Genomic DNA, 139,063 nt, shown 5'->3' with positions numbered 1-139,063 from the left:
TATGATGGATAGCTTTAAGCATAAGACATTTTTATGTGATTCTGATTATTTCCTGAGGTTACATGATCAGACTCAGAACTTTGAGGTCATGGGACATAAACATAAGTGACATTCTTGCTATGCTTTAAAAATGTTCTTTCCAAAAATGTTCTAGTTTACATCACAGTAATGGTTCTGAGAAGCTCAGATATGATAGATTTTGAAGGGGAAATCAAAGGCACATGGGGTTTTCCCTGTCCATAGAAAATGACATAATCTCCTGGTGTCTCTGCCAAAAGCAGTTCTCTGTTGGGTGGACTGTGAAGCGTGACTGCTTTTTAAGCCAACGAAAGGCTGTCTAAAAATGGGATTTTACACACTTTTTTTTCAAGTGAGTGGGAGCCAGTTGGCTGTAGATCTGAGCTTAGACAGAGGAAAGTTTGAACTGAACTACAGTTTTTTTTTAAAAATGGGAGATTCACATGGGGATTTTCTTTTTACATCAAAACCCCTCTGCAATAGCATTGGAGTGCATTTAGCACTCAGAGATAATTTGTAAACCAGGTTCAAATCCTGACTTGTTAGCTGGGTCTTGAATGTTGTACTTTACCTCTGTAACTCAGTTTCCCTCACTGTACAATGAGGATAATAACACTCACTTCTAAGTGTTGCCAAGGTATTAGAAATAGTATCTTCTGCTCAATTCTCTGCCCTGAATACCAGGCTCTGTCTGCCTACACAATATCTCTCTTGGAAATTAAAACTCAGCATGCCCAAGACTGAACTCCCCACCTCCTACTGCCCCAGACAACGATTCCAGGTCTCTGTAAATATTGATTCACCTTGCAGTTTCTCAAGCACTTCAATACCACCCTTGATTCCTCTTTCTCAAAAAAATCACAAATCTGAAAATCCTGATGTGTCTCTCTTCAAAACATGCCCAGAATCAATCACTTCTCCCAATTTTCACTGCCGCCCTGTGATCCAAGCCAGCATCGTGTCTGGATCACTCCTTCTAACAGGTCCCTGACTTTTTCCCTTGCCCTGATAGGGCAGCTAGAGGGCACCCTTGAAGTAAAGTCTTCCCCATTGCCTCAGCCCTTTAGTGCATCAATGTTCTGTCCCATAGACCTCTGCTAGGAATCAAAGCAAAGTTCTGGCCATGCTCTGCCAGGCCATACAATTGGGTTCCACTGAACTTCTGACCACACCTTTCTACTTAGCTTGCCTCCTCTCTCCAGTCATGGGGCCACCTGGTCACCCTTCTGAGCAACTTGGCTCATGCCCAACACAGGGCCTTTGCTCTTATTCCCTAAGCTACTTTGGATCCCCTTCCCCAAGAAGTCCATTCTGGCTCTGACAACTCACCGAGTGCTCTGCTCAAATGCCTCCTTCTAAAAGAAGCCCTCCCTAACCATGGCATTTATCACTGCAGCCCCCGTGAGACTCCCTGTCCCTGTCACTTATTTTTTCTTTACACCTCACACACCATCTAGTTGGCTTGTTTATTTGTTTACTATCTATGTCCTGATTAGAATGTAGACTCCATAAGAACAGAGACCTTTGTCCTTTGTGTTTACTGCTGTTTCCTCTGCCTGGAACATAACAAGAACAATATGAAAGGTATATTGCAGATGTTCAATAAGTAATAGTTACCATTATTATCAGTTTTACAGTATTACATTAGTCTCCCGTAACCACAGATACCACGAAAAGGATGTGCTGGTGAGCTTAACTTTTCGGTTTATTTTGAATTAGATTACTGTTGATGAAAGTTTTAAAATTTAAATCATATTTTTGAAAATAACTCTTCCCTAAAAAGGAAATAGATTAAAATAGATTCCTTATTTAACACCCAAAACTCATAGAATGGACTTCATTAGTTCGAAGAAACAAAGGTGTCTCTGTAGATACCAGTAAGCCCCAGTGCTGCCCTTCTCTCTGGAGCTCCTAGCAAAATCCTATGATAGGATGGGATACTGGAGATGACAGGCCAAGTGGGTCCTGTTCACTCACTCTTCTAAGAAGTGTGATTTATTTCCTTAGGTACAGGCAGGACCTGGGGCTCTTCCTGTCTGCTGGGATAGCTGAGCTCCTCTTTAACTGCCTGCGTACTGTGGCCTGTGCACTGCAGAGGTGTGTGGGCCAGGTTTCAACCCTGCTTCCTCTGCCGATTTGCTGTGTGTGGTCCTAGATCAGCGACAACTTCTCTGCCCAATTTGTTTATCTGTAAAAGGGGAACTTTGAGATCTACTGGAATTACTCGCAGGTTAAAGGTGAGGTCTGAATACTGCTGGTTCTATGCCTAGTCCATACCTGGCCCTCAGGAGGTCACGTCACTTTCCCCTCGCAGAGGGGGTCACAGGCACTTGTGCCATCTCAGTGCCATACCTGTCCTCATGCTGCCAGGGTTCTGACCAGTGGAGACATGTCTAATGATTACTAATCCACGGGAAGTAGGAAAGGACTCCATTCATCTCTGCAAATCCTCTGTCTCCCAGAGCAGGCCCATCTGGGAAAGGACTGTGCCCTGAACCTAAACCTTGGGACATGATGGTTCCTTGAGGGACACAAGTGGACGTGAAGAACAGATGATGAAACTCTTCACCAACCCAGATGCGTGTGCCTGACTCCAGGTCCACTGCACAGACCTAGAACCACCCCAGACTTTGCCCAGGAGGACTTACCTTTTGGGAATAAGAAGAGCAGGAAATTCTACCGCATGACTTGAGTAAAATGAAAGAGGAAGCAGCCACCCTTATTCATGGTATTTTTTTTTTTTTTTTGAGACAGATTTTTGCTCTTGCTGCTCAAGCTGAAGTGCAATGGCGGAATCTTTACTCATCGCAACCTCCTCCTCCCAGGTTCAAGTGATTCTCCTGCCTCAGTCTCCCGAGTAGCTGAGATTACAGGCATGCACCACCATGCCCAGCTAACTTTGTATTTTTAACAGAGATGGGGCTTCTCCATGTTGGTCAGGCTGGTCTTGAACTCCTGACCTCGGGCGATCTGCCCACCTTGGCAAAGTGCTGGGATTACAGGCAAGAGCCACCATGCCCGGCCTTCATGCTTTTAAGACATAGTCATCTTGTTCACCATTAAGATGTATCTCAATGAATAACCTGCTCAGCTTAGGTGGATTGGATTAACCACTTGGTAAGATACAAGCAAGGTGACACTGTTTTAGGAGGTTTCTTGTTGGACCTTTCATATGAAGATCTATGCGTCACTTTTTAGGTGTACATTTTTGTGCCAGTAGGAGTCAAGCTTTATTTTTCCCTATTCAGATATGTACTTGACTCAGCATCATTTTTTTTAAATGAAAACAAAAAAAAGTATCATTTCCCTACTACTTTCTAGTCTCTCCTTTATTATAGATTGAGTATCCATATTGGATCATTCCGTTTCTGAACTTTATTCAGTTCCTACATCACACTGTTTAAATTACTTTACATATCATGCATTTTTCTTCACTACCGTTACAATAACTGAGTAATAATCACGACCTCCACCACCATCACCACCACCCCCATCATCATCATCATTTTCCTCTTGAGAGATAAGAGTTACCAAGTGCTCAAGATGTGCCAGTAGTTACATGCACACTTAGTCTTCACATCAGCCTTCTGAGATTGATATTATTAATAAACTTCATTTTGAAGATGAGAAAACTGAGCCTCGATGATGGTAAGTAGCATTCCCAAGATCATCTAGCTAGTGAATGGCTGCACAAGGTTCTGGCCAGGTTTGTGAGAGCCCAGTCCACCAGGGCTTTCTATTTTATCCGAGTGCCTCCCTCAGCTATAACCCTCCCATCAAATATGTGTCCCATCTTTGAGAGAGAGAAGGATATTTCCAGGCCAGGGGACAGATAGATGCTGGCTTGGGTTTGCTCTATTTTGCAAACAACTGGATGAATAAATTTTACTTCAATGGGGTTACTAAACTGTGAAATCTTTAAACATCTGAGGTTGGCTACTTGGGGCATGACTGAAGTTTATACTGGAGTGGAAATTCACAATCCAGGCAATACCAACCACAGGTTGGGCTGTCTGAAGTCTTACACGAAGGAAGTTCCTTTTGGAGGCGCCCCTTTTTCCTGCCGAATCACCGGCTCCTCTCCTCTTGGCATAGGGGTCCCTGGCAGGTAAGACCCAGCACTGAAGGCAGGGGTAACATTTCCACAGGGCCAGGGAGTGGCCTTGCCCTTGTCTTAGTCTCACTGACATCCATTACAGCTGATCTATCTAGGTGCTTGGAGATGCTGTGTGCGCTGTGCAAAAGTGCGAGCTAGGGACAGAACAGTTCCAGCCAAGAACAGCAGGCTCTGGAAGACTTGGGCCCTGAGTTTTGGGGGGCTGCAGATGCAGGGGACAGTGCAACCAAGGAGAACACAGTGATTGGAAGGACACTGTTGGGCAAGGAGGGCTTTGCCTTCTCTGACCCTGGGATTCTGCTGATGGCTACTACAAACATGCTGATATTTCTGCTGAGTGCCCATTCTTGTCTGAAGTCCAGGGGGTGCTAACTGCATTCAGGTAACACTTCGGATGTTAATTTAATGCCCAGCCAGTGCTGACGAGGCACTATTAATTTGGGGACACTTTAACACCATGTCACTGTGCCAGCTTAGCAACCTGGCTAATTAATTTTTTAAAAAGGAGTAAAGGGTTTATTTAAAGAGACATTGAAATAAAAACTGAAGAGTCACTGCAAGTATTTTGATGAAAAAGGGAGTTTGCAATTCTATATCTGTCAACAGAGGTAAAGCTATAACCTTGTTGATGCACATATATGGAATTTTATGTTTTTTATTATAAATCAGCACAGTATAAAAGAAACATGTACAGTGGTAAGCACATGGGTTTCAAATAAGATAGATCTGAGTTTAATCCAGGCTCTTCTTACTAAAACAATGAAGCATCACTCATTTAATCTCAAGGAAACACAGACGTCTCACCTGTAAAATGGGGATACTGCTCCCAACATTGCAGTGTCATTTTGGAAATTGGAGGTGTCTGTCTATGATGTGCTTAGCCTCATGTTGGACCACAGTAGGCTCCTTAAACATGCTTTATACGTGAGAGTCCAACGTGAGAACTTTCCAGACATTGCAAACCACTCTTGAAGTAGATTCTGTGCACCAAGAGTTCTTTGGTCATAAAACCTCTTCATTATATTCCTGTACGTGGAATTGGTTGAACTGGTGTGGAGGGGCTTGGTGGGTTTACCTGAAGGGATGCTACCCTGTGCAGGCTCACTTGTGTGTTCTACACTCAGTAAAGGGGCAGAAAAGCTGTTCCACAGGGAAGTCAGGCTTTTGATTCCAGAATGCTCAGCCTTTGCAGGTTTTTGAGTAAAACAGTGACATAGAAGACAGGAACTCTAAGATAAGTGTGCAAAATCATACACATTGCCTACTAGGGGGCCAGGCTTGGAAACACTCAAGGTTAATACATGCCCTGTTCTCAGAAGAGATGGAGAGAGAAAGAATCAGAATAATTCAGAGGTTGCTTCCTCAAGTTAAGTGTTGCAGAGGTAAAGACCTAGGTCAGAAAGTCTTAAGGAAAAAGAAGATACGAAATATTATCAAAAGTTTTGGTGTTAAGATATGTGGGAGTGTCACAAGTAACACCCTTGGTTTTTTTTTTATGTTTAAAACTTACAATTAACAACCATGAGATCCATGGAAGTTATAATAATCAGCCATTACAACTCCAAGTTTTATCTAATTCATAGGAAAACTTATGGCACATAAGGAATTAATTCCTTCACCATTTCATTTTATGTCCTTGTTGAAATGACCATAGAATTCACGGTTTAAAGTGAAGCCATTTTCTTCTTATTATTATTATTATACTTTAAGTTCTGGGGTACATGTGCAGAACATGCAGGTTTGTTACATAGGTATAAACACGCCTTGGTGGTTTGCTGCAGCCGCCCCACAACCCCCGTCATCTACATTAGGTATTTCTCCTAATGTTAGCCTTCCCCAATCCCCCCACCCCCTTCTCTCCTTTCCCTAGCCCTCCCCCACCTCCTAACAAGCTCTAGTATGTGATGTTCCCCTCCCTGTGTCCATGTGTTCTCACTGTTCAACACCCACTTATGAGTGAGAACATGCAGTGTTTGGTTTTCTGTTTTTGTGTCAGTTTGCTGAGAATTATGGCTTCCAGATTCATCCATGTCCCTGCAAAGGACATGAACTCATCATTTTTTATGGCTGCATAGTATTCCATGGTGTATATGCACCACATATTCTTTATCCATTCTATCATTGATGGGCATTTGGATGACTAAAACACCAAAGGCAACGGCAACAAAAGCCAAAATACACAAATGGGATCTAATTAAACTTAAGAGCTTCTGCACAGCAAAAGAAACTATCAGAGTGAACCAGCAACCAACAGAGTGGGAAGAAATTTTTGTGATCTACCCATCTGACAAAGGGATAATAAGAATCTACAAAGAAATTGAACAAATTTACAAGAAAAAAAACCCGATAACCCCATCAAAAAGTGGGCAAAGGATATGCACAGACACTTCTCAAAAGAAGACATTTATGCAGTCAACAAACATGAAAAAAAGCTCATCATCACTGCTCATCAGAGAAATGCAAATCAAAACCACATTGAGATACCATCTCATTCCAGTTAGAATGGTGATCATTAAAAAAATCAAGAGACAACAGATGCTGAAAAGGATATAGAGAAAAAGGAACACTTTTACATTGTTGGTGGGAGTGTAAATTGGTTCAACCATCGTGGAAGACAGTGTGGCAATTCCTCAAAGATCTAGAACTAGAAATACCATTTGACCCAGCAATCCCATTACTGAGTATACACCCAAAGGATTATAAAACATTCAATTATAAAGACACATGCACACGTATGTTCATTTTGGCACTGTTTACAATAGCAAAGACTTGGAACCACGTCCCTGTTTTAATTGCCTGAGTTCAGAGTTAATGAGAATGAAGCAAGGAGGATGACATTAATGGATGCTCATCCACATGGAAAGGAACATCAGGAGTAGGCAACACATGTCTCCTCCAACAATAAGCTTGATCTAATTTGAAAATAGAATGTTGCCTCTTAATTGATGCTCAAACTGTTACATTGTATAAGGCATGCAGTTGGCTTCAAGGATCACTACACTGTCTTGTGATCTAGTAAAAATATCTTTCAAAGGCCAAAATGGAATTCTATTTCCCGAAATTATCAGTGTTTTTGATTAATTTTAGGATTCATTGCTCAGTTTATTTTTGTAGCCAACTCTTCTGGTTGTCTATGCAGTATGCATTCTCCCCTTCTTTCTCTCTGATAGAGCCCAGCTTTTCTTGGGTGCAAAACAGTACACAGTTAAAAATACTGTAGCTCCAACTCCCTTGCAGCAAGTGGCAGCCAGTGAGAAAGTGGGAGCCACAATGTAGGTCCTCGTGTGTGGTAAGTGTTCCCCTCTTACTTTCACCCTTTTCTGGGGTTTCTTGCTCTTCTACTTCCTGTCCAGCATGTTGATGCATTGCTTGAAGGTGCAGCAGCCAGTCTGTACCATGAAGATGAAAGGCGTGTGCTAAGTATGATGGGATAAGGAGATTGACAGAGCCAGTGTTTCTGATTTAGTAGTCTGTCCCTGGATTGCTCAACCCTAGACTGGCTAGACATCTTATGAATTACACTATTGTGTGTTGGGTTTTCTATCACTTGAAGCCAAATGTATTCCCAATTGGTATAATTTTGAATTTTAACATCACACTAATGGAAGGCATTGACTTTTACTATCTAACTTATAGGACATGATTAAGAAAGGGTAATAAGCCGTTACCTGACACAGGGGTCTGACAGGGGCAGAGTTGAAAAGCTGAGTGGCTGGTTCTCTATCTCTCAGAGAGATAGAGGCAGTAACAATTTTTAAAGTCACAAGTTAGAACACAAAGTCTGAAAAATGGTCTTACTAGGACAACAGAATAGTTGAAACTTTATAGAATCCTGGGGGAGTAAAGCCTGTGAGCAGATGCAGGTCTTTGAGGGAAGCAGCGAGGGATAAGACAGACCAGAGAGACCGTGATTCCATCTCAGCTCTGCCATTTACTGCAATGCACTGGAGTAAATTCATCAATTGCCCCAGGACTCAGTTCCCTTCTCTGTAAAATGAGGCCATAAAGTCTACCTGGAACAGGAAAAATTCCACATCCTAGTGCATGCAAAGTCAACCCTGGAGCTGGGCAGACCATACCTGCACAACCAGATGTGACAGCACTGCTTAAGTATGTGGCTGCCCAAAGAATGATCCTTTGCTATGGGCATTAACTTATTTTATCCTCACAACACCAGTGCGAAAAGATATGGTTAACCTTTTTCTATAAACAATGGATCCAAAGTTCAGAGAAGTTAGTAACTGACCTGACATCATGCTGCTGGAACACGGCAGTGTAAAAATCTCTCCCATTGCTGGGTACGGTGGTTCATGCCTGTAATCCCAGCACTTTGGGAGGGTGAGGATGGTGGATCACCTGAGGTCAGGAGTTTGAGACCAGCCTGGCTAATGTGGTGAAACCCCATCTTTAATAAAAATACAAAAATTAGCTGGACATGGTGGCAGGCACCTGTAATCCCAGCTACTCCAGAGGCTGAGGCAGGACAATTGCTTGAACTGGGAAGCTGGAGGTTGCAGTGAGCCTAGATTGCACCAATGCGCTCCAGCCTTGGCAACAAGAGTGACTCCATCTCCAAAAAAGAAAAGAAAAGAAATCTCTCCCATCCTGGGTCCATTTGGTTTCATACGCAATCACACTACCTACCAGTAGAGATCACTAGCCTTGGTTTTATGGCAGGAAAACCAAGCTGGGCAAGATGTCATGCAGAAAAAACACTCCATTTCACAGACTGTCCTGGAGCACAGAGTCACCACATCTCTAAGTCTTGGCCAATGAGAAGTAGGTAGAAGTGGGAACTCCAAGAAACTTCCTTAATTAAAGGCATCTGTGGACATGTACTTTTCTCCTTTGTCTGGCTGGACCATGACTGTGATGGTTGGCACTCCAGCAACTATATCAGGCCCTGAGGTGACATTCAATAGAGAGACTATGTGCTTGAATGAGGGAGCAGAGAGTTAGAAAGCTGCTCTCTAATGACGCCATGTAACTTCCATACTCACTGTATTAGTCCATTCTCGCATTATCGTGAATAAATACCTTAGACTGGGTAATTTATAAAGGAAGAGGTTTAATAGACTCACAGTTCTGCATGGCTGGGGAAGGCCTCAGGAAACTTACAATAATAGCAAAAAGCAATGGAGAAGCAGGTATCTTCTTCACAGGGCAGCAGGGCAAAGTGAATGCAAGCGGAGGAAATGCCAGATGCTTATTAAACCGTCAGATCTCATGAGACTCATTACCACCAGAACAGCATGGAGAAAACTGCCCTAGTGATTCAATTACCTCTACCTGGTCCCGCCTTTGACATATGGGGATTATGGGGAATAAAATTCAATTCAAGATGAGACTTTGGATGGGAACACAGCTAAACCATACCACTCACCCTGTATTTTCTACCTTTGGACTCTCGTTTGATGAGGGAAAATAAATGTTTCTCTTATTTTATCCATTTATTTTATTTTCTATTATATGCAGTGAAATCAACCCTAATTTATAAATCCTAACTAAGACAAGTGATGCACCTGCTGGTGCTTCTGGTTTAGAAGCTTACCTTGGGGTAGCGGGCCACACACACTTACAGCTCTTGTCTGGGATAGTAGGAGAGTTGGCCAAGGGCAAGGTCTGCTGGGAGGACCAGGGGTGTCTTCACATTCTCAAGGACAGGCAATTATGCAACACAATAAAGAGCCCTGGATTGGAGTCAAGTCTAAATCCAATTGCTGGTCATGCTCACATGAGCTGTGTGGCTCTGTGCTGGCATCGTGGCCTCCCTGAGCCCCCAGCTCATCATCTGTAAAGCAGAGATCACATAAATGCTTCTACCGCATTAGTGCAGTTATGAAGAGCAAGCAGATGCTGAATGTGGAAGCACCCAGCACGGTTTTGCACCCTAAAAGGTGCCCAGTCCATGAGTACAACATAGCTGAATCATCTGAATCTGGAGAGAAACCCACTAATTTTTCAACTTTTTGGCTCTCTCCTCTCTTTTCCTCTCTCCTCATATAATCCCACCTTCCTTTTCAGTGCTTCTAATCAGACTTATTCCTTCCCTCCATGGTCCCACCTTGATGCTTCATGTAGTTGGGATAAGTACTCACACAATGAACTGCAACTGGAGGGCTCCTCAAACTGAGCAGCCAAGGGCAGGGCCTGGGGTTTAATGCCTTTGTGAGCCCCGGGTCTGCCTGTGGCCTGGTGCTCAGAGGCTCTCGACATCATTTGCTGATTTCAAGGGCTTTGATTTGTCTCTATCCTGGTGGGGAGGGATGGCTGTGGCGAATGCCAGTTATATTTTTCCTGACACCTCTCATGATTAATGAAGTTATATTTAGCTTCTAAAATAACCACAACCCAGAGCAAAGGCCACCTGACCGGAGACCAGACTACACAGTTGATGTGCAGGTAGTCAGGAGTGAAAAGGGGCGGCTCTTTGGGCCAAGGAACCTGGCTTCATTCCCAGCCCTGTTTTCACTAGGCCTGTGTGTTCTCACGGGCTTCATGACGTAAGTGACAGGTAGTTATTGAGATGACTAAATGAGTGTCAGGTACTGAGGACACAGATACAGGAACTTGACTCCATGCTTCTCTCAAACAGCCATCAATCTGGTGTGGGAGGCAGACTCAGAGGCAGCCAGGACTGAGGTGGGAGGGCAAAGGGGTGACCCTGGGCTGCAGCGGGGTGGGAGATGGCCTTGTGGAAGGGCTGCAGGGCCTCTCGCATCCGTCTGACCCTTTTGTCCAAGTTCCTGGCAAAGAGAAGGTGCTCAGCAAATGTCCACTGACAAAAAACAGGGGCATGAAAAGTGCAGAAAGCAGACCTCGAATTAAATCCACAGCTTAGTAGAGAGTGCGGTGTTACTATCTTCAGCAGCTTCAGGGTATGCAAAATCTTGTGGGCTTTTGAGGGGAAGTAAAAGATCAAGACAAATGGGTGTCTGATCATTTTTTTTTTCAATTCAGTCAACAAAGGTTTCCCACATGCTCCCTCTGAACCAAGCACTGTGCCAGGCGCTGGGGCTGCTGAGGTGACCAATCCAGCCCCAGCCTTCAAGTGGCATATAATCAAGGATAATACAGATGAATAGAACAATCATGGCACACTGAGGCTATTAGGGTTAAATCAACAGGTATCCTACTTTTCAAAACAAAATATAGAAAAACAGGCAGGGCACAGTGGCTCAAGCCTATAATCCCAGAACTCTAGGAGGATGAGGCGGGTGGATCACTTGAGGCCAACATGGTGAAAACATGTCTGTACTAAAAATACAAAAATTAGCCAGGTGTGGTAGCATGCACCTGTAATCCCAGCTACTCAGGAGGCTGAGGCACGAGAATCTCCTGAATATGGGAGGCGGAGGTTGCAGTGAGCTTAGATCGCGCCACTGAACTCCAGCCTGGGGGACAGAGTAAGACTTCATCTCAAAAAAAAAAGAAAAAGAAAAAGAATATTCACAAGAATTATTGTGCCACTTCTGGGTGCAAGAAGCAGTCTAAAAGACATGATTTGGTTGCTAGAACCTAAGAAATGTGGTTATTTTAACAATTTGTGAGGAGAACTGGATGGAATATTTACATGAGGACTGTGGCCAAGCATCCTGAGTCCACAGCTGTCAGTCATGCACACTCATTACAGGGGCTTGCGGGGTCCAAAGGGAAAGCAGTCAATAACCCACTTGTAAGCCTGGTCAGGGGACGGTGAGAAGCAGTGATGAATGGGAGGGATTTGGAAGATAACCTCCCACCCCTATGAACTCACAGCAGTCTCTATCTCCTGCCTCCTCAGCAAACAAGTCAAGCATAAATAGGAAGGAAAAGAGAAAGAAGAAATAGACAAATGTCTGGTTTCCTGCAAAGCCCAAAGCGTGCAGGACCCCATATGAGATGACAAGTGATTAAAGGTATTGTTTTAAAGTGGAGTGAATACACATTGAGTGCTGTTAAAATATTGCAGTGAGTATGGGCACTTGTGGAGGCTGGAGGGTGCCTGGGGCTTTGGTTTGGGGATGGAGTTGACAGTGACAGTGGCCCTTTGAGGCAGGGATTTCTCAAGGTGACCTGAGAGGTGATTTTTATAACCCATTAACCACTAAAGAAATGACATGTTTTCAAAGCTTTTCTTGGAACAATTCTCAATGGGAAATTATTCTCTACAGTCCACACACTTTGTCAAGGATCGGATCGTAAACATTGCAGGCTTTGGGGCCATGGGAAATCTGGTGCAGCTACTCATGTCTGTCCCTGCAGTGAGAAAGCACTCATGGACAAAACAGAAACCAGCACTGCTGTGTTCCAACCGAACCTTGTGGACAGTGAAATATGAATTTCTGTAATTTTCACATACCACGGAATATGATTCTTCTTTTGATTTTTTTTCCAACTATTTAAAAAGGTAAAACCTGTCCTTAGTTCGCAGACTGTACAAAACAGTCAGCGGGAAGATCTGGCCTGTGGTTTATTGATAACCACTTCTCATCTTCAGAGAGAGTCCCAAAGAGCCAGCACATCACCACTGACAGTGAACCCTCAAGTGACCAAATGCGGTGGGGGCCCTGTCTGTCCCAAGTTCCAGGGAGAAAGTATCAATATAACGACTACAAAAACAGTCTAAGAAAAAGTTGATGTAGGTAAAATGTTAAGTATCTATTTATATAAAATCAAATATGTATGTGTGATAAATGTGATATGTATGTATATGTGATCTCATGCATATTCACCCTCGGTGGGGGTCTTTGCTACTTGGTTCCAAATATCCTTTGTTTTTTGGGTAAAGACAATTTACTAAATGTGTAACTAAACGAAGTGGTGATTTAATGATGGTACATTGTATTAAATGAGTTAAGAAGGGCAGGTCACACACCCCATGTGCTGTTTGGGATTTTTGATTCTGAATGGCAAATTTTTGTTTGTAAATGGCAGCTTATATTCTACTACACTTTTAATTCAAGATTATTGATGTAGAGGGACACTATGAGACTTTGTTGCTAATCTCCTATCTGGCAAATTTACCGAACATATTTGTTCTAACAACTTGTCTTTTCTCTCATAGGCTTTCTCTGAAAATAATCCCATTATCTGCAAGTAAGGATACCCTAATACCTCTTACTTTTGTACTTATCTCTTTGAGGGGGTCAGAATCTGCAGTAGCATGTTGAACAGTAACAGGCATAGAAAACATCCTTTTCTTGTGGAGAAAATGCATATAAATAACTGATCTTCTTTGAGGATTTTGTGTGCTGTAGGTTTTTAGTAAAAATTCTTATCAAGTTAAAGTTCTTTTTTATTTTTATTTTATTATTTTTTTCCTATTTATTTTATTGCATTTTAGGTTTTGGGGTACATGTGAAGAACATGCAAGATTGTTGCATAGGTACACACGTGGCAGTGTGATTTGCTGCCTTCCTCCCCATCACCTACATCTGGCATCTCTCCCCTTGCTATCGTTCTAAGAGTTATTTTTTTCCTTTTAAAATCATACTATTAAACTTCTGACCCATTGACATGATGATGTAATGCCTCTCCCTTCCCATAGATTAATGTAAATTAAATTGATAGAATTTGTAATGTTAAACCACTTCTGCTTGCTAGTGATGTGTGAGTTGTAATGCAATGACATTAAATTAGTTACTTTTTTTTTTGAGACGGAGTTTTGCTCTTGTTGCCCAGGCTGAAGTGCAGTGGTGCCATCTCAGCTTACTGCAATCTCCACCTCCCGGGTTCAAGCAATTCTCCTGCCTCAGCCTCCCAAGTATCTGGGATTACAGCCATGCACCACCATGCCCAGCTGATTGTATATTTTTAGTAGAGATGGGTTTCATCATGTTGTTCAGACTGGTCTCGAACTCCTGACCTCAGGTGATCTGCCCTCCTCAGCCTCCCAAAGTGCTGGGATTATAGGTGGGAGCCACTGCACCAGGGCAATTAGTTACTATTATATCTAAGAGTTTATATTCATGTTCATAAAGGAAATTACTCCATATATTTTTTGAGTATCTAGTTTGATATTAAGATCATTTTAATTGTCATATAAATATTTAACCAGCGTTTTCATCTCTTTCCCTTTTTGAGACCACCTTGGATGATATAGATTATTTTATATTTTGAACATTTTCTTGAATTCTCATAAAATTTCCAAGGACTCAGGAATTTGGTGATGGAGGAAGGAGGTGGTGGGTCAAAGTTTGTTTCTTAACATTGTAACGTTTTAAAAGTTATTGGTCCATTTAAGTTTTCTATTTTTAATGCCAATTCTGTTATGTGATAGTTTTTCTGAAATTTTAAATGCATTGGTATATAGTTTATTTAATATTTCACTAAGAAATTTAAATTTCTTTTACATAGGTAGGCATGTTCATGCTTTTATCCTGTATTTTGTTAATTATCTTTCTATTTCGTCACGTGCATCACCTTCCTCTTCCTTCTGAACATCTTTTTTTTTTTTAATTTTTAATTTTTTTTTCCCCATTTATTTATTTTATTGTATTTTAGGTTTTGGGGTACATGTGAAGAACATGCAAAATTGTTGCATAGGAACACACATGGCAGTGTGATTTGCTGCCTTCCTCCCCATCACCTACATCTGGCATTTCTCCCCCTGCTATCCCCCAGAGTTTACCCGATTAGTCTTTTCAAATAAACAGGACTCTCTGTCTTTCTTGTTGTTGTCTGCTAATTCATTGATTTCTGTCCTATCTTCATAATCGATTTTTCTCTTCTGTCTTTGGGTTATGTATGTTTGCTTATTTTCTAGCTTCCTGAGTTGAATTCTAAGTTTGTTTTCATCTTCAATATTTTTTAATAAACGTACTCAAAGTTCAGGAAAAGTTGCGAAGGGCTTTGGAATGGGTAAAACTAAATTACTGGGTCACCTCTCTGGCTCCTTTTCCTTGTTGTCTCCAGATTTCATTGTCTATTTTCATAAGCACGTAAGTTGCAGAAAATTCATAATAAGACAAAAATGTGTCAGGGAGATTGCATTTGGTCATTGCCCTGTGGATAGACTGATTTTGCATCTATTTCTAAATTCATTTTATCATCTACACGCTATGTGCTTGTGACTCTTGAATTATCCTTTGAAGGAGTTATAATACCCTGTAGGTTCACTCATAAGTGAGCTAAATACAATCTCTCATATTTATTTATCCTATATTTATAGGAGAGTTATAATTTTATCTTTATCCAAAAAAGTGTCTTTTAACAAAAGCTCTAAGTTTTCTTCTAAGCAGTGAGCTTCATCTTTCAAATTTTGACAAATCGTCTTTTCATTGTCATTTAAATTCATTTATTTCTTTTTAACCCAATTATCACTTTGTAGTCTGTTTTTCAGATTCAAATCTTGTTTCAGTTATCCTTTTATTGATTCCTAATTTTATTGTATATAATCAAATAGGCTTCATTTATATATGCATATCATTTTATTCTAAAAATTATATTATTCTATAAAATCATTTTATTCAAAAATGATATACATACATAAATGAAGCCTATTTGATTATATACAAAAATTCAAGGTATAGTATAATGACATATAAAGTGAAATGATACAGAAAAATGTAAATAAAAAATTAGGTCATTGGAAAATATATTATAAAGCAGATCTCAGTATGCACACAGGCTGGTCCACCGTGGCTGTACTCATCACGGCTGTCCAGGTGCATTAGTTCGTTCCCATGATGCTAATAAAGACATACCCGAGACTGGGTAATTTATATAAGAAAGAGGTTTAATGGGCTCACAGTTTCACATAGCTAGGGAGGCCTCACAATCACGGCAGATGAAGGAAGAACAAAGGGACTTCTTACATGGTGGCAGGCAAGAGAGCAGCATGTGCAGGGAACTCCCCTTTATAAAATCACTACATTTTTATGAGACTTATTTACTATCACGAGAACAGCATGGAAAAAAAACCTCCCCTACAATTCAATCACCTCCCAGCAGGTCCCTCCCATGATGCGTGGGAATTATAGAAGCTACAATTCGAAATGAGATTGGGGTGGGGACATAGCCAAACCATATCATCAGGTATATCTGGGAGTCTCTAGGGAATGGTAGGGTGGCTGAGGAAAGACTCATCATGATGGGAGAACAAAGTGGATATAGGAGTGTTTAGCGATCCCCAAGACCATCTCCAGGTTTGGTCATTTGCTTGGAGGACTCACAGGACATGCCTATAGCCATCCTCATGGCAATGATTTATTACAACAGAAGAACGTAAAGCAAAATCAGCAAAAGAAGTTGCATGGGGAAAAGTCCAGAGGAAACCAGAGGAAAGCTCCCAAGAGTCCTTTCCCCGTGGAGTCACATGGCATATATTTAATTCTTCCAGCAACAAGTTGTGCCATGTGTGAAATGTTGTCTATCAGGAATACTCTTAAGAGACTCAGGGTCCAAGGTTTTTAATTGTCTCCCTCTACCTGGCACATATCAAAATTCCAAACTCGCAGAAGGGAAAGCAGGAGTTCAACACATACCACATTGTCTGTTTAGGTACTGTGAGCCACCCTTATCAATTCTGGGGATGGTGGAAACCCTCCCTAAGTCCAAGTTCCCAGATGATGGCCATGCCTGCAGGTCTTTCTAAGGCTAGCAGCCCCAAACACGCTCTGTTAAGTCATTTCTGGGGAAGAACTCAACTTAATGAGAGTAGGGGTTGGCTTCAAGAGCTGTCCCAGGGACAGACTTTAACCTCCCGAGAAGAGTGGTGGTTCAGAGTGTAGCATGCTGACAATTCTAAAACATGCCTTTAGCAGAGCCTGGGGAAATTGGCTGAGTCCTAAGGAAAGATATGGCTTTGCATAGTGCAGCTACTTAAATAAAAATACCACTGCCTTCCTGACTTGGAGGAGAATCCTAGGAATTCAGGAGAAGAGACTAGGCACAGAATGCGTCATTGTCTGACAACGTGCTGTAGCTCTCCTGGTTACCCAAAGCAGCAATTGCATGAACAATCTCTAAACAAAATAAGAGCACAACTGTTCACAAGAAATGAGGCCAAGCAAAGTTATGCTACCAGAAAGAATATACATGACTGCCATATGGAGTCCAAATCAGGTTTTTTTGGAAAATAACGCTCACGGTGTGAGGTGGGTTTTATTTTGTATCTCAGAATGGAAGAGTCCTCCCCTCCTCCTGCCCTGTTCTAAGGGGTAGAGCTCACTCTTCCAGATGACCACACCTAAACCTCACAGGGTCAGCCTGCAGCAAAACAAGACCCTACCTTTCCTTCTGAGGCTCCCAGGATGATGCCAATGACAAAGTTTTTAAGACACAACAGGAGGCTTAGCTTTGATCACTTCTACAGAGAGGTCTGGTACTTCCAAGAAAATGGTACAGCTGGAGTCCTGTTGCGGAAGAGGATTAAGAAGACAGGGCTTGAGAAGAGAGAGGAATGGAAACATGGATTATGAAAAGAATATCAATTGAGGACATCAACTCAAGTCCTAGAATATGAGGCTTTGCTTCTGGAATGACAGTGAAGGGGCTGGTAGTTCTTTCACCAGTGGTGTACAGTTAAGTCAATTATTGGAGATTTTGGAAAGAATACTCGAAGCTTTCTTGGAAATCCAATATCTGTTTTTACTTTGAGGACAGGTGAGAACAAGAACAAGAACAAGGACCTTCATGACTCTCACTATGAACCACTGGCTAGGCGATGGCCACTGACCATCCACAGTTGAAGACACAGGAGAGGGAGAAGATATTCTCACTTCTACCCCAGCACACCCCACTTGCACACAGAACAAAGGGCAGGAAAAACCATTTTCAATTCATGCACGAGTAGTCTATTCTCGAAAGTCTGAGAGCACGCAGAGAACTGCACTGGGAACTCTTCTTTTAATAATAAAGGATTGCCTGCAATTGTTGGACATATTGACATGTTGGCATGGTCGGAGCCCAGGGCATGCATAGTGGTCTAAAGAACACCAGTAGACACTGGAGCCTTGAGAGGAGGATGTCTTCAGAAGCTGCTGTCCAGTTGAGTAGGGAAGCATTGGCACTGTGAGAGATTCCCCAGGAATACATGGGGACACAAGCTGAAGGTCCTTCAACAGCAGATGGGGCTAGAGCCAGGGAAATGTGAATTAAGGCCATGACAATGATCCCAGATAAACTCACATACTGACACCTTGGGAAATTTGAGTTATATTAGATAGAATGCAAAGATACTACCAGAAAAATAATTAATGAATAGGTAAGTACAATATTACAGTTCAGTGTGGTTCTCAGAGAAATACAGCCAGAGGAAATTAAAATTTTTCTTTTCTATTTTTATCTGTAAAACCTAAGGAACATTAAAGAGGATCTAATTCATAATTCTGAACCACTCTTCTAAACGGCTTCTGAGAATCTTTATTTGGCCTTGCATCGATTTGTAAATATTTTTATCTATAGAAACCTCCAAAGGAAGCAGAGGCAGGCAGTGGTGTGGTGTAGGTTCTAAAAATGGCCTTGGGGTAAAATTAAATCTGTATCTTCCCCACCATCGCCCACATCTTTTATTTGTACAACAGGTAAGGAACCACCTCCTTTTCTTGACATCAGGGGACATCACAATGTCACCTAAGAGAACTTGAGCTTCACAGAGGAGGAAGGGCATTGTGGCAGACTGTATTTTCCAAAGATCTCCCAACAATATCACTTGCTCCACATGATCTTTGAGAAGCTTGTACTCTCCCCAGCAAGAGGTGGAGACTGTCTTCTCCCTTTGAACCTGGGCAGGCCTCTGTAATTTCCCTGATCGTTAGGGTATGGCAGAAATGAGCGATGCAACTTCCAAGGCTGTTTTTAAAACACCATGCATCCCTTCATTGTTCTCCTGGGGTGCTCACTCTTGGATCCCAGCCACTCTGCCCTGCCCTGAGGAAGCCTGGACTAGCTGTCACGGACATGTGTGGCTGTTCTGGCTGTCAGGCCACTTGAAGGCTGGTCAAAAGCATCAGCTGCCAAATGCACAAGTAAAAACACCTCCAGATGATTCCAGCCTCCAGATTCCAAGTTATCCCTGGTTTTGGGGTCTTCCAAGCTGAGGCATAAAAGACAAGGTGTCCTCATTATGGCTGTTGGCATTTCTGACCTACAGAGATCCTGAGCATAATAAAATTGTTGCTTTATGTCACTAAGTACAGAGTGGTTTGCTATAGTAACCAGACAGCATTGTTTTTCCTTTGTTCGTGGAGGTGAGCAGAGTAAATAATATGGTTCTCCATAACCCTGGGTCCTGCTGCAGGGAGCTCCTGGGTCACAGTGGCCCATGATTTCTCATCTAAAATAGCACATGGACTGGTGCCCTTACCCAGTGCAACTGAAGCAAGGTGACAGTTCATTAGATCAGACTTCATTTCTAACTGACAAAGCCTCCACTGGTTTATAATGATTCCAACAATGGATGTTCTTGTCAAGGAGGTGATGCCCTGTGCACGTTGTCTGCCTTCTCCTCCACCGGCAGGACCCTCACTCTGCCCCTGGGCCCTCACTCTGTCCCTGGGCCCTGGCAGCACTCCCCACTCCTGGCCAAGCCTGAGAGGAGCTCCCCTGGGCCCCTCAGATCGAGCATACCACAAGCCTCAGTCCAGGCACACCACCAGCAAGGGGTCAGTGGATATGTCACACTGGCTGGTCAGGGATGGTGACAACTTTGGTGCTGTGGGCAGGATGGGTGCCCTGGGAGAGGTGGCGGGAGGTACGGCACATATATAGCAGATTGGGGCCCAGAGCTGGTGTGTTCAGCCTTGCCTTTGGATAACAGTCAAAGGGGTCATTTATATCAAGGTGGGCTGAGGCTGGGGGCACGTTGACACAGCAGATGATGGAGATTAAATGCAGACGAGGAAAAGGGTTTGGAGAGGGGAGATGTTTTCTTTGAGGTAGAATTGCCCGGAGTTAGTCACCAATTGAATGGTGAACATAGGAAGCAGTGACAGTGTTTTCTAATCTGGGTGATTGGAAAGTGAATTCACAAAACAAAAGCCAGAAGGCTCTCCACAGAGGCCGATTAAGATGAAGTGGCAGAAAAAACAAGGAGGAAAACACCGAACTGTGTATAGAACCACGTATAAGGCATCCAGGAGGAGAGAGATGAACTTCAGGCACAAACCTCAGGCCTAAAATGGAGATTTCAGAGGCATCCATCCAGAGCTGGTGGCAGAAGCCAGGAGACTGGGCCCTGGGAGGGTGTGCACAGGGAGCAGAGGGTTGCAGGGAGAGGTGACCCTCGGTGATCAGCCTTCATATGATGGCTGGAGGGAATAGAGCCCTCAGCAGAAGGAACATGAGAAGGGATCATGGGACCTCGGAAGCGAATCTTCCCTCGGATGGTTCCTCACGTCTTCTAGATGCTTGGTGAATGTGTGCTGAGTGGAGAGCCCTAGCAGCTGGACACGCTGCAGCTGATCTCAAATACAAGGAAAACACCAGCCCAAATGCAAAGAGCAATCATTAGGGAGCAGACGTAGAAGAGAACAGCTAATTTAGCTTGGGTCTGCCACAGAGCAGTAGACACATTGGCCTGACATGTGTCAATTGCAGATGGGGTAGCACTTTCCATCCAAATGCATCAGGAAAGCTGTGACAGGCTGAAAAGGGTGACAGACACACACTGCATGCTGCAAATCAGCTATCAAATGGAAGGCAGCTTTCCCATGGGCAAGGAAGGAGGGCAGCGCCACTCAAGCCCAGGGGGCTTCAGCCAGGCTCACTTCTCCCCAGGGGTCATGGGTCAGTGGTCTCTCCTGGACATTTGCAAGCCACTCACATGCAGAGACACGCAGCTGCAGGCTCGTCATGGCAGCCAGGAGGGGAATGCAGACACAAACAGCTGTGTGGGGGATGGTGACTGGGATGAGCATGGACACCAAAGGGCAGGTTCATGCTACTCAGGAAAAGCTTGAGAAGAAAATCAGAAGGAAAATGCACGGCATGCAGGGTGTTGGGCATCACGCCTGGTGAGTTTCTTCCTCCTGAGGACTGGGAGGAGATCCAAAGGCCTCTACTGCCACTGTTGGTGTTGACGTGGGAGCTATAAGCAAAACAGTCCCCTGGAAGTAAGAAACAAGCAGAGGCAGAGCGTGAGAGGGTGGCACAGGGGACTTTTCAAAGAGCAGCTGGGGTGCCAGGTTCTGGAATCACTGCTTATTATTTGTGTACTTTTAAGCATGAATGTTCACCTTGTCTATGTGATCCAAACACAACAGATTTGTCTCCCACTACACCTTCACCTTTCTTCATTGGGGTTGGCCCCTTCCTGCCCCGCTGGATGATTTAGGCAGATTCTGTGGCATTTCTTCTTGGCCCTTCAGCCACTGGGCTCATATTCTCCATCTCTATTCAGAGATGAGACTGTCCCTATAATGGTCAAAACCCTGGCATCGCATCCTGTCTCTTCTCTCCCTTTTCTGTCCCCTTCTCGGGATGCTGAGGTTAGAAACTGGCAACAGAAAAGGTGGTGACATTGTGTTTCTTCCTCTCCCTTCTCTCATCCTGCTCATGTCATGGTCTACTGGGCTCCTGGATCTCTAGCCCCCTCCAACAGTGTGGGAGAGGTGGAGTGGGGAGGAAGGAAGATAAAAGGGAGAATGCTGGCTCCGACCCCTGCCCTTCATTGTGCCGTGTGCCCAGGAAGATGACCTCGAAGGACCCCATCAACAGGCTCCCTTGCCTCTGGCTTCCAGTGGGTTTTGGTCATTGGGAAGCTTCAGCAAGAGATTGGAGGGAAGGAGGGAGTCAGGTCAAGATGTCTATTCCCTGGATGTCTCCCTATGGGTGGCGCTGGGCAGGCTGCCCCTGGAAGAGGGTCCCCGCTCCTGTCGGTTGCCTACTAGACTCAGCTGTCTCTCTGGGTCCTGATGCCCACCGCCCCTTATTCATTCAAGTCAAAGGCGAGGAAAAACAGGACCTTGACTGTTCTCAGGGGCTTGGTCAGGCTTCCTGCTCTGCGGGGTTGGGGGAGAATTGGAGGTGACTTTTCTCCCTCGAGACCCTTTCCTGGCTTTTTCAGAGGTTCTCCGTTTGCCCCTCTCTCCTACCTCCTTGGCTCTTTCCAGTCCTTTGAGATTCCATCCTCAGTCCCTGGCATCCTGCAGCCCATGCCAGCCTCTTCTCAGGCTCCTCATCCCTCCAGGTGGTACAAACGAACAGTGCCCTAGATGAACCCAGACCGTCCTTTCCTCAGGGAACCTCAGCCAGCGTTAGGAGAGGGCCACATTCTTCCGTTGCCCCAACATGGCCCTTCTCCAGCTGTCTGGACTGATTCAGCCTGCAGGATCAGACCCTGGCCCACTGTCATTTACAAGCTTCCCAGGTATGACTCATGTACCAGCCTGTGTACCCCCAACTTCAGAAAACACTGCCAAAGGAGACACCAAGCAACACTGGTCCACAGTTACGGTGAGGCCAGTTTCACTCTGCTGAAAGAGACTGGGATGAGAAAGTTTTAGTTTTGAACCTAGCTGGGTTATCCCCTTTACATTTCCTCTTTAGCTCATCACTATTTGTACTTGTGATTTGTAGCTGCAAGACCCTTGTGGACACTTCCAGTGCTCCGTTTGGAAATCTCTTTCACTCAATGCATCAAGGCAAATAATTTTTTCATGTTACCACAGGCAACAGTTACTAAACTGTCTTCTACTATAAAACAAGGACCTCCTTTCCTCCAGCAGGAAGAGCATGTTCCTTAGTTCCCTATACGTCCTCACTAACAGCCTCCTGGGGCCTATCAAGTTTCCTTAATAGTCTTGTGCAGCCACAGAGATGCACTGTTCAGACCTCTTCCAGACAGAACCTACCACAAGGAGTGCGAAGAGCCGACAACCTCAGTGCCAAGTGCCTCCCAGATCCACTGCAGCATTTAGGCAGAGGCCCCCACACTCTTCAAGGCAGCTACCAGTCAATAACTCAACATGGCAGGGGCATCCAGGCTTAGCCACTTCTGCCCAACATGCCCGTCTTCTACCACAATCCATGCTGGAGCTCCCCATTGGCTGAGATTTTCCCAGAGCTGCAGTTAGAGGGTCCTGCCAGCCAATCCCCCTTCCTCTTCCTTCTGCCTCATTTGACAGGTGTCAAAGTTGCATCTAAGCTTGAGAGTCTTAAGACTTTCCATTTGTACTTTTGCTCCCCCTTTTATCCATCTTCCCCAGGTATTAACCCCTCTTGCACTTCTAACTTCTTCTTGGTGCCTGTTTCCTGGAACATCCAAATGCATCAGCCTCCTCAGGGTCCTCCCAGCTTGACTGCTCCCTGGTCCCCAGCAATAACCATATGTCTTAGGTTTTTGTTATGGTAGAACCCCATCTCCAGGTACCAAATCTGTTTTGATTGGTATTGCTACCAAAAGAAAAATTGCTCCCCTCCCTGTGTCCATGTGCCAGATATAGGTGACGGGGAGGCAGGTAGCACATCACACTGCCATGTGTGTACCTATGCAACAATCTTGCATGTTCTTCACATGTACCCCAAAACCTAAAATGCAATAAATAAATAATATATACTGAAAAAAAAAAAAAAAAAAAAGAAAAATTGCCCCAAAAATTTAGATTAAAACCATTGTATTTTGCCCACAATTTTGTGGGTTCGATTTTGGGAAGGCTCGGCAGTACAGCTTTCATTTGGGGTCTCTCCTGCTGTTGCAGCCAGATATTGACTAGAATTGCAGGAATCTAAAAGCTTGTCTGGACTGAACATCAAATATGGCAGCCCTGTCTGTCTGGAAGTTGATGCGGTAGCCAGGAACACTGCTGAGGCTGTGACTGGAATGGCCATGTGTGACATTTCCAGCATGGCAGTCCCAGAGTGGTTGAACTTCTTACATGGCTGCTGGATTCACCCAGAGCAAGTGTCCCAAGAGAACCACGCAGAACTGGTATGGCCATGACAGCCATCCAGTGGCATGGCCCTGACAGCCACCTAGTGGCATGGCCGTGACAGCCATCGAGTGGCATGGCCGTGACAGCCATCGAGTGCTATGGCCATGACAGCCATCCAGTGGCATGGCCGTGACAGCCATCTAATGGTATGGCCATGACAGCCATATGGCATCATTTCCATAGGTAAGAACAAGTTTAGCCCAGATTCAAAATAAGAGGGCAGAGACTCCACCTCATGACGGAAGGAGTGTCCAATAATTTGCAGATGTTTTCAGACTTTTACAGTGACAAATAAGACAAGAGTAGCAGCCAACACTTAGTCCCATATATGGCCACTTAAAAGCCCTGTGGAACCAGCCAGCCACCTGGTGGCAAGTTGATTACACAAGAACAATTCTATGACAGAAGAGACAGACTCTTATTTTCACTGGAAAATGCACTTATTCTAAACATAAATCTGCCTTTCTTCCCTATAATGCTTCTGCCAAAACCACCATCTGTGGACTTACCTAATAAATGCCATATTCACTGTCATATATTCAGCGTCAATTCTAACCAAGCAACACAATTTCCAGCAAATGAAGCATGCCAAAAAAATGATGCTATAGGATTCAATGAACTTACCTGGAGCAGTTGGCCTGATAGAACAATGAAGTGGCCTTTTGAAGGTTTAATTAAAGTGCCAGCAGGTGATATAATGCTTTTTGTGGATGAGGTAATGTTCTTTGGAATATAATATATAATCTGGATCCCCATCCAATATATGGTGCTGTTTCACCCATAGCCAAGATGCACGGATCTGGAATCAAGGGATGGGAATGAGGGTGGCCTGCTCACTACTACCCCTACTAATTAATTTGACAACATTTTACTTCCTGCTTCTGGAACCTGGGGCTCTGCTGGTTTAGTGGGATTGGTTCCAAAGGAAAGAGCACTTTCATCAGAAAACACAACAATGCTGCCTTCTAATTGCAAGTGGAGACCAATCTGGCCATGTTGGGGTCTTTGTGCCGGTGAACTAACAGGCAAAGAAGGGCAGGCTGGGTGATTTCACTATCACAAGAAAATGAATAGCTACTGCTCACAGGGGAGTAGAAGAGAAGAGACGAGGGAGGAATTTAACTGAAATGCAGGTAATTCTCAGGGCATCTTTTTAGTACCTCCAGTTTTGTGATAACAATAAATGGGAAACTAAATAACCCAATAAAGATAGGACTGCCAATGGCATAGAATGTGCAGGAATGAAGGTTGGATTGCCCCATAAGGCCAGGAATTACCCTGTGGAGGTGCTTATTGAAGGAAAAATAGCAAGAAATAGGCAGTGGAAGGATAAGGCTATAAATATCAGTTACCAGCTGCAGCCACGTGATTAGCTTCAAAATCAAGATCTATAGTAGAGACGGTATTTCTTTCTTGCTTTGATATGAATATATATATGTATAAGCACACATATCCATATGTAAAAATCTGTCTAGTTTCTGGAACACTCTTCCCCCAGATATCCTCCTGGTTTACTACTTTACAGCTGGATCTCCCTGGGGAAGAACCCTGCTATACTGCCAAAATTTTATTCCGTAAATCTTCCCTCTAGCTTTCTGCAAAAAGGCCCACATTTACCAGGGTGGCTGTGCATGGAGAGGAAAGAAACACCCAGACATTTCAGGGATTACTGGACATTGGCTCTGAACCAATGGTAATTCCAGGAGACCCAAAACACCACGTGGGTTCCACAGTTAGAGTGGACCACATATTTACACCCACATGAATTTGTCTATATACCTAAATTCCCTTCACTTTGTTTCTTTTTTTCCATTCTAAAGTAAGATGCATTCATCACGGTATATCTCAATATTTAAATCATAGGATATAAAAATGAGAGCGTGACTCCTCTAGAAAGAAATAACCGTCAGTCACGGATGAAAAAGGTCACATGGAGGACTCTGTGTATCTTTTTTGGGAGAGGGATAATGTCCTCATCTGCTTGGACTGCCACAAGAAAATACCATAGAATGGGTGCTTAAAACAACAGAAATTTAGTTCTTCCAGCTCTGGAAGCCAGGAATTCAAGACCAAGGTGTCTGCCGATTCTCCTCCTGACTTAGTGTCATGTCCTCAGATGGCTGAGAGAGACAGCGCTGTCTGGTGTCTCTTTCTCTTAAGAACACAAATCCCATCATGAGGAACCAACCCTCATGATATTATTTAATCTTAATTATCTCCCAAAATCCCACCTCCAAATACCATCACACTGGGGGTTAGGGCTTCTGCATATGGATTTTGTGAGTACACAATTATTCAGTCCATAACAGATAGCACAGTTTGGGTTGTTTAAGGCATAATTGTATTAGTTTGGTCAAAAGTATTATTTTGCTTTCTCTTTATGTGGAAGTTAAATATAGTCCTGACAAATGTATATGGTTTCCAAGTTGGTGGAGTTTCAGTTCTGTTGGATTATGATATGTCAAGCTGGCTAAGGCTGGGAACTGTTTTCCGGAATTTCCTTCACTATGTGGTTCCCAGGTAGAGTTGACCCCACGAGGAACCTGCCTGAGGTTTGGGAAGCAGAACTGAAGAAAGGTGTTATACTCAGTCATCATCATCAGTCACAGTGATGGACAGATGCAGAAGAACTCAGACCGCCTCAGCGGATCCTTGATCTCTACCACTCTGTGTCCATCCCATCTTTCTTACCACAGGCCTGCTGACGAAGGCTGGCTCCAAGTCCACCCACCAGGATCTTGGTCATGGACCAGAGGAGTAGTGGATAAACAGAGGCAACATTCTCAGCAGCAAAGTAATTTCCGTAGACCTCTCCACAGGCTCCCAGCCACAGTCCTACTTCAGCTTCTCAGACTGTGCGAGTTCTGAACTGCCTACCTGCACCAATGCTTCTTCCAATTCAACTCTCCCTTCTAGAGCTTCACTTCCCAGCTCTTCCCACATTTGTGTCCAATTGCATTCCCATAACCAATCCCTGGTTCTCATCTTATTTTTCTAACTGATGCATTTTGGTTATCTGCTAAACATTAAGAGAGTCTTCCGTTGGAAGCCTGTTTAATAGAGAAAGGCCCTGTCTGAAAAAGCACACGTTACCCTTGATCCCCTCACTCTGATTCTCCTTCACAGCTCTGACCACCACCTGAAATAGTCTGTGTGTATGCATTTGTCTGCTTTGTTACTACTAAATCCCTGATGAACACAGAGGTTGCTAGCACTCAATAGTTGCTCAATAAGGATTTGTTGAATGAAGATTTGGGGAAACTGATTTAAACGCTACTACACCATGATCAGTGTAACAGTAATTTTTCCTACAGTATGTGAAATATTGAATTCATAATGTTCTAGATAAAGAACAGGTAAGATATTTAAAAAGTAAAGAAGGAAGTAGAGGAGGTAGAGTAGAATGGGGAGAAAAAAGGTAAAGAAAGAGAATAAGAGGGAAAAAGTAATTGAGAAGGGAGGGGAAGAAGGAGCAGGAAAGAGGAGAGAGAGGAGAAAGGGAAGGAGGAGAGAGAGGAGGCTCTCTAGGGTTGACATTGTACTAAGTGCTTTTCTGCAGTTTATCTTGAGACAAGCCTGTGAGGCAAGTGTTATTATTCCCAAATTATACATGAAGCCACTAAGGCTTAGAGAATTAAAGGACTTGCTGAAGGTCTTTACAAAGTGATTGAGCTGGAATCCAAATACAGGGTGCCTGATTTCAAAACTCATATTCTTGCCATTATATCATGCCACCAGAGAAAGCAGACACATCATGAGAAGGAAAATGGAAATGCTGTTGAAAATTGTATTAAAGTATTCCAATTGGATCTGAAATTACAGTGTTAACTTCTAAGCTTGACCAATTTGCTGAAGTACCAATTTAATACTCAGTCCTTTTATCTACAATTTAATCTACAGGTCTGGGATTTATAATCAATGTTTTATGCAATAGTTCTATGATCTTACTAAGCATTTTCAATACCAACCCTTTATTATAGGTAAATGATGAGTTATAGCATTTAACTCATTATTATAAAATGTAGAACATACATTTTAATCTGAAGCTAGCTTAAGGATATTACTATGCAAAGTAAGAGTCAAAACACTGGAGTAGCAATATTGACAAATAACTGTTTATCCCAGGAATAATATGCATACGGTTTCTACACCAACCAAAGTTGGACCCGGTAAGTCTCAGCCAATGACAACATAACCAGATGTTTCAAATCAGCGGAGGCACGTCAGGGTTGTCTTCAAAGGTTGGGTCTTCCTCATTTGGTATAATTTTGGGTTCAGATTGTCTTCTGGGTGTGCGTTTTTTCTCTTGAACAATGTTAGTCACATCAGGGAATGAGTGCTTGCTAGGGTCTACTTCTAATTTCTCCATGTGCTTGCTTCTACAACAGCAAAAAAAAGGCAAATAGAAACTGATAATACATCATTTAAAATTTCAAATAGATTCAACTCATCCATCCATTTATCCAGCAAACATGGGCAAGTAATATCCCTGGAGCATAAAAATTTAAAAAAAATAAAAGAGAGACTATCCCTAGGGTCAAGAAGCTTAGATTCTTGTAGAATCAAGATTCTGACCTGTAGAGCAGAGAAATGCTAAAATAAATAAATAAAAAATAATAAGGCCACTGGGCTGTGCTAATTCACAGGCAATTGGAGATGACGTCACCTGTGAAACTCTGCCTCCCTAAGAATTTATATTTGAGAACTAAAATGATACAGCAGGGAAAGCCCTACAGCCAAGATCAATAACTGAATCCTTCCAGGCATATCTTATTCCTGAACGCAGTTCATCAGGCTTCTGGACCCTCCTGCTTCAGACAATCTAACTTGTAGGGGCTTGGCTGGAAGGGGCATCTACATGACAAGTTCAGGTGCATAGCAAAGTTCAGCCCCACCAACCTCTCCTCCCACAAGAACCCGCGCCTTCTGCACTCATTCAGTTCTCTCAGCAATAGCAAGAGTGAAACAGAACAAGGGAGCACCTCAGTTGGCCAATGTTCCCAATATCATGGTCAGATAAAAAAAGCTGTAGATAAGTCAGGTCTCTGGGTTGCATTTCCCACAACTTTGATTCAGGAAGTCTGGAGTTGGGCCCAGTAACCTGTATTTTTATAAAGTTCCCCCAAATGATTTTAATAATCAGTCAAATTGTTTTGGAATCACTGTACCATTGATTCAAATATTCATTAAACAGATATATGTTAAATATCTGTGATATTCCAGGTGCTGTATAGGCACCAGGGAAGCCATGGTCTATGCAAATAGACAAGGTTCCTGGTAATATCTAATAACACAGCTCAAACATAGAATTTATGACTCTGTCATGCACCTGTTTCCCTATTTGACTGTTTTCATACAATACTGATATCTTTGAAACAAAGGTTTTGTCTTTTTCATCTTTTATCCTAGGCATATGGCTGTATTGAATAAATATTGTTGAATAAGTGAAAAAATATTATTTTTCTATTGGGGAAATAATGAAATTATATAAGAAATTATCCCTGACCTAAAGAAAATCACAGTCTAATCCAGGAGCTCTGAACTGATGTCCTCAGACTAAATTCATCCAGTGAACACCCTTTGTCAGGGGAGAAAGGTTCCATTTTCTTTTGAAAGTGTCAACTCTCCATTGTCCTTGTAAGCATTTCCCTTCATTTCTGTAATCTGCCTAGCCCTTGAATGCATTTGAGTGTTTGATCTCTCACACTATTTTGACTAACACACATGGATCTGCTGAAGAAAAAATACAACATACACAAAGAATATAAAATAGTATATTCAGGGCTGGGCGCGGTGGCTCATGCCTGTAATCCCAGCACTTTGGAAGGCTGAGGTGGACGGATCACCTGAGGTCAGGAGTTCGAGACCAGCCTGACCAACATAGAGAAACCTTGCCTCTACTAAAAATACAAAATTAGCTGGGCGTGTTGGCACATGGCTGTAATCCCAGCTACTCGGGAGGCTGAGGCAGGAGAATTGCTTGAGCCTAGGAGGTGGAGGTTGCAGTGAGCCAAGATTACACTATTGCACTCCAGCCTGGGCAACAAGAGTGAAACTCCATCTCAAAAAAAATATAAATAAATAAAATAAAATAAAATAAAATAGTATATTCAGAAGCCCAAACAGCATACTATTAACTCCATATGCCATGGGAAGAAGAAATGGAAAGGGGCCTGTGCATCCTCTCAGCACCCAACAAAACCCTGAGCAGGTTCAGAGATTCAATGAGCTTCCATGATGGAAAAGATTTCACATGTGTTGTTACAACTCATTACAGAAGGAATTAAGCATGTCTTGTGTGACTCCACAGGGAGAAGACTCTTAGAAGCTTGCACCTGGCTTTCTCTGGACTTAGCCTTTTGCTGATTTTGCCTCCTGTTCTTTTGCTGCAATAAATCTTAGCCATGAGCATGACTAAATGCTGAGTCCTGTAAGTTCTTCTAATTAATCTCTGAACCTGGGGTCATCCTGGGGACCCTTGACACACTGCCTTTCGTTGAGTCCCATGCTAAGGCTTTACTTATGTCATCAAATCCTCAGACCCAGTGGGAAGAAAAGAGGAATAGTCAACGAAGGTCCCATAAATAAACATAGGCAGAACCAGCTGGAAACTGAATCCAAATATCTGGTATTAACATCACCCATACTGTTCCTCATAGAAAATGATGTACTATATACAGCACAGAGGGGTTTTCTATTCTTGACATTTGGGATGTAAGATTATATACCTCAAAACAAACAATTCTTCAGGTCAGCATGAATATTGAAACCAATTGTGTTATGACACAGTAAACCCACAACCTGTTAGGCCCTCTTTCACCTCATTTATTTCTTGGTAATCAAGAAACGAACATTGTTACTGAAAGTCTAAAGGCCGTAGAGCATCTAGGGTAGCTTGCATGACCCTGGCTCCTAGCCACTAAGCTGTGTGCCCCTGTGAGTTACTTAGCCACTTTATGCCTCAAATACCTCACCTTTAAAATAGGGATGATGACAATGAACACAGGGCCGTTGTCAAGATCAAATGAGTTCATCCATGTAAAGGACATAGAAAAGTGCTAGAAACAGAGAAGGCATTCTGAAGGGGCCAGTGCTATGCAGGAGACGCGTGGCATCAGTCAGTATGTACTAGGATATCGGTATGGTTATGCAAGTCAGTATGCTTTTAAGCAGACATCTTTTAGGTGCCCAGTGCTATAATCAGTGCTAGGAATTTAAAGAGGGGTAAGACATGGCATGTGCCCATAATCAAATGAGAAGCACACACACATACTTGGCTATTTTGCACCAGTGTGGCAAGGGCTCTGCACGTAGGATAAACAAGCCAGGTTGAAGCACACGGAGACAACCATCACCAAGGCCTGGAAGGAATTACAAATAGGATTCATAGAGTAAGGAACCTGGCACTTGGCACCTGGCACTGGGGGCAGGGTAGGGTGATATTTTCCAAGATTTTGAGGAGGAAGAGCATTGCAAAGAGATAACACTGGCAAAAGGTAAGAAAACATTTGTTCAGCTTATTCTTAGCCTAATTATCATCAGAGAGTGAGGTACACAAAGCGTGGATGGGGGAAAAGTGGGAGTGTCTGGCCTGGTCCAGTTAGGGTAGGGCCTGAGTAAGCAAGGGAAGCCTGGATGGATGGGTAAGGTGTTCTGTTGAGGAGGCTGCCTGGGAAGTGTTTAAAATAGGACGCTAAAAGTCTTTGGCTCTGTGGCAAGTGCCATGACTCTTGGGAACTAAGGCACCTCACTCCATCACATTTTTTTCACTTTTAGATACTCAAGCAGTAGGCAGTGTGTTCATTTTTAGAAAAGTTAGAGTCTGATTTTTTTGTTAAGTAAGGGAACGATGCTTAACAACCTATTAATTATATTTAGTGTGATGTAAATGTAGTTAGGAAACAGAACACCGACACTACTCCTTGGTACTGCCCTGCTAAGTTTCCAGTTTTTCTTTAATTGCTATTTGTCACAAATAAGATAATTTACCTTCTTTCTCATTGGTTGCTCACAATTCACGTACTTGTTCATTCCATAACTTACTTACTGAGTACCTACCATGCACCCAGGTTTGTGTGTGTCCTAGAGACTGAAAATGAAAAGCCATCTTCCCATCCTCAACCTCACTCTAAGTAGATAAAACAGCATTATTTTTATTAGCAAAAAGAGATGTTATATAATCATTATTATACTTAAAGAAGCTATATGATGTGTGCCCAAGTGAGGCAATTTGAATGACTACATATGTTGGTGAACTGAAAGGGGCATGTTGCTGTTTTCAAAAGTCTCTCCATATAAGTTGAACATTCCTAATCTCAAATTCCAAAATCCAAAATGCCTCAAAAATCTCAATCTTTTTGAGCACTGACATAATGCTCAAAAAAAAAATGCTCACTAGAGCATTTCAGATTTTCCAGTTAGGAATGTTCAACTGCTATCATGCGAATATTCCACAATTCGAAAAATTCCAGAATCAAAAACAATTCCGGTTCCAAGCATTTTGGATAAGGGATACTCAACCTGTATGTTCACAGTCTGATCTGATGTTCACACCATCAATGAGGCCCCCTATTCCTTCCCCACCTCACTGATGCAGATGTGGCAGAAGAGAGAGGGGCAGGGGTTCATTAGAGGCTGAAGCTGAGGGTCACGCTCAGGATTGGGGCAAGCACAGATATTTCATGTATTATGTGGTGATTTTCATAACTTTTTAAGCCTTTTTATTGAGTGCAATACTTGTATAGAAAAGTGCCCAAATCATAAAACTTTCATTAATTGAATGCACCATGGATTAAGAAGCAAAACATTATCAGCACTCTAGGAGCTCCTACTGTGTCCTTCCAGCCATGATATCCACACTGAAACCACCATCCTGACTACTAACAGCTTAGAATTTACTTTGCAATTTTACAAGCTTTCAGGACCCTGGCAGGAGCCGTGCTCCTCATCAGCATCTATATTTCATTCTTATCTGACTTTACGTAGTGGCAGAAATCCGTTGATTTCAAGGAAGGTGGGATTCCAGCACCAAGGGATGAATCATGAACGATTTAAACCACCAAAGGCAATTCCTCTGCCCATACAATACTGATAAGGAGCAGGGGAGTCTGGTGAGGAGGAAGCCTTTTATCCTGCTCCCTTCTGTATGAGTTTTCTCTTACTGTTTTAGGAAATACTGACAACTTAGTTGCTTAAAACAATGCACGTGTATTATCTCACAGTTCTGTGGGTCAGAAATGGGTCTCACAGGTTAAAAATCAAAGTGTCAGCATGCCTGCATTCCTCCTGGAGACTCTGAGAGGCAACTGGTTTTCTTGCCTTTTCTAGCATCTGAAGCCTGACAGCATTCCGTGGCTTGTGATCTGTCCATCTTCAAAGCCAGCAATAGCCAATTGAGTCTTTCCCATGCTACATCACTGTGACTCTGACTCTCCTGCCTTCCTCTTTCATTGTAAGGATCCTTGTGATGACTTTGGGCTCAGATGGATAATCCAGGATATTCACTCTGTCTTATAGGTAAGCTGATTCTCTCTGTAATCTCGATTTCCCCTTGACATGTAAAGTAACCTATTCCTAGGTTCTTGGTATTGGGACTTGGACATCTTTGGAGGCTACCATTTTGCCTACCATGCCTTTCTTCTTATGGAGGGTGCTGGTATGACTATTTGAAACTCCAGAGGTCATCTATGACACTGAAAGAAAGGCCAACAGAATACACACAGGCTAACCCAGGGTCTTAACTGCTAGCTGCCAACCCACCTAAAAAAGCACCTTCTTCCAGACTAATTGTTATTTGAGGTCATAAAACATCCTACATTTTTAAGTCCATCTTAGGTATTCTATTACTTGTAGCCAAATGTATCCTAATACAAGTCATGTCCAAATGTCATCTATTAGTACATATAGAAACATAGGGAAAGAATGCCAACATCTCCCTGGGAACCAGGAATCCCATAACCTAATGTGAATCTTTACATAGGTAAACAGTTATGACTAAGTTTTTATAATTACAGTTATTTATTATAGTTATTCTATTGTACAAATAATTAATAATGATGTTAGTAACAATAGCCACTGACATTGACATAGCACTTTTTTTTTTTTTTTTTTTTGAGATGGAGTCTTGCTCTGTTGCCCAGGCTGGAATGCAGTGATGCAATCTCAGCTCACTGTAACCTCCACTTCTTGGGTTCAAGTAATCTTACCACCTCAGTCACCCAAGTAGCTGGGGCTACACATACATGCCACCATGCCTGGCTAATTTTTGTATTTTTAGTAGAGATGTAGTTTTGCCAAAAGTTGGCCAGCCTGGTCTCAAACTCCTGACCTGAGGTGATCCACCTGCCTCAGTCTCCCAAAGTGCTGGGATTACAAGTATGAGCCACCATACCTGGCCAGGCATTTCCTAGTTTGAAGATGTATTCCAAAACATATGTAGGAATTTCAGGGATGTGTGTTACAGTCATTATTAAATAAAGCCCTACTTTTTAATTATTATGTTCTTATTTTAAAGGCATAATTTTAATTATTATGTTCTTATTTGTCTTTTAAGTAAATTCTAAGTTCATCTATTATAATTATTTTGTCCTTGACTCTGAGGAAGAACAGTCTACCTCACTTCCTGGTATATCTCCTGGGATATAATTTCTGAATCTCAATAATAAGTCATGAACTTAGCCTGTATATTGTTATCTGTGGCACACCTACTTCAGATGTTGTGAGGAATGAACTAAATCAGAATAGAGGACTTCAATTACTCATGGATTTCTGGAGTAAAAAACAGTGAGCAGCTAAGCTTGGGGCAGTTGAGAATCACAGTAATCTCCAAAGTAAACAGGAGAGGCAGCCTTAATGTCAGAGGCCTCTAGGACAGATGCCTATCACTGGTCTTACCCCCCACCTGACTGTCAGAAACAGAACCTCTAAAATCCAATAAGAATAGCTGGAAGGCAAAATCAACAAATTTATCATCGTGGAAATAAGCAAGAAAAAAGAAAATGCCTAAAACAAAGCACTAAGTGCAAAACACATCAGAGATTCATTCCTTTTAAAAAAAAAAAAAAAAAAAAAAAACATAAAGAAAGAACTTTTTTTTTTCTGGTTTTCGAGTAAGCTAGCATATCTGGACCAAAGACTCCCACGTCTCACTGAAAACTTTCTTGAGATCATGAAAGACTCCATATGATCACAAGGAACTACAAGGTCGGAATTCAAGGAAAGTGGGAACTCAGAGAGAAGAACAGAGCCCTGAAGCCACCTTTGCCCTGAGAGTACTTGGGGAGCCCTTGAAGGTGTGCTTTGGTCAGTCTGGCCTTATAGAGTCTGAAGACAGAGGCCAAAGCCGGAGCATGCCAGTGGGCAGTCTAATGGGACACACTCTCCATAATAAGGGTGCAGTGCCAAACAGCTTTCTTGCTTTAAGAGTAAATGCCCACTGCTCACCTCCCTCCCCAGGGCACTTTGAGGAAAGCTGCTTCAGTAGGGCAGAGGAAAACTGAGTTGTCACCACAAACTAGAAAGTTTACGGCAGCTGTTGGTTAAAAAGCCTCAGTCTTGAATTTAGATGAAAGTGGTTCCAAATTGGCAGTGTTTTTTCTCTGCAGCACATGCCAGTGTTCCCTGGCCAAGTACCTCCCAGGCCTCTAAGGAACCACCAGACTATTTTCCTAGGCAGTGGGTTGTGAAACAAGTTCCCTTTGCACTGGTTACCAACTTTCCTGAGTCCAGTAAAACAGAACACCCACACATACGACAGGCTACGTGAATCAGATTTATTACTTATAGACAGGCAGCAGGGGATAACAGAAACCATAGGTGCATTGGGAGCTGCACCCCAAGGCTCAGGAAAGCTGCCTGGGAAGCAGATGGAGTCTCTTCTGCACATGCCTCACTTGCAAGATAGCAGAGGGACCCCAGGAAGCAGCCCATCCTGGATTGTATACCCCTGGGTCACATGATCACTGGGCTAATGCACTGAAGGACATCTGTTTCCGGAGTGTGGAAGACGGCTGAAACAGAACTGAGGCTATTTCAGCCATCTCCCTCTTATCTCAAGATGTTGTATTCCCAGAACATTCCACAGTTATTCTTGTGAACTCCAAGTAAGAAAGTGGGGGAAATGGGTTGGTCTAAGGTCACTCAGAAAACTGTTCTATATGCAGTAGCTCACAGTATAAAATAAACAACTAGGCCAGATGTAGTGGCTCAGGCCTGTAACCTCTACATTTTGGGAGGCTGAAGTGGGTGGATTACTTGAGGCCACGAGTTCAAAACCAGCCTGGCCAACATGGCAAAACCCTGTGTCTACTAAAAACACACAAAAAAATTAGCTGGGCGTGGTGGCAAGTGCCTGTAGTCCCAGCTACTCAGGAGGCTGAGGCACGAGAATCGCTTGAACTCAGAGGCAGAGGTTGCAGTGAGTCAAGATCATGCCACTGCATTCCAGCCTGGGTGACAAAGACAAAACTCTGTCTCAAAAAAACAAATAAACAAACAAAAAAAATCAACTATTCAAGGGAAAAAAAAGCACTTTTCATGAGAACCAACAGAATTAACAGGAACAGAAATAGAAACATGAAAACTTCAGATATTGGAATATGAAAATATGAACTATAAAACCACTACAATTACTATGTTTAAATAACATGTCTCAGACTTTCTAGCAAAAGATGGAAAACTTCCCTCTGGACTTAGTGATGCTGCCATCACTCTTCTATTCAACACTATCCTGGAGCCTTTCCCTGTGCAGTAAGGCAGGAAGAGGAAATAAAAGAGATACGGATCAGTCAGAAAGCAAGCAGGTAAGCTATCATTCTTTGCAGGCATCTAGAAAATCTAAAAGAACCCACAGATTAATTAATAAAGTAATAAGTGAGGTTAGTAAAGTTGCTGGGTACAAAATCAAACATAAAAGTGGATTACATAGTGGTGATGGTCACACGATATTGTGAATATACTAAATGCCACTGAATTGTACACTGTTAAATGATTACAATGGCCAATTTGAGGTAATGTGTATTTTGCCACAATGAAAAAGTAAATTGCAATCTATATACCAGCAACAGAGAAAAAATAAATAATACATTTATGATAGCATCAAAGTATCACACACCTAAAAATTAACACATGGGTATGCTTATGGAAAAGTTACAAAGAGATATCAAATAAGATCAAAGAAAAGACAGAGAGATACTAATACTACAAGAATTGTTCTCCCTAAATTGATCTAGATGGCCAATACAATTCAAAGAAAATCCCAATACACACCTGTGTGTGTGTTTGTGTGTAAGCAAAACTTGCCCAGTTGATTCTGAAATATATATGTAAGTGCAAAGGAATAAAATAGCCAACTCAATCTTCAAGAAGAAAAAGGTGAGAGGACATTTCCTACCACTTATAAAGCTCATTGTAAGACTATGGAAATTAAGTAAGTAGAGCAGAATGGAGACAAACCCATACAGATGTGGACACCTGGTCTGTGACAGAAGTGGCCTTGGTGACTAATGTAGACAGGATAACCATTTTAATAAGAGACACAGGGACAGCAGGGTGCCTGCACTGGGAAAAATTAAAGTTCATGCTTTAAACAAAACTAATTCCTGATGGATTAGATGTTTCATCAAATTATATGTAAATGTGAAAGGTGGAAGTATAAAGCCTTACAAAATGTAGGGCTACCTTTATGACCTCAGAGCAGGATAGAATTTCTAGAACAGAACAAAAATAAAATAATTAACCACACAAACGTTTAACAATTTCGATTATTTTAAAATCAAGATCTTCTGTTTATTAAAAGATACCAGGAAGAGATTAAGAAGGCAAGCCTGAGGTTATCTAACTGGTTCTACCACTTACTGACTTTGAGATCTTGGGCAAATGTTGCCTCTCCATCTCGGTAAATTAGAAATAATAGTATTTACCTGCAGGGTTGTTCTTGAAGATTAAAGATAATACACAGCATCATGTAGCAGAATCACCACTCAATAAATCGCTTCATTTGGAGGAATTTGTGCATCTTCCTTCATTCTATGGTGTTACGGGACCACAAGAGGTCACTGACTGTTACCCTCTGGTCCTGATGAATAAAACCCTACCCCAGTTGCTCTTCCCTCTCCATTTACTTTCTCCCCACCATGAGAAACAAACCACTCTGCCAAGAGAGAGTCAAGGGCCTCTTGTGGCCCTCCCAGTGGCCAGCTGCATCGACAGTCCTTTGCCTAAAACCAACAATCCTGCCTGACCTCAGTTCCCACGAGCAGCTTCAATGGGCAGCTGCTTAGTTAATGGGGTTGCCCAGCCTGAGGCTGAGACAACATGCACAATGGAGTGTGCCAGTGATAAAGAGCACCACAAACTACCTTCACACAGGCATTTTATATGTGATTGTGGGGTGATCATTTCTCTGCAATCAAAAAGAAAAAGAAAGGCTTTGCAAAAATACCACAGAGGGGGCTATTACGACGAATCATGCTAAGGCATCTTGAATCCTCAAGTGTAATCACAGTAATGATAGTTTTCCTGGGGTCTGAAAACCAGCTCCGAACTGTTTGCAATGATTTGGCTTTCCATTGCTGATTCCTCACAAATTAGATTCAGACTCTTTCCATGTTTTGATGCTGCTGGGGGTTAATTATGGCTGTGAATATTCATAATAGTCATAATACCCGTGAATCTTGTATGTGCAATGGAAATCACTGAGCTGGGAAATAGAGTGGATTTCCAAGGTTAAAAACAGCAACCCACTTTTCAGTAGGAATTCAATTGCATACCTGTTGTTCAAACAAACCTCATGTTTAAAAATCTCTACAAAACTTCAGCAGTTGTCTTTGAATATACCAATGCCTGACTGCTTTATTATGCAACACATAAATATAGCTCTTGTTCAGGTATTTTTATGGTGGTAAATCTAGCATATACATTTGTATCACAAAGATAGCTTGCTTTACTTCAAAATAGATTTTACCATCTGGATGATAAGAGTCTGAAAATCATAAGAAGCAGGACAGTTGGAAGAACTGGGATCTCATTCTAGAGAACAGAGAAAGGGGAGAGCTTTGCACAAATTACTTTAAGGGATGTCACTGCTTAAGGGAGACTGACTTGGTTCTGAGGGTCTCCAGGAAGCAGAGCCTAGGCCTTCACTTAGGAATCAAAGAGAGACAGAGAGAGGCTGTCTAACAGTAGAGGATACCAGGAATGAAGTGAATACTCTCTTGAGAGGGTGAGGGTCCTCTTGGGAAAGGAATTTAAGCAAAGGCCAGAAAATGACCAACAGTCAGGAGATTGACAGGAGGGGCCCTTGTACCCCTGGGAGTTGAGGAGTCTGTGGAGTGACACACGGATCATAAAAGGGAGGCAGTGACAGCAACACTACCAGTAGGGCTGTCCCAGCATGTCATGGCTACATGGCCTTCAGTATATTCTACGTTTCTCTCTCCCTCAGTTTCCCTAACTGTAAACTGGGCATAAAAATTATGAGAATTCAATGTGTTAATATGAGTAAAGCACACAGAATAGCACCTGACATGAAGCAAGCACTCGGTAAATGTTAGCCCGTCATTGGTGCTGACATTACCAGTCGAGGCATATTATGACGAGACATTGGGACCTGTATATACACACATCTGATTTTTAGGAATCAGGAGCCCTACAAAGCAAGCGTCCATGGTTTGGGAAACAAACGTTAACATTCATGGTATGAATCATCTCAAAACTTTAAATAATTGTATAATTTTGGAAGCTGCATTCCAACCAACAAATGAAAATGAAGAGAACAATATCATACAGCTAAGGACAGACTGGGAGGGTAGTACCTTGCATTTGTTTGTTCTCTGCTCCTGTCTGAGGTAGGTTTCATAGATCTGAATGCTCGCTGACCACCTGTGATTACTTCTCCTACCTAAAATAAAAATGAAACACACACCAAGTCGTGCATTACTCCTTGATGTACCTTTAAAAATATCCATATATGTATTTTAAAAGATACTAAAGTGTTTTAATTTTTTCTCTACATATTCCATGAAAGACTCAAACTTGAAGCCCCTATATGCAGTGTAGAGAAGGTTACATCATGAATTGCATCTTTCATAATAGTCTTGCAAAGCCACAAGCTATCTACAACTGCTAAAGGCCGAGCAGGAAATATGGTGAATTAATGTATTTAACAAATATTATATAAGAGACAACAACATGCCAGACACTTTTTTGGGTTGTTCGGGATACAGACTGACAGAAACACCACCTTTGAGGTGCTTCTAGTGAAAAGTGGAAAGCACTCTGAGTTGGGAGCTTGAATCCTCATTCTCCCAGCTCACTGGGCCCTGGTTTCTTCCTCTGTAAAATGAAGACATCGGTTTATAATCTCAAAGGCCCCTTTTTGGTCTAAAAAATCCTAGAATTCTACTGTATTTTTAAACTAAATAAGCTCACTGCTAAGCATGTTGAAGTCTCAATAAAGAAAACAATTCCATTCAATAAACATACTGCAAAAATTACTTAGATCCAGCACCTTTTCTCAAGAAACTCTTAAGATATCAGAGAGGGGAAGGAAAAGAGAACCTGCTGCTACTTGTCAGACCCCGACTACCTGCTAGACACACACCTATCAATACAAACACTGTATTTTACTTAATCTCCCTCCCCTCAATATTCCTATGAGGCAGGAACTGCTGGTAGGAAGAGAGAAGTTTAAAAACTCTCTTCTTATGCTGCCTGGGTCCAGTGACCATTACGGGGTCTGCTCTTTGTTTTCAAGGAGTAGAGTGACTTGCAGTGGGTGTCCATTCCCCTCTCTACCCTCACCAGGTCCTTCTCTTTGGCAGGGGAATGACTCATTCACTGGCAACATCTCTCTGATGGGCAAGATCATTTATTTCAAGGGTGAGGGCTATCTGCCTTTTCTCTGTTGTGCCCAAGACTTGGTATGCTGCACAGCTGTGATCCAGGTTCATGCAACTGATTAAAGACTAGGCTTGGATTTGGAGGGTCTGTCATCATCTGCCTCCCATCTACTGGCTCAGGCACATATCTTCACTTACAGCGTATATTTGGGAAGGGCATTGGGAGCCCCACTTTAGCCCCAACAATAAGCCACACTCTCCTATCCAAGCTTTACTAGACTGAACTGTTGGGCATTTCATCATATTAATACATGGAATAATTTGTTTCTTATTTGAGATTCTTCATTATATACTCCAATAAACCCCCAAAGCCTAGCCCACTGTTTATCACGTGTATACTTCAATAAATAAATGACTAAACCAATGAAGAAATGAATCCTAGTCTGAGAGACTGTAGTGTCAAACTTGGGGAGGTGAGGACTCTGACGGATGTCCACTCCTAGATTGCAGTCCTTCTCCTGTGTCAACATCACAAAGTGGTGCAAGACCAGTTTTTTACATGGTGCAGTTGTATAATTTTCAGTTATATGTTGTAAAAATGCAACACGTGTATGTATGTGTGATGTAGTGCAGTTCCCTTTCACTGGAGACCATGAATATAAGAAGCATATCTTCCTCTTCCCATGGGACTCATGGGAGGGCCTATGGGTGATGTGGAAAGATCTTCAGCTCCACCCTTTCAAGGCTGCTCTGAACACTAGAGTGGAGCAAAATAATAACACAAACATCACAAGTGGTCGATGTGATGGTAAGAATTTTGCTGAAGCTCCAGAAGAAAAAAAATAATGAATGCTACTGAAGACATTAAATTCCAAGGCTGGAAGGGTTTGTCCAGAAATGTTTCAAAAGAGATGCAGTCTGCATTACAAAAACTCATGGAAGATTGCTACAGAAGAATTGGCAACTAAAGCTACCGAAACAATGTTTAGTGAATAATTAAAGAAGGTGACTCATGGAAAGGTTTGCCCAATGGAGCAGGTTTGTATTATCAAATATGGTTTATTTTGGAGCAGGCTAAGTCTAAAATGTTGTATTTGCCATGTTTTAAAATAGATTTAATGTCATAATTGTATTGCTTTTGATTAATTTTTGCTGACCAATATTGTGTTTGTGGGTGTTACTGTGGCAGGGAATGAATGTCCCTACGGTTTAAATAGAATGTCCAACTGGTTTTCTTCTTTTTCTTTAACTGAATGAGTGGGATGAATCTAAATATTTCCTCATATCCTGGCCTTCCCTTAAGGAAATGAAAACACTTTTCAGTTGCTATTAATCCCAGTTATAGTTAACCAAATCAGATTCATGCCAAGTATAAATTTAAAAAATAAAATTAAGAAGATATTTCTTAATGGTTTATGGAGACTAAAAAGAGACTGTCCTTAGATTTAGAGAAGGAGAGAGGAATAGAGGGAAGGGGCCTCTTCCTGGAAGTATCCCAGGGAGGCAGCAAGACCTCCAAGAGATGTGGCTGTGTAATACTCGTGTTGTCCAGCAAAATGTTCTGCAATTCTGTTTTTCAATTTTGCCTAATATCTCAATATTTCTGGTGGAAATGCTCTGTGCTATCTGACACAATAGCTACCAGCTACATGTGGCTACTAAGCACTTGAAATGCGGTTAGTGTAACTTAGAAACTCAAGTTTTGATTTTATTAAATTTCAATGAATTTAAATTTATGTTTATTTAGCAAGAGAGCTGGGAACATAACCACAGTCAGCCTGAAACCCAGGTATGTTGGTCATGTGATGGGCTACCGGGATTCTTCTTCAGGTGTGAAGGACCTTGTCCATATCAACTACCCATAATTCATCTGTGGTCTAGACCACATAGTCTTCAGTTCTGGAACTCTCTGCTCCTTCCTTACCATGCCTGGGACCTGGAACTCTCATGTGACTGTGAGAACTCAGGGGTCTACAATCTAGTCTCTCTGATCAATGTGAGGTCTAGAGGATCCCCTGTACCTGATTTGGCCAATTAAAAAGACTCAGGTCAGCCAGGGAGCTCACTGAGATGTTGCCTGAGACCTTTGCTGGGCCTGCATCACAGCTCATCTTCCTTTTCCCACTCCTGGCTCCTTCCCTCCCTTTCCAGGTGTTGACCCTCATGGCAATTCTTAATACATATTTTGCATGCTCATCTGCATTTCAGAGTCTGCTTCCCAAGGAGAAGTGGCACCTTAGCACCTTTTAAATTTCTTAATATTTTAATTCCTTTAAATGAGGTCAATGTTAGTTAAAATTCATTAAAATACCAGCTTAAAAAAGAAAGCTCTTGAACCCAAAGTGCAAGTTTTGTATAGCTTTACATTGAAATATATACACCAATGAGAATGGGAGCATATGCATAATTAGAGTCTTAAAACACCACATTTCTAACACCGTTATTTGTCACATAATAAGTACAAAGACTGTGTTTATGGAAATGCAAATAGAATCACAAATTTGGAAGTTTTATTCACAGGGAATTTGCTGTGCACCAGAATCTAAATGTGTTTCTTATTTTTAAAAGGTATTTTCAGCTCATTTAGTTTCAAAGATTATTTTAAGTTTAAAAGTTAGAGGGAATTAAGGAATCAGCTGTAAGTAAAATATTAACACCAAAATTCCTAATAACACTGAAATTCATCTTAATGCCAACATTCATAACACTGAAATTCATCTTAACACAAACATTCATAACACTGAAATTCATTTAAATGCTGACATTTATATTAATAGTAGGTTACCTTTTCTAATAAGATCCAATTTGCCCAAGCTGAGGACTAGAGGTTCAGAATTCCAAGGTTTTGGAATCCTAACATTTGGTTTCCCACTGTACCTGCAGTCCCGGTACTTCCTCCAGGAAGCAATGCTCATTAACATCAAACATCGTCTTATTCATTTGTGCTAAATGTGTTTAGGAATGACTAATGGAAAAGTTGTAAGGGCCAAAATATGTTTAGTAAATTAGATAATGTGAGACTAACGGTTTCCTGAATCCACAGAGAGAAATGTAATCAACTGCTTGAAAATTCAATTGTGGGACAGGCATAAAGGAACAAATTAACATTTTAATTATGTTACATTATTTTAACTCTCATAGAGTCATGTAATTGGAAGTTGGGAGTGAACATGGAGGTAGTAATAGAGTTCATTTTCCTACAGAATACAAAAGTCCATTCTGAGGCTTTTCTGATGCATGACTTTCCAACTTTTGCTTAAATAGTACCCTCATTTGAAGTTTCATGACCACCTGAGGCAGCACCTGAATTGAGACGATCTATATCAACTATAAAAGTTACTCATACCAAGAAACATAGACTATGTGAGCTATGTAAAAATACAGTAAACTCATGCAAAGAAGCTACTTAGTTCTGAATCCTTATACTGTGGGTTGAACAAAAAAAATTGCCGATATCGATGTTTGACCCATAAAAACTGATTATTTTGTGATTCAACTTAAAGTTTAAGTGAATTTAAATTAAAATGAGCAAACGAAAACTCCATTTCAGGTGAAGATGTGCTACTTCTAAATTAGGAGGGAAGAACAAATAAAATGAATATAATCAGAAATACTTGTTAAGAAACAAAACATAAATCAACTTTAACTTTTTCCTGTGAGTTTAGCCTGGCTTCTTAAATAACAGTATACATGAAAATCACAATAAATTTATGTTTCTCTTGGAGATTTCACTTTCTCCAAGTTTCAACTATTACCTCCATTAAATTTGCTCCAAGAAATATTTACTGAGTATCTGTTATATGCCAAGCATAGGGGTGAGAGGTAGACACGGAAAGACAGATTAAAAATGATTCCTGATCATCTTATGAAAGAGAAAGATATACAAACAGTTAAAATACATTGAAAAAAGTACAATTGCTAGATATATGCATAGACTACTATGGAAGCCCAAGGGAGGGAGCTGTGCTGAAAAGGATAGACAGCAGAAATCATATAAGGTATTTTAATCTGTTCTCACATTGCTATAAAGGAATACCTAAGACTGGGTAATTTACAAAGAAAAGAGATTTAACTGGCTTATGGCTCTGCAGGCTGTATAGAAAGTATGGTAGCATCAGCTTCTGGGAAGGCCTTACGAAACTTACGATCATGGCAGAAGGTGAAAGGGAAGCAGGTGTGTCTCATATGGCAGGAGTAGGAACAAGAGAGAGAGAAAGGAGGTGCCACCCACTTTTAGACAACCAGATCTCATGAGAATTCTACCACAAAGCACTAGGGGGCTGGTGCTAAACTATGAGAAACCACCCCCATGATCCAACCATCTCCCACCAGGCCCCACCTCCAGCATTGGCAATGACATTTCAACATGAGATTTGGGTGGGGATACAGATCCAAACCTGCCCTGTTGGGAGGCTGTCTAAATCTGCCTCATGGCCATCAGAGGGCTTATTGGAGGTGGTGAGGTTTTACATGAATTTTAAAGGATAAGCAGGAATTTTCCAAAAGATGTAGGTCATGTAGTGGATGAGGAATATTCCAGAGAGAGCAACAAAGCATGAGCAGAGACAGGAAAGTAAAATGACCACACAAAATGACACGAAATATGAGGCAGACTGTAGCTGGAGAAAAGGCTGAAGAACACAGGAGAGATTTGGGCGAATTTATTTCGTGGCACTTGGACTTTGCACAAGTGGTGATGAGAACTTTGCAGTGCTTTCTTCCCAAGTCACACAGTTACTCACCTCAGCTCAGGAGTAGTATTTTACACACGTCCTTATTTTCCTTAAACAAGGTGTGTGATGGTAACAAAAATACTAACTCCAGAGGAGTGAAAGCTTTTGAAAAGTATCTTTCTCTCTTGCCTAGCTAGATAAAAATACTTTCCTTTCTCTTTAGACTATTTTAGTCAAACTTTCTGTTCCTGCACCCAACTTCACTCTGAAAATACTCATGACACACAATCTTGTTGGGAAACTGTCTAAATGTGTATAATGGCCACAGAGATTCTATGAATCCACACATTTGAATCGCTGGCTAATTGTGCTGTTCTGTTGGGCTTTAGTTTGCCTACAGACCACCGACATGTACGTATTTCTCTAGTAGACCATTGTCTCACAGGAGGTAGGTCTTGGATTCTGTATTCAAGATCACTTAGCACTTACATATCCTCTTAAATGGGGTCACTTGCATGAAATAAATCCATTATCCACAATTGCCCCAAAGTGGAAGGTCATGAAAGTTAAGGGGACAGTTTCTTAAAATGAATTGAACATTAAAAAATGATTGTTACACTCTTCAGTACAGACTTTTCCAGTATTTTCATGTGGGTGTGGTGTCTTAACGTACAGTACAGATACCGGGTCTGTTTGTCCTCATATCCATCGCTTGCCCTGTCTTTGCTCTGCTCTATAAATCACAGGGAGACAGAACCCTGGTAGCTTCACTAACCAGCCCTCCATGTCAGCTGGCTCTCACCTGGGCCTGGCCAATGGGAGACAATGCAGGGAAGCTGGAGGGCTGAGAACTCTACATGCTTTCACAACCCCTGCCTGCTTCAGCAACTTCACCTGAGTGGTAGAGTCTACTCCAGGGCTTCAGGCCCTGCCCAAGAGGGCTCTGCAGTTCTCGGTTCTTCCGGGTGACCTTTCCAGGTAACCTTGGTGTTTGCTTTCTGCCAACACCAACTTCTCCCTCTGTCCCAGGAGTGGTGGTAACTTTCTGATGGTACACATTTTTCCCTTTCTTCGGCTTCTCAAATCTCCCATTACCTGTGTAATATGTTTCCAAAATTACTCCTAAACAATACATTACTTTGTAAATCCTGTATTGTATACATTTAAATACTCAGGTATTTCCTGATTTTTCATTAGACCCTTTCTTATTTATGTTATGTTTTTCAAACCTTGGAGTGCTCATTAAAACAAGGGTCCCACATCTTCTAGTTAGAATCTGCAGATAGTGGCCTGGGAATCTAGTTTTTAACAAGCTGTCTCCAGGTAATTCTTAGATTAGGTGAGTTTTGTAAATAGTCCTGGCTGATACTGTAGCTTCCAGGCTTTTCTGAATGCAATTTATACAACCTACACTTACAAGATGCCTATAGTGCCCTAGAAATTGTTTTAGGAGCTGGGATGCTATGGATGAACCAGAAAAACATGGTCACTGCATTGATGAAATATTTTACAATGCCATTCAAAATTAAATACCTTGATCAACAGATGAGCAATAATAAGTAAAATACTACCTTTTATGTGCGCACTATCATTTAGTGGACTGGTTTTAAATAGAATGTTTCCAATTTCTTATATCATGCTGTCTACACATGTACATAAATTGTATAATCTACCTAAGTATTTTGTTAGAAGGGAATCCAAATTTAGAATTATTAAGTCACAATGTACATTTTAAAGCATGATATGTGTCAACAATTTTGTTCCCAAAAAGATTAAATCATTTCTCTAGCAGTTTATGAAAGTACTCTTTCATTGCACCTTCATTAGCATTGAACTTAAAAACTTTTTTTTATAGGAATTTGGCAGGAATGGTTGCTTCTAGAAAGAACTAGATGGTTGAGAGAGAGAGGAAAGAAAGACTTGCTTTGTATAGTAAGTTATTTAATACTTTTGAATTCTGTCCTGTAAATATATATTTAAAAATAAATAAGCAGTAAAATTTTTTAAATGTTCGATAAGATGAAAAAATATATTTCAATATATAACAGAAATTTCTCATATCTCTTGTGTTTCTTTTGTAACTGTCATTTCCTGCCTTCCTATTAGAGCTTTAATTGTTTTCTGAAATACTTTTATGAATTTATACATATTATCCTTCTTTGGTCTTTTGTTTTCTAGCAATGGGACATATCAGCATTAAAAAAAAAAAATTGTATCCTAAAACTTGTTTAGGATAAACAGATGAAATGTAAGTGAATAAAAAGTATTTGCTGAATGGTAGCTTTTGACATACAGCTCTTACATTGTAAATAATTAATTATTTAATTATTGTAAATAGTAAATAGTTAAAACTATTGCTTTGCCTTGGTGATTTTTGCCATTATTTTATGTTTAGAAAATCTTCTTCTTTAAAGAATGGAAGTAGATATTTATCTTTATTTATTTTCTTAATGCTTTTAAAATAATACTCAATTCTTTAATCCATGTGAAATTTATTTTGGTATCTGGTGTATTTCATGAACCAATGTTTTCTAAGTAGTGAATATCACCGAAATTTATTATAAAATATACATTTATTCACTTAATTTCAATCAATATTTTTTTTTTTGAGTACTTACAACGTGCCACTGAACTAGACATAGTTCTTATTTCAGTGAGCTTATGGTTTAGTAGAAGAGAAAACAAGTAAGCACACAGTTTTAGGGCAGTGTGATCAATACTAGGACAGAGAGTAAACACAGGGTGCTGTAGGAGCACGGTGGACAGATGCCTCCCAGCTTTGGGGGCTCAGGGAAGTTTCCCAAGGGAGCGTTATCTGAGCTAGAAAGCGAGTATCCAGTTGAAAGGAGGAAAAGCGCCTCTCACAGAGAGAGAAAACTTGCACAAAGGTGAGAGAGAAGTTCCTGGAACTGGAAGTTGTTCTGTATTCCTCGTGCATAGCCTTTAGAAAGGGAGACAGTAGCTGCTGAGGTTGTGGGAGTAAGCAGGGTCCACAGCATGCAGGAACTGTAGGCTGTCTCAGGAGTTAGGACTTTATTCTAAAAATGAGAGGGACCCTACTAGGCTTTATAAAAGAAGCAACTGGCACCATAAAGTCTGCATTTTTGGAAGGTTTCTGGAAAGCAAAGTATGTATGTATGTATGCATGTATTTTTTAAGATGAAGTTTTGCTCTTGTTACCTAGGCTATAGTGCAATGGTGTGATCTTGGCTCACTGCAACCTCCACCTCCTGGGTTCAAGCAATTCTCCTGCCTCAGCCTCCAGAGTAGATGGGATTACAGGCATGTGCCAACATGCCCAGTTAATTTTTATATTTTTAGTAAAGACAGGGTTTCTCCATATTGGTCAGGTTGGTCTTGAACTCCCAATCTCAGGTGATCTGCCCACCTTGGCCTCCCAAAGTGCTGGGATTACAGGTGTGAGCCACTGTCCGGCCAAGGAAGTCTATTTACAATAGCATTGTAGTAACAAGGTAAGAGATGACTGTTATCTCTCCCAACACAGACAGTGGCAATAAAGAGAAAGAATGAATTTGAGGTATGAAGGAGGCAAAATCTAGCAGCCTTGAATGTGAAGAGTGAAGATAGAGGGAGGTGACAAAGATGATTTCAAGTGAGCAGAGGATGGTAACATTCATTAAGAAAAGGGATTTGGGAGGTGCAGTAAGTTTGGAAGGGAAATAGAGTTCAGCTTTTAACTGAAAATCCTGGAAATACATATTTAAAAGTCCATCATATTTAGGAAGTAATTGAAGCCAATTCAATGGATAAGATCAATCAGGAGAGGGTAAGAGTGAGGAGAGTTGTATAAGAAACACAAAGGAAGTTGAACATTCAAGGAATGAGCAAAGGAAGATGTACTTACATAAGAGGCTGCAAAAGAATGGACAGAGAAGTAAATAATGAATAGGAGTATATGATTATATAAAACTATGAAAAGAATATGATTAAAAGGAAGACAAGAATCCAACAGTGTCTCACACAATGGAGAAATCAAATAAAATAAGTGTTACAAATTTTCTATTGAGCTTAGTAAAAAAAAAAAAATTGTTGAATATGATAGAAGTTTTTGACAGGTAAAAATAAACTTCAAAGAAGACACACACACACACACACACACACACACACACAGACACACACACGTAATGACCAATGACTTTACATTGAAAATGACAAATTGCTGTTGAGAGACAAATTTTAGAACACCCATGGAGAGAAACCTCACGACTGTACATTGACAAACTTAATAATATTAAGATATCAAATCTTCCCACATTGACCTACAGATTCACTAACATACTAATTAGCATTCCAACAAGGTTTTTGTATGAAAGTTGATAAGCTGATTTCTAAATTTATATAAAAATACAAATAATAGACAAAATGATAATCAAAAAGAAATAAAGTCATAAGAATTGCAGCCTTGAAGGTAAATTATAAAGCTAAAATGATTAGCATAGGTTAGTACTGACAAAAGGATACAGAGATCAATGGAAAAAAACACAAGGCCTAAAAATAGACCCTTATGAGACTGTAGATTTTTGACAAAAGGTGCCGAAGCAACTCAATGGGGAAAGTAAAATATTTTGGGCTAGAGCTGCAAATCCATAAGAGAAAAAAAATGACCCTTAACAACTACTACATACCATACATAACAATCCATCTGAAATGAATCCCAGGCTTAAAGGCAAAAGGTAAAATGATAAAGTTTTTAAAAGACAATGTGGGAGAATATCTATAAAGCTAAAGATTTCATGAATAGGAAAAAGGAAGTAATCACCAGAATAGAAATACAATAACATATGAGAATTAACCAAAGCCAAAATTTCTGATTATACAATAATAAAATAATAAGCAAATGACTAGCTGACCTGACATTGGCAGAAAATATTCAAAAATCAGATAAGGCATGATAAGGAATGAATAAGAAGTTTGAAGGGTTTCATTCTTCAACTAATATTTATTTGTTGTAATATTTATTTACTAAAAGGCAAGTACTATTCCAGTAATTGGCTGAATCAAGGTCTCTACTCTTATAAACCCCAAACTTAGATAGGTAAAGACAAATCACACAAAATTTAATAAGGCCATTTAATACAATAATAAATACTGTGATCAAATACACCAAATAATATGGCTGAGAAAGATGCCTAAGAGATTGTGATTGGCTATGTCAGCTCTGGTATTGAAAGTCCATGTAAAAATGTAACATCTGAGCCAAAACCTGCATAATACAAAGGAGACAGATCTTGAATATGGTTTGGCTCTGTGTCCCCACCCAAATATTATCTGGAATTGTAATCCCCATATGTCAAGGGAGGGACCTGTAATGCCCACATGTGGAGGGAGGGAGGTGATTCGATCATGGGGGCAGTTTCCCCCATGCTGTTCTGTTGATAGAGAGTTTTCATGAGAACTGATGGTTTTATAAGGGATTCTTCCCTCTTTACTTCCTTTACACGCTCTCTCACCTGCTACCATGTAAGATGCGCCTGCTTCCCCTTCCACCATGGTTGTGAGTTTCCTGAGGCCTCCTCAGCCATGCAGAACTGTGAGTCAATTAAGCTTCTTTTCCTTATAAACTACCCAGTCTTGGGAAGTTCTTTATAGCAGTGTGAGAATAGACTAACACAGGAAATTGATACCAACAATGGGGCAGTTTCCCCCATGATGTTCTTGTGACAGTGAGTGAATTCTCATGATATCTGATGGTTTTATGAAGGGTAGTCTTTCTGGCTCTCTCATACACTCTTTCTCCTTCCACCACGGTCCAAGTTTTCTTCACCTTCACCTTCCACCATGATCCAGAGGCCTCCCCAGCTATGTGGAACTGTGAGTCAATTAAACCTCTTTCCTTTATAAGTCATCCAGTATTGGGTATTTATTTATAGCAGTGTGAAATGGACTAATACAGATGTAAACAGAGAAAGGGGCAGAAATGTTCTTAGCAGAAAAAGCACAGAAAACACAAAAGTCCTGCCAGTGGGAATAAGGTTCCAGAACCTTACTGAAACCTCATGTGTTTCAGAACCTTATCGGAATCTTCTGTGTTCCAGAAAGAGAGACAGAGGGAAAAAAAAAAAAAAAAAAGCTGTGCCCAGAATATGAGAGGAGAAAAGTGGAAGAAGGTACCAGAAACATATGCAGAAACTACCCTGTACACAGTCTTCTGGGCCAGAACAAGAAATCTGAATATATTCCAAGTGCCACAGAAAGCCATTGGTAGGTTTCAACAAGGGAATAAAACTATTATTTGCAAGATGTATATTTTTGTTTGCAAAATTTACTTCTTTAAAAAAAAATCTCCACTTTGAGATAATTATACCTGAGAACAAACAAAAGACTGAAAAGAACCAAAACGAAATGGTTTTCTAGATAGCAGGACCATGAGTTTCTTTCTTTTTTGTGTGTATGTTGTAGTTCTAAAGTAATAATTTCATAATAAAAAGAAAAAATATTTTAAAACACAACTATAAACAAAAAAGTAAATACAAGGGCATTCTGGCTTCTCTACGGAGAAAGTATCAAAGAGTGGAAAGAGCAGAGCAGAGCAGAGCAAACTGTGAGAAGGCAGTCCAAGGTAGTTGGTTGAGGGAGGACACTGGCTTAACGGGAGGTGATGATGGGAGGTGGTGCTAAGTAAGTGAATTCAGGATATATTTTGGTAGTGCACTAGCAAGATGTAGTTAAGGAAGCCTCCGAATCATTGACTTCAACTGTGTATCAGTTGATGGTGCCATTTTCTGAGACCAGGAGGACTACGGGAGGAGCAGGTCTACAGAAGGAAATCATGGGTTCATTTGGCTATTTTTAATTATCGAGGCTGGATGTCAGCAAGATGGCAGGATAGGAAGTCCATGCTGACCATGAATTTATGTGGCCCATCAATTGGCAGGTGCATACAAAATGTAATTGGTTCTCAAGCACATAATTTGCTAATATATATACTATAAGGAAAATTTTAAAAGATATAGTTACTGATATGTATATGTAAAATCAACACTGACAGTTACACAAGGCAGTTGTATGGCTTTGAGTAACCAGAGAGCAAATCTAACCATCAACTGATTCCTTCAAAATTATTTTCTACTTGGAAGGTCATTCTTCTGACAGTTCCCCATAGAAGATTATCCACACACTGCAGCCTAAAACTGAAAATATTTTATTAAGTTAGAACAAACATTAAGACTGAGAATAATGTATAAAAATAAAAGAAAATTTTCTTTTACAATTTTGGTAGAGACAGTCTCTAAACATGCTGGAGAGGGTTTTGTGTCTTAGTAAAAAAATGACATCCTGAAGTCAACCCTTCTGTCTGAGCTGCAGGCTAAGTACCCAGGACCTGAGGCTTCTCCCTCTCACAGTGGTGATGTTCACATTAGGTGATAGAGTGAGCAAATATCCGGGCTGACCTGACTAGGCTTCTCTAGCCTCACTGCCTATGAGAAAGCTTAAATATCAGGAACCCTGGAATGAAACAAAGAGCGATGCTTCCTCTCCTTTTGCCCGCTGTAAGGAACAAGCAGCCTGGTTCCTGGCCTCAAAGGGACTGTGGTGAGATCTGTCTGACTAGGGACAGCTGTGCAGGGAATTGCCACAGTCAATGGCTTCTCCCACTTGCCTTGAATTGATGTCTGATCTTATGTTCTCCTCCTCATTTGCTGGCAATTAGAAGAATGACCTATCAGCCACCCCTTTAAAAAAAAAGGACAGAACCCATTTTAAACGGCAACTCTGCAGTTTTGTAGAAGCTATGAAACAAAGTCACAGAAAGACAGTGTTTGGAATCTTTGCAGTCAGGGACAGAAACATCACTTGACCAGTGGAGAGCTAGCCTTGGGTTCCCTATTATTTTATTTTTAAAATGAAAACTGTATACAGATTCATAGGGATAAAGAATACAAGATAAGATGAAGTTGATGGATCTGTTTCAAGATGTGGCTTTTTCCCAGATCCCACCAGCATTGCCATTCTTGAGAGTACCCCCTGCCCTGTGTACAGCCCCAAGGAGCCCTTCTCCCTCATACCTAGGAGCCTCACTTAGCAATGGGAGTCCTATGAGTTTCCAGTTCCCCACAAGATGATTCCATTCTTGGATCAAGGTCAGCTATGCAGGAAGCTCCTGGTGAGATCTCACTTACCTTCTGAGCAGCTAGGACCTGGCCTTCTTTTGGTATCTACTATATGTTTATTCTGACAAGCATGTATGTAGTTGACAGCAATAAATCTCATTATTTAAGTGACCTTTGCTTATTTCACTTCCAGGAAACACAGAAAAGAGAAAAGACAACCTCCTGGTCCAGGAAGAGACCAGGCAAGGTTTTAGAGAGAATGCCCATGGTTTTGAAGAGGCTTCTCTATAACCTTGAAGAAAACAATTAACTGCAAAATAATGTGTATTTCTTTGTCTCCCAGTTGACAACAAGCTGGATAACTATGCGGGTATCTTCCAATTAAAGTGGTATGAATAATCATGGAAGAAAGGATTCACTGTATATAATTTTGATCCTCAACAATTTTCTTAGTGGGGTGGGAGAAGAATTTCACAGAAGAATAAAGTCTGCCAAGATACTGATACTCATGAAATATCCTAAACCAATTATTTTAGAGAAGAAATATTGGAAACAAAATTTTAAAGGTGAAGCTCTGTACTATATTAAGCTGCTAATCATCCAAAAGTAATCTGGCAGTAGATGAAAATTATGAGGTATTGTTTGTGTTCATTTGGAAACATATGCTATGATTTAAGGCAGCATCAGAATTTCATTTCTTCTTCTGCAAATGAGGATAATCACCCCTACTCCATAGGATGTTCAAAGTATTCAACACAGTAAATGTTCAATAAATAGTAGCTTTGTTTTTGTCTTATTAACTGGTATAAGGACAAAAGCTAGAAGCTAAACGGTGTGTCTAAATATCACATTTATTAGAGGATTTTGACTGATCTAATGACCCCAATCTAGTGTTTTCTATGACATGACACATCCATTTAATAAATTATGACCCTGGGAAAGTTATATAACCTCAGCAATCCTCATTAAATAATCTAGATAATAAAAATCCCTAGGTTACAGGGTTATTGCAGGAAGTAAGTTGTTTAAACTGTTTATCACAGAGCACATACAATTTTTGCCAAATAGTCATAATTGTAGACATATCTCTATAGGTGGTAAAGTCTTTCAGGTCAGGGGCCAAGCGAATTTTATTTTTCTATTCATAAAAATTATAGCATAGTAGCTCCCAGACTGGAGGTATGCACAACATTTTCAGTTTTTGCAGGGGGTATACATGTAAAAATCCTAAGTATAAATCCTGTAGTTAGTCATTATCTCCTTAAATATCATCTCTGCTAATTCTCCCAGTATTCTCCATATAAAGACTCACTAAATTAAACATATGTTAGACCTTCTTACTCTATTCCACATGTTCTTAGTGTCTGTGTTAGTATTTTCTTTCTCTATGCTTCATTCTGAATCATATCTTTTTACTTTCCAGTGTAGCAGTACTCTCTTCAGCTGTGTCTAATCCGCTGCTAAATCTACTCATCAAATTTTAAATGTAATTTATCATATTTTAGTTCTAAAAATTTTTTATTTAGCTCATTTTCAAGTATGTTAAACCACTTTTGTATTTTCTGGTTCCTTATAGAACATTTCATGCTTGACTATTGCCTCCAAACATAATCAGCATCAACATCAATGTCACTACCACCCCATAACAGGAAGCAGCCATCAACCAAGGTTCCTCAGGAGCTGGTGTACAAATGTCCCAGTTCTGTTGCCCCTTACTTAGGATTGTGCTGAGGTATGTGTTTAGCACTGTCTCCTTGAGTTTTTCCACTGGGGGAGCTGGTTCAACCGAGAACTCTCTATTGGCTGCCTTCCCTTCCAGCATTCCCATACTTCCCAAATAAACTACTCTACTCCAATCCCTATGAAAGTTTCTGCTTCTGAAAGACACCAAATTAAAACAGCCTTTTACAGTCTGTGTCTAATAATTTAATGCCTACAGCAACTGTGAGACCCTCAAGGTTATCCACAAGGAAGAAGAGCAACAGTCTGCCATAATCAAATTCCAAGGCACTGACTGGGTTTCCACTGAATCCTGGTCATGTCCCCATGTGCATCTAGTTTAACTCTAGGTACTGAATACTTAATTTGATACACACACACACAAACACACACACACACTCATAATTGAATTATTATACACACCAACTTGCAGAAGCCTTGGTATCAGAAAGAACCAGCAATGAAGCATCTGGTGGCAAAGGGCCCCAGCAGACAGGGGTATCTGGTGGCAGAGTGTACCAAAACCCAAATGAACAAAGGTCTAAAAATGGAGGAAGTGCATAAGGGGTAAAAAGCATACTGAAAAGTTAAATAAAAGGAGGACAAGGGATGATCACTAGATTTGGTAATCTGGAGGCTTTTGGAGACATCAAAGAGAGATGTTTTAGTGGAGCTGGTGGGGGAGGAGATAATGACTAATTGGAGTTGGTTTGAGAGATTGAGAAAATATTTGAAACAGCAAATAGAGATGCTTTTTTAAAATATTTCCAATAAAGTGGACCAGGGCAGTAAATAGAGGGGAATGTTTTTATTTTTCTCTGTCTTTGATTTTTAAGAGGGGAGACCTTTCACAATGTTTTTTAATGTAAGATCCAGAGAGGTGAAATTCAAAGAAAAAGTATGGAGAGCAGAGAACTGTCAAAGGGAGGTGGGATGGGGGAAGTCTTTTAAAGACAAGTGGAAATAGGATCCAATACATATCTAGAGGGATTGCATACACCACAGACAGTTCATTCATAGAATTAGGAAGGAAGGAAGGCCAGGTTGAGCAAGGGAATATAAATGCAGGTAAATTGGTAGCCATCGTGTTAAAGTTTGTGTAAATTATCTTTTGAGGCTTCCACTTTTTTCAGTTGGAAGTTTCAGGAATGAGCTTCAGTTTTTATGAGTGAGCTGAAAATGAGAAATAAAAGAGCAGAAGTATAGATGAAACAGGAAAATCTAGCAAGATGCCCAAGTAACACTACAGACCCACCTGACAATCAGAGAATAAAAGTGCATTTATGTTGCATATATCCCAAGTATATTTGAGCAGAGAAAGAGTGCTGTGAACTCTGTACAACTAAGAAGGAGGAGGCTGGTTTGAGATTGCGTTCTTAAGAAGTATGGTCTGTATTACTGACCTTGATATGTGACCTTCACCTCTTGTGCTCAGTATAAACAGAATTAAGCAAGATATTCACCAACTGAAGTGATAAATATATTTTGTTGTTCAGTTCACATGGCAACTTTCTTAATCTCAGTTAATTATTCTGAAGGAACACCCAAAGGAAATCATGAAGCATATTCTCAGAGTGTTCCTGTAACTTGTCATTTGAGAATTGAGATGGCAGTTTAATTTAATGGCTTGATGCAAGTGAACAAGCCTCTCAGTGCATGCAAAATTCCAGTTACATCTTAGGTTGGACTGTGGTAAAATCACATGTTAGATATCCTCAGGATGATAATGAAAATACTATGTACATAGAACATAGTCTGATTACACATTTTTTAAAAAAATTGAAGGCCAATAATAAACTCTTATAAATGTAATGGGGAATAACTCCACCCAAAATAGAAACTAAAATCATACATATAATATCAATAAATAAACTTAGGACATGTGTAGCAACTATACAGAGGAAACTACCAAAAAAGAAAACCTTCTAATGGACATAAAATAAGATAATGGAGAAACACATTATTGAATATCCAATTTTGATCATGTAAATATATCAGTTCGTTTCTATTACAGTCTATGAATTCAATACAATCTCATTAATTATAAAATGTTAGCAGTAGCAATTGATATTATTTAATAATATGCATTACTAGCAATGAATAATATTAATTAACAGTAAACATTGATGTAGTATGTATTATGTCCCAAGCACTGTCCTAGGTACTTATATTCATTTGCATAATCCTCAAAACAACCTTTGAAGGCCTGAATTACTACTGATATCATTTTACGAATAAGGAATCTGAGGCACAGAGAGATGAATAATTTGCCAAGGTCACACAGTTGCCGAGTGAAATATCAGAATTTAATTCAGGTCCTCTGGCTCCAGAGCTCATTCCCTTAATCACTTCTTCCCACTGCCTTTAAATTCATGGCAATAAACATTTCAATGGCCTTTCAGAGATGGAATTTGAGAAACTCATTTTAAAGTTAACCTGGAATAATACATACAGAAAAATAATCAGGAAATAGTTGGGAGGGAGAGTAGTTTAGGGGAGATGCATATTCTATATATTAAAATACATTTTAAAGGTGCATTCAAGGTATTCACTCATTCAACAAAAAATTACTGAAGACCTACTCTTTGCCAGGCTCTGTTCTAGGTGCCATTGACAAGAACAAACAACACTCCCTGTTCTCATGAAGCTTAAATTCTTGTTGGGGGAAAAAGAAAAAGAAATAAACAATTAAATATTTAGACTGTACAGCAGGAACAGGAGATTTTGAATACAGAAGGAACAGAGATACAGAATGCTGAGATTGGGAGGAGGTGTTTTGTAAATATGGATATCAGGAAGGGCCTCAGTGATGTAATGACACTTGAGCAGCAGCCTGAAAGAAATCAGAGAACAAGTGATGAGGACATCTGGGGGAAGGACGTTCCAGCAGAATGAACAGCAAGCACAAGAGTCCTGAAGTAGAAAGACGCTTGTCCTGTCTGTGAAACAGCAAGGAAGCCAATGTGGCGGGAACGACTAGGAAGGAAGTGGTAGATGATGTCAGGGAGATAATGGGGCTGGAGGAACAAGTTGTCAGGGGACTCTGGCTTTAACTCTGAATAAAATGGGAAGAGTGACTTGGTCTGATTTGCATATACAGTCATGTGTCACATAATGACATTTCCATTGACCATGGACCACATATACAATGGTGACAATGGACCACGTATATAATGGTGGTCCCATAATAGTATAAAGGATGTGAAAAATTCCTACTGCCCAGTGACAGTATAACTATTTTAATGTGGTAGAACAATGAATTACTTGCATGTTTGTGATGATGCTGGTATAAACAAACCTACTGCACTGCCAGTCATGTAAAAGTGTAGCATACACAATTATGTGCAGTACATAATACTTGAGAGTAATGATAAATGACGTTACTGGTTTATACGTTTAATTGTGCTATACTTCTTATCATTTTAGTGTGCTCCCTCTACTTATATATATGTTTTTAAAAACGTTGTCCCTGAAGATCTTCCCGTGGGACAAGATGGGGAGGCAGAAGACAGTGATACTGATGATCCTCACCCTGTGTGGGCCTACGCTAATGAGTGCGTTTAACTCTTTAACAAAATTTTTAAAAAGAAAAACAAATAAAATATTAAACAATTTTTATTTTTCAAGACAGGGTCTTGCTCTGTCACCCAGGCTGGAGTGCAGTGGTGCAATCAGTGCAGCCTTGATGTAGCCTCTAGATCTTTTAGACTCAATGTAGCCTCTACCTCCCAGGCTCAAGCCATTCTTCTGCCTCAGCCTTCTGAGTAGCTGGGACTACAGACATGAGTCACAGCTTCTGGCTAATTTTTAAATTTTTTGTGGCAATTGAGTTTCACTATATTGTCCAGGCTGGTCTCAAGCTCCTGGGCTCCTGCTTCAACCTTCCAAAGTACTGGGATTACAGGCATGAGCCATTGCATCTTGCCAAAAACTTTTAGAAATAGAAAAAAGCATATAAAATATGGGTATAAAGAATGAAAATATTTTTGTATAGCTATATAATGTGTTTGTGTTTTAAGCTAAGTGTTATTATTAGAGTCAAAATGTAGAAATAAACTACAAAGCTTATGAAGCAAAAATGTTACAGTAAGCTAATTTATTGTCGAAGAAAGAAATCTTTTAAAAAACAAATTTAGTGTAGCCTAAGGGTACAATGTTTATAAAGCCACAATAATGTATAGTCATCCTAGACCTTCCCATTCACTCACCACTCACTTGCTGACTCATCCAGAGCAACTTCCAGTCCTGCAGGCTCCATTCCTGGTTAAGTGCTCTATGCAGGTGTACCATTTTTATCACTCCCCCATTGCTGGATGCTATCTTTATGAGATGGCAGGAGTACCTCTTCTCCTACCTTACTTGCCACGTCTAGCCTAGACAGTCACCCCCATTAAATGGCAGAGGAAATACAGTGACAGCTGGCTTTCTGGAAAATGTGATACTCACAAGGTAAGATATAAAGATGGCAAATGGAGACGAGTCCTGGCCGTATACTAGGGACTGTGATATTTGTGTATTATAGCATTCTGTGGTATGCCACCGACTCAGCGGTGTTAGGAAGCACCTAGGACTGCAGAGCTAGCAGAGTGAAACCTTCTGGAACGAGGGGCTGAGCTGGGAACATCCACTGACATGGCAGCAACAAAAACATAGCCATGAGCCACATGACAGGGAAAAGACAAACTGATGAAAGTGGCCTATTTGTCAATATCCAGAGTGTATAGATCCAGCCTCATTTAGGAATAAGAAAAGAGAAAAATATTAATTTGACATCATGGAAAAATGCTGAATAAAGTATCTAATATGAAATATCATAGAGACTTGTGGATTCAATGACAAATGTTGTGTCCCTAGAAAACTTATACGAAGATCACTGAATTAACATGATATAATCATCCATGCATAGGCAAAACTAGGCCAGCCCTTCACAATACTCTTTACAAATGCTGACACAAAGTGGGAACTACTAAACATCAAATCTAATATTTAACATTGATTTACAGTATCCAACTATTAAAAACTACTAAAGACTATTCTAGAAGTATTAAATATCACTTAACATGTTGATGATGCTATGCTGTGAATGAATTGAAATTGTACGTGTTTATGTGATTTTTTTTTTTAGGTGAAGTAACGTATTTTTCTTTATCATTTAAACCACTTTGAGTAAGGGGTTTATGTTACTTGAAGCCAAAGGCATTCTAATTATACAAAGTTCTTTAAGTTGGTAATTTTTATGTTATGTGTTTTATTTTTTAATTCCATAGGCTTTTGAGTGAACAGATGGTATTTGGTTACATGAGTAAGTTCTTTAGCGGTGATTTGTGAAATGTTGGTACACCCATCACCCAAGCAGTATACACTGAACTTAATTTGTAATATTTTAGCCCTCATCCCCTTCCCACCCTTTCCCCCTGAGTCCCCAGAGTCCACTGTATCCTTCTTACGCCTTTGCATCCTCATAGCTTAGCTCCCACTTATGAGTGAGAATATACGATGTTTAGTTTTCCATTCCTGAGTTAATTCATTTAGAATAATAATCTCCAATCCCATCCAGGTTGCTGCAAATGCCATTAATTCAATTCGTTCCTTTTTATGGTTGAGTAGTATTCATATAGATACGTGTGTCTGTGTCTGTGTGTGTGTGTGTGTGTGTGTGTGTTTATGCAGTTTATACACTCATTGATTGATGAGCATTTGAGCTGGTTACACATTTTTGCAATTTTTAATTGTGCTGCTATAAATATGTGTGCAGGTGTATTTTTGTATAATGACTTCTTTTTCTCCAGGTAGATACCCAGTAGTGGGATTGCGGGATCAAATGGTAGTTCTACTTTTAGTTCTTTGAGGAATCTCCACACTGTTTTCCATAGTAGTTGCACACGTTTACATTCCTACCAGCAGTGTAGAAGTGTTCTTGTTCTTTTTCACAGCATCCACACCAATGGCTTTTTAAAATTTTTGATAATGGCCATTCTTGCAGGAATAAGGTGGTATCACACTGTGGTTTTAATTTGCATGTGCCTGATCATTAGTGATGTTGAGCACTTTTTCATATGTTTGTTGGCCATTTGTATATTTTCTTTTGAGAAGTGTCTATTCATGTCCTTAGCCTACTTTTTTATGGGATTTATTTTCTTGCTAATTTCTTTGAGTTCTTTGTAGATTCTGGATATTAGCCTTTTGTCAGATGCACAGATTGTGATTTTTTTTAAAGAATAAATGTTATTGTGTATATTTATGGTATACAATATGATGTTTTGGGATATACATACATAGTAATAAAAAGGCTACTATACTGAAGTAAATTAAAATAACCATCATCTCTCAGAGTTACTCATTTTCTCTTTTTGTGGCAAGAGCAGGTAAACTTATTTAGTATGAATCCCAAATACAGTATAATTTTATTACCCATAATGTTCATCTTGTACATTCTGTCTCTAGACCTGTTCACCCACCATGCCTGCTACTTTGTGCCTCCGATCTCCCTATTTACTTTCTCCATCCACCATCCCCCTCATCCCTGCTAACCACTGTTTTGTTCTCTCTGTATATTTGAATTTATTTTTAATATTCCATATATGAATAACATCATGCAATATTTCTCTTTCTGTGTCTAGCTTAATTCACTTGGCATAATGTCATCCAGCTTCATTCATGTTGTGGCAAATGGCAAAATCTCATTCTCTTTATGGCTGAATGATATTTTATTATATTAAATGGTGACACACACACACACATATCACAGTTTCTTTATCAATCTCTCTGATGATGGACAAAGGTTGATTCTTACAATATGTTTTATAACTCCAAGAATTCCCTTCAGTTATTATACTGCAAGTCAGAGTCACATAATTCCATAGTGAGCTCATAAATCTAGACTAATATAGAATTGCTCAGTGGATTAAATTTTGGTACTTAAAATGTTTCCATCAATAGTAATTAGAAAGATGTTAATTTTCATAAATATACATTTTTAACATTAAGTATAAATGAAATTAGACTTTTTAAAACTTTTGGTGGTTTTTAAGATCTTTGAGCTTCATAGTCCTTGCAAATAACTACTCATGATGAAAAAGACGGCCAATTTCGAGCAAGAAATTATTCCCCGAAGTTTGTTTCTACTATCTACCTTTTAAAAGGAATAATGATAGGAGATGATGAACTTATACATCAATATGACTTTAACACAGCAGTCAAAAATCTTAAAAAATATATACCTCAAGGAAAAATATTATTCATAATTTATTAATGAGGAAAATATAACTATTCCTAGTCGTTGTATATACAAATTATTTCATCTTCAACCAAGCACTTCTAAAATGCTTTTTCTTCAATAAGCCATTTATTATTATTTTCATGTGAAAAAGTTAGACAGATAAAAAATAAAAAGGAAAAGGGAAATGGAATGCTGCAGTTGTTTTAGACTCATAAACAGAGCAGTAGAGTTTTTCTCATCAATTGCCTGTGACCTTGCAAAGGATACACAAATCATCTGTCTTTATTTCCCATTAGGAATTAGCAGCCTCTATTTAATTTTTTGGCTTTTCAGCTTTCAGTTAGAAGTTTCACACACACACACAAAACAATAGGCTGCTAATCATAGTGTTATATAAACGTTGATATCGAAGTACTGAGGTAATTAATTTATCTCTTGGATTTCGCTATAGAATATTCTGGTTACTATAGAAGTATTTCTTTAATTTGTTGTAGTCATCAAAGACAATATAATTCTTACAGCTGTGTTTGTTATTTTATTACTTGACAACAAATTGTATTTGCTATTTCATTGCCTCCGAGTACAAATACATAATTGATTACCTATAATGAATCTGTTGGAAATTGGCAACAGGGAAATGCAGGATTATTAAATTATTACAGAAATCTTTTTGGTTAATCAAGTTTATACTCTTCATAGCTGACACTCCCCCATTCTCCTCTTTTTCCTCACCAGCAGAACCCAATTTTGACTGGTTTGTCTACTCTTCCCCTTTGAAATCTAAGTGTCTTGGGCAAAGTTGACCCTACCCCTAGCTTATAGAATGAGGTATGATTAATAGAAACCAACCAAAATACTTCTTGGTGTCTTTGGGGAACTGGTTCCAGGACATCCCTTGAACACCAAGATATTAAAATGCTCAAGTCCACAGTTAAAAATGACACAGTATTTGTATATAACCCACACATATCTGTAGAATTTAAATCATCTCCAGATTAGTTACAATAACTGATACAATGTAAAGGTAAGTAGTTATTACACTGTATTGTCTCGGAATCATGACAAGAAAAAAAGCCTGTACACGTTCAGTACAGACACATTTTTTTTCCTGAATATTTTTGATTCATGGTTGGTTGAATCTATAGATGCTGAGTCCAGGGAAGGCTGATTGCACTACCACATTTGTGGCCAGAGATTGGTTTTAATGGTTCAGGATTATGCTAATCAAGACTTGGTGGGTTCTTCAGCTAAACTGACCTCATCAGTCCAGAGGAACTTCTGTTTCATTGTGATGAGAGGGATTCTCTGTGTTTCTTTCTCTGATCCTCTGTCTTTTTATCTCAAGTGAGGTAGGAACAAGAACAGTTGCTGCCCAAGTCACTGCTAGTACACATCTCATGGAAAAAAACCAGTCTGAGGACAGAACTGACACATCAGAAAGATCCTGACCCTATGTGCCTGGCCTCCCTGCCCTCCACCTTCTCCTATCTTGTTACAAGAAATGAACCATTTATTTATGATTTAAATGAATGAACCATTTTATGGTTTTTATTTATTTATTTATGATTTAAATGAACCATCTTTCTATGGACAAATTAATATTTTTAAGTTTAATTTCCTTAAGTTCTTTCAGGAAAGGATAAATCACTTGAGGCCCAAAACATACCCTAGTCTGAGTTCTTTGTTCTCACACACCTTTGTTCTCCTACCTCAGCTAGTGTGAGATTTCCTGGTTCTCCAAACTAAAATGTACTTTAGTCAGAAGTCATCATTAGTCCTAACAGGTCAAGACCCTTCAGGAACCATCATATCCAGACTTGAAATTGACCCCAATGACATGACCTACCTTGGGCATGCAGATGACCAGATGACCTGTTGTCTGAGATCTTTTAGCAGAGCTGCTATCAGGTTTCACTTCTGCAGGAAGGACAAGCTGAAATGGCTGAAAATAAGTAGAGAGTATCACTGAGAGCAAGGTCGTTACATGAAAGGGTTACTACAAGGGGTACTTTCATTACAAATTCAAGGTACACCATTCAGTTAAGAAACGTGCTTAAACTTAATAAAAATATATATGAGCTATGCTTGCTATGCATGAACTATTTTATCTATTTTAACAAATAGTCTAAGAACAGTTATGTCACAAGCAGTGAAACGTTCATGGGTTCATTTATGGCTAAAAAGTAATTTATAGAGAAAACACTGTCAAAACATAAACATATTTCCATTTAAAAATCTTCAAGCTAATCTTCAAACCCATAGGAATGCTCTAAAGTAAAAAATGGTATTTTAGAAATAATAAAATTATAGTTGTTATGAATGAAATCATTTACAACTTAGAATGGGTGTACTATTTAATTTCATACATAGGCTCCCACACATGTGATTATGTTATTAGCTTTGAAAAAGTATACCACAAAACCACAGATTTAAAATATTAATGATATTCAAGTACGTATGGTCAGTAGCCATTCCCACCATATACCACTCCAATGATATGAAACCATGTGCTAAAACGTAGCACTCTATTCAGTTTCCCTTTTTCTATTTTTGTTTATTTATTTATTTATTTATTTATTTATTTATTTATTTTTTTCCCATTTATTTATTTTATTGTATTTTAGGTTTTGGGGTACATGTGAAGAACATGCAAAATTGTTGCATAGGAACACACCTGGCAGTGTGATTTGCTGCCTTCCTCCCCATCACCTACATCTGGCATTTCTCCCCCTGCTATCCCCCCCATCTCCCCACATTTTTGAGGCAGAGTCTCACTCTAGTAGCCCAGGCTGGAGTGCAATGGGTGATCCTGACACACTGCAACCTCCGCCTTCCAGGTTTAAGCGATTCTCCTGCTTTAGTCTCCTGAGCAGCTGGGATTACAGGCATGAGCCACCATGTCTGCTAATTTTGTATTTTTAGTAGAGACGGGGTTTCACCATGTTGGCCAAACTGGTCTTGAGCTCCTGACCTCAGGTGATCCACCCGCCTTGGCCTCCCAAAGTGCTGGGATTACAGGCATAAGCCACTGCGCCTGGCCCCTTTTTCTATTTTAATAATACTTAAAAAAAAATGGGGGCACCACAGCTTAGTTCAAAGCTTAGCCTTTGAAATTGTAATAGTCTACAGGGTTCTACTTACCTTTCCTTTGATCATAACTCTTACGTAAGTTGGTTGCACATCAACATCAATTAAAGAGGTATCCATATATCTTCAAAATTAAATACACAAAATCTTACAATTTTAAAAAATATCAAGTTTGAAAAACTGTAAATACAAATTCACATTTATAGAACCATTTTAAATGAAGGACATTTAAAATATCTGTGCTAACCAGGTCTTTACAAATTAGCCTTAAATTAATCCCCAGACCAAAGGAAATTCAACATATCAGCAATTTCATTTTTAGACCCACAAGTACGCTTGGCATTGATTGCCCCTAACCCAAAAATATCCGAGGTCTGAAACACCAGAGGTTTGCAAAAAACAGCTTGCCATGCTCTTTCATGAATATTTTATTTTAAGCCCCTAAGACTTGAATAGCCAGGAATGCTGATTCCACTCTGCTTGAGGCCTGTACCCACCAGCTCCTGCTTCCCTGGTGGCTCTGGATCCCCTGCAGCTGTTCTGCAGCTGCCCTGATACTATCTCTCCTGGAAAACTAGCTTGCTTTCCCCCCCGCAAAGGCATATCCTGCTGAATAAGCAAACGCTTCCATTTATGGCAGTGACCCCAAGATCAGGTGGCAATTATTCTCTTCCACTCATGAGCAAATAAAAGATTTAGATTTCACATCGCTCATTAAAATCAGCTTAGCCAAATAATTATGCTCATATATTTCAAAATACTAATTGTGAACATTAGAAAACACAGAACTCTTTTAAAAATCACAAATGTTATGGCAGGTAAGCTAATACAGGGGTTACAGAGATAGGTTTGAAGCCACACAGGCTTGTGGGGAAATGGCTCCTCCCCTTCCTGCTTTATTACCAGGGACCACATTCTTTAACCTCTCTAGGCCTCAGTTTCCTCTTCTATAAAATGGGAATACTACTAGCATCTAGCCCTAAGATTGCTAGGAAGGAACATGCATAGTACCCAATACGTAGCTAGTGTTAAAAATGTATTATATATGCCATTTAAAAACAATTTCTACAACTTCACATGTGATATGTATGCTTTAATGAATAATATATTATTTTCCATGCTTGGATCCTTAAAATATTCATGTGTCTTTACCTATAAGGCCTTTCTCTGCCAGAAATAATCTTCTGACAGTTTTTTGCAGAAAAAAGCTACTTCTCATTCTCCAGTTGTCACTGCTCATGCCACCCTCTTTCCCTGACCACTCCCACACAGCATTATTCCCATCCCTAAACACTGTCCCTTTCCTTGACAGCATCCTTCTTCCTTTGTAATCATTACACGCCTACTGATTGTCTGTCCTCCTCCCCCACTGGGCTCTAGGTGACAGGAGATCATGGCTGTATTTAGAATATGCCAGTTATAGTCTCCCCATGCCTGGCACATAGTAGGTATTCTATAGATTCTTGTTGAATAAAGGCAGGAAGCAGATGTGAATGAATGAATTTAACTTTCAAGTATACACCCATGTGTCCATAAAGATAACCAGGAATTATAGCATAATTCATTTGGACAGAATCATGGAAATGAAAGAGATTTACTACATAGACCGGAGAAATACTACCACCCCTTAAAATGCACATGCATGGGAATGAGGAATGTTTCATTTGAGGACTGAACAGGAAGCAGCCAACAGCTGAAAAAGAAAGGGTTATACATTCATTAAACTCCAGACACAGGGCCTAAAAATGGAAAGGACTTACAAGCATGAAACAGTGATTTGTCTGGAAAACAGTAGAAATGGCAGCTTGGGAAGCTGGAGGAGCAGAAGATATGAAGCTAGCTAGAGAAGAGCTGGGAGCTTTGTAAAGGCAGATGACCTGGCAGCAAGCAGGCAGAAGAACTGACAGGAGGTATGGAAAGGCACGCAGCTGATCAGAGACAGCTCGGTGCGGAGAGGAAGGGACCACACTAAGAGTAGCCCTGGTTCACAAAAGCCAAGGTGGAAACCACCCAAATGCCCACCAACTGGTGAACAGATACACAAAATGTGGTATATCAATGCAGCGGAATATTGTTTGGCCATAAAAAGGAAGGAAATTCTGACATATGTTACAACACAAATGAGGCTTGAAGACATTATGGTAAGTGAAAGAAGCCAGTTACAAAGGCCACGTGTTGTATGATTCCATTAATATGAAATATACCAAGTAGGCAAATCTACAGAGATAGAAAACAGATTAGTGGTTGTCATGAAGAGGGAGAATGGGCAGTGACTGCTTAAGGGCCATGGGGTTTCCTTTTGGGGAGATAAATATTTTCTGAAACTAGACAATGGTAATGGTTGTACAATATTGTGAATTTATTAAATACCACGGTGGTGTCCATTTTGAAATAGTTAAAATGATAGATTTTAAGTTGTGTATTTTATCACCATCAAATCAGCAAAGTTGGTTGAAGTCCTGAGGGTTGATGATCTGGCTCCTTCTTTCCCTGTTTACTTTGACAAGACTCACTCTTGGAAAATTTACTCCCTCTTGGGTAATAATCCCTCCTACCTCCCAGGGTTACTAAGAGATTAAATAAACAGGGGCACATTGAAAGCCATTAAAAAGAGAAAGCCACTTATTATAATTCATGCATGTAAACATTCATCCATTCATTCACACATGTAAATGTAATACTCCATCATCGGTATTCATTCATTCATTCATTCATTCTTGTATTTATTGAGCACCTAACAGGTGCCAGGTATCATTTTAGGTGTGGAGACATAGAGATGACAGAACAAACAAAACAAGTTTTCTGCTCTAACCACAAATTTTAATACAAGTAAATTTACACTTTGTCAGCAGGAAACCAAAAAGCAGGAAAAGTGGAAGGAAGTGCTGGGCAGGGGTAGGTATTGCTTTATGTTAGATGGTGGGGCAGAGAAGCCCCTCTAATGAGGTTAGGTGACATCTGAACAGAGGCCTGAAGAACACAAGGCAGGAAGTCACAAGGACACAGAGGACAATACAGGCAGAGGGAAGCACAGGCAAGCAGCCTCTGAGATGATGCCAGGGGACACTGAGGTCATCAGAAGGATGTATCAGCACAGTGAACCAGAGCCTAAAATCTTCAGGGAATGAGGCAGAGTGACCTAATGACTTTAGATGCTTCCACAAAAGGGGCAGAAGGTGATATAGGCTGAGGGTTTAAGTGTCAAAGTCATAGAGTTTTAGGGAGGAGAGAGGGATAATACTTTGGTGTAGTGATGAAGGCAGGCAGGAGATCTGTGCCACTCCTGCCCACAGGTGAGAAAACAGGCAGGATGTGAGAGCGCCGCAGGGAAGAAGGGTCCACTGGTGACAGAGGCTGCTAGGTGTTCCCCCCAGGCCACTAAGATGGGACAGAGAGAGGAGAGTCGACCACCTGATACCTATTACTATAGCAAGGCATTTTAGACAAAAACCAAGGACTATAGCAGCAGAGAGCAGAGTGGGGTCCTTCTAGTGTCAGCATCAGAAAACACCACAGGTCTGAGAATTAGTTAAACTCTGCCTTAGGTATTTCTGAGTTCATAGTCATGAAATTGTGGCTTTCTTTACCTTTCCTTTCATTTTCATACTTTTAAAAATTATAGTAACTTCTCTGTCTTTATAAATAAGCTTCATTTAACTATAGAGCTAACTCAATTCTTTCAGAATTTTTCGGAGCTCAAAAATTGCTACTGATAATGCAAACAGACAGAAACGTCATACAATAAATACATGTAAAATGTTTTTACCTATAGACAGCAAGGTCCAGGATGATCTGCTTTTCATTGTCGTTCAAAGAGAAGTCAATTCTAAGAATAATAAATTGGGTGGGGGAAAGATGTCTTTAGGATACTGTATAGATAATCCCATCACAAAATCAGAAGCAAGTTAGATAATAATTATATAATAATATCCAATGACAACTTATTTTGGTGGTTGGAAAATCAAATATCAATGCTAATTTTAAAATTTCAGGGAGACCTACAACATATTAATAAATTATTTGTGTTTACAGTGTTTAAATGTGAGAATCTGAAGGTAAATTACACACAAAAAATTAGCTTTGGTGCAGAGATAGAGACATCTGGTGGCTAAAGTTTTCTTTTCCATTTCCTGTGAGTTTGCCATAAGCAAACTGAAACAATGGAATAATTTATGGAAAACTGAAGTTGCTTTTGCCTCCCCTTTATCCAGCATTCTATTTTTTAAGTTTTAAAGAGTCTTGCATTCCGTCTTTTTTCTTGCTGTCTTTTTTCTTCTCCTTTCATGACCGACCTTTCCAATGCCCTGAAAAAGGCTGAGAGACTGCCCATCATCTATTACCTCTGTTTTACAGATGAACAAACAGAGGTTCAGAGACTGGCATGGCTGAATTATAACAAATGTCTTTGCACTTTGGCTGCATGAGCCTGGCTGGGCAGGATTTCATGGCTCTACATCTTTCAACTGTTCCCTGAGGCAGAGTCCTCGGTTTAGCTTCCACACTGTCAACATACTATCAGTACTATCAGAATCGTCTGGTCAATTTTCTTTTGAGCATTACACTTACTATATTACTCTATAAAATATACGACTCAACAATATTAAAGAACATAAGTTAAATTGTTTAGGAAAATGTAAAGTTTGTGATAGATTTGACTGTTAGCAGCATTTCTGCTTGTGGCAGGCACGGTCTCATTGCTTTCAATAGTGCAGGCCTGTGGGATTTCTTCAGGGTCTCAAATGACCCATGCATTTATAGAACCTCATCTCAGGGCCTTTTTATGTGCTCCTGCTCTGCCTCAATTGCTTATTACTTGCAAAGTAATTTCAGAGAAGTTTCCTAAGGCAGAGATTGCTCTTTTGTTGCTATCTGCTTCCCCTTTATTCCTAGTAACAGGAACCATGGTTTTAACTAGGTGCATGGCTATATATAGTAAAGGTTGTATTCTATGGCCTCCCTTGAAGGTAGGTGAGGTCACGTGAGGCAAAGGTGTTGTATGGCACTTTCTAAGAGTATCCCTTAAGAAAAGGAGCATGTATCCTTTCTTCCCTTTTTTCTTTTTTATTCGGCTGAGTAGAACAGAATGTAGGAGGCCAACAGTTGAACCATGGGGACTGCTTAACAAGCAATTACAACTGTGAGCCAAAGGTAGTGTTGGCTAGCGGTGGTGGTGGGGTCAGTGAGATGTGGCTGGATTCTGACAATATCAAAGGAAGAGTTCATAGGGCTCACTGATAAAATGAGAGAAGAAGAATCAAGGGAGAATCCAAGGTTTCTGGTCTTAAACAAGGGGTGAACGTGTGTTACTGAGATGGTGAACACAGGGACACAGCACGCCATGCTGGAGAGTGGTAGGGAGGCTGGAAATCAGGGGTTATTTTTTAGCCCTAATAAGTTTGCGATGACTCTTTTACATCCACCCAGTGATGTCAAACAGCAAACGGAATACACATATCTTGAGCTCAGAGAAGAGGTTGGATCTGGTTAGGAGCATCGTAAAGAGAGTGTTTACAGCCATGGGATTTGGTGAGAACCCTGAAGAGTGAATGCAAAAAGAGAAGACAGCTGAGGAGTTTGCTACAGAGCATCAAAAAAACAAAACCAAAAGGATCCATCAAAGTTTCGGAAGATGAGCAGTCAGTATGGTAGAAGAAAAATCAGAAGCAAAGGAAAGAAATTGCTTTAAGAAGGATGGTGCTGAACAACGTCATCCAAGTCTGCTTTGTCCAGTAAGACAAAGACTGAGAATTGAACATTGAACGTGGAAAAACATGGCTAAGGAAGTTTCAGGATGATGGAATACACAGAAGTGGTTTCAAGAAGGAATGTGAAGTTAGAAACTGGAGACTGAGTGCAATTCCACTAAATAGGGGCAGAGAAAAAGCATTGTGGCTGAAAGGGAAACCAGGGGAAGGGAGGTTGTTGCTTTCATTTCCTTTAAAACAAGAGATTGTTACAATTTGTTTGCACATGGGTGAGATTGATCTAGCAGAGTGGAGAGAACTAGTGCAGAAGACCCAGTAAAACTGAGCAACCAAGTCCATGATAATAAGAGGGGATGTAGCCACAGTGCTTACAGAGACTGATTTCTGATGGGAAGTTCACTGACAGCAGCAGAAGAGAGGGGAGTACATGGGACAGGTCCAGAAACACTGTAAATTGGATATAGGGAGGAAAATAAACCTCCTGATTGCTTTTTTTTCCTCAATGAAATAGGAAACAAGGTCCTCAGTTAAAACTATGGAAGTGTCAGATGATGTTGGAAGTAAGGAGAGAGAAGGTTTGAGAGCAGCCTGCAAGAGAGTGGAGAATGGACAACCCAAGAAAATATAGGAATATTGCCAGAGTCCATTTGAGATCTGTGATTATGAATTTAAGGTAAGACCAGCAAGTAGAGGTGAATGGTCTCCTCCAGCCATGTAGGAGGACCAGCTCAAGAGTGGATACTGTGCTAGATTTAAATGGGGTTGGGGTTTTGTGAGGTGAGGATGATGGAAAGAGAAAAAGCAAGAGAGCTGAAGACATACGCCAACGACTGATTTTCTTTTTCTTTTTTCTTGAGAGAGGGTCTTACTCTGTCACCCAGGCTGGAGTGCAGTGCCGTGATCTCAGCTCACTGCAACCTCCGCCTCCTGGGTTCAAGCGATTCTTGTGCCCCAGCCTCCCAACTAGCTGGGATTATAGGCATGTGCCACCACGCCTGGCTAATTTTTTATTTTCAGTACAGACTCGGTTTCACCATGTTGGCCAGGTTGGTCTTGAACTCCTGACCTCAAGTGAACTGCCTGCCTCGGCATCCCAAAGTGCTAGGATTATAAGCATGAACCACTGCACCTGGGCCAAGGACTGATTACTTTGATGAACCATAAAGCAGGGCCAGAGATGAGGGGATAGGGACAGTAAGAAAAATAGGAGCATGAATTATCTTACGGTCTTCATGAGGGCACGTGGTTGTTAGAGTGGAGGGAGTCCCACAGGAACATAAGAAATGGGGTCTAGTGAGACACTCAAGGTGAAGTTTCTGAGGTGGAAGAGATATGGATGGTGGCAAATCTAGGAATGAAAATGGAATCGTGTGGCTGAGCTGAGATGGAGAAGTGAGCTGGTTGGGGAACTGAGAGGCCAGGGCTTTTGGTGGATCGCCTACATGTCTGATAAAGTCATCATCTAGACCAATGATGGCAGGAGAGGCAGAGAGAGACACTGGTCTGGGTGAAGTATCCTCAATGAGTTGAGAGGCAGAGGGTTGAGGGTTGATCAGGGTGATGTACATGACTGTGGGAAGAAGGCGTAGGGGTGGCGTATCTACATGGCTTGTGCTTCAACAGAGAAAGGGAGAAAGATGGCCTGAAAGTGGAGATAGGCTGTAACCGTCCCCATGGTGTATGTGATGAGAAAGAACAGTGGACAGCCACAAAAGCGAATCCTCTACTTCAGTTAGTGAAAGAGGAGAAACAGAGGAGGCTTCAGGCTTTGCTGACCAAGCTCAAGTTCCAGGGGCACAGGGAAAATTGGGAGATCCAGGAGGGGTGAGAATGAGTTGAGTTGGATCAGCGCCATGTAGCTATAATATTCTGGATGGTAGTGCATGACCTGGGAGGGCAGGAACAGGGATGATCACATGGCGGGAGGCAGTGCAAGTGGGAAGGTGGTGCGTAATCACCCTCTGTGGAACTGGTTTTAGGGGCAGGTGAGGCTGCAGTGTGTGGAAGGAGTGGTGGTCTTACCAGGAACACATGGAGTATCAGAAGTCTACCTTGAGCTCTGTTGTAGGCTAAAGAGAGACGGCCTAAACTTGGTTTCTGAACTCCAGGAGGTCACAAAGAAAACTATCATAGTCACTGCTCTATCCAGTGCCTGGCCTAGCGTTCTGTCTTGCATTCCTGTCGCTGACTGTGGGTAAGAGGAAGACATTATAAATATCATCCTAGAAATCATTAGAACTAGGTTAGCATGAGCAACTCTGGAACGCCACTACTAGTCATGTGACCTTGGGCAGGTCACTTCACCCCTCTCAGGCCCAGGTTCTGGACATGTGAAAAACAAATACTGTCTACCACCTGGGATTGCTGTGAAGATAAATGATGCCCTGGAATAATTCAAGATTGTGCCTTCACCGTGGTCATGACAGAGCAAATGAAATGGTGGCGGGAAATAGGTTTGAATAATAAAACAAAGTGAATGAAATTTAGTCTGTAGGCTCTCTCTGTAGGCTACAAAAGGCTTTTCTGTCCTGCTTTCTATTTTCAAACTTTAAGACAGACAAACAGAGTAGATCAGATATTATTATACTTGAATATTTCCAGTTTAAGTATCTTTCCTCTCATTAAATTCGTTGAGGTTATTATACTGATTTCCTTCCCTAGCTCTCACATGTTTTGTAGATGTGCTCCAGAGTATAAAGTAGATGTATAGGAGGTGCATCAGTATTCTCAGCCAGCTTGCTCATGGCAGAGTTTTAAAAATTCATAAACACAATAATAATGCGGTAGCAATTTTCAGGCATAAAACTGTATATGGTCCAAAGTTTCATGGGGTACATAAATAACTAAGATCTCCATATGTCAAGATCATTTTCTAGATGCCAAGAAAATTATTCATTCGAAAACATAATAGATGTTCTTCCTTTACATGTGCACAAAATGACATTATTTTTGGACTCGTCAAACTTGTTAAGAGCAGTCAGATAGATTCTTTGCAGAGCAAACCTGGAATTGAAACAATGATTGACCAACACCACGACTTTTGCATCTCTAACTCTCTACTTGGCCTCACATACTTGGGCTCATTTACATTCAGAGCTTTCCCATTTTCAGTGATCAAAGTCCTGGGTGGTTTCACTTTCTTCTTTTTTTCACTTAAGATTGGTGGTGGGTGAGAACAAGAAGCAGTGTGGGGAGAAAAAAATAAGCAAAGAGAATATATAATTAATACGTTTTTGTGAAACAGTTTAAGAAAACTTAATTGAACTTTTATGAACACATCAACAATTCATTGTTCTGAGGTCCATTCCTTGAATTCTATGCTGAGAACTGACAATCAAACCAGATTTTTTATATGGTTGTATCTGTATCTGTACAGCAAAAAATGACCAAGACAATTTGCCAGATAATTTGAATGGGGGAAGAAAACTCCTTTTCATGACTATCTATTAATATTTAAATAAGTCTATTTTATACATTATTTACCCAGATAACTGTTAACTCTCCATTTGTGTATAGAGCTTCTGCTTTAGCTAAAACACAATTAACATACCAAGTAGAATCTATTCAATACAAATAAAAATACCAGCACATAAAAATCTATGTAAGAGGATATTTCTCGCTGCATTATTTACAGTGGCAAACCCCTGAACTGTTCTCAATGTCCATCAGTGGAGGAATGGTCAGATCAACTGTGCTTCACTCATGCTATAAAATATTTTGCAGCTATTTTAAAATGTGTTTTTTCTTTACCTATTGATTTAGAAAAGTGTTGATGATTTTTTTTTTTTTTTTTTTAAGATGGAGTCTCACTGTATCACCTAGGCTGGAGTGCAGTGGCACAATCTCAGCTCACTGCAACCTCCGCCTCCCAGGTTTAAGCGATTCTCCTGCCTCAGCCTCCCGAGTAGCTGGGTCTACAGGTGCGCACGACCATGCCTGGTTAATTTTTGTATTTTCAGTACACACAGGGTTTCACCATGTTGGCCAGGATGGTCTTGATCTCCTGACCTCATGATCCGCCTGCCTCAGCCTCCCAAAATGTTAGGATTACAGGCATGAGCTACCGTACACAGCCTGATGATATATTTAGTAAGAACAAATATATAAGATATAAATCCATTTTTGTTTTACAAAAGACCCCACATCTTACATTTGCAGAGATAATTTATACAGCTATAAAGGGTAAGAAAATATGTAGTGAGATCAACCCAAGCCTGTTGACACTCATTACATTGAAGGGTTGGATAGGAGGTAAAGAAAGGAAGCAAATAATAGAAGATTAATGGAGTAATATGGAATAAAATGCAGTATGTAATTCTATTTAAAAGACTACCGAAAATATATAGAAGCTTAAACAGGCATATGTGGACAATATCTAGATCAGATGGACAAATTTGTTTAGATGACGGAATTGCTGGCAATTCTCTGCCTTAAATTTCTATTATATTTTTAATATAGATTTTGTGACAGTTAGCTTTATTTTGAAAAAAATCATTCACATTCTTCTGCATCTTAAACTGGGCCTCCAGATCTAATGGATTTAATATTTCAGTGATCCAGGACAATTAAGGGGCATCCACAAGTCCTTGGCTTCACCCTACTCAGTGTAAAGCAGATCACAGTTAGGAACAAAAGATTTCTTTTGTCTCTGTTTACATCCAGTTAATAAAAATGGCAATACAATCAGAGGCAAACATCTCAGGAACCCACTGGATTGGGCAAACTAAGATGTCCAAAACAGAGTGACTCAGATCTCTATTCAATTCAGCCTTACTTTCTTAGATGTCAGGGAGTAAAAAAATTTCTCCTGATTTCAGGCTCAATATATAATAGATTATATATTTTATATATATATATATGTGTGTGTGTGTATATATATATATATATATATGACCACAGATACATAAGTATAACATATGTGTGTGTGTATGGGTATATATGTATGAAATATATCACATTCTATAAACATGTAGAACTTCCATTTTAAAGGGCTCTTGAGTCAGCAAAGCACTTTCACATGTATAGGCTCATCTGATTTTCTTACCAGCACAGTGGGGTAGGTAAGACAGGTATGATAATCCCTGTTTAGCAGATGAAGAAACAGATGAGAAGTTAGGTACTTGCCAGCATCATACAGAGGGTAATAATGGAGTCAAGACATGCATATACAATCTTATTCAATGCTTTTCCCAAAGGACTGTGTGGTCCCTTAGTGTGTAAATCACAATGTTTTACAAACAAGTATTTTAGATAAAATTTAATTTTTTATTGTTTTACCTCTCTATACTTCTAACTAATAAAAATTGTATAAAAGCAGCTGAGGGCCGGGCACGGTGGCTCAAGCCTGTAATCCCAGCACTTTGGGAGGCCGAGGTGGGTGGATCATGAGGTCAAGAGATCGAGACCATACTGGTCAACATGGTGAAACCCCGTCTCTACTAAAAATACAAAAAATTAGCTGGGCATGGTGGCGTGTGCCTGTAATCCCAGCTACTCAGGAGGCTGAGGCAGGAGAATTGCCTGAACCCAGGAGGCGGAGGTTGCGGTGAGCCGAGATCGCGCCATTGCACTCCAGCCTGGGTAACAAGAGCGAAACTCCGTCTCAAAAAAAAAAAAAAAAAAGCAGCTGAGATTTCAAATTTTTTTTTTAACTTCTAGTTTCTTGCTTTTAGTTGTTAATCACAGGGAGAGATATTGTGTTTTGTTTCACTTGAGTCATTGCCATGCAGATTACTATATTTCAGGGCTAATCTATTACATTCTCAAGCTCATGAATAATAAGTATTCCCATAAGTGATATATTTTACATACTAGACTTAAGCAATGACATGAAATGGAATGATATAAAACCTATTTTTGAAAAAGCTGCTCTGAAAATAATAGCATAAAAATCTTGACTTCTAATAAATCATCAAATTATATGTCAACAACTCAAGAGTGAAATCATGCTGTTAAGTGTCCAAAAAAGTTGTATTAGAAAAATAAAATGTCTAATGAAACTAATTTCCAATTCTTCACTTTGTAAATTAATAGAACAGACTCAAAAAGGAGCCCATTCATTCCACAAAATGATCTTTCTCTAGGCTAGAAATACTAATGTATTAGTGTACCCTAATATACTATTATTAGGTATATTTAAAGTGGTGAAAAGGTAAAAACATTCAAACAAACAAACCTCTACCTAAAATGTCATAATTCATGATGTTCTAAAGAAGGTACTTTGATATTAATGAGTGTTAGCCAATCCAAATCAATAAGAAGCTATACTTGGAAAAAACAATATCTATATATGAGTGTTAAAGGTTTAACACAAATAATGGGAAAAATAATAGGCAATCATGAAAGTCTAGTCCATAAGTTGAGTACTGTTTCCCTCTCATAGGAAAGAATGAAATACCTTAATTTTTCCTGATTTTTCCGTTGTTTTTCCATGTGTCTAAGAGTTTCCAATCTTGATTCAGGAGTAAACAAACAGGGCTTATTCCAGAATTCCAAATCATCTTCACTTGTGTCTAATTTCTTTGTGCTGTGTTCTTGTATGTCTGCTGGCTGTAGGTGGTCTTTTCTCTCTAAAGAGGAACTAGGAAAAACAAACACAGCACTTAAGAACACTAAGGGATTCATGACCTTCATCCTTAATGCTGCCCCTTTAATAGTCTATATACTTTTCTCTCGCTCTGTCACCCAGGCTGGAGTTCCGTGGTGCCATCTTGGCTCACTGCAAACTCCACCTCCTGGGTTCAAGCGATTCTTCTGCCTTAGCATCCCAAGTAGCTGGGACCACAGGCACGCACCACCACACCTATCTAATTTTTGTATTTTTAGTTGATACAGGGTTTCACCATATTGGCTAGGCTGGTCTTGAACTCCTGACCTTGTGATCCGCTAGCCTCAGCCTCTCAAAGTGCTGGCATTACAGGCATGAGCCACTGTACGCAGCCCTATCTTTTTTACCTTTGAATGACAAAGTGACTCTGAAAGACAGTCTCTCCAAGCCTGGTTGGAGGAAATTACTGCCATAGCATCGGGGTAGGCTTTCATCCTCTATCACCAGGAATAATGTGGTAATCAGATTCCAGGGTTCACAGACCTGACTGCTAAGAGTCACCTGGGGAGCTTTATAACAAGTACAGATTCCTGGGCTCTCATCAGAAAGTCAGTTTGCTAGATCTGAAGCAGGGCCTAGGAATCTGTTTTATAATATTTTGCAGGAGATTCTGATGATCAGACAAGCAATCACCCCATCTTTAATCTTGTACCTGTCAATTACACTCTCCACACTACTCCCAGCGGGACTTTTCTAGCAGGCAATTTGGATCACATTATTTCCAGGGTTTTTAATGATTCTCTTATCTCCCAAATTCGCTTGTGGGACATATGATACTTTTTATGGTATAGCTTATGCCTAGTTTATTTTTCATGGATAACTTCTGATTATGTGGCTTTATATGGCAACAGTTCTCTCTTCTCTTTTATTCATGTTTTGTGGACTCTCAGAGAATTAAACAATATCTCTGTATGCCATCAAATAGGTATTATATGAGATATTCAACATTTGTTCAACATGGATCCAAGAAATATTTATTGAGCATCTTCTGTGATGCCAGGTACCAGAGATACAACCCTGGCCAAGACAGACCACGATTCCACTTTCAGAGATTCTGTTCTTGTGGCAAGAGAATGACATCATTCAGGCAATAAACATTAGGTACAGTCTCTCTCCCCTCACCTCTCCCTAGAATTGACACTTCATTAGATAACATTAATGTAACAAATTACATAAATCCTTTAATACCAACTATAGCAAATAGTAAGTACTCAATACATGTTGGGTTTTGTTATTGAATCAGGTGACAGGAAAGGTTCCTTTCTTGTTGATCTTCAAACTAAAGATACTTTATTCATTTTGAAAAAATATTTTCAAATATATTTTATTTTGAAAATATTGTGAGAGATATTTTTCAAAGGGATGAACCAAAATACTAGAACATGAAATTTAAATAACATAAATGGAATGTAGAACAAAAATTCTGCTATATTATTTATAGATACAACTAAATATTTTAATAAGCAAAATAACGCAAATTTCTGAAAATAAATAAATTGCTTGCTATGCAGCTATTGTTCTTTATGGCATTGAAAGAATAATTATAAAGAGGATCTATAATATTCTACAATATTCTAGATAATTGCAACTGAAATAATTGGTTCCATTGTCATTTAATCATTTAAATTATATTTTTCCTGGAAAGTAACTAATTGGTTCAATCTGGCCTTTTGCAATATAAAATAATAATTATAAAAAACATAAAAATAACAGTGCTTAAGAAAAACTATCAGAGATATGAGCTAAATAACATAAGTCTCCAAGGCAAAATGCATATAAATGTGTATAACTGGTTATGAAACAGAGTGAGCTCATTAGCGTAGGATCAAAAAAACTTTCTCTTCAACCACTGCCCTCAAATCTGCTCTCTCAGAACTCTCTTCTCATCCACGAGCAGATCCCACAGCTCTACTGTCACTTTCAAGAACAGCATAATCTCAGCTAAACACTCACTTTCAGGTACTAAAGGGTCTACAGTTTGAATAAAAGTTCAGACCTAAATATCAAATCGGAGCCATTCCCTCCCTCTCCAACCCATTCTCTCTCCTGGCCCTGTTCCAGATTGGGGTGTGCATGGGAAGAGGGACACCCTCTCCTTCTACTTCTCATTGTCCTCCACTCCTTCCCCTGAATCCCATACCACCGGGCCTCTTACGTTCAGAGGCTTCCTGTCTTTAGAATTTGGGGCCTGGGATGATGAAGGAGAAGAAGATGAACATCTCTTATATGACCACTCCTATTATAACCTGGCCATTGCTACCCTCGCTGGGACCAATATCCAGATACTGGCCTTCTCTTCCTGCGAGCACCTTTGTCATTCTTGGAGACAGCACAAGAGCCTTCCAAGTGTACTGTTCACTGTTGGGGGGTCAATATGCATCTCTTCAAGACAGCTCAAGCCCAGCATCTTCTACCATGTCTACTTGGCCTGTAAGATATTCACACATCCCTGCCATGTGAAATGCTTAAAGTGTAAGCTGCTTCCATTAATACCTTCTTTTCTGATTCCTCTGCTCCAGGCCACTTTCTATGTTTTCCATTTTCTAGGTTGGAAGCAGGCTCTACCTAGTCAAGAGGTAGATGTTCATCTCCCTTTCTTGCAGCCTCTGATTCTCTGCAGTGTTTCTTCTTTCAGCCTTGAGAGGGGAATAGCCTCCTACTCCTTCCCAACTAATTAGACAATTCAGTATTTCAATGATTCTCCTCCAGAATGTCTACATTTCTATTCAAATAGGCTAAATAAGGTAAGAGTGGCAAAGGCCCAACGATCAGTGAGGCCTATGGGGGAGGCAAGAAGGCACCTGCAAGAAACCCCACTGTAAGCTTCCACTAAGATACAAGAAACAGATCATTTTAACTTTTGTAAACTTTCATCAACCAAGGATAATGAATTATTCCCAAGATATTTTGTGTGCCCATTATATAACTCTGATGCAAAACACCAGGAAAAAATACAATGAGAAAAGGTTATCATAGCATAAACTCACTTATGAACAAAGGTTCAAATAGTATAAATATTGGCAAAATCAGTGCAGCAATGCATTAGTAAATAATCATAGGCAAAGAATGTTTATCCTAGAAATTCAAGGATGGTTTAATTTTAGAAAATCTATTAATGATATTCAACACAGTAATAGAAAAACACTATTATCTCAATAGATTCAGGGAAAACATTTAATAAAAATCCAATATAATGCTTGTGATGATAAAAGCTCTTTATCAGCTAGGAATAGAAGGAAGCTTACTTAACATGATCCAAAACTTATAGCAAATATTATACTTAATGAGAAATTGCAAACATTCTTTCTAAGTCAGAAACAAGATACAGATACGCATTCTTAATGCTACTGTTACACCTCATTCTAGAGGCCTTTGCAGGCACCATGAAGAAAATAAAGTAGAAGGAGAGGGACTGGAAAGAAATGTTCAAGTTACTGCTTATAAACAATGTGTTTTTCTACCTAGAAAATGCAGGATTGCATCTTTTATAAAGGTCAGTAAGATTAATACATTATCAGTATACAGAAATAATTTGTCTCTTTAAATGTCAGAAAAACCAATTACATCTGTTTTTAAAATCTCATTCTACAAGATACTGAGAAATTAATACAAAGAAAGATGGTTTAAGACTTTTATAGTGAAAATTTAAAACCTTACTGAAGGACTCAGAAGAAGATCTAAATAAATAGAGCTCTTCCCAAGTTTAGGAAGGAAAGAATCAATGTCATGAAGATGTCAACTTTTCCCCAATTAACATATAAATTAAATGCAATTTCAATTACAATTCCACTAGGGATTTTTAAGGAATTTGATTAGCATTGGATTCTAAAACTTATACAGACAAGTAAAGAACTAAAAAATAGCCAAGATAACTTTGAAAAATGAGAATATCTCCTACCAAATATCATGATATGCTATAAATCTATACAAATTAAAACCAGGTAGAAGTGCTACCATGGAACAGTCTACTAGGGAACTCAGAGATGAACCCAGGAATATGTGTTTAGAAGGGATATAATAGGGGCGGGACTTCAGATCAGAGGGAAAAGAACAGCACCTTAATAAAGGGTACAGAGACAATTAGCTACCCATATGAAAAACAATTAGTACCCTACCCTATATATCAACAAAGGTTAGTTCCAGATACAGAGATACAAACAGATAGGGCACTGGGATAAAGAATTCCATAAACAAGATGAAAATGTACAAATAAGTTTTTTTTCCCATTTATTTATTTTATTGCATTTTAGGTTTTGGGGTACATGTGAAGAACATGCAAGATTGTTGCATAGGTACACACATGGCAGTGTGATTTGCTGCCTTCCCCCCATCACCTACATCTGGCATCTCTCCCCTTGCTATCTCTCCCCAGCTCCCCACCTCCCACCATTTTTAAATTTTATAAAACATAAGAAGCTCTTATAATTAAAGACAAGTCACAGACTGGGAGAAGACACTTGCAAAGCACATAACCACCAACGAATATATTTTTTATATTTGTATCCAGAATATAAAAGAACCATCAATAACAAAAAAGACTTAACAACTTATTTAAAATAAGTAGGGGAATTGAATAGAGGATATCTGAATAACCAATAAACATATAAGAAGATATTTAAAATATTCAAATTCACTAGTAACTATAGAAATACAAATTAAATTTTAAAAAATAGAGGATACTTAATAGCAAACTTGATTGGCCAATATTTTTAAACATCATCTAGTATTGGCAAAGATTGAAAACTGTTGTATATTGCTGATATATAAGTTATTACAACTACTCTAGCAAACAATTTGGCAATACATATAAAGCTGAAACGACGTCAAAACTGTCGTAGCAATGCCATTGCTAAATGCCCTGGAGAAACCTTCATACCTGAACAAGGAGACATGGGCAACATTACTTGAACATCTCAACAAATGTTCAATGTGGATTCAAGAAATATTTATTGGGCATCTTCTGCTGTGCCAGGCACCGGAGACACAACCCTGGCCAAGGCAGACTGTGATGCCACTTCCAAGAGATTCTATTCTTATGAGAATAGGGAAAACAACGTGCGTAGCCATCCAAAGAGGGATGGCTGTGTCCAGGCTGACCAGCCAGCACCACTAGGAGGACCACACGTGTTGTTAGAGCTGCTGCACATTCTGATTAGTCAGGGCAAGAGAAACACTGGCTATTAACTATTTTGAATATGCCCTCTGGAATAAATTATAATTCATTCATCCAACAGGATATTATTCTATATTTAAAATGAATTAGTTTTACATGTGTTCATATGCATAAATCTCAAAAACATAATGTTGTATAAAAAGCGAAGCTATATAAAGATATTATTCATGCTAAGCACACATACTCAAACTACTCTTGTTTAAGGAGGCATACTTGTGAAATAAAGGGATTAAAAATATGGATGGGATTAGCATATATCACATACAGGTATGCTCCAGCTTCAGGATAGCAGATGCCACAGGGATGAAGAGAGGAATGGAATGAAGGGGAACTACTTAAGGAGCTTCTATTCTCTTAATGGTATTTTATATCTTATTTTAAAAGATCCAAAGCAAACATGCAAACTATTGTCACTGATTAAATCTAGTTGGTAGAACTACAAGCTGCCTATATAACTATTTTCAAATATTTATGTATGCCTGAAATGTTTTATAATTATTATTTCCTTAATTTTAAAGGATTCTGTTATATAAATACTTAACACTTTCACTGTGTAGAATCATATCAACTGACCATAGTTGCAATTCACTTAAACAAACATGAAAATTGTAATTTGTTTTAAAAACCAATTAAAGAGTTATTAATCACATTAAAAATGTATTCAGTATACAATTCAGAAACCAGAATGTCTTATGATGCAATTAGAATTATTCAATTTATAATAATGTGATTTGTATTTAACTTTTCTAAAATATTCCTAGTTGGTAAATCAAAGTACACCTATTAATTCATCTTTTCTGTATATATTTTATGGAGATTTCTCTGAGAATAATTTTAGATGCAAATTAAAATTGCTAGTTTAAAAAGGAATCTTCCCCCAAGGGAAGAAAGTCTTACAGAATTGTCACAAGCAACGAGATGCTCATATTCTTCCATCCAAAATTCAGATCATATTTTATTCTTCAAATTAATCTGGAATATACATGTACTGCAAACAACTTGGAAAAAGAACACAGTTTGCTGCTTTTAACAAAAGTTAAATAGAAAGTAAACTAATCATTTACATACAGAGTAGAATTGATGTCTGTGTACCAACGTCCATCAGAGCCTGGGTTACTTCTCTTGTCTTCATTTGTATCCTCTTCTTGATGCTTCCTCTGAGCCTCTTCCTTGAGTTTGGCTCTTTTAAGGCAGTGATCTTTTTCCTGCTCTCTGATTTGTGGTTCAATTACCGAATAGTCCTGCAATGCCTTAATCCTTTCTGAAGGCTCTATTTCTTTACCATCCAACCACTTAAATAAAGAACAATAAATATAGTACAATTGTTCAAAAGTTGCAGTGTGAATCAGCCCCAGGTTGATTTTGATTAGAACTTTTTAAACTTAGAAATAATAACATACCACAGTGATAGAAAATTAAAACAATGTAATTAATGGGAAATATCAGAACTTTGGTCTAAATCAATGTTTATTTATACAATTAACACAGTTTAAAAAATACCTTTACTGGTAATAATAATAACTAGATCTTCTGTCAAAACTGATAATATAAGCTCTCAAAATATTTTATGTTAATTTTATAATTGCTCACTATGTCAAAAATTTCAATGCTTAAGTCAAATCATAGCCTCAGAGTATAACAATGACACTTCCCAGAAGCTCTCTACAGAAAAAAATGGCCTTGAATATTACACATGAGTGGACTCTAATACAAATGAGCCCATGTTTCACCTTTAACAACAAGACAAACAGACAGGCTACTGTTATAGCATTGTTTACATCTGACATTTCAATTATGATTTTCCAGAGTAAAATATTAAAACCATCAACTAAAGTCTAAAATGTTAAAACTAACAGTTTAAAGACACCTATTTATCTACCCAACCTTATTCTGTGAAATGAGGCAAGGTATTTAGGAAGGTGTGGTTGGAGGATAATGGTTCCCCAAGAATGTCCATGTTCTAATCTCCATGAATGTTACCTTACGTGGCAAAATGGGCGTACAGGTATGATTAGGTTAAGGATCTTGGATAGTCAGGGTGATTCTCATAAGGATTACTGAGGTCCTTGTAAGTAAAAGAGAAAGGCATGAGTGTCAGAGTTACGGAAAGATGTGAAGATGGCTTTGGAGATGGAGGAAGAGGCCATAAGCCTAAAAATGCAGGTGCCCTCTAGAAGCTGAAAGGGGCAAAGTAAGGGGTTCTCTCCTCGAGCCTGAAGAAAGAATAGCCTTGCCAACACCTTGATTTTAGCCCAGTGAAACCATTTCAGGCTTTCGATCTTTAGAACCATAAGGTAATACATTTGCATAATTTTAAGTCACTAAGTTTGCCTCAATTTGTTGCAGCAGCAATAGGAAACATATAAAAGGAAAAAAACCACACACAAAGATTTGGTAAAATATAAATTAAAAAATTATTGGGATCAGCTAAATTATAAGTCACAATTATGTGGAGATTTAGAAAAAATAATTCCAAATATGCTCTGGTCATAAGAACTCATATGGTTGCTATAGATGGGCTGCAGATTTGGTTCCAAGCTTCTTGGCAGCCAAAGTGAAATAGAAAAACAAAATTAGTTACAAAATTTTCATGGTCTTTAAGGAAAAAATACAGTTTGTAGCTTTCCTGTAACGTAGCTCTAAAACACATTTCTAGCACAGAGTTTCATAATGGAGATCTTGAGAGATGTCAAGCATCGTTTCTGTAGAAATATGTCCACACAATCCCAGATTTCATAAGGGTGTTTCTTGTAGTATCCTTCAATAAAGGTATCTTCATACCATTATGTATGAGACCATAATGATAAAATTCAATACAACAAAACCTATTATTTAAGGTGTTAAGTAATTGTGGTCCACATACTTAATCTGATCTACTTTAATACAGGGTTGGGACTGAATCAATTTGGAAAATTTTAGATAAATGAAATGTACTTATTTTGTAAGTACATATAATAAGTAAATATACTATATATAAATATACGAATAAACAAATTAAAATATATTTATATATGAATAATACTATATAAATATATTACTTTCATAAATTTCTAAGTCATCCAATTTGTGGTACTTCATTATATTACTTTATATAGTATAATTTATATATAAATATATATTATTAACATAAATGCACTACATACAACTGTATTATTATAACAAGTTAGAAAATCTGAATAAATATAATTTTTTTCAACTGGGATTTCTTCTCAAGAGAACGTTGGGGAGCAAGATGATATTTTCTTCCTTGTAATTGAAGTACATTCATTGATTGATTGATTTCTGTCTTTATAATTGGTTTAAGTCAATATTGATTTAATTAGAACTACTATTCCTAAAAGGCTATGACAACTGAATCCTCTGTCACTTTACTAACAGGAGGCAAAAGATCTCATATTAGTAACTGATGACAATTTCGGGACTGTACACCAGCACCTATCCTAGGAACCTAACTCTTTTAGTGATTTCTGTTAGTCTTTGAAATTGGCCTGCATTTCCTTCAAGCCAAAATCACATCTGAGTTAAAAGGCCTAAGAAACAGAGATTACGGTTTTGGTTTTTTGTTTTTTTTTTTTTTTTTTTTTTTTGAGACGGAGTCTTGCTGTGTCGCCAGGCTAGAATTCAGTAGTGTGATCTCAGCTCACTGCAAGCTCTGCCTCCTGGATTCAAGCCATTCTGCTTCAGCCTTCTGAGTAGCTGGGATTACAGGTGTATGCACCACACCTAGCTAATTTTTGCATTTTTAGTAGAGACTGGGTTGCCCCATGTTTGTCAGGATGGTCTCGATCTCCTGATCTCAGGTGATCTGCCCGCCTCAGCCTCCCAAAGTACTGGGATTAAAGGCAAGAGCCACCACACCTGGCCTCAGAGATTAAGTTTTAAGCTGAGCATTTCTTCATCTTCCTTCACTCAGGATTCATGCAGCACAAAGGTAGAGTATTCACACTTATTGATAATAACTGTAGAAGTGCTGGAGTGGAGAAAGGGACACTAAGATGTACTGATGGCCTCATAGAACTCGCTTAAAGTAGTAATGATGATCCCACTATACATGAGTAAAATGAGGCATGCAATTCACAGGCAGTGGAAGCAGCTGTCAGACCCTGGTTTCTCTGCTAACAAATCTGTTTCGCACCATACTGCAGGGCCTACCTACTCCTGTGGTGGCTCAGCGACTGGGAAGAAAATCCTCGAAAAGGGCTGACTCTCCTGACTCTCCTCACACCTCTTCTATGTGACTATCTAAAATAACTACTCTGCTGTTATGGGTTGAATTGGGACCCCCAACAAAAAAAGATGTTGAAGTCCTAACCCCTAGTAGCTCGAATCATGGACTTTTTGGAAATAGGATGATTATCGATGTGATTCCTTGAGACCAAATCATCCTGAAGCAGGCAGGTCCCAAGCGAATATGACCAGTGTCTTTATAAAGAGAGCCTTGTAAAGAAGAAGGCAGAGACCCTTAGGGTGATGTGTCTACAAGGTCGAGAATGCCAAAGACTGGCTGGCAAATCACCAGAAGCTAGGAGGGAGGTATGGAACAGATTCTCCCTCACAGCCCTTGGAAGGAACCAACCCTGTCAACAACTTGAACTTTAACGTGAGGGCTTCAGAACTATACGATGATACATTTCTGTTGTTTAAGCCTCTAGTCTGTGGTACTTCGTTACATCAACCCTGGGAAAATAATACATTAATTAACACAATTCCTTTCAAGCAGTTCAGCTTTCAATGAAATGGTAATTAAGATTCTAAAGTATATCAGCCTATTTTTAAATATTAGTAAATATGTTAATACTATTTTCAAAAGGGGGCTGTTGATTTGGAGAAGTCCTTCTGAAAAGAAAGGCTTTATCCAAAGCCTGTAATTTGACCTAAAGAGAAGCAGTGAGTGCGGGTATAGTATGAATGGTGGAGGTATCAAGGTTGGACTCACATAGGTTCAAATCCCACCTGTTTCCCTTGCCAGATGTGTCAGCTTAAACCAGCAGCATTAATTCCCTGAGCCCTGACTTCCTCATCTCTGAACACACCTGTCCCCTGCATGGGTTTGGAAGCATCAGAAACACTGTGCATAAAGCACCTCATGGCACAACCTCAGACCCTGCCTGCAGCAGCCACGTGACAGCTGTCACACCTCTAGCCTGCTCACTGCAATACTGGCACAGGCTCCACTGCAGCGGCCACGAGGACTTCTGGGCCCTTATCCCTTCCAAGGCAATGGCTCACAGCATTATACTACAAGATCTGGTTCTATGATAGTCAGGTTCTCACCAATTCATTTTCTAGGAAATCATTGCATAATAATGATCAGTTTAGGTTACGTTTGAGACAATTTATCATTTATTTTATATTCAATTACCAGAATCACTCATTCTCTTAAATTGAGAAATTTTACATTAGAAGAAATGTGTTCCATTAATCCAGCAGTCAGCAATCTGTTGACTACAGAGAACACAGAAGGCTAAGAAACAAATGTCCTTTGAGAACTGAAAAAATGCCTGTTGTAAAGGTGATGTCTCCATGCATTCTCTTTGCAAAAACACAGAACCACACGCAGGCTGGGAACTCTTAGAATTATATGAAACTTAACACTGCTGTTCTAATATTCTCTGTTGTATGATTTCTCAAGAAATCACATTTTTTTTCCTCAGTTCTAAAATTATTTGACTGGGGGGATATGGTATAAGAGTAACATACACAGCAGTGGTTGTCAAATGAGGTCCCTGCACCAGCAGCAGCATTACCAGATTTTGTTAGAAATGTGAAATCTCAGGCCCCATGTCAGACGTGACCCAGAAACCCTGGGGGAAGAGCACAGCAGTGTGTGTTTTGAAAAGGCTTCCACATGTTCTGAGGCACAGCAAGGACTGTGAACCTGAGGGGCGTGGTGGCTCATGCCTATAATCCCAGCACTTTGGGAGGCCGAGGTGGGTGGATAACTTGAGGTCAGGAGTTCAAGACCAGCCTGACCAACATGGTGAAACCTCATCTCTACTAAAAATACAAAATTAGCCTGGTATGGTGGCACATGCCTGTAATCCCAGCTACTTGGGAAGCTGAGGCAGGAGAATCACTTGAACCCGGGAGGCGGAGGTTGCAGTGAGTTGAAATCTTTCCATTGCACTCCAGCCTGGGCAATAAGAGAACAAGAGCAAAACTCCTTCTCAAAAAAAATAAAAATAAAAAAAGACTGTGAGCCACTGCTATAGAGAATATGTTAAGAAAAAGCAATGATAAAAATAATTACAAAAGCACAGTAGCTTAAGACTATGTAATATAAAGGTATGTAATATGTAATATAAAGCTGTAGCTACCTCTAAAACCCTAAACTTCTGGCTTGCTGTATGTAATAATGAATTCTAATCAGTAACGATGAATCTTCTGCGTCTATGATTTGAACTCACTGAGAAAAAGTCAAATTAAGTTCTGTATGTTTCGGATGAGAAAGGTGAAAAGTATGCAATTTATTTTTCAGGGATTTATTACAACTATTCAAACAGTATTAAAGGTCTAGCCATTTAAATAATTACTTTGGGCTCTCTGGAATATTCCATTATCCGAAGCAACACCTTCACTGTTGTTACAACTAAAGCAGGAATTATTGTAGTTGCTCATGTTCATTTCTCCGTGATTTCTGTGCCATTAAAATAACCATACCTTTAATTGTGGAAGAGTTGCTACCACGAACTCCCTATAGTGGTCAAAGGAAGCACATGGGTTCCCCATGAGAAACAGTTCCTTCAGATGGATATTGTGCTTCAAGGTTTTAATGCTGCTCAGCTCTCCAATGAAATTTACAGTCAAGTCAAGTTTTGCCAGTTCTTCACATCCTATTGAGAAAAATAAAAAGAAAACAAAGCAAATAAAGAAAAATCACAGTGGTAATAAACCGTGTGTAATAGCACATAATGGAAGTAACAGCTGTAGTATTTTTAGTCTGCTGATTTATTGCATTGCTTACCATGAAGTGATTCTTCAGAAATATCAACTCAAAGGCTTCATCTTAACTGATTTTTCTATCTCTGTCTCCCCTTATTTTTACCCCCTGAGTCCTTCCAGCCAGGGGAAATGATTTTCCCTGCTCACATTTGCGAGGCTGGTAAATGTTTTGATCTGGTCACTATCCGGCATGAAAAAAGCAAAAGGACAAGCTGCGACTACAGTGGGTGCTGCCTCCGAACAAAACTCCTAGTAGGCAGGGTCCCTGGAAGCTGTCCTCCTGAGTTTTAGCAGGTCGGCAGGACACATTTCATCTTGGAGGGTGATAGTGGAACGTTTCTCCAAAAAGAAGGGCATGTCATAAAACCAGTGCATCAGAACCAATATTTGCAAAGTCACCTAGCAGAGAGAGAATGGCTCCAAGGCCACTGAGAACTGAACTGAAGGTATTAACAAAGGTAAAGAACAAGATGCTTTGATGCTCAAAGGAATAATAGAAAAAGGGTGAGTCACTGAAATAGGGTTTTATAGTAAATCTGACCCATCTACCTTCGTTACAGAGATAGCCAGCCAGATGCTAAAGAAACCTGAATCAAATTCAAATTGGAATTTGAATTAATCCCCTCATTCACATTCCATGCGAACTTGGTGGATAGGAGTCCACACTTAGGAATTAGACAGATACGAGTTCAAGTGCTTCCTCTACCTCATCTTTGCTAATGTGACCTTGGATAAGTTACAAGCTTCAGCCCCCTCATCTATAGAATTATAATGGTATTAGTACTGGAGTCCGAAGTTGTGAAGATAATAAGATGACTCATGTAAAGCGCTTAGCATAAAGCTTGCCACCTAGAGTATCAGTAAACATGATGATTAGAATAGCTCAGTGAGCCCTCTAATTATCATAGGACTTCGTGGAAAATGTACCTACAGGGAAAGAAGCAAGTACAGCTGTCTCATGAGCAGAAACCTTGTAGTTTCTTTCCGTGAACTAAGAAGAGTTGACCCGGTTTACACAGCAGCCTTTGTGGGCTTGGTTCAATATAAGATTCTCTCTCCCTATGACTGCTTCATGTTTGTGGGATTAACATGGCAGATTTTGCAACCTTCAATGTCTAGAAGGCCATCCCCAGCTAAACCCCAGGTCTACCTCGCTCTCACTTACTTCTTCAAAGTTCTACATGCTCTTCCATTATGATTCATGTATTTTCTCTATTTAAATGTTCTTATAACATTAAATATTTAATAAGAAATTCAGTTGGCTCAGGTGAAAACTAAAGGAAAAGCAACTTTAAAGATAATTGAGCAAGGGAGGGAAAAAATGGAATTGACAAGACAGAGTGTAGGTGACTATTATAGTTGGACATTAAATTCTGGTAAATATAATTACATGGCATAAAATAAATAAGCACAGGTAGAAAGAGACCCAATGTAGAAAAATTGTCAAGCAAACTCTAATACATCTATTCAATATTTAATGCTATAAGAACATTCAAAATGATGGTTATGAAAGCTATCACAGCATGGAGGAGGAGAGTTTATGACATAATAAAAGTGGAAAAAGTAAGATATAATATCACCCATACACTAAAATTACAGCAATATAAAATACAGAAAAAAATTAATATACCAAAATGATAATAGCAATGGTGGAATTAAGATTAAACATCATTCTGTTTCTTAAAATTTTGCAACATGGTTATATTTGAGATTTAACAGTGTATAAATAGAGAAAATACATGAAACTGATAGAAAACTAAGATATAAGTTAGCATAGTTTTCTCAAATGTCCTAAGTATGCTCCAGGTACATGATATGCTTATTAACTACATGGCTAATATTTATTTGGTGTTTATTATGCCCTTTATACACAGTATCTTATTCAATCCTAACATCATGTCTATGAGAGAAATATCACAATTATTATCTTTATTTTAAGGTCAGATAACTCAGTGTGGGCCCTTGGCTCCAAGATGCCCATTATCATGTGCACTCATGCCATTTCTCATGGAGAGATGGCATCAAGTCCTTCTCCTTTGCTCTGCGTTGGGGCTGGCCCTAGTGACTTGCCTGACCAAGAGACTACAGCACCAGTGAGGTTTTTGGGCTGCCTAGACATCTGAAACTCTCACACTGGAAGGACTGCCCTAAGAACAATTGCTCTAGGACATGTCCGAAGCCATATCAAGTGTCTGGCTACCTTCACTTCACTGTGCTCAGAGACCCTGAGCCACCTGGAGAATCATAAAAGCAGTGAGGGAGAACAAAATCTGCTTCTGTGGAAAGAAACACACCAAGAAGCAGTGCCAGATGGCAACTAAGGCAACCATCTTGGAAGTGGATCCTCCAGCATCAGCTGCTTCTGGGATCTATCTGGCAATATATACTTGAAACTGCAATGCAAATGAGCTAGGAAATTACCAGAGTTTACATGGCTCTAAAGGGATGAGTTGGGATTTGGACCCAGGTCCAAAGATTCTCTGAACTGGTACGTTAGAGCAGCAGTCTCCAGCCTTTTTGGCACCAGGGACTGGCCTCATGGAAGACAGTTTTTCCACGGATAGTGGATGGGATGGTTTCAGGATGAAACTGTTTCACTTCAGATCATCAGGCATTAGTTAAGTTCTCATAAGAGCACACAACCCAGGTCCCTCCCCTGATCAGTTCACAATAGGGTTCCTCACCTCTGAGAATCTAAATCAGCACACAGGAGGCAGAGCTCAGGCACTATCGCTCTCTCGGCCCACAGCTCACCTCCTGCTGTGCCTCTAGTTCCTAAGAGGCCACAGACCCCTATCGGTCTTCTGCCCAGGGGTTGGGGACCCCTGTGCTAAAGAGTCTCTTTGCCAATGTTAGCTATTTATTATTAAATTAGCATCATCATCTTCTCTTAAAATTCTCAAGCCACAATTCTGTGGAACATGTACTTGAGTCTATAAGTAAAAGCAGTTGTCACCACCCAGCAGAAGTATGGCCCAGGACTGCCTTGCCTGGAATTGATGACGCAGGTGGAGAGGGAGAGACCAGCTTGGAAGAAGGCAGGAGGAGGCAGGTGGGATAAGAAAGCCAGAGATTAGATGTGGGGGAGTTGAGCAGCGAGTGTAATATCCCCTCCAAAAAGAATTAATTCAAAAGATAAGTCCCTGTAAATGGGTCCATATCCCATATTTCATTATGATATCCTGTTAATGTCATATGAAAATACACGGCAGGTGGGTAGAAGGAAATTAAGAACCTTGCAATCAATGGTGTGAGAGACCAAATCTGCACCTTCTACGTTAGAAGTCAATAGATAACATCTAAAATAGGAATAACAAGAAATAGCAGACAAGCATGATGTAAGTTCAATAGTTGGAGATAAACATAATATTGAGTGCATTATTTGGACACTTAGAAGCAAGGGGAATTTAGAGTAGCCACCTCTATACAGTAGGACTTAGAGGACTGGGGGCACTGACAAGGGACGTAAGTATAGTAGCACTGTGACCTTTTGAACTATTATGCTACTATGTTAAAAATATTAATTGTGCAAAAGATAAATATCCAAAATGTACAAGAACAAATAAATGCTTTTATATAGTCTAGATTTTTCATTAACTTCACGTCTTCAAAAATAATTATATAAATGAAATGGGGAAACAAAATCATTATTTCTATTAAATTAATAAAAACATGGCTAATATTAAAAATATATATCGGTAAATCTATGAGATAAGAGTTATACCTTTCAGCATCCAATCTATCAATACATAAAATAGGCCTTTAAATTCTTTTTTCCTCTATTGCTAGAATTTTATCTGGGGAAAAAAAAAGTTCCCAACTAAATATCTCAACTGGAAACAGAAGTAACTCATAAAAGTCTGTTCAGAACAGTTCTATTCATAATAGCAAACATAATTAAAAACAGCTCCAGCACCAAGCAATAAGATTGCATTTAAAACACATCAATATACATCAATAAATTTGATAATGCAGTTTGTTAAATGACAGTAGACTATAATTTATATAGCAGACTATAATTTATAGACTCAGCCACTATATGAAGGATGTGTACAAAACTATATCTATAAATATAACTAACCCTATATCTGTATGTCTGTATGTTTATTTTACATTGGCAAAAATGATAGATAAATTTTATAAATGTGGAAGGTATATTTGGGGTAATCTGACTTAAGATAGGTTAGGTGGCATTTCTTAAGTTTACTTTAGGAGGCTTTGGAGGACATTTTAATTACATTTTTCTTTCATATCAGAAAAGACTGACATTTGAAAGACTCCAATGAGGTGAAAATGTTATACATCTTTGGATTCTGCTGTAATTTTGTAGATAAAAAACCCTCCAAATGTTCATTATATTTTGTGTCGAATCTTATTGTTTCTTCTACTTGGACTACAATTAAAAAATTAAACTACCTTTGTCATCCTAAGATGAAAAATTCTTGCCAAACTGGCCAAGCTTGAGAAAATCTCTCTGGAGTTAGGCACTGCTTCTTTCAGCGGAGACCAAGTCTCTGTCTCCTGTTCTGCAGAGATCCAGTTCAGGGACCCTCTGGGGTCTAAAAATCATGGAAATCAACAACATCGACCACCCAAGGAGGGTGGGAAAGCTCAGGCTATAGGAAATTCCACCTCTCCTTCCAGGTTAGGGTAAGCGATGGAAAACAAAAGCACTTTATTCTACCCTGGTGAATCCTCAACAGGAGAAAAAGAAAAAAGGATACTAGCCATATATATATATTATATATACAAATATATATTATAAATATATATTTATTAATTTATTTTTGCCATCCAAGGAAAAAAAGTAGAAAAGCAGAACAGCTTATTTTTTAAATTATATTGAGATGTACTTAAGCAGACGGGCTGAAGGTGTACCTTCATCTTCCTCCTGTCACCTCAAGCCCTTAAAATTAAGCAAAAGTACATATTTGCCAGCAGATAAGATGCATCCTCTATTCCCACCATCCCCCTCCACCGCCCTCACCAAACAATCTTCAAGCTACCCTGCACCCAGTTCACCTGTGTTAAAGCGGGAAGGCAAAGCACAAAAAGAAGACCTGTCCAGGTAAAAGGCAGGAGGCGGGCTGGCCTGCCGTTTGCCAAGTTAAAAAAGACAATAGTGACGATGCTGCCCTCTAGTGGTACATAAATAAAACAAATCACACAAACAACTGACTTCACAAAACTAACAAGCCCCAGACAACCCAGCCAAGAATGCCAGTTTTTAATTATTTCCTTGACATTTTAGATAGAAACTTCATTATCACAAAACATGGACATAGAATACATTTTTTTATTCCATTTGTTCACGGGAGAACAGGGCTATAAAGTGTTAGCTGGGAGAGAGCAATGACTCTATTTCTAATGCAGAAAAATGCCAATGATGAAAAGGATCTTCTTGATCCCAGGACTCAGGCAGTTTTGGGGGCTTTGGCAATGGTAATTTTTGAGAATGAAAAACAAAAACATATGATTCATATTTATATAATTGTTAATAAATAATCTTGATAGTCACTGGAATATCCATTTCTACTCTAGTAGGCAAATAGGCTAAAATCCACCATGACCTAAGTAAAGTCCTCCTAATTTCAGGTTTAGCAGATGGCAGTGGGGTGGGGAGAGCAGGCTGCCTGCCTCTGCTCCATGGCCCTGCACTCTAAAGTGAAGTCTGCCAGTCAGCATGCCCCACCCACTCACAGAGTACACAGTGGCTCTGCCAGACAGGCTGAGGCTGGATAGGCAAGCAGAACCTCACAACTGCAGAGTAAGTCACACAAGCCACCTAATACACCACATCTTTTGTGATTATGATCAGATACCAAATGTTACCAGATATTTACAGAAAAATAGCACAAGACAGAAGCCTTCAAAATAAAACAGAAAATCTCAGATGAAGAAGATAATTCAGGGGATGGAAAAAATTGACAACAAAAAGCTCTAACAAAAATCTCCAAAGATATTTAGAAGATATCTCATCCATAAAATAAAAATACACACCACAGGAACAAAGCAATCAGAGCATGGAAGTAAGTTCAGAAGAATAAAAAGTATGGCCAAAATAGTTAATTGTAGATGGACTGAACTATAAAATGAACACAAATGATTATTTTGGATGAATGAGATGAAAACAAAATGATTATTTGGAATTTGATTCTGGTGAAATATTTTAAAATGTACAATAACAAGAAAAAATGGATTTAAATAAAAGAACAAGTTAAAAGGCACAAAAGAGCAGTATAATACTACTAAAATCCAATTGAAATAAGTTCTTGGAGAGATTAAAAAATATAAAATAAAGTTATTGGAAAAGATAATAGGTAGATAAATGGATAGATGGAAGAAGGAAGGGAGGAGGGAAAGAAGAAAGGGTAAAAATGTAATTATCAACATATAATTCTCAATCTGGGAAAACTCCCCTTAAAAAATGGGAAATAAATTATTTTTAGATAGACAAAAACGAGAGTCTTTCACTAACAGATCTATGCTGTAAGAAATAGTAAAGAGTGTCTTTCAGGCTGAAATAAAAAGACACTAAGGAGAAACTCAAATTTATTTGATAAAGTAAAAACAATTACAAAAGGTAACTATATAGGTAAATATAAAAGACAATACAAATATATTTTTGTTTGTACCTATTTTCTTCTCCTAAATTATTTAAAAGACAACTTCAAAAAGAAATAATTATAAATCTATGTTAATGGGCATATAATATATAAAGATGTGATATGTGACAGTAACAGCATAAACAAAGGAAGGAAAACTATACAGGAGCAAAGTCTGTATACTATTGAAAGGAAGTTGGTATTAATTTGAACTAAATTGTTGTAAATGAAGATATTAATTGTAATTCCCAGGGAAACCACAAAGAAAATAACTCAAAAATGTACAGTAAAAGAAAGAACAAGGGAATTAAAATGGTACACATGAAAAATAACAAAAATGAAAACAGTAATCCAAAAACAGAACAAGGTAGACATAAGATGACATAAGATATACAGAAAACACATTGTGAATAACAGATACAAATTCTATCTTATTGTTAATTACATTAAGAGTAAATGGGTTAATCTTCCCAGTTAAAAGGCAGAGATTGACAGGATGGATTCAACATCAAAACATGATTCATCTAAATGCTGTGTAAAGAAAAGCACTTTCGATGCAAAGATAGAAATAGTTGGGAAGGCAAAGGAAAGGAAATGTTATACCATGAAAATGGTAACCAAAAAGAAACAAAGAGATCTGGAGTGACTATATTAATACCAAACAAAAAGACTTTAAGGCAAACATTGTTATTATAGACAACTAAGGACATTTTGTAATAACATCAATTCATCAAAAAGATAACACAATTATAAACATATAAGCACCTAAGAGCGAGTCCCAAACTATATAAAGCAAAAACTGATGCTATTGAAGTGAGCTGTAGACAATTCAACAATAATAATTGGAGACATCGATAACCTGCTTTCAATAATAGATAAAACAACTAGACACAATATCAGCAAGAAAATGGAAGAGTAGGACAACATTAAGGCAAAGTAAGAAAAAAAGAAACAAACAAAAGGCTAGACCTAACAGGTATATTTAGAACTTAAACCCAAGAATAGCAGAATGCACATTCTTCTCAAATGTACATGAACAGCCTCTAGGATAGATCAAATGTTGGGCCATAAAACAAGTCTCAATAAGCTTAAAGCAATTAAAAGAAAAGAAAGTATTTATTTGACCTCAATGGAATGAAACTAGAAATCAGTAAAATAAGAAAATGTGGGGAAATCACAAAGATGTGGAGATTAAACAATACTGCTATATAAGCAATGGATTAAAGAAAAAAATCACAAAGGAAATCAGAAAATACTTTGAGATGAATTAAAACAAAAGCACAACATATCAAAACTTAGGTGCAAAAAAACTAATGCTCAGAGGAAAATTCATAGAATTTTATTTATGCCTCCATGAAAAAGAATACCTCAAATCAATAACCTAATTTTCTGCCTTAAGAAACTAGAAAAAAGAGAAAACATAAAGAGAAAGAAATAATAAGGATTACAGTGGAAGTAAACAAAATAGAGAATGTAAAACAATAGAGAAAATCAAAAGTTGGTTCTTTGAAAAAACTGACCAAGTTGACAAACTGTTAGCTACACATTAATCAGAAAGAAAAGAGAACACTCAAATTTAGTAAATCAGAAATGAAAGATGAGATTTTACTATTGACCTTAAAGAAAAAATGAAAAACATTATAAGGGAGTAGTAAAAACAACTGTAATGGTAATGAATGAGATAACCTAAGTGAAGTAGATAAATTCTAGAAAGACATAACCTTCCAAAACTAAGTCAAGAAGAAACAGAACATGTGAATAGACCTACAACAAGTAGAGATTAAATTAATAATAAACTTTCCCAAAGAAAAGTCCAGGACTAGATGGCTTTCCTAGTGTATTCCAACAAATATTTAATGAAGAATTAACAAATCATTTACAAGCTTTCTGAAAAACAATCAAATAAGAAGCACTTCTCAATTTATTCAATAAAGGCCTTTACTATCCAGATAATAAAACCAAAGACAACTATAGGTAAAAAAAAAAAAAAAAAAAAAAAAAAAAAAAAAAAAAAAAAAAAAAAAAAAAAAAAAAAAAAAAAAAAAAAAAAAAGCTATAGGCAAAATTAAGAACAATTGTACCTCAGAGGTCACCATCACAAAAGTTGAAAAGAAAACCCACATATTGGAAGAATATATCTGCAAATCAAATAATCTGATCAAAGTCTAGCATGTAGAATATATACATAACTTTTACAACTTAGCAATAAAAAGACAAATAATATAACTAATTTAAATATGGGCCAAAAGTTTTGAATAAACATTTTTTCAAAGCAGATATTTAAATCACCAGCAAGTACATAAAAAATTCTTAACATTATTAGTCATTAAGTAAATGCAATCAGAAACACAATAACATACCCCGTCACACCTATTAGGATAGGGTGGCTACTATAAAAATAAACAAAAATATCTTCCTATCTTAAAAAAATATTGTTTATAGAAAGTATTGTTGTGTAGAAATGGGTACTCACAAGGATTAGTCTAAGCACAAATCAATACAATAAATATTTTAGGGCACAATTTGGCAGTATCTTTCAAAATATGCTGATTTCAATGAAGGAATTCCATTTCTAAGTATCTGTCCTAGAAAAAAACTGTGCACATGTACACAAAGTAAAATGTAGAGGGAGGCTCACTGTAGCTATGCTTATTATAGCAAAATGCTGGAACTCACCCAAATGTCCATTTGCAGACAGATGGTTAGATAAATCAGTCTACAATGATTCTAGTACGTAGCCCCACACCCCCTTTCCTGGATATCAAAAAAGCAAGGTAATTTTAGGGAAGAAACTAATTTTCAAAACAATACTCATAGTATGATACCATTAATAGAAAGCAAAATAAAACAAACCACCTTCTATATACCCAAGTGTTAATTCTGGCTACCTCTGAGGAGGCTAGGTTAGGAAGGGGTAAAGTAACTTCCATTTTTGAATTTACGTATCATGTTATTGCTTAAATTTTTATAAGAAGAATAATTATATGTTGTATGTAAAATGTTAATTTTAAAAGCATACCTATTTTTATAGAAGACTGTTAAATCTAACTTTAAATCTCAATTTTAATTCATAATAACATAACAGAATAAACATTCTTACCTTCCAAGTTTTCTATTTTTTCAATGTTGTTTAAAGCCAAATTCAAATATTCAAGTTTCTTGAGTTTGCTAACATTTTCTGAAATATAAGATAATGTAATTAATTACAAGATAATCTTCAAAATAAAGACACTTGTATGTAATCTATTGTTAAAATAATGAAGAAAATCTAAAGATTATTATGGTTACCAAAACCATGTTGCTTTTTCAAATCTATACCTGTACATCAGACATGGTGGCTGTCTAAGGAGGACCTATTTCTCCCTCCATCCTTCCTAATGAAACCCTAGAGACATTGCTCATGTCTCTACCTAGCCCTAACTCTAGGGGGGGTAGGTTTAACCAAACTGGGCCAGTGCATGACAATCTAATCTCTCTGGCTAGTGATGGCTCAGGAAGGTAGGTTTAAGCCAAACAGCCCATGGCAGTCTCTTGGCAACTGTGTTGTACAGGAGAGGACATGCAAACCAAGTGCTCCTACCCAGATAAAAGGGAAGGATCTATATTCCATGCTTGGGGGGTTCTTACCTCTTTTTCCTGTGGGATATTAATAAGGAATTACTCTCTCTATTGATTCTTATACTCAATCATAAGGGAAACAACAGCAGGACAAATCTGGATAGCTGGTAGAGCAGAGAGAAGGAATCAGCCAACCCTGATTGATTCTGGAGTCTGTCCTACCTCTAGACTTAGAGACGGGTATGATAATTGATTTCCTTACTGTTCTACCACATTCAGTTGTGTTTCTTTGACTTGAAGCCAAAATCGACCTGATACAGGATTATCTTATTTAATAAATATGAAAGCCCATACAGGCAAAACCACAAGCACAAACAAGTCACAGAATTGCTGCAGAATGGGGCCTTTGAAAAATAGTGAATAATATCAAACACTGCTGAGTGCTTATTATATGTCACACAATGTTCTAAGCCTTTTGCATATATTATCTTATTTAATCCTCATAATAACCCTATGAGGTCAAAATGATCGTCTCCTTTTTACAAATCAGAACACCAAGGTACAGAAAATTAACTTACTTGTCCAAGGTTAAGTGGTAGAGCCAGGAAATTGCACTCCAGAACCTGGAACTAAATCATTATAGTACACCTTAAAAGGACAGTTCTTTCTAAGATGAGAGGAATGTAGAAAACTCTGCTAAGGACTGTGCACTAGGGGCAGCCTCACTCAATTAGTGCCTCCTCTGCCCATTTCTCAGGGATATGATGAAGCTGAAAAACATGGTGATTTATAATCATCACCCTTATCACCACTAAAAGTTAATCAAAAATTTACAAAACATCATATATTTGTTTCCATAGTCGTGAACAGTTCACAGCTCTGAGTTTCAATTTATGCATTGTTTAAAAGGAGAATTTTGGGGGGAAAAATTACAGAAGTTTGTCTCAGAATTTAAATTATTATAAGTAATTCTAATGTTCTCAAAGGATCTCTAGAAACATCTGAGCATTCAATTGTCAACAGATTTGGAGGTTTCTGTGTGCCAAGAACTATGAGAGTCTAGTCTATATCCTGAACAAAAATACTTTATTATTATTAAAATGGCCAGCCCACAATAAAATACCTGTTCGAAATAGGACTTCCCTTTGTTATATGCATCACCCTCTAAATGCTAAAGGAGTCACATGATAGAAAAGTAAGGCTTGCTCAGGGAGGGTTTCCTAAATTAACTCCTCAAAAACAACAGGGCCCAACTTGGAAAAAGGGAAGGGGGTGAAGCTCTCAGTAAGACAAAATAGAAGAGCCTCTTGTGTAGTGGAAAGGGAGTCTGAGTTCTAGCAAAACTATTCTACAAACAGTTCTCATCAACTAAGCAGACCCACGAACTTGGAGTAGACCCTCTCCCTTCTCAGGTTTACAAAGCTCTGTGGCTCTCAACTTGGCCTAGGCATGCAGCCCATTGTGAAGCTGTTGAAAGGGTTGGTTCCAGGAGCCCACAGGTTCTGATTCATTAGGTCTGGGGCAGGGCACTGGACAAGACCCCACCTGGCCCCTGGGTTCCCTCTTGGGTCACCTCTAAGCAGCGCCTTCCTCAGCAGACCACCTATGTCTTCCCATGGGCAACAGAGCTTTAAGAAAGGCAACTGCTTCGCAAATTTCCACCCCAATAGCACAAGAGCAAGTCTGAATCCTAGAGGAGTAGTTTTACTTGCTAAATAAGTGCCTAAATGCCTATGGGTGGAGCAGCACTGAAAAATTCCATTATTGGGATTTAAAAGGGTGTTTAATTTAAGAATACTTTGGAAGCAAAAATTTAAGCTTTCTGACAGCTCTGAAAAGGACTGAAATACCATGCTCCTAATTAGTAATTGTGATGGACCCAGCTGTGAAGATTAAAATTTTGGGAACTCTTTTAGATCTGTACAATTAGAACCGTTCTTTCATGCCCCCATGCATAAAAGCTGGTGGTTTTCTGTAATAGCCTTTTTAATTGAACAATGTGCCAGAGTTTCTAATTTCTGGTCAAGTTAAAGATGCCAAAAATAATTAACTGAAAAAATACAGAGAATTTTAGTAAATCTTCAAAAAATGATGCAAAGCTAGGCTTTCTGCAAGCCTGAAGCCAATTTTCAATTATCTACGAAACTACACGCAACCACATCACCAGCATTTCTCAACCTCAGCAATACTAACATTTTGGGTTGGATCATTCTTTCTTGGGGGCGGGGGTGGCATCTTGTGCACTGCAGGACTGTTTGCAGTATTCCTGGCCTCTACACCCTAGATGCCAATAGCATCCCCTCCCCATCCTCCCATACACATGCAACAACCAAAAATATCTCCAGACATTGCCAAATGCCCCCTGATGTGAACCCCAGCACATTACCATGGGAAGTAAAATAAGCTGACCTCTGAGTTCTCGTGCCAGGGCACAGAGGGGTTGGCACTCTCTCTGCCTCATCGATCCTGACTCCATCTTTTTTCCTCCAACTCCATTGGCTCCTCCCTTCTGCTCCTACCTTCAACTGGCTAGCCTGGGGCACACTGGGGTAAATGATCAAATTGATAACAGTAGCAGCACAGCAGCTATCCTCTACTGAATACTAATGATTTAGCAAGTACCAAGCATATCATTTCATGTAATCTGTATGCCAATTTAGACATCGGCATTATTAGCCATTTTACAGACGGCAAAACTAAGACTTGGGCAAAGTAACTGACTTGTGAAATTTCACACTGCAAACAGGTAGGTGGCAGAGGCAGCGTTCTGACACAGGTCCACCTGACGCCAGAGCCTGTGCTTTCTCTTTCTGGGTGCTGGGGATTCTCCTTTAGTTTCCATGTGGCAGGACCTCCATTAGAGCAACTGCACAGGCCTCCCTTCCCTCTGCCCTTTAATTCACCATTCTGTGGGAGAAGTCGGGTGTGGTGGGGGAAGGAAGACCAACGTATCTGATAGGTTCATCAGGAGAAGAAACTCAGCACACCCAGTCCCACCCTCTTTCCTGATTTCTGGAATCTTCCTGCCAGCAGAGAGCACATGATCTCAACCTACCTCCTGACATAAAGCAAAGACCCACCTGGGTAGGAGAAACTTGTGGTTGTCCAATTCTGCATGTAACTGGGCGGGTGGGTATTCCAAGGGCAATATTAGCAAGCCAACTTGGCTGCAAGTCTAAGTCGCTTTTCTTTATCAGTTTTAATGCTGATGTTTTTATCTTCATTGACCTGATTCCTGCATTTACCTCTAATTTTCATTCCAAATTGGAACCCCCTCAATACCCAACACAGAGCACAATGCCTTGCACATATATGGTCACAATAAATATACAATAAATCTGCAGTAACCTGACAAGGACTCCCTCAATTTTTATATAAATTAGTTTTGCACTGTGATGTAAAACCATGACAAATACCTCCTCCCTTTCAAACTTAAAAAATATCAGGTTTGATGTGTTCTCTGTCTTTTTAGATGATCAGGTCAAGTAATGTGTTCCTCATTTTTATGTGCTCTCCCAGCTCCTTGCTGGAAATTGTTTTCACTACACACAGAAATGTTCAGGGAATGCCCCCCATACAACTACTGAAAGATGGCTGTGTCTGTTTTCTCATGCAATTCTTTTCCAATGATTGTCTTCTTCTAAAAATAACACTACACTTTCCAAAGTTCTCTCATTCACAATGTTAAAGAAACCATGAGAGCAAAGCACTGAAACTTACCAATTTTCCCAATAAGATTATTTTGAAGATAGAGAATTTTTAAATCCCGGCACCATTTATCAATGTGTTCTAGTCTTTCTATTTCTTGCTGATGCAACGAGAGTTCCTCCAGGGAAAAAATGACACAGTCATTGTGTTCAGCATTCCGTCTAATAAGATCTTCTGTGACTGGAAGAAAATATGTTACATATTACACTTATGTCCCCATTGTTCAATATAAGATTATTGTGCTATGAATACAGTTGGGCATTTTTTTTTCAGTTAAATGTCAATTCTCCAGGCCCAAGCAATTTTCAAAGTGAAAGAGAAAATGCTACCTTCTCCTTGAGTTTTTGTGATGCCATGATGTGAGTCAGAGGGAAGAAGAAGACATGATGATATCACATTTGTCTTTGAATATGTAGAGTCTACATATGTTTTGCTGTATGGATGAAGATGGAGTTGAGAATTAATGGCTATAAGAATGTTGATATGGAATCTTACAGTGGTACCATGTCAAAATGGATGAGATCCACTAACTAATCTGAGACACAGCAACTTGCTACTGAGAGGCACAGTGGGGCTGGCAGAGAGCAGAAATAAGAAAGCATCTTCCACCATTCAAAGAAGAAGGGTCCTGGGTCATTCATTTAACCAATATTTATTAATTTAACTATGCTTAAAACAAAGAAAATGAACACCTTAGATCTTGTACTGCAGTCTTACCAAGCGGCCACCACTTGTTTTGCTTCCTAGGAGAATGTTTTTTAAAGCTGTTCACAGGAGAAGGCATAAAGGGAGCTGCCATCCCTCTGACAAGAGTGATGTGTAACACTGGGCTTGCCTGCCACAGAAGGTCACCTATGTCCAGGTGCAAGACACTGGACATAGTGCTGTCTATGGTCCACAGTCGGGGCCAACCACAAGGCCATGAATCATCTTCATAGAGATGTACTGAAACCAAAGAGCTAATGACCAGGAGGAACCATGCATTTCCCATTGCCACTAAAAATGTTATTTGTTGAACTCTCACATCTTAAATAGGATGTGGAAATATTGTCTGTCTATACCAGGAGATAATTGTCACTTACAAGGTGCCAGGTACTATTCTAAATGCTTTGCATCTATTAATGTATGACTATCTGGAGTTATTATTTCCAACTGCCAGATGAGGAAGTCAAGCACAGAGAGTTTAAATAGCTTACCTGGGTCTTGGTGATAAGTGCTAGGGCTAGGTTTTAAATTCACAGTGCAGTGCCAGACCATTGCTCTTAACCACTATGCTCCCCTGCCACAAGCATGAGCAAATAACAGCCTCTTGAGATTCCAGGTTTCCTGAAGGTACAGACTCCTCTAGCTGAGACAGAGTTCTTTACTGCAACTTCTGCTACCACACCTCTATGTCACATCCTTAAAAGTGGAGTTTGCCTTTTTACTAAATGTAAAAACATGTACGAATTTGATCCTTCATATGCAGTTAGCTAAACTCTCTGCTACTTCCAATGGGAGGAGATACAAGTGCTTGCAATGACAGTTCTTTAGAAGAAGGACCAGAGTAATATAGAGGTTGAAAGATTAAAATACTATACATGGGGAAAGTCCTTGCTACTCTAAGCTTTGGCTCAACTAACAGGCAGAGATTGTCACAAACCAGATCTTGGTGAGGGACAGACCAAAGCACCCAGGAAGGAGGGTAACAGGACACCATCACCAGCCTGACTCACTGGCACCCCTGCTGCCAGCCCCATTCAGCTGCCCCTGGAATTCCACTGCTGCTTTTAGGGAGCTCTATTCAAGGAAAAAAGAAAAACCAAACCTGTAAGAGAAGAGCATTAAAACTACTCTCCATCCTCCTTATCAAAGTTGGTTCTAACAGTTTAAATCAACTGATAATGAATAAATGGGTAAAGCCAGAGGATAGAGCAATGCTCCTATGTAAAGCAAAATGTATGATCTGTATCTATAATTTATCTATCAGAATTCCCTTAGCAGGGATGCAACGTGTGTCAAAAGGTTTAGATGGCACAACCCTTGTTATCTGCACATTTAATAAAATGTGGAAATTATTCACCACTAGTAATAACACCCTCAATGACTAATGGTGTATCTATAACTTAAACTATACAAATCCATAGCAAGGGGGTGGATTGTTGGAGGCCTTGCTACTATTAGAACTGGAGTCCTTGGGGCCAGGAGGACATGCCCATCAAGGGCCCATGTCTTCCTGTCTAGACCATGGCCCATGGTGGGAACAATGGAATTCTCTGTCCAAGGGGCTCCAAGTCCTACTCCAAACCCTGCAATGGCAGCTTCTTCAGGTTCATTCTTGAAGACAGATCATGTCATCAGGTACAAAAGCCAGTGCCTAGGGGTGTCCAAGGATCAGCTGTTTGTCAGGGATGTGGACAGCACGGATACGTAGGCTGGAGTGTCCATGCTCATATATGGGCATGAGGGGCCAGGATAGAGCCACAGATGGGAAGAAAAGGGAAGACGGAGCCAGAGGACAAGCTTTCCCCAAGCCACCATGCCCTGTCACAGAACTCCAGTATATGAAATGCAGCTTTCCAGGTTGTTGTGAAAGTATACTTGTCAAGGGAGGAAGACGTATTTGATTTAGCAGTTTGATTTATAACTTGATACATGGGCCTTTACTTAAACTCTTGCCCCAGATTCTGGTTGAAGGCTTAGTTTTGTATCCATATTGAAGATGTAACTTAACTTGAACTCCAAAGGAGCTGTCATCTATGCTTAAAGTCAAATGTGTTCAGGGGACTTCTGAGAGCATGTTACCATCACCTGGTCTCTGGCCTTACATTGCCATGTGGGACTTTCTAATCCTCAAGGCTGCTCAAGGCATCACAGGCACCTCCAGTCTACCTTCTGAGAAGCTTTTCCAAACTGTCCACTCTTAAAGATTTACAGGGTTGACCAAGTTTCTACTGGTACAAAAAATCCTTGTAGTATTCTTTTGCTACACCTCTGAACATTTAAGAAATGCTTTTTTTTCCTTTGAGAAAGGGTATCACTCTGTCACCCAGACTGGAGTGCAGTGGCATCATTACGGTTCACTGCAGCCCAGGCTCAAGGGGTCCTCCCACCTCAGCCTCCTGAGTAGCTGGAACTATAGGCATGTGCCACCACACCCAGGTAATTTTCGCTTTTTTTTTGGTAAAGATAGGGTTTCACCATGCTGTACAGGTTGGTCTCAGACTCCTGGACTCAAGCGATCCACCCACCCTGGCTTCCCCAAGTACTGGGATTACAGGTGTACGCCAGCGTGACCAGCCAAGAAACTATCTTCATCGTGCTGTTATTTGTGTAAAATTTATCACTTCATACAATTGTCAAATCTTCTTTTTCAAAGGCACATAGATATTAAGAAAGAATTATGTTGATTCATACCTTCTAACCATGAGAATTAAGATGAGAAAAATCCTTATTAGTTTAAAGAGGTGGAGTTCAGGGAACTTCCCTTAGCATGGGCAACTAATCTACACACACACACACACACACACACACACATGCACACACACACACACACACACACACACACACACACAAAGGAAAGAAGGGACAGAACAGAGAAAGTTGCCTGGACAGCAATGATTATATACAATTAGGATACATTAAAAGAAAATGGAGAATTGCAGAGGAGGATAGAACTGTAAAGATCTGGAATTTCCCAGCAGACCTTTTCTAAACTCTTCTGTAACTTTCAAACTGCTATGTGGCTTACCGTCTTAAAGCACTCAGGAAATTGTTGTTACACAATGCTGCTTCACCTGTAATGGCAAACATCAGAACAAAAACCAGAGTCCCCAAGAAGAAATGTGTAAAGATGTCTATATGGTCCATGGAGATTATAGTGTTTCCATGCATTTGAACAGGAAAGCATTTTTGGTTTTATATCTGATTTAGAGCAAACATTCGTTAAGTTCAAGGAGCATTATTTGCCCTTAGAAATTTCTACTCCAAATAATATAGCCCTGCACTGATGTGAGATCATTCTAGAGATTTAAAAATGCTTTGGGAGGACATACAAGTGGCCAAAAAACATTAAAAAAAAAAATTCCACATCACTAGTCATCAGAGAAATGCAAATTAAAACTACAATGAGATACTATTTCCCACCAGCCAGAATGGCTATTATTATAAAAGTCATAAAATAATAGATGTTGGCAAGGATGCAGAGAAAAGGGAACACTTATACACTGTTGATGGGAATGTAAATTAGTTCAACCACTATGGAAAACAGAATAGAGATTTCTCAAAGAATTAAAAATAGAATGAACATTCAACCCAGCAATCTCACTACTGGGTATTTTCCCAAATGAAAATAAACCACTCAATCAATCAAAAAGATGTCTATATTCCTGTGCTATTGCAGCACTATTCATAATATCAAAGTCATGTGTTCAACCCAAGTTCCCATCAACAGCAGACTGGATAGAGAAAATCTGGCATATGTACACCATGGAATACTATGCAGCCATAAAAAGAATAAAATCATGTCCTTTGCATCAACATGGATGTAGCTGGAGGCCATTATCTTAAGTGAATTCATGCACAAACAGAAAATCAAATACTGTATGTTCTCACTTAAAAGCTGGAGCTAAACAGTGGGTACACAAGGACATAAAATGAAAACTATAGACACTGGGGATTCCAAAATGGTAGAGGGAGGAGAGGCAAAGTTTGAAAAACAACCTACTGGGTACTGTGTTCACTATTTGGATGAGGGGTTTACTTGAAGATCAGACCCCAGCATCATCCAGTATACCCATGTAAGAAATCTGCACATGTACCCTCTGAATATAAAATTAAAAAGAAAAATAATATATAGTTTCAAATAGCTAGAAGGAAGATACTGAATGTTTCCAACACAAAGAAATGATAAATGTTTTAGATAATGGATATGATAATTACCCTGGTCTCATTACTCTACAGTGTATATATTGAAACATCACCATGTATGCCAGAAATATGTACAATTATGTGACAAGTAAAAACAAAATTATAAATAAAAAAAAAGACACAAACTCTGCCCTTAAGGAGTTTTCAGTCCAGAATTAATGAGAGGCAGTGACTACAGTGAGTGATGAATGATGAGCTTGAGAGAAGAGCTGGATACCATGAAACAGGTAGGAGGAGGACCCAACCCAGGTGCGGCTTCAGAAGGAGGGGATGTTGATAGAGATACAGTGCACAAGTGAGAATTAACCAGAAAAAAAAAGAAGGGAATGGAGCAGAAGAAAGAGCATAGCACAAAGGCCATGAAGCAAGTGTATCTTCATTCACTTTGCAGCAAGAATAAAGTGAATATACCTTCAGTAATGATGTTGTAGACACAACGGCAGACAGTCCTTGCTTTCATGGAGGCTGCCTGGTAGTAGAGGCAGAAAAGAAGCACAATGTACATGCCACTGGGTGACATGTGGATGGTCTAGGATATCCAGAGCTTCTAATCTAGACTTGGGAGTATATGGAAAACTTCCTGTCTTCAGCTGAGACACCAAGGATGACTAAGATTATTCAAGAGAATAGGGCAGATAAAAGATAATTCCAAGAGGCAAGCTCAGAAGAAGAGAGGCCACAGAGGATTCTGTAAATTATGTGACATTCATTATGGTTAGAGCAAAGTGTTGAAAAAACTGGGAAATATAAAAAAGCTAGGCAGCTTTGAGTCCACTGGAAAGAGCCCTGGGGAGCGAAGGATCTAGAATGAATTTGTTCTATTATTTAGAACTGGAACATAACCTAAGCAATGGGGGGGCGGCATGTAGTGTTGTCATGAAAAGATTATGTCAAATCCTTGCTACACCATTCTCTACCTTTTTATGATATATAGATTTGGACAAAACTATTCATCTATTTTCAGTTTTCTCATCTGTAAACTGGAGATAATGCCAGCAATGATTTCTTAAAATTTTTCTGATGATTAAATCATTAAGCAAAGCCCTTAACACAGTGCCTGGTACACAGTCATTGGACAATAAGCATCAGTTCCCTTTTTCCTATAAGTAAGTAAGTAAATAAATAATAAAATGCTTTGGAGTAATTAATATGTTATCATAAGACAATTTCAAGAGAAATGGTATTATAGTACCTATTATATGGTATAGAAGAAAAACATGCCAAGGTATAATATAAAACATATTGCTTTCACTTCCTTATTTTAGGAAATTTCAAATAGCAAAATACAAGATGCAGATGGGTGAGTGCTAGCCAATATCTGTATAACTAGAGAAATAAGTGCTTGATGAAGGATAATGACAGCTTCAACCACAGATACACACTCCCCTCACTAAAAGAGGCTGTGGAGGAATCCAAAGGTTGAATCAAACTAGCTCAGCCCACCTAAGCTTCTTTCCAATTCCTTAATATGAATGGGTTCTCCAAAAATTGAGGGTGTATCAGTGAAATCACATTGCAGGGAGCAGAGACAGAGGGCACAGGGAGGAAGTGTCTGATTCTGGAGGCTGTCCTGCTGTGTTTGCTTCTAAAGTTTTTCCTTACATCGCACGAAGTTCTAACAGCTCCCAAAGCCAATAATTTTGTGTTCATTCCTGCAGGTTTTACATCATGTTTTGTAAACAACTCTCTTTCTTTCCTGCTAGATATTAGAATAAAGTCAACCAATAAGTATTTCTTGCAGATTTTGTAGCATTTTCAGACATCTTGAAAGACCTATCAGATACGTATATGAAATTGAGATTTAATAGAAATGAAAGGGTTACAAATAGGTGATGGTCACCTCTTGCAGCATCCAAAACGTTTTTTAACCATTTTCAATGGAAACTTTTAAAAGCAGGTTCGTGCACTTGCCTGTCTTTTCTTGCTGACCTAGGTTTATCATGAGTGTCAGTAGCCATACTGTACCCTACTCCCATAATGTCTTTGGGGATTATTTGGTAGAGTGCGCTACTGAAAAGCACCAAGTGCTCTGGGGCACTAAGAGAAGCACATAGAAAGTACAATGAGCGCACAGGATCCGTGCTACTGAGAAAAGGGAGGTCAGAAGAGGCTTCATGGAGGAGAGGCCCAAGTTGAATCTTGAAATGTGAGTAGATGTTTCTTAGATAAACCAGGAAAGGGCATCTCAGGCCATTGTGAATGACATGATGTACTTCTCAGGTCCCTCTTCAAAACTGAAGGATTAATTCCTCCAGCTGCTGGGAGCTCGGTTCACAGACAGCCCTTGGTTGCCCACCTTCTTCATGAGCTGCCTCAGCTGAAGAGATTGTTCAACCAAGGTCATGCCCTTTCCCTTTCCTGAGAAGGACCACATTCAATGACTGGTTGATGTAGAGGCTGTAAAGGTCCAGTTCTTCACCCCAACTTGGGCAAGTCAGAAGGTCCATTCCAAGTTTAGATCTCCTAGTCAGTTTCCGATGGCCTTTTTAGACACATCACAGCCCAACTTCCCCCTCTGCCCAATCTTGATTTTTTTCCTACCCACCCCAACAGTGTTTCCTAATAAACCTCCTGCATGCTAATGCCCACCTAGATTTCAGCTTCCTGAGGAGCCCAAGCTGGAAGAGTTGATGCCAGAAGTGGTTCATGAAAGCAGATGCCAGCTGAGATAGGCTTTTGGAGTCAGATTACATACTGCCAGAGTCCAAGGACACCATTATTCCTGGTAGGCAGAACATAGATAGTGCCTGGCCCAAGGCAGATATGCAATTGTAAAGACTTTCCCTGGTGTTGAACAGAGATAGGAAACAGTGGAAGGGAATTTACTAGTAAGTGTAACATGTCAGGTGTTAGAGAAATGCGAGAGAAACTGTAACTTAAAGGACAAATATATTGTATAAAGGCTGCTGCTAAACAAACTTAAAGGACAATTGTATTGTACAAAGGCTGCTGCCTAATACAACTGATAAAGAAAGGCTGAGAGAGAAAGTGTGAAACCAGAGGACTGCATTGGGAGCACTATGAAGAGGTTTTCATTTCCTGAAACCAGAGGACACAGAAAACTGAGGGCTAGGACTAGTACTTCATCATAAGATTAGCGGCGACGTCAGGTTCTGGACATAATAGAGTTGTAAAACAGGGTTTACCCTCTAGCCTAGAATAACTAAAAAATCTATACAAAACATGCAAAAGTAACTTTTTTTTAACTTGGACATAAGGACATAAAAAGGAAAACTGGAAAGCATTTTGAACAGAATTAAAAATTATATACACAAGAAAAAGCATGTAAAAATTTGCAGGATACAGCTAAAACATTACTTAGAGGTAAATTTATAGCGTTAAATACACATAGCAGGAAAAAAGAAAAGTCTCACATATTGGCTTCCACTAGAAAAAAAGCAAATCAAACTAGAAAAAGAACAAATTAAACTAGAAAAAGAACAAATTAAACCCAAAACAAGCAGAAGAAAGCAAATAATGACGATTATAACAGAAATCAATGAAATGAAAAGCAGAAAAAAATAAAGAAAAATCAACAAAAATTAAAGCTGGCTCTTTAGGAAAATAAAATTGGTAAACTTTTAGTCTGACTTATCAGCAAAAAAAAAAAAAAAAAAAGAGAGAAGATACAAATTGCCAATATTAGGAGAGAGGTGACATCATATGTATTCTACAGATACTAAAATGATAAAAAAGAAATCATATAAGTAACTTCATGCCAATAAATTCAAGAAACTTCAATTTAGTGGGTGAATCCCTTAAAAGACACAAACTACCAAAGCTCACTCAAGAATATATAGATAAGGTGAACAGCCCTGTATTGACTTGATTTGTAGTTAAAAACCTTTCTTTCCACAAATAAAACTATGGCACAGATGTCTCCCATTGATTAATTCTACCAAGAATCTAAGGGAAAATAATACCCATATACACAAACTCTTGTAGAAAATTGAAGAGGAAATAATACTTCCCATTATATTCTGTAAGGCCAGAATTACAACCAATCAAATACATTACAAGAAAAGAAAACTAGAGACCCATGTACCTCATGGACACATATTTAAAAATCCTAAGCAAAATATTTAGCAAATCAAATCCAACAATATAATAAAAAGATTATACTTTATAACTAAGGGGGGGGTTATCCAATGTATACAAGGTTGATATAATGCTCAGAAATCCATGCAACATACAATATCAATAAACTAAAAAGGTGATAATGTCAGTAGATGCAAAATGGCAATGGACAAAATCCGACATCCATTCCTGATTTTTAAAAGACAACAACCTGGAAAACTAGAAATAAAAAGGAACTCCACTTGTGAAGGAGCATCCACAAAAGACCTATAATCAACATTATATTGAGTGGAGAAAGACATTTCCCCTAAGAATCAGAAAAAAGGCAAGGAAATCTATTATCACCACTTCAACATTATACTGAAGGTTCTAGCAACAGGCAAGGGAAAAAAAAAAAAAGACATCCAGGTGGTAGAGAAGTAGAATTATTTCCATTTGCAGATGACTTGACTGCCTACAGAGAACGTCAAATGGAATTCACATAAAAAGCTACTCGAATAAGAACGTTTGACAAGATTGTAGAATATAAGATCTGAAAAAATCAAGTATACTCCTATATATTAACAATTCACAATGGCATCAAAAATATGAAGTACTTAGAAATAAATCAGAAATATATGTGCAAAGTCCGTTCACTGAAAACTTCAAAAATTCTGTAGACATATTTTCTAAGATCTAAATAAATAGAGATAGATCCCTTGTTCTTGGGTCAGAAGATTCAATATTGTTAAGATGCTCATTCTCCACAAATTGAGCTGCAGATTTAAAACGATTTAAAACGAAATCCCAGCAGACTTATTTTGTACAAATTGACAAGATACTACTGAAATTCATATAGAAATGAAAAGGATCTGAATGCCTAAAACATCTTTGAAAGTGAAAAAAAAATCTAGAGGAAAAACACTACTTCATTTCAAGACTACTTATTACAAAGCTTCAGTAATTATGAGAGTGTGGAATTGACACAAAGGAAGACAAATAAATCAGTGAATCAGAAAAGAGAGTCCAGAACACACATATATACATGCCACTGGTTTATCCAAAGGTTCAATTCAATGGAGAGAGCATAGTCCTCAACAAGTATTGCTGGTACTACTGGATTTCCACCAAAAACAAATAAACAGACAAAAAACACTTTAATGTACATCTCACATCATATACAAAAACTGAGTCGAATGAATGATAGAATAATGTAAAAGCAAAAATTATAAAATTTCTAGAAAAAAAGAGAAAAAAATCTATGTAAACTTAGCAAAGATTTCTTGGATATGACACCAAAAGCAAGATCTATAAAATAATAAATTAGACCTCAAAATTTAAAACTTATCTTTCATAAATAAGAGAAAAAATACAAGCCATAGAAGGGGAGAAAATATTTACAAATTACGTATTTGATGACTTATGTCCAGAAAATATAAAGGACTCTTAAAGCTCAGTGATAACAAATCAATATATAAAATGGGCAAAATATCTGAAGACATTTCACTAAAGAAGATACATAGATGACAACTGTCACAGTAATACAAAACACATTCAGTAATATAAAATTGAAAAATAAAGATGCTAGATCTTCTCTAAATGACAATATCTACCAGATTAAATGCATAGAGAGGAGCTAATTCATTTTGCCCTAGCCACTGTCCCCAGGCTTAATATTGGTCCTCCTGAGCAGATAGAACACTAAAAGTAGTGGTCTCTTTGACTTTATATGAGAATTTGCACCATGACCTCTCTTTTTCCCACCAAACTTTCTCTTACTCCTAAGAGGCAATATAGCAAACACATGCAAGAGTACGGGCTCTGCTTACCATCCCAGATATAACACTTACTGTGTGACACTGGGCACTCTGCTTAACCTCTCTGTGCTCCAGGTTCCTCATCTGCAAAATGGAGATGATACTAGTGTCTACCTCAAATGATTGTGAGAATTCAATGAGCACACACACACAGAAACTTTCAGAACACTGACTAGAAGGCAATAAGCAGCTCAGCAAGCATGAGTCATTATTATCATGCTCTCTCAGAGGCTCAAATTTCTCCTTCAGCTGCAGGAAGCTGAGAATTGTGGAAAGAGCAGCGAAAGCTGGGAAGCTTGTGTCCTAGGTCGGACATCTATCCTGACGGACGGAATTTCACATTGGCTAGATCAATGTTCCCCCTCTCATCTCTAAAATGAACAGGTACAGTAGATGAGCTCTCCAGCATGGTCTCTCTAAAACCTGTACTAATGATATCCCTGCATCTTTTTCTGGAAAATACAGGAAAGGCAGTGGAAAAAAGGGCACACAGGATCAGTCAGGATACAATTAGGGAAAAATGTGAGAAGTATCATAATCAAGGTTAACATTCTCAGTATACAAAGATGTATATAGATCAAGGCCACTTACTGGGAAGCACGGGAGAGAGAGAACATGTAAAAAGGGTTTGTGGCACAGCAAGAGAGGACCACTTTCTCCACCCACATCTTTCTAATTAGTCCACTTTGCCTCAGTCCTGTGGGAGGCAGTGTGGTGTCATGCAGGACCCAGAGGATATCTTCGTGGGTTCTGTTCCAGCCCTGACAATGACTGTGTGATTTACTCTCCGTGCCTCACCTAAAAAATGGAGATGTCAGTAATCCTTCCCTGCCTTTAAAGACTGCTGGGAAGATCAGACTGGAGAATGCATGTAAAGCATTTTAACCAAGCCTGGCACATCAGAGCTACTCATTGGAAGAGTCTCGTGTCCTGCTGCCACGACCTGAGTTCAGCCTACTGTCTCCCACTTGCACTCCTACAGGGCCAAGTCATACCCGTGAATAAAACCTTTTGGTTTCCCTGTGGCTCTTTGGATAAATTTCTAAGTTCTAAGTACAAAACCCCTATGAGCGGATCCCTGCCTACCTGTCTGTCAGGCCTTCCATCTCTCTTTGCTCTCCATTCCTTCTTTCTGTCTCACCAGTTACAGTCAGTGACAATTTGCCACCAAGAAGCCCCGCTCTTTCTTACCTGTGAGCAATTCACTGTGCCTTCCTGTTTCATTTTCAGACAGCACGGCTTCCTCAGAGAAGCCTCCACCCACCCTGAGGTTAGGTCCCCTGCCCACACTCTCAGGGCACAGGCTCCCCTCTCTCGCCTGGCTGTAACCACCACCCTTGTGTTTGCCTTCTCCCTCCCTAGGAGGGTAGGGCCACATCTGCTTCCTTCCTCACTGTATCCTGGATTCAATGCCTGACTCAAGGTAGACACTCCGATGCAAGTCTGACCAGTTAATGATTTAACAAATGAAAGTGGGCACAATTCGGAGAAAGAGGGCAAAGGAAAATTCATGACATAAAATAGGGAAGGAAAAAAGGAAGGGAGGAATGGAGGGAGGGAGGGAAAAAACTAGGGTGAGACCAGGGAATGGGGAAACAGTCCTGAGAACATAGCAAGAAATATCAGTAGCTGGTTTAGGAAAGAAGTTTTAACATTTACAAATCACTCCCCCCACCCCGCACCCTTCCCACCTGCAGGCTGTCAGGTCTTCCAGGGCAGAAAGCCCATCATCTGGAGCAGGCTCTTGAGTTTTTAAAAAAGGTGAATTATGACACTTTTACAATGATAAGTGATCAATCAGGTGGAGCTGTACAAAACTGCCATAAGGGGAGCTCAAGAACATTGTCGATATCAAAACGGTTCATCTAATATAAATAACTTAACTCGCATCACCTTGCAGTCTGTTAGTATATTTTTAAAGAAACACATTTGTGGCTGGGCGTGGTGGCCCAACACTTTGGGAGGCCGAGGCGGGCGGATCACCTGAGGTCAGGAGTTCGAGACCAGCCTGGCCAACACAGCGAAAACCCATCTCTACTAAAAATATAAAAATTAGCCAGGCGTGATGGCATGAGCCTGTAATCCCAGCTACTTCGAAGGCTGAGGCAGGAGAACTGCTTGAACCCGGGAGGCGAAGGCTGCAGTGAGCGGAGATCGAGCCACTGCACTTTAGCCTTGGCAACAAAGCAAAACTACTCAAAAATAAATAAATAAATAAATAAGAAAGAAACGTTTATATTTGTAACACTTACTGTTACTGTGTCTAAAACAGTACTATGATTGCCTTTATTTTGGAGATGAAGAAGCTGAGGCCCAGGGGGTGAAGTAGCTCACTCAAAGTCACAGGAGGAGGGAGGACTTCAACCCTGGTTCGAGTCGGGACCCTCCACCACTGGGCTACACTGCCTTCCGGAACGCGTCCTAAGATTGCGGCTTGGACACAGCGACTGGCCCACGTACACAGCGAGTAAGGAGCCGCTTGGCCGGAACCGGGTGTGCCTGACGCCAAACCCCCTGCACCTCCCCCGACCTCCTTTCTCAGAGTCCAGTGCCTTTCGGCCCCCTCCTCCCCTTCCCACGGCCCCGCCCACTGTACAGACCGGAGCCCGAGCTGGCAAAGGCCAGGCTGCCCGGCCGGTCTGCGGGGCACGTGCAGCAGCGGGCTGCCGGGCGGAGGGCCGGCTGGGGCTGGGGTCCGCCCAAGCGCAGGGAACCGGCAGCGCGGGGCTGGTGCGGGCGGCGAGGATCCTAGGGGACCCGGGACGACGCCCGCAAGGACAACGACAGAGGGCGGAAGGTGGCGGGGGCTTACTCCAGCCCATGGCGCCGCTCCAGTTCGCTGGCCCCGCACGCCCGACCTGACGCCGAAGGACGCCTTTCACCCCTCACCGCCGCTCCTCAGCGCGTCCCCATCGGAATTCGGGAGCCAAGGCAACCGGGACTCTACGGCGGCCGCGCGGGGCCAAGACACGCCGCGTGTCCTGAGCTCCGCGGAGCCGGCGGGAAAGACAGTGGTGAAGGGGCTGGAGGCGGGTGCTTCCCGACCCACACCAGCCTTTGTCCTCGTCCCGCCTGCGCCTGGCCACAGACTGCTTCCCTCTCCCCGAGTCACAGATCCAGACTGAACAAGGAATCAGGACGTTTCTCTTTCCTGTGTCTTCAGGCTTGTCTTCCAGACCGCCGTTGACTTTGCTTTTCCTTTTTGTGTTTGATTTAAAGTTTCCAGAGCCAAGAGGTCTGGACTAGGCCCCCCCACTCTACCAGGGGGATGACCTTACATTTCCTTCTCTTCCGTTTCCACATCTGTAAGATGAGAAATAATAACCTAAGAGGATCACTGTGAAGCTTTACTTAGATAATTTGAGTGCATGAAAGACACTATAAAAACAACTATAAATGTTCATCGTCATTGTCATATTCCATCTTTTTAAAGTCACTGTCCACCCATTTCCCGCTTACGAGTTTTCTAAAAACTCCACCCGTTGTCCCCTCCATCAAATTCCCTATTATCCACTCTCTCAATTGTACAATATAGGAAGTATATCTCCTACAGCCCCACAACCCCCTCACATTTCCCCAGACCCTTCTCTGAAAGTGTCCGACGTGCCTTCTCCCATTCTGAACTAGGAAGCACATCAGCAAGCTCATTCATCCTCAGATGTTAGTGTTAGCACTTTAATGCATTCGCTTTCCAAGAATTTTTTAAAAGTACCATTATTATGAAAGGAATTATTACTCTTTACTCCATTTGCAAAAAACAAAAAGGAGGGGGGCAATATGCAAAAGATAAAACCTTCTCCCATCCCAGTCCTTGTAAACAGTATGGAGTGCGTGCTTCTTATCTTGATACGTGTATTATGTTTGCATTTTAAAAGAAGATTCCTAGAGCAATGCTAAGTGCAAAGAAATTGATTTTTTAAGCAAATAGCTGTTAAGCATTTACAGCTGGCAATTACTAGAGTTCGACAGGTAGAGACAAGGTCGTGAACTTGGACAGAGAGGCAGGAGGGTCTAACAGAGTGAGGTGATGGGGGAAGCAGATGCATCAGTTTCACAATAAAGAGAGCTAGATAGAAGGGGTCTTTGAACAGTAAGAATGAGAGATTAGATCAGGGGTCATGGGGGCCTTAAATGCCAGGCCAAAGGAATTGAACTGGAAGAGTGAGATTTCAGGCACTATCTCCCTGAATATTTGGATTTCCAAGGGGAGAAGTATTTGGATTTCCAAGGAGACCTCCCAAAAGTTACTCAAACTATAAACTTACCTGACATCTACTATTGTTTTTCTGAAAGCAGGACAGTGTGAGATGAACAGTGGGAGCTCTGGCACTGGAAACGTACGTTAAATACACAGATCTATCATTGTGTGGCATCTGACAGATGACTTCACCTTTGAAAGCTGAAACTTCTCTATTTCCACGTGATGATGACAATATGGGTAAACATCTATGGCTGTGCCACTGATAGGTCTGAGCGCTGATTTCTTGCAAAGGAAATGAAATACTCTGAGCAGCAGGCAAGTTTAGCAAATATGCCTGTGCTTGAACTTGTGCATTTTAACAGCAAGGAGCTCATCAAGGTTAAAAAGAATCCAGCTTCTGGAAGGAAGCTGCTATTGGATAGCAAGGTTAGTTTCTAAGCTGACAGAGGCATGAGGTCAGGCCTACTATAAGGGATCTCAGCTTGCAGTGAGCCAGGATTGCACCATTGCTCTCTAGCCTAGGTGACACAAAGAAACTATGTATCTTAATAAAAATGGAAATAATAATAAAAATAAAGGATCTCAGCCTCTGGATCAGGAGGCAAAAGGAGGCAGTCCAGAACCCTAGAAAGTTCTCAAGGGCAGTTGCAACTCAAGTGGTTGATATGTTGGCTCTAAGCTTCTATCCTCACTCTTAGACCTCCTCGCTGTTGACCTAAAAAAAGTAACAGGTAAAATTAATATAGGTAGAGAATTTTATTTGGGCCAAGGTTGAGGACTGAAGCCTGGGAAATACTGGAAAGCGCTCTGGAGAACAAAGTTGAGGTTCCAGTTTCAAAGAAAAAAAGAACTAATCAGGGAAAGGGTGACTATGAAAGTCATTTGTTAGGAATTCTCACTGGTTTACTGAAATAACATTGATTAGTTATTGGCCGTATATTGTTAAACTATAGGAATGAGTCATAATGTCCAGTGCATAGCATTGTTAGGTTAATCTATAGCCATTGATGGCAACACTCAGTCTAGAGTTTGTATGGCAGGCAGCTTAGAAACAATGACTTAGCTTAAAGGGATGGGGGACTAAAACTTGACTACTGTCACATTTCAGTCCCTCTCTGGGCCTGATCATTTAAAGGGGGCTCCCAGTCCTCAGATAGAAAGTTTCCTTTTCTTTCTCATCACTCTTGAACTCTCAATCTTACTTTTAAACTCTCTAGTTGTCAAGGGAGCTGCTGTGGTTTGAATGCTTTTGTTCCCTCCAAAATTCATGTTGAAACTTAATCCCCAATGTAGCAGTATTAAGAGGCGTGGCCTTGAGGAGGTAATTGAGTCATAAGGGCTCCACCCTTATGAATAGGATTAGATGCCCTTATAAAAGGGCTTGCCAAAGGGAGTTCACCCCTTTTCACCTTTTCTATCCCTCTGTCATGTGAGGACAGAGGGTTCCTTTCCTCAGGAGAATGCAGCAACGAAGCACCATCTTGAAAGTGGAGACCAGGCTCTCACCAGGCACCCAATGTACCAGCACCGCAATTTTTTTTTAGACTCAGAGTCTCACTATGACACCCAGGATGGAGGGCAGTGATCATGGCTTACTGCTGCCTCGAACTCCTGGGCTCAAGCAGTCCTCCTACCTCAGCCTCCCGAGTAGCTGAGACTATGTGAGTGCACCATCATGCCAGGCTAATATCTTTTTAGATTTTTTTCTTTGTAGAGATAAGGTCTCACTATGTTGCCTAGGCTGGTCTCGAACTCCTGACCTCAAGAGATCCTCCCGCCTGGGCGTCCTAAAATGCTGAGGTTACAGGCATGAGATACCGCATCTGGTGCCTAGTGCCCTTATACTGAATTTTCAGCTTTCAGAACTGTGAGAAATAAATTTTTATTCTTGATAAATGACCTAGTCTTAGATATTTTGTTATGGCAATACCAACAGACTAGGACATGTGCCTTGGATTTTTCCTGTGTATATTATATCCGTGGGACTCAAGTATTCTGTTCATTCATTCATAAGCGAATAAACAATGGAGCTGTCATTCTACTGGAGAGAAATTTCTAAGATATTTTTAAGCACTGTGTGCTCAACACTGCCCATGTACGTTGAAATTACTAACTCAATTAATTCTCACAATTAACCCTTAAGTAGGTCATATTGTCATGAACATATTACAGATTAGGAAACTGAAGCCCAGTGAGATTATATTATTAAAGCATAGTGAATCAGAATTTTGTGCCTAAACCTTAATTCTATACTGCCTCATTTTTTTTTAGACCCAGAACTACTCGGCAGAGAGGGAATTTTGTGGTTGCTGTTTGTTTCCATCCCTGAATCCTAGCTCTCAGAACAATTCCTGACACTCATTGGGTGCTCGATAAATATTTGTTGAATGATCGAATGAATGAGTCAGTGAGCCAGTTTCTTCAAGAGCTTGGCTGTCTTGGATGTAAGGACCACATCTTTCTCACTTCAGTAGGATCACCAACCACAGAGGTGTCCCTGTTGTTAAGGGATCTAGCAGGCTTACCAGGAAGGGTACCTCATTCTCTGGTCCTTAGATAGTTCCTTTTCTTGAGACCTTTTCGCCAAAATCTAATATAAGATCTGGTTCCAGGGGCAGGGTTTGACAGATTGTCCTGTCACTCTGGTGGAGCACTCCAGTCCTGCCACTCTGGAGGAGATTGTCTCCACCCCAATCTCCTCTTGTAGTGCCCATAATTCCCACATGTTGTGGGAGGGACCTGGTGGGAGATAATTGAATCATAGGGTGGGTCTTTCCCATGCTGTTCTTGTGATAGTAAATGGATCTCACAAGATCTGATGCCTTTAAAAGCAGGAGTTTCTCTGCACAAACTTTTTTCTTTGCCTGCTGACATCCATGTAAGACATGACTTGTTCCTCCTTGCCTTCTGCCATGATTGTGAGGCCTCCCACATCACGTGGAACTGTAAGTCCAATTAAACCTCCTTCTTTTGCAGATTGCCCAGTCTCAGTTATGTCTTTATCAGCAGCATGAAAACGGACTAATGAGAAAAGCTTTGGATGATAAAGCAGGGAAGCCAGTAATATCTGCTTTGCGGTTTGTCATGGGCCAGGCAGGGGTGATTATGCTGTCTTTCCTTAACCCAACATCACAGTCACTGTGTTTCTTAGAAACAGAGGACCCACGGGGTATGAAGGACATGTGTACAATGTGCTGTGATTGTGACAGTCCACTGACACGGAGGACAATTGGGAAATAAATCACAATATGACAGCTCTAAGTAAAATCAAGTTCATTTCACTCAAAGTGAATGAAATTGTTTCAAGAGTTGTGACGTGTGTCTGTTTATGCAAATCATTATTCCAAATAGACTTATTATTTTTTTTTGGCTGCTGGAACTATAACAAGATGAGCTGTGCTTCCTGAAAAAAAAAAACGGCTGCAACATCTTGTGTATACAAGTAGAAAAAATAAATCTTAAAGAGTTTGTTTTTTTTTATTAATTCCAGTAACAGCAAAATAGTACTCCTACTTCTTTTGTACTGGATAAATTCCAGGGACATTGGCCTAGAAAGTAATTTAGTTCTTTTTATTTTTATTGTAGTTTATATACTTTAGTATTTTTTTTATGATGTGTAACCGATACTGTGGCTACAATTCCACATACTTTGCATTTATTTTCCTTCAGAAAAGTTTCTTCTTTGCAACTTTATGAAAAGTAAACCAAGCTCCCAGTTTACCAGCACCTCTGCAAGTCTCAGTTCCTTCCTTTCATGCTCCTGTTCCCTTATCCCTTTTTCCTTCCCCCTTTCCCCTCCTGTCTTCCCTTCCTTCCTTTCCTTTTTTCCCTCTTTTCCTTCCTTCCCTCCTTGGTTCCTTTCTTCCCTCCTTCCTTCTTTATTTCCATCAGCATGTATTAATTGAGTGCCTTCCCTATACCAGGCAGTTGAGGACTAATTGACACGTTACATGTAAAACCCTTGGAAGAATATTTGGCATGTAGAAAGTACTCAGTATGAGCTATCAGGTTGGTGCAAAAGTAACTGCAGTTTTTGCCATTAAATGGCAATTACTTTTGAACCCAATAAGTGTTATAACTGTTCCTTTTTTTTTTCTTTTTTTGAGATAGCTTCACTTTTGTTGCCCAAGCTGGAGTGTAATGGAGCGATCTCAGCTCACAGCAACCTCTGCCTCCTGGGTTCAAGTGATTCTCCTGCCTCAGCCTCCCAAGTAGCTGGAATTACAGGCATGTGCCACCATCCCAGGCTAATTTTGTATTTTTAGTAGTGATAGGGTTTCTCCATGGTGGTCAGACTGGTCTTAAACTCCTGACCTCAGGTGATCCACCTGCCTCAGCTTCCCAAAGTGCTGGAATTATAGGCATGAGCCACTGCACCAGGCCAACTATTCCTTTTCTTCTTCTTTGAAAACGAAGTAATCTCCATAGATGGTTACCCTAAAAAGTGAGTACTATTGCTGTCTCCATCTTACAGATAAAGAAACTCATTCTGCTTTGTACCAACCTGGTGATAAAGATCTGAAAAAAATCAAACTTAACTGTTTCGCTTGTGACAGAGGAGACTGAAGGAGCGCAGCATTACTTAAGTTGATCTATTGCATCGAACTTACGAGATAACTTCTTTTTCCATCTGGAAGAGAAGTGGAATATGACTAGATAATTTTCCAGTGCTTTCTTTACCCATATCTGTAGGTATAAATTTGTGCTGTTGGATATGAATTCTCCAAACATCAGACATTCTAGTAATCAAATGGTAGTAATCCAATCAAAAGCATGTCTCAAAATCGAAGATGAAATTAATTTTAAATTATTGTCTTAATTTATTTGTCCAAACTTCTGCCCATCCCCATTAGTTTAAGAAAGGCAAGAGTTAACATTTTAGTTAGGACTTTACTGATTTGAATATACTCAGAGGAGAGTAACTAGCATATTCTACTCCACCATTGAAGGATCAAGCACAAGAGTCTCAAGCAAATTGCTTAACCTCATTGTTTTTCAGCTTTTTCATCTATGAAATGGGCAACACTAAAGTGCTCACTTGATTGAATTTTACCAACATTTGAAAGAGATAGTGTGTAAAATGTTTGACCATAGTAAGTGCTTGGCACATCTCAGTTTGAGATGTGAAGATTTTAAAACATGATGACAAATTATTATACATTATTTTCCATTGAAAGATGATGCCTGCTCTCCTTCCCTTGAATCTGGATGTGCTTCTGACCACTTTGACCGATAGAGTGCAAGGGAAGAAACACTAAGTCATCTGCAAACCTAGTTCATAAAAATCCTTGCAGCTTTCACTTTGATGAACTCTGGTTCTTGGACACCTGAGTCTAAGGTGGATGCCCTCTCCAGCTCAGCCCCAGCCTTCCAGCTCTTCCTGCCAAGTCACCAGACACATCAGTGATGCTGTCTTGGATTCTCTAAACCACTTCATCCATCAGCTGAGTATCACTGAATGACTGACCACTGTTAATGCCGCAAGGAACAGAAGAATCATCCAGCTGATCCCTGCTCGAATTTCTGACCCACAGAATCATGAGATCTAATCAAATATATGTTTTAAATATGGGACTAATTTTAACACACTGTCTGACTTGGAAAGTGAGCAATATCCTTTCACTACTGTGTTTAATGGAATGGGCCAGCAATGTGGACACATTATACTTCCAGTAGAAGGTGATGCTTTATTTAGGTAACAAACTAGTGTCTTAGCTCATTTTGTGTTGCTATAAAGTAATACCCAAGGCTCTGCAATTTATAAAGAACAAATACCTATTTGGCTAATAATTCTGATGGCTGAAAAGTGCAGAGTTGGCATCTGCATCTGGTGAGGACCTCAGGCTGCTTCCACTCATGGCAGAAGATGATGGGGAACTAGCATGTGCACAGACCACAAGGCAAGAGAGGAAGCAAGAGAGACAAGGCTCTTTTTCACAACCAGCTCCCTCTGGTACTAACAGAGCTAGAACTCACTCACCCCCAAGGGAAGGCAATCATCTATTCATGAGGGATCTTCTCCCGTAACTGAAACACCACCCATTAGGCCCCACCTCCAACACTAGGAATCGAATTTTAAGAATGAGGTTTGGAGGGGAAAGAAATGAAATCCACATGATTGCAGCTGGATTCCATGGCTTTTGAACTTTGATTTAGCAGCCTAAGCCTTCTATTCAAATCCTAATATTCAGGACAAATAAAAAAGGACCTTTTCAGGTTGAAGCAGGGGTCAATAACCATGAGCACCAACCTGAGAAGAACTGAGACAATCTAATCAATGATTTGTCTATGTAGACCTGGGAGAAGAAAAGTATTGGATTTCGTTTGATGTTGAAGGGGGAACACGTGAACCCAGCTCATGAGATACTCCATAAACTTAGGGTTTGAAAATCATTGAGCTAAAGGCTCCCCGTGGCCCCCTCTGAGCCCATTGACGCACATACTCAATGTGCCCAGAATGACTCAGCCAGCACAGCCTCCCGCCAGGTCAGCTCCTCTGGGATGGGCACCTGGTATAACATGCCCGTTTTGGTCTCCTGACCTGTTTCCTTATTTGCCCCTCAGCACAGCCTTCTCTTTTGCTTCTCACTCCATCCTGCCAGTGCCTGTGGGGGCCAAGGCATCTGTTGTTTCTGGCCACTATACAGCCTCAGTGGGAGGAGACCAAGCCTTCAAGTTCTTCTGCGTAGAGTATCTCTAACACAAAATGGAATCTTGCAGCTATTGATAGTTTCTCATGTGTTACTTTTGAGGTAGAAATGTGCCGTGTTTTGCTACCCGGCATCTTTTACCCTGGATCACTTTGAAGGGCAAGTCCAGGTGCCAGTTTCCTGCTGGAGGGCTAAAGTGACCCCTCTTATTTTCCTTCCACCCATGGAAGAATGGCCAGTGTGGGGATATATGATTTCACTTTGCTCATATGGTGAGGTCATGAAGGTCTTCTCTTTAGGGAACACCTGTAAACAGAAAGATTAGTGGAGTCATCCCCATGGTGTCTTGCCTGGAGTGTTTTACCTGGCTGATATGCCTCTTCCTCTACCTTCTTGGCACTCCGGAGCACACCCAGTTTTTGCTCATTGCAAGCTTTGGTGCAGCTACAGCAAATTTTTAAGACCAACTACAAAGTTTTAGGGGGCACTTTCTCCATACAACACTTCCCTCACTTCTGACACCAATTGCAATTTCAGGGGTTTTGAAAAACCACCCTTAGTTCACTAGATGAAGTCAAGGAACTTCCTGGAAGCTGTTACAGTAACAGCTACAGGTTATTAAAGAAAAAGGATGTAGATGAAATCAGTCAAATGAAGAGATACATGGACAGAGTCCAGAAGCGTTGGCTGCTCTCTCTTCATGGAGTCAGGACGCATTACTCTCCCAGCGCCAGTGTATGATCACACATGTGGAGCGCTGCCAACCAAGAAAGCTCACCTGAGCTTCAGTGTCCAGAATTTTTATTGGTGTTTCATCACATAGGCATAATTGATTGACTGATTGATTGTCCATGTAGTTAATCTCAATCTCTGAATTGACTGATGTCATGTGATCTAAAGTCCTCACCCCCACACTCCTTTACATTATTGGTCTTTCTGGCATGGAAAGTCCCCACCCTAAGGTTGGCACCTGCCCTAAATCACAGTGTTGGACTAACCACTGTGACCCAATATCCCCAGATAAATAAAGACGCTAGAGATTGCGCCCTAGAAGCTAAGGACAAAGGCCGGTCCGTCTCTTTGGTCAAATTCTTTACTACAAACCTACTCAGATTTCCATAATGCATATGAGCTCCCCAATATTCTTATAATGTTTTGATTCTGTTGCTAGAGGCATTTTCCTGGCTAACAACAAGGAATGCTAAGTGATAAAACATTGATGTCTTATGATACTAAAAAGTAACCTCCTCACTGTGAGAAGAGCAGAACCAAAGGGTGAAGGAAATGGAGAGTTCATTCCTTCCCCTCTTACCATGCGACGTCTCCTCCATCACACACATTTCCACACGGTAAAGTCCCTATTGATCTGAAAAGGGTGGTGTTCAGAGTTTTTACTTGGTTAATTTATTTGCTTCAAATCCAGTGTCATTTTCTGGCACTTCCTAGCAGACAAGCAGTAGCAGGTGCTAAAGGCCTAAAGAAATTATAAGAGAAAAAAACTAAGAAACATATCCACTAATTTAATTTTCTCTGAGAAGTGAGTTGACAATAGCTTTATTCAGTTGTAATGTTAGAACACCTGCGTCCAGCTCATAGAAAATGTGGTATCCACAAGACTATTATTTTAGAAACAGTGAGTTCAACTAACTATGAATAGGGATGTGAGTACATGAAATCCACAGAAATTAAAACCATATCTCTGAACACACTAATCCTTCCAAATAAAATCAACTAAGATAAACTTGAAATGAGGCCCCTGGGGTAATTGCAAGTAACTGCCAATTTTGCTAATGATAATAAGTTGATTTTAATTGCTAATATATTCCTAATTACTCTAGTTCTAAAATGTTTACCTCACTGTCAGTCATCTTCTTTGATTTGAGCTTTTTGTGAAAAGACTTTGTCATATCAGTCAACCCTTCTCAAGTTGGCTGGCATCTGCTTAAAATCATCTCACCTTTTTCTGCCGCACAAGCTCTGTTAGGCACCATTGGCCCAAAAGCAGAGAGAAGTCTTAGCCACAAATCTTCTAGAGTTCAGAGTTGCCCCTTCCAGCTTAGAGAGAAGTTATATTTTCGAGCCTTTCATTGCCCTAATTAAGAAGAATGACAATATTTTTTCTGAACTCTACTTTTAATCTAATTTTCACCCGTCCTATATCTCACCTACTTGAATATGGGTGTGTGTCCAAATAATTGTGTTTCAAGACATGGTGTAGTTAGTGTAAAGATTTCTAATTTGGGTGGGCATAAGGGTCCCATTGATCCAATAACCCATTTTTTCCCCAGATAATAGTATTGAATCCCTAGGGGCTGGGAATAAAGTGATGGCCAAGATTGAAAAGGTTTTGATCATCCTGAAATTTCTACGCTCATTCAGAGTGAACATACAATGAATGAGCCAACAAATAAATACTACAAGAGAAGACTGAAGATCATGATATGGGCTAGGAAAAAAAGTGGAGTGATGATAGAATGAGAGTGAAGAGTTGATTTGGGTAGTCAAAGGAGGTCATCAACTGTCATCTCTGAACAGATGACATTTGGGATGAGAACTGAGAAGGAGAAAGAAAGAGTTATGTGGAGAACAAAGGAAGATTTTTCCCAGGGAGAGAAAAATGCAAAAAAAAAAAAATTATTAGACTGGGGAGAGTCTGGTTTTGCTCAAAGAACAGAAAAAGGAACCCAACATGGTGAGGCAGAGGAGCAGGGAGGAATGGAAGGGTTGGGAAGGCAGCAAATAATCATTTTGTAAGGAGACAATATGTCATTCCAAATGGGATGGAACATCTTTATATGGTTTGGAGATCATTTGTTCTGATTCGCATCTTTAAAATATTGTTTTACTGCACAATGCAGAATTTTCACAACACTGCATTGTGGAAACTGGATCATAATATGGTGGTGGTTATGGGTGGAAAGGCTGGGAGGAGTGAGAGCAAGAATGAAGCTTCTGCAGCAGACACCCAGCTAGATCATGAGTCAGCTGGACTAGGAGGATAGCAGTAGTGGTAGAGGGAAGTGGGCATGTTTAGGACAATTTTGAAAGAAGAGACCCTGGAACTGACTGTTGAGAAAAGAGAAGGAATCAATGATTCCTCCTACTTTCTTGCTGACTGTGTTTACTGAAATGAAGATTCAAGGGAAGAATGGAGGAGGAATAGATCTGAAGGTGAGTAAATATAGATTTGGAACATATTTCTGATGCCTACCTCTGTCCTCCCACTGGCTCCCATATTGCTACTATTATATGTAGCATTGATAGTTAATACTTATTAGCTATCCCATCACTAGTCTGTCTCTCCTGAACTGTGAACTTCATGATGACAGAAAATTTGCTTTTGCCATTTTCACTTCCCCAGCACCTCGCCCAGTGCTTCACCCATAGAAGACACTCAACAAACCAGGAAACATTTGTTCAATGAATAATTAAATAAAAGAATACATGAAGGAGTCTATGCCCAGTTGTAATCTAATTGTCGTAAAGCAGATATCAAGAAGGGAAAGCTAATAAAAATTACAAAGGATAATATGCTGACAATATATTAGGATTCTGGCTATATATGTATTTACATAGATATTTCCATATTTTCATTTAGTGCCTGCTTACATGAGTGATCAAATATCAGAATGAAAGTGATTCATTCATTTACTCAACTTGTGATTTCCAAATAGCTCCTTTGTGCCAGGCACTCTTCTAAGCGCTGGGGACAAACAATGCATAACACAGAAAAAGATCACTGCCCTTTGGAAGGTTACATTCTAGCAGAATAATGAAGTCATAATTACCCTGCTCTTATCACTGTTCTTATCACACCTTGATGATGCCAGGGTGACTCTGCCTTCCCAGAGCAAGGGCTGCCTCATCTCATCTCTTCAGACAGGCAGCTGTAACAGGTTCCATCATTGGCAGATGGACCCACACCTTCACTGAGTTCTCGCCAGGTGCTGTGAGCTTCACGTGCATTCTCCTGTTTAATCCTCACTCATAATGTCATTGGCATTGTTGTTTCTGTTTCTTGCAAATGAGGAAATGGAAGCTTAAGGGATAAGTGACTTGTCCAAGGTAAGAGCCCAGGGCCTGAACTCAAATCTGCCTGACCCCAGAGCTCATACATTCAATCACTAAATTACATTGCTTTTGGTTTCGATATATACTTGTTAACTGTATGATAATTTACCGCAGAGCCCATTACACACCAACTGTGAAGCATTTCTACAGGAACTGAATGATTTCCTTAGCTTTCTTGAGAGGATTTAAGCCAGATACAAATCATATAGGATATTAAATTACTACTACATTAGGATAGTAAATTATTTCCTGTAAACTGTGAAACAATATAAAATGGAACATCCATATAAAATGATAGCTAATCCATTACCACTCACATTTCTAATTCTTTTTTTCCCCTAATTCCTAATATCATGCAAAGAATAAAGTTTTGGTTGAAATCTGGTTCAAATGCTGCAATAACAGTATTAATGCACAGAGCCTTCATGACACATCACCACATAGAGGTCCCAGCTCTCAACATTGTTGCATTGGGGATTAAGTGTCCAACATAGGCACTTTGGGAGACACATTCAAACCATAGCAATTTCTCCTTCACATTTTAGATATTACCCAACCTGGTAATCTAGACATGTGGTTCCCTGTGGGGAATATTTTACACTCAGTGCTGAAGACCTCTCTTGGTTCTGCCTACCTGGTGTCCATTCTCCCTTCTGGTAAGAGCACCCAAATTTTTACCAAGGAGCTTCCCCTCTGCTCTCTATGTGGGTTCTGTATGACTGACCCCACCTCCAGGCTGCAGGAAAACACCCTCTCTAAGGCCTGGCCAATAAAAATTCTGCCTTTCTTTAATGACAGTATTTGGTTCATGGGTGAACATATGATCCAAGCTAAGCCAACAAGTCAAACAACGGCAATGGATGAGGGTTAAAACTGAGACTATTGCTAGAACTCCTAGGGACACATTTTCTGCTGAGGTTGCTGGCAGCTCTCTGACCACTGCAGTAAAGAAGGCTGCATGAGAACAAAGCCAACATATGGGAGAGAAAAACAAAAGGTGGAGAGAGATCCCTGAGGACATGGTATATGCATCTGGATCAAGCTGCTCCTGAAAGTCACCCTTGGACTTTTTGTACCTATGAGATCTTAATGTCCCTTCCCTTCAATCAGTTTGAGGTGGATGTCACTAACTTGCAACTGATCCCTTATTAATATACCCTTATTGATATACTCAAAATTACTTAGGTTAAAAATACCATTTAAAAGACTGGTGGAAATGTATTCTAATTCATGTAAGGGAACTAAGAGTGTTTTGCCAGTTTCCTTAGGATTTTAATTCAAGATAATTTAAAATAGCATGGCCTGTTTTTTCTAGAAGATTTTGAATCTGGCTCAAAATCGTTCTTTATTTTCTATTACATAGGCTACTAGGAGGTATTCGTGCCTGGGTGACGAATTAGAGAGGAAGGATGGCACATGTTGCAAGACCCACCTTTACTCCTTGTTCTCCAGCTGATGAGCTGCAAAACTTTGGGCAAGTCCATGAGTAGCCTCTTTTGTAAAATGGGGCGATAATAAACCTATTTCTAAGAGCTGCTTGGACATTAAACGAGAGTATTACTATTAAGGGGGTTTTAGAAGCTATGAAGCACTTGTCAACTGCCCTTTTTGCACTTGAAATATAATTGCTGTAGAGATGGGGGAACCAGAGCTTTGGTGCCCAAACCTGATTATCAGAATCTTCTGGGGTTTGTTTTCTTTATTTATTGACTTTAACCAACTTAAAAGGATATATGCTTATTATACCGTGTCAAAAATACAAAGATATACAAGGAAAGGGTTAATAAATGCCTTCACGAATTCAGTGTCACTGCCTGAAATGAACTCCATTGTTTCTTATGTATCTTCCACATGTTTTATTATTTTTATAACAATAGAAATGCGCTATATACATTACTTTAAATTTTGCATTTTTTAAAAATTAAAATATACCATGACTATTCTCTGTGACAAGAGTTATTTGACTTATATACGTGTGTGTGTGTGTGTGTGTGTGTGTGTGTGTGTGTATACATATATATTTTTTGAGACAATGTCTCACTCTGCCACCCATGTTGAAGTTCGGTGGCACAGTCATGGTTCACTGCAGCCTTATTCTAGCAATCCTTTGCCTCAGCCTCCCAAGCAGCTGGTACTACATGCGTGCACCACCTCATCCTGCCATTTTTTCCCCCTTTTTGTAGATATGGAGTCTCACTGTGTTGTCTAGGCTGTTTTCAAATTCCTGGCCTGAACTGATCTTCCGGTCAGCCTCCCAAAGGGCTGGGATTACAGGCATGAACCACCACACTTGACTCATATTTTTAAAAACTGCTTAATATGCATTAGTTTGAGTTATGTTACCTGAATTATTTTTTAATTAAACTTTAATTTTTAGATTTTCAATTTGAGATTTTTAGAAAAATTGCAAAGGTAGTGCAGAGAGGTCCCATCATATAGGTATCCTGTTTCCTCTGTTATTAAAATCTTCCATTGGTGATATGGCTTGACTCCATGTTCCCACCCAAATATCATCTCGATTCATAATCCCCACATGTCCAAGGACAGAGGTGATTGGATCATGGGGTCGTTTCCCTCATGCTGTTCTGGGGATAGTGACTTCTCATGAGATCTGATGGTTTTATAAGTGTTTGGAAGTTTCTCAGTCTTCTCTCTCCCGCCACCCTGTGAAGAAGGTGCCTGCTTCTTCTTCCACCATGACTGTAAGTTTCATCATGTCTCTCTACCCATGCTGTACTGTGAATCAATTAAACTTTTTTTGTTTATAAATTACCCAGTCTCGAGAAGTATCTTTGTCGCAGTGTGAAAATGGACTAATACAATTAGTATACTGTATTTGTTACAATCAAATAATCAATATTGATACATTATTATGAAGTAAACGCCACATTTTATTTAGATTTCCTTAGCTGCTACCTAATGTCTGTTTTCTAGTCCAGGATCCAATCCAGGTTACCACATTTCATTTAGTCCTGACTCCTAAGGCTCCTCTTTGCCATTACAATTTCTCAGGCTCCTCCTGTTTTGATCATATATTTGCCAGTTTTACAAAGCACTGGTTAGGTATTTTATAGAATGTCCTTTAGCTGGGATTGTCTGTTGTGCTGCTTGTGATTAAACTGGGGTGATGGGTTCTTGAGAGGAAGACTGCAGAGACGAAGTACCATTTTCAGAACATCACGGGTATTGGCCCCATGATGCAGCACTGCTTATGTTGCTCTTGATCACCTGACTAAAGAAGTATTTGTCAGATTTCTTCTGTGTAAAGTAACTCCATCTCCCTCCTCCCTGTCTCCTTTCCATTCTATGTTCTTTGGAAGAAAGTCACTATGTGTAACCCACACTTAAGCAGTGGGAAGTTATGCTGAGCTCCTCAGTGTGTAGTGTCTATAGATTATTTGAACTTTTTCTCCATAAGAGAATAGTTTATTCTCCTCCATTAACTCAGTTATTTTCTTATTTATTTATATCACTATTGACTCATGGATATTTATTTTATACTTTGGGTTAGAATCCAATATTATTTTAATTTATTGCTCAAATTAGTTCAGCTTTGATCATTAGAAACTCTTTCAGTTGGTTTCTTGGTGACTTTGACCTACACCCCGTCATTATGGGTTTTTTTGTTTTGTTTTGTTTTGAGTACTTCCTTAATTTCCGGCAGTATGAGGCCACCCAGGCTCATCTTATATGTTTCGTGTCTCTAGTCCTAGAATCAGTTATTCTCCAAGGATCCCTGGTTTCTTTCATTGGAGAATAATATTAGAAACCAAGATGGGTTCTCACACTGCTATAAAGACATACCCGAGACTGGGTAATTTATAAAGAAAAGAAGTTTAATTGACTCACAGTTCTGCATGGCTGGGGAGGCCTCAGGAAACTTACAATCATGGTGGAAGAGGAAGCAGGCAGAGTCTTACATGGCATCAGGAGAGAGAGAAAGAGAGAGAGAGAGAGAGCGTGCATGTGTGTGTACGTAAAACTGCCATTTATAAAACTGTCAGATCTGGTGAAAATTCACTCACTATCATGAGAACAGCATGGAAGAAACCACCCCCATCATCCAATCACTTTCCACCAGGTCTCTCCCTAAACACTTGGGGATTACAATTCAAGATGAGATTTGGGTGGGGACACAAAGCCTAACCAGCAGAAGACCCATATGGCTGGAGGATTATGAAAAAGGGGGATGAGTGGTTTTAGATGAGGCTGCAGAGCAGAACATGAAGGAGATGCAGCAGCCTGTGGTCCACATCAAAATGTTTGGAGATCATTTTTTGGAACATGGAGAAACAAAGGCATGGTCTATGTACGAGAGTGATATAATATAATTTACTTTGAAAGAGATCGTTGTGGTTGCTGTAGGAAAAGAGAGTAGTAGGGGCTGGGTGAGAGAGAAGAGTAGAAGTAGGGAGGCCAATTTGGAGGCTAGGGATATTGTTTTACAGAAGTAATGACAGTGAAAATAGTGAAAAATAGTGACTGTTGTATAAACTGGGGTAGGGGGGTAGGGAGCCAACAGGGCTTCCTGATTATTTGATTGAAGTTTAAGATAAAGAGAGAACTCAAGGATGACCACCCAAGTCGTGCAAATGAACTAGTTTCTTTTTAAATAACAATTTGTAGCATAAATATGCCTAACTCTCCCAATGACCTTGGTCATTCAACACCCCCTCTGAGCTCAAGTTTCCTCATGAATAAAAGAGGAGGTTGGATCAGATCATTTTAGAGTGTCCCTCAGCCTGATGAGCTTCCAAGCTCGCCAATCTGCAAAACTGTGTGCAGCCAGCCACAGCTTTTAAATTGTTAGCACTGAGAGATTTTGATCCAGGAGTAAGGAGTCAGTGGTGAAGACAAATGCACATGGAACAAGTGGTATTTCTGACATGTAGGTATTGATATATCCTAGTCATTAGGCAGCCGAAATCCAGGTCTGGCCCAGTGCCTTGTGAAGGTGCTCAAATCCTTGCACCACTTCATCACCCTGTGCAGGTCTTCCGTCTCGACCCTGACCCTCTTCCAATTCCCAGTTACGCATGTTCCCAGGTCCATTTACCAACCTCCACCATGCCAAAGGCTAGCATTACTCTTTCCTGACTTTCCTGTCCTCCCTGTTTCCCTGGGGGAAGAAAAGTGTCCTTTGAATGAATCATACATGGGGGCAGAAGGAACAGAAACATGCTAAGCTGATTACAGCACATAAGCTTATTATAGTTCAGAACCAAATAAGCATTCCTGATTTCTTCTCGTCTACAAATGCACATATCTACAAGGATCAGCTTCCATCAATGAAAAATGGACACATCAACAACTCTAGGACAGAACCACATCGCATCCTGGTGACCCTAAGTCCATCATGCTGGTGAGCAAGCCAGGTGGGAATGGAGAAATGCAGGTGGTTGCAGCAGCAGGCAGGAAGGGGTCTCCCCCTGATGCCTGCAGAGCCAAGAAGGAGAATGAAGGGCAATGGAGAAAGGGACCCAGGGACAGAGAGAAAGCAAGACATGGGAGGTGAAAAAAAGCCACAGAGTTAGAGTAAGCATATGCACACAGGAACAAAAGAAAAAGAAAAAATGGAGGGAGAAAGTGTTTTACTACTATTGCTTCGTTCTTTCCATATGGACAGATGCTATTACTTTATTCCACAAATATAGAATACGTATAAGTGTATGTATGTATTTATGTATATCCACAACACGAATGTATATAAATATATGAAAACATATTTATATGTACATGTAAATGTGCGTATGTATGTGGGGGGGTGTATTACATACTTACGCTAGGTATTGGAGACTGTTCTTGGTGTTGAAGATACAGCAGTAAGACAACCACAACAAAAGAGAGTGCCTGTCCTCATGAAGCTGATATTTATATAGGAAGATATAGTAAACAAACTAATAAGCAGGTAATTTCATGGCATGTCAGGTACTACTAAGTGCTATGGGGTGGGGGAAAGCAAGCAGAGGAAGGAGATGGGAGTGCTGTGGGGGGCTGCTTCCTTATTTAGGAGAAGGTGACATCTGAGAATAGACAGCATGGATGTCTTGGGAGACAGTTCCAGACAGAGGAGCAGCAAATTCCAATGCCTGATGAGGAGAGAGCTCAAGCCTGCCCAGGGAAGAGCACGAGGACCCACATGCTGGAGTGAGTAGTGAGTGAAGACAGAGACAGAGCTGAGGCCACAGCATGCAGAGACTTGAAGGCTTCTAGAACTTTGGCTTTTCTGTGAGAGAGATGGGAGCAATTGGGAGATTTTGAGCAAAGGAATCTTAAACTCTGATTTTTATTATAAAAGGATCACTGTGGCTACTGTGTTGACAGTAGGTTCTAGAAGCAAAGATCAGAAGCAGGGACATCAGCTGAAGAGGCAATTGCAGTAAACTAAACAAGAGTGGATAATAACATAGAAGTTAATAAGCAGGTGTCAAGTTCAGGCTATAAGGTGGACTCAACTGAAGGATCTATAAGGTTCTATACAGTGGACCCAACTGAAGGATCCAACTTATAGAGTGGAGGTAGGTTATAAGAGAAAGAAAGGAATTGTCATGGATTCAATCGTGTCCTCCTGCCCAAACTTGTACAGAGGTAATGAAGTTAAAGTGAGGACACCCGTGTGGGCCCTAATCCAATATGACTGGTGTCCTCATAAGATGGGGAAAATTGGACAGAGACACATAAGACAGAAGATGATGTGAAGATGCAAGATGCAGAGAGAAGGTGGCCATCCATAAGCCAAGGGGAGAGGCCTCAGAAGAAACCAACCCTGCCAACACTTGATCTCAAACTTCTAGCCTCCAGAACTGTGAGGCAATACAGCTTTGTTGTTTAAGGCACTCAGTTTGTAATACTTTGTTACAGTAACTCTAGCAAACTAGTATAAGGCAAAAATGAATCCTAAATTTTTGATTTGTAAAACTGAAGAAATGCCATTGCCATTAACTGAGATAGTGAAGACTGGAGGGACAGGCTTGGAGGAGGTGAGAACTACAAATCTGAGACACATCTTAGCTACCCACATGGAAAGTTTGAGAATTAACTTGGATGTATGTATGAAGAACAGAGGTCCAGTCTGGAGATCTAGTTGGAAGAGTCATGGTTTACAGAGGTGTTTACAGTCATGAGTATGGATGACGCCACTCTAGAAGTGGCTTTAGGCAGAGAAGAAGTCTGGCATACTCAAAAATTTAAATGCCGAAAAAATGTAAAAGAATTACCAAAGGAGATATAAAACCAGTTGGGTAAATTGAGAAGCCAAGTGGGAAAGTGTTTCAAGAAGGAGGAAGTCATTACATCAAATACTGCTAGGTCAAGTCAAATATGGACTAAGAATTGACCATTGGATTTAACAACATTGAAGGCTGTTGACATCTTTGGCATGGGCTACTTGGGTGGATGGTAGGAGTCAAATCCTGATTGGGGTGGGTTTGAGAAAGACTTGAAAGAGAAGAATTGGATACAAATAAGCATAGAACTCAAATCTACCAAGGAGTTTTGCTGCTACTGTAGCAGAGGAATGGAGGAGGGGAATCGTTCTAAGCAATGAGGAATCAAAAGAGGTTTTATTTAAGACAGGTATTATTACAACATGCTGGCATGCTGCTGCTGTAGGAGGGAAGGGACAATTCCTGGAGCAATTTTTATAAGTAGATAAGAGAGGGTGGGCTGCAATGCATGAGTGGTAAATTGGCCTTCGACAGCAGCAAGCACTTTCCTTCTATAGAAACAGGAAGGAAGGCAGAGTAGGAACAGATGCCCGTAGGTGGGATATATGAGGTGGCAATAGCTAGCTGTATCTTCATAACTGTTTCTATTTTCTCAGTAAAATAGAAAGGAAGGACATCATCGAAGAATGAGACTGGGCGAGGATGTACTGAAGCTTTGAGGAGAGAGGACAAGTATGAAATAATCACCCAGGGAGAGTGAATTAATGGGACTAGATAAGATGATTGCCAGGCACTACCAAATACACCTGGAGGCTCATGGTTATGAATTTAAAGAAAGGCCTGGTTGTGTGTTTTTTTCACAAGGCATGTTCAGCATGTGGGTGAAGCTGAATAATAGGTAGTGTTTGATTCCACCTAAATTATAGTCTAACCCGGAAAGTACAATGTATGGAAAGAGATACAAAGGTATGACTTTAATGACAGCCCATGGAATCTAAGCTGAATAAGAACACGAAGGAAGACATGACTGAGGACGAGTGAAAAGACATCAGAATCAGTGGAATTTGATCTCAGTCACTGAAAAATTATTGGGAGAGGGAGTGAGCTGGAAAGATGGTGATGGTTAAAAGTGGGATGTTCAATATTGATAGCTTGGGGGAGGTGCAGTCCTGGGAATGAAATATGTGACAGAAAATATTAATAAAATGTATGTATTTGTAGCTTGTCATTAATTATCACGACATACCTGTGAGGTAGGTAGGGACGCACAGGTGGAAAACATCCTGGACTTGGAGGCAGACCTCACCTTGACTCCTCCAGTGGTTGACAATTGACTTCAAGCAAGCGACTCACCCTCTTGGATCCTCACCTGTCAAATGAGAACTGTAATCCCTATCAATCTCGCAGCACAACATAAGGCAGAGTGTTCTGGGCACAAAACTAGAGTAAGTATACACAGACCTATCTCACATTTCGTAGTAGACCACGGAAAGCTCTTATCTTTATATACTGTTCATTTGTGCTAACGAGAACCTGAATTTCAGGGAGATTAGGTGATTTACCCAAAGCCACACAGCACTAAAAGAGAACACAGATCTTCTGACTCCTCCAACCCACTGTGCTGTCTACCCCTTGCAAAGCTGCTTCTCAGGAGCAACTCTTCCAGGGTTTCCATGCTGGCTCTGAAGCAGAAATAACAGACAAGCCTTCAGTTCCCTTTTGTACTGTGAAATAATCACACCAGATAATTTCTAAAGCTAAATTGGAGTGTGCTTGGTATAAAGAGGGCATCTTGAATAATCTGGGCACGGTCAACATTTCTACTACACCCCATGCCACGTGAAGCTCCCTTTCTCTGCACCAGACACAATATATTCCTTACCAGTTCACTAATGGGTCTTACTCAGCCATCCACTCATTAAGCAATTACTTATTCTTGCAGATTCTGTTCTGGTGAAAATATAGGGCAGAGCAGAGAGGAACCAAAAACCAAATCAAACCAAACAAGTAAAATCACACACCACAAATGAGTGAGAATGATCATTTCTGGCTGGGCATGGTGGCTCACACCTGTAATCCCAGCACTTTGGGAGACCAAGGCAGGTGAATCACCTGAAGTCAGGAGTTCAAGACCAGCCTGGCCAATATGGCAAACCCTATCTCTACTTAAAAAAGAAAAAAGCTATCCAGGCACCATGGCAGGCACCTCTAATCTCAGCTACTTGGGAGGCTGAAGCAGAGTTGCTTGAATCCAGTAGACGGAAATTGCAGTGAGCTAAGATCACGCCACTGCACTC

At 39.8% G+C, this 139,063-nt stretch overlaps 1 protein-coding gene across 5 annotated transcripts; it reads right to left on the bottom strand.

Moving 5' to 3' along the window:
* Positions 1-27,762: 27,762 nt before the first annotated feature.
* On the bottom strand, positions 27,763-117,629 carry LRRC6 (leucine rich repeat containing 6). 5 transcript variants are annotated; one of them, XM_037728479.1, is made up of 13 exons: positions 117,491-117,628; positions 116,931-117,125; positions 103,910-104,077; positions 99,732-99,809; positions 89,745-89,917; positions 84,153-84,376; positions 77,702-77,884; positions 74,379-74,456; positions 69,366-69,425; positions 65,654-65,723; positions 64,359-64,454; positions 39,804-39,889; positions 27,763-28,370 (listed from the first exon to the last, which is right to left on the bottom strand). In XM_037728479.1, the coding sequence occupies exons 5-13, from the start codon at positions 89,811-89,813 to the stop codon at positions 28,196-28,198; spliced, it is 1,041 nt and encodes a 346-aa protein (XP_037584407.1). In that variant the 5' UTR covers positions 89,814-89,917; positions 99,732-99,809; positions 103,910-104,077; positions 116,931-117,125; positions 117,491-117,628; the 3' UTR covers positions 27,763-28,195. The 5 variants fall into 5 exon arrangements, with proteins under 5 accessions (XP_037584407.1, XP_017355776.1, XP_017355760.1 ...); XM_017500287.2 differs by lacking the exon at positions 116,931-117,125 and having other exon boundaries at positions 117,491-117,629; XM_017500271.2 differs by lacking the exons at positions 116,931-117,125; positions 117,491-117,628 and adding an exon at positions 115,870-116,071.
* Positions 117,630-139,063: the final 21,434 nt, after the last annotated feature.

Source organism: Cebus imitator, unplaced genomic scaffold, assembly GCF_001604975.1.
Source record: "Cebus imitator isolate Cc_AM_T3 unplaced genomic scaffold, Cebus_imitator-1.0 Scaffold13, whole genome shotgun sequence".
Lineage (NCBI taxonomy): Eukaryota > Metazoa > Chordata > Mammalia > Primates > Cebidae > Cebus > Cebus imitator.
The sequence above is the reverse complement of the archived record's forward strand: the minus strand, read 5'-3'. Positions and strand labels throughout refer to the sequence as shown.

Excerpts from the sequence above, each read along its gene's own strand:
- LRRC6 (XM_017500271.2), bottom strand. The coding sequence starts at position 116,056 with ATGTGGCCCTACCCTCCTAGGGAGGGAGAAGGCAAACACAAGGGTGGT. Across the intron at positions 89,918-99,731 it reads AAAAATAGAAAACTTGGAAG|GATGTGAAGAACTGGCAAAA; the intron begins GTAAGAATGTTT and ends TTTTCTCAATAG. Across the intron at positions 39,890-64,358 it reads TGGTCATCTGCATGCCCAAG|GTAGGAGAAGTAATCACAGG; the intron begins GTAGGTCATGTC and ends TTTTTATTTTAG.